The following is a 128,933-nucleotide window of genomic DNA, read 5'->3' on the forward strand; positions in this document are numbered from 1 at the left end:
TTGCCATACAGTCCTCCCTGCTGTCAGAGATGCCTCACCAACAGATCTGTCAGAGGATATGAGAAAGGCCCACAGCATTATTTTCGTTTATTAAAACGTGCAGGCATTTTTTTTCTACCGCTTTCAATCACACTTGGGAAGTTTGAAAGGTTATATGAATCCTACATGCATGACAGCTCTCCATTAAAGCAATGATTTCTCTCTGATTTTTTTCTCTACGAGGGAAAATGATTGGTTTGAATTACCCTGTGTTACGTGCGCAGCATTTCAAAGCAAAGCCACAGAGAGCCAGATCTGTGATCCTGAGCTTTTCAAAGCATACTTACATAACTGCTACTGTACCTGTGACTGTGATCCGAGAGAATTTCTGAGATTCACACCACAAAAGAGATTTTATGTGTGAACTCTGCAGCAGTTTTCAGCCAAAACATACAAGTGACAGTCTAAAATATCACTGCTGTGTAAAAAATACCTCCTCTTTACAGGACTGTGAATCTTTCTCAACATAATGAACTCCTCGACAGGGAAGTGGCAGAGCTTCGCCACAGTAAAACACGGCTGTTTGCTGTCACCACCACTGAAAACAGCCTCTATTCCAGTGTTTTAGTGATGGTGGAGGAGCCGACATTACATTTCCTGGTGCTCAATCAGTGTAACGGATGAGTCCCTGCTACAGACAGTGTTTCTGACACACACACATGCACACATGTGTGCATGCATACATTTCATGCAGATACACACATACAGAAGCCATGTCCTGTGATGCCCTCTGTGGTCGCCTCGCTATTTCTCTGTCAGATAGAAGATGAATGAGCTAAAACATCAGTCTTCCTCCCTGCGTGCTCAGTGAAGCTCCATCCACCTCACATGAGTGCAGCTCAATTGGACAGAGCAATGGAGCAGCGATGGACTGAGCACCACTTCTCAGTTGAGTTCAATTGTTCATTTGTGCTCCATACTGTTATGTATGACTGAACATCCACACACTGCTCACCTCATTATGACTTGAACATCATTGCGCCGGAGGGATTTAATGCTCCCTTGTTTTCTTCCCTTCAGAGAAACCACAGTGATGACAAAGTGATAGGATCATCTGAAATGGAGAATGACAAATGTGTTTCCAGCCCAGCACAGGCGCAATGTTGATTTATGTCATGGAAGAATGAGAGTGGAGCTGTTTTTTAGTGTTCAAGCATCAATTTCAAGATAGATGGAGTTCAAAGTGTGAGGTTCTGCTTGTGATGAGAACATATTTCTACATACTGATTTTGGATTTTTTTTATATATTACGATTGTTTTGTCATCATCTTTTGTGAAACATTTTACTTGCCACATTACATGGTCTCCAATCAACCTTTTTTCCTCCTTATTTTGTAAATGTATTGTTTTACAGGTATAGTTGCTGCAGGGTCTGTAACCAATCAGTGATGGTAGATTAGTTTATGAACCATCAAGACACCTGTTTTCAACCAAGGCCATTCAGCTGTCTGAGCCAGTGCCTAATCTGGAACCTTTTGTGTTTCAACAGCCAAAGAACTGGCTCCCGGTCAGCAAGAAAGGACCACTAACTTCAGGGGTTGGGGAGGGGTTATCATGACTGAGGACTAATTAAAACTGCTTGTGACCGCAATTGTTAAAAATCAGAGCTAGTGTAGTGTGTTCTGACTTATCCACGGGGTAAAAGGGCAAAAGGAGCAACACTTGAGAAGAATCAATGTAGTCCGCCATAGTTGGAGACATATACAGTGATTGAAAGATGGGACTAAGGTGGCTCTCATGCCTGTGGAAAAGCAAACTATTTCTGAAAGGTTCCCAGGTTGAACCAACTCTGAACCAGCACTAGCACCAGCCCAGAACAAGCACTTGGTTCACTTTGGTTGTAAGGGGTTAGAGTACCAGGGTTTGTCCATCATCTATTGCTGATGGCTTACATTCATCGACTACTTAGTATCATTGAATCATTGCATTTTATAAGGTGACACAACACGCCAGTGAGACTGAACACAGCTAAGTTACAGACATGTGGTGCGGAGACAAAGACACTTTTAATCCCAACATGGAGATGGGGACAATCATGTCATTGTCCATCGCGATGTTTCAGTGTGGACATCGTCATATACCATCACCCAACTCTAGAGAGTACAACGTGAGCAGGAACTTTTTTCATACCTGAAATTATATGTGGACGAACTTGATTTACGTTTCTTTCCTGCGGTTGAAACACTGATTAAGTTCCTGAGTTCCTCAAAGGGCTCCTGGTCTATCCACTTCGTAAAATTAAACTGAAAATTTCAACCAAAAAGTGACATAGTCAGCTAAATAGGGGGAGAAATAAACATGGATGGAGCTGTAGAACTAAAACAAATCACTTTAAAATGCCTGATAGCCATACCAGATATGGGAGAAGTTGCTAGACAAAGTTAAGAATAAAAACTACTGTCAAAGTCAAGACACTGTACAAGCAAAGACAGTGTGCGAACTCAGTCAAAAAACCACAGTAACATATGCAGTAAAAATATAAAATCATTATGCATCAACACATTTTTAGCACAGAGCCTCAAACAAACAGATCTTGGTGATTGTAAGAAGTTGCACTGTCAGTATTTTCGCCGCAGTCTTGTACTGTTGTTGTCTGACGCCAGCAGGCTGAAAATATGTGCCTTCATCTGCTAAACTCTGCCTGGGTATTATAACATTATTCTAAGTGGGATACGAGACCCATATTAAAATCAAGTTGATTCATTCAGTAGGCAGTGGTTTTTGTGTTTGGAGCACAGCAAACTTAGCCACAGATGGCGTGGCTGTCCTTGAAAAGTATCTGCCTTTCAACATAGACTGAAGCAATACATAAAACTAAAACAAAACTCCACTTTTAGCAACAATAATCGAGAGAATTAACATATTTCTTCCACGGTACATTTACAGTACGTTGCTCCACAGATGTTCATTTCATAGTAGATGCATGGAGTGTTTTCAGACCGCACAGAAATAGATGATATTAGACTGTGTGGTGCTCGTTCTTTATTTTAGGCCTTTTCATACGTAAAAAACAGGGTAATCGCAGCATGCAGATGTACATGTTTTCTCTCTCCCTCTCACATACGTATTTAGCCCTGTTTTACATACCAACAAGCAGCCATAGTCAGCAAAAAGGCTATGATAAACCTGCTGGACATTACCTACCCTCCCCTGTTTCTGATTCTTTAAAGTTGGTGGACACCAGAGTTGAGAGGCAGGGTAAATATTTGACTTTAATTTGTCAGGTGGCCAGAAACAGGACTCCAAATGAATGTTAATGTTGCTCTGTGCCTGCTGGATGTGCTACTGTTTGCCACAACAACTTTAGGCAGACTTTAAGACCAAAAGTTTAAAAGTGTCCTCTGGATGAAAAGTTAGCCACCCCATGATTCGGTCACACATTGGCTTTCCTACTCAAACCATAGAGGAAAAGACACAATGTTATCTCTCTTTTAGATATTTACAAGTTTTGTTCATTGACATACACCGATCAGGCATAACATTATGACCACCTGCCTAATATTGTGAAGGTTCCCCTTGTGCAGCCAAAACAGCTCTGACCTGTCAAGACATGGACGTAAGACCTCTGAGGGTGTCCGGTGGTGTCTGGCACCAGGGTGTTTTATAGTGATCCTCTGGGTCCTGTATGTTGGGGGGCGGGGCCTCCATGGATCAGACCTGCCCCAGCACGTCTTACAGATGCTGGATCAGATTGGGATCTGTGGAATTTGGAGGCCCGGTCAACACCTTGGGACCTTTATTGTGTTCCTCGAGCTGTTCCTGAGCAGTGTTTGCAGTGTGTCAGTGCACATTGTCCTGCTGGGGGGCCACTGCCATCGGGTAGTGTTGTTGTGATGACGGGGTGTACTTGGTCCACATCAGTGTTTGGATGGGTGGTGCGTGTCAAGTGGCATTCACATGAATGCCAGCACCCAAGGTGTCCCAGCAGAACATCGCATTGTGATGAGATGATCAATGTTATTCACGTCACCTGTCAGTGGTTTTATTGTTGTGGCTGATCGGTGTAAAATATTACATCATTAAGTGTCCCACAAATTTAATTATACATGTCTTAAGAACAGCAGTTGCTAACAAATGAGACCACAAAAGGTGTCATGGACATTGAACGTCATCATGCCGAGACTCATCTACTCACTAGTCCGTCTTTACAGGCTGACTTCAGCAGTTATTCAAACTCCAACTCCAACTTTACAACTTGTAAATTGATTCATTTACAGAAAACATGTATAGTAATTGTGCAGTAAGACATAGTGGTGGTGACGTTCGAGTCATGTCATACTTGAGTAAAGGTAAAAAACAATACTGTGTTAAAATATTGTTTTGGTAAAAGTGAAAGTCACCCAGATGAATAGGACTTGAGTAAAAGTCTTAAATCTGATATTAAATGTACTTCAGTGTCAAAGTACAAGTAAAAATACATGTTTTTATATATGCTATATACCCTGTGGCTCGACCGACTATTGGATTCGATATTCATCATTTGTGTGTTGTTTTAAAAAAAAACAAAAAACGATTAAATGCATTCATTTAAAAACTTTGGCTCTTATGCAGCATGCAGTCTTGCAAAGTAACTAGTAAAATCATGTAGTGGAGTTAAAAGTACAATATTTGCCTCAGGTGAAGTAAAGTGCATCAAAATTGTACTTAAATCCAATATATTCCATCTCTATGAAAATACTGTACTCAATACTGTACCTGAGTAAATTTCAGCCTCTGCTCTTGCTGCTGTAGTCTGATCATCACTGCAGAACACCAGCAACGTTGGATTTTGTATCCCATCATCTGGCCCCCTTCCCCCTGCTGATGCTGAGGACTGCTGCTGAGCAGGTCTGGGTGGTACCACGGCTCACACGCTCACACACACATGCACACACACACTCCCTGCAGAGAGGGTTCATACAGTCATAATTACAGTCCTGCCACAACTATAGGAAGTGGGGCGGCTGCGGGTGGGAAGAGTAGAGAGCCTCACAGTGGGAGCAGTACACTGGAGGGAGCTCGAAATCAACCAACCAAGGGCCACCACAGGGCCTAATTACCGACTGAACATGACTAATGATGAAGCTGTGCTCTGGTGGGACTGTGTCCGAAATGTTCAGCCCTCATTGCTTTATCAGTCCAAGTCTCCCTCCCAGGTGTAGAAGTGTTGCTATATACAGTGTGTTAACGCTGTGTGTAGACCTCCCACAATACTGCTGCTCAGAAATGACACTTGGAGAGTGATGCATTGCCTGTAGCTTGGACTACGTATGGTTTCTGTGGCTGCATGATTTGTGTGTGAACTGTGGAACATGTGTGGGCGTTTCATGTTGTTGCATATGTATTTCCATATGTCATAGATTTGAAGCAGTTTTTTATGCCTTTGGCGATGAGACCTTATAATGCCGTCCATTATTATAAGAGGGAAGGTGAAGTCGTGAGTATTAGCAGCCTAGATGCTGCCGGTGGTGATAGGATGACGATGATTGGCTGACAACAGATCTGCGTGGATTTTACTTACATATGGTTGTTTTTTTCCCCTTTTGCAAAGTCTTATCATTCTTCAAATTGTTTAACATAATTCTGTTAATAAGGGAATAAAACTCAGGGTTGTTTACACAATGTACATTAGCACCAAAACGTAAAATTTTACAGTATGCTCAGAGCAAAATGCCCCAAAAGTCGAGGCTGTGACTGGAGCTGATGAACTTGGAATGAACGAGGTGGAGGAGAGTCACAAGGATTTTGCACTGAAGGAGAATTAAAGTTTGACGGCAACAACATGACTGGTTGATTTATTTGTGGCAAATCCTGGCTGGTTGAACTGAAGGAGTAAATGCCAGTCGGCTGAGGGAGAAGTGGTCTGCCTGATTGAACTGAGCTTCATTTTTTTAGTAGTCAAGGTGACGGATAACAGATATTTGGAGCTGATATTGACTGTAAAAAGGAAAATCAAAAAAAGATTTACTCAGTGCGTAAGTACAATTTTGAGGCGCTTTTACTTTACTTGAGTATTTCCACTACATTTTGCAGACAAATGTGGTACTTTTCACTGCACTACATTTATTTGATACTTTATCTACAACTACAGATAAAGGTTATCAATTTGTTTTAGTGGCAAGTGGCCAAATACATCCCCACCAATCCCAATAATTGGGAACATTTTGAATATTGGAGTCAGTAATCAGCCAGTCTACCCTCGTTTCCACTGATAACTGTGTGAAAATGGTTTCAGGAGACAGGGGGACTGATGGAGAGTGATGGCTTAAAATGCGTTTTGCCGGAGAGCAGCCATCACTCTGCCCAGTCATCCTCTTCGTGGAGTTTCCCGCTAGTTGGTGGGTGTGACTGATGGTAGTCGCCCCCTGCGCACAAACAGGATCTCCACGGCGGTTTACCTATGAATTATTTGTTTGACAGGTTGGTTTTCTCCACATTTCACCGGGTTGTCCAATCAGGGAAGCGATGAAACAGAAATGAGGCTCCCCTGGGAGACAGTCTCAGAGATGAGTATCAGCAGGTGTAAGGGAGAGGCAGGCGTCGCTTTTTATTGGCAGGATAAACGAGGCTGCGACTGAAGCTGCAGAAGTTTGAGGAGCTGTCCAGATGCTGAAAGAGCACCAGGCAGCCTTTCAATTAGTAATAAGCTGGTGGCTGTGGAGGAACTAATGTGGTTTTAAAACGAGGTGAAAGCTGTTCATCCGTGGCGTGCGACGTGAAAGGTTCAGCTTGTGTTGGCAGTAATTTCACATCTGCGCAGAAATCCGCCCTTTTTTTTTTTTTTTAAAACAAGAGATTTCACTTTAGATAGACGGCTCAAATCTGTCCGGGAATATTTCAGCTTCATTCATCTGCTCGAGGGAGAAAACACAGTTCAATGCAACATCCACGCCCCCTCGGTGCTTATTTATTTTCTGTTAGAGGCTTTTAGAACCAATTTGGAGCAAAAATAACGATCCGTCCAGCCACAGATCAATAGCTCGGGTCTGCAACGAGTGTCAGTCGCAGCCCCGCATGTAGGAGAATGCAGACAGGAGGGGTGGAGTTCACAGCTTTTACTTTTCAAACGCTGCTCTGACAGAGGAGCTCATTCTTTGCCTGGAAAACAGCGGAGTTGGCACTGATGCGTCCTGGCATGTGATCCCACTCTCAGTCAAGTCAATCGCCTCAACGCTGCAGCCTCCCATTTAACTTTCCATGCTGTTGCCCGTCCAATGGACAGCACTTAGGAGGTTTGTCTGGACCGTACTCGCTCCTGCTCGCTCGCCCGCTGCGCTCCGGCTCTCCACCGTCGGCTCTCCAGGTTCAGAGGGACTCGCGCGGCTCGGGGAGCTGGCCTGGGTCTCCTGCACGCATGGAGGGAGACGTCATGGACAAGGTTGAGGCCACGGCGACGGTCCTTGACTTCGACCCTATCAGTGGGAGCATCCCGGCCACCAAAGTGGAGATCACCGTGTCCTGCAGGTGAGTCCGCTCCGGTGCTGATGCTGCTGTGTCTGCGTCAGCGCCGCGCGCTTTTGGTGCGTAAAATTGAACGTTTTGGTGCTAAAAAAACGGCCCCGTGTTTTGTTCCTTTATGAAAATAATTACGTTAAACATTTTGAAGAATGATAAAACTTTGCAAAAGGTGAAATTGTAACGCATTGGTAATAAAAGAGATCCTTTCTCTTCTTTGAAGACGCACAGACATGCGAGACGTATTTGAATATTTAAGCCTTTTGGAGACTTTTAATTAGAATTTTTAATTAAAAAGCCATACAGCTCTTTATTAGCATTGCATTAATGTCCAAAATCTCACCCAGTCACAGTTATTGAAGTAGACAACGTCTCGAAATCTGACAACCCCTCAACTTTTCGGCTACGCCCTTGTTTGAGTAAATATTTACGCTTTGGTGTATATTTAGATGGATCTCTATAGTGTCTCCTGGCTCTGCATCGCCGTGTGTTTGTGTTTTACGCGCGCCAAGTCGCGTGCCACATGAGATATCGACCGTGGTGGAGTTTGTTGGCGTGCCAGAGAGCTTTCCCCTGAGGCAGCAGGTCGTGTGAAGCTGTGTAGCCGCCTGACAGCCTCCAACAACGTCACCAGTGTGTAACAGAAACGTGGAAAAAGCAATTAGCGCTTAATATTTACACCCCTCATAGTCCATTAGCCTTTAAATGAATCCCTGGTCCCCTCCCCCCCCAAACACCGCGGAGATGGCAAGTGCCTCGGCTGGGAAGGGTGGGGCAGCGCCGGCTGCAGGTAGAGTCACTGTATACTGTACGCTGCTGCACGATACAGGGCAGTGGCTTTATACGGGTCGACAGTACGGTTACGTTTCTCACGGAAATTAGCGCTAATTTGTGTTTGCAGGGCCTCCTGGGCTGTGCGTCATACTGCCATAACCCACAGTGTATATCTCTTTGCAGCTCCTGGCTACATCAGCCTTATATGCATGTAAATGATGTGTTGCCTTGTGCACTGCTGTTGAAACTGATCCCATAGAGATTTCATACATTAATGCATGTAAAGCCACAGGCCAGAGATTTATTAACCAAACATCCTGCTGCCATTGCTTCCTTCGCTCCTCTCTCATCTGCTCTCCACTCAAAAATATGCATCCAGTTACCCAGAGGGGCAGCTGATCGATTCTGCTGTTTGTCATCCATTTTGATATTCTTAAGTTCTTCAACACACCCCATATTGTTTTTTGCTGTGTAGGCGACCTTATAAGGCATTTAGGATATTAATTAATTAGTCACATTTCAAAACAAATCTGTTAACCTTTATAGAGTTGACAGATTGAGACGATGGTGCAGCTTTGGGCGATGGGGGGATGTTTAAAGTTTAACAGCCCTACATGGCTCCACTGTAGGACCCTGTGTTTATGTAACCAAAATTATTTAAATATGTGTAACTGAGGCAGGAGTAGAAGTGTGTGTGTGTGTGTGTGTGTGTGGTTGGTACATGGAGCTTAGATTGTGGTTGTGCCCTAGCATATTGTGTGTATTGTATCCATTGTAAGGCATGTGTTGCGAGTAGCAGCTGGACTCGAGTCGTTCCTCTCTTGAGACACAAATTGCTCTTTTTTCCCTGAGACCTTCATACTTTAAGCCAGGATCTGTGTTGACGCCCCCGGGCTCTGTCGATCCGCAGCTCCCTTGTCTGTCATTAATGTCTCTCCAAACAAAGACTTGCTCCAGGACACAGTTTGATAGAGAAGAAAAAACCATTGCTGCTTTCACCGGGCCTTGAAACATTGTCTGCTTTAGATGCAAAGACTTCAGGTCCCGCCTCTGCTTCTTTGTGACTTGTGGAGATTGCTACAGTAGCTCATGTCTGACCTCTGAGGACTGCTTCAAATATCATACACTGGACAGCTTCAAAGTTGGAGACGTGTGAAATGCACTGCCATGTATGCAGCCCATTCCTCCCACTTATCAGCAAGTGTGTATTTGGTCCATCCAGTGGAAGCAAACAGAAACAATGGGTGTTATGTGGGTGAGAGGCGCAGGCTCCACAACGCTGTGTAATTGATTTAGTAAGCCTGAAAGCTCTGAGGTTGCAGTGCACATGGAATTGAACTGTGGCTTGCGGCCCTACCGGCATTCTCATAACACTCTGCCAATATTGCAGCAGGTCCCCTGACAAACTGGAGGGACCGGAGCAGACAACCCCTTATCAAAACAAGTGCATATCGCTGTGATAGCACATTGTTCCCCACCCATGGCTCTGATTGGTTTTTGCTCACAGGTCAGCCAGTGAGCCGAGCCCAGAGCATCTGCTTCTTAGCTGCGAGGGCTACACTCCAACTCTGCGATAAGATGACTCTTCAAACTCAAGTGGCCTCTATCTGCTTTAGCAAACGCATGCAAGGGAAAACAGTTCAGTGGGTTAGGCCCAGTGGTCCCCTGGTGCCCCTCCAGGCTCGATCCCACCTCTTGCGTGGCAGTTGTGAGTGTCTTCATTAGTTAATATTTAAGCAACCTGGATGAATATTTCATAAGTTGTCGATGCGGTTTGCTACATCATGCTTTAATTATGGGTAAAGTAGTAGCTGTGAATGCTGCTGGATTGTCAGAATGTGCCCTTTCTATATCTCAGCTTACCAGACTGTCTCAGAGTTCCCATGTACAATGACTTCAGGGAAATTGGGGCTTCAGCTCTGCGGTTCCACTGTGAAGAACACTTTTGGTAATGAATGTCGGAAAAAAATGTGCATACTGACAAAAATCACCAAGCCCCCAAAGGCACATGGATCTCCGTTTAATGAACAGATTTTTCTCCGGGTTTCTCTTTAGTTCGCCACAGCACAGATCCATGTTCAGGATATAAGTAATGATTTTTTAAATGCGCTGTTTACTGTATGTGACCAGAACGAGGCAGCAGAGTTGATAAGCTTGACAGCGCTGACAAAGGTTTACAGCCCTTATCAGTACGGAGCCAGGGAGAAAGAACTTCTTTCTCCTTAAAGATTAGTTTTTGGCATTTCACTTGTTAGAAAGTTCCCTTCCAGAGGAGAGAGAGGGGAAAGAAGATAACAATGATTTGATGAAAAGATTTGGACGCTGTATCATTGTTAGTATGTGACAAACACAACAAACCAAGCGCGAAGGCGTAGGTTGAATTTTCTATAACACTCCCATTTTTAAAACAAATCAACAGAGGGCATATTATAGAAATTTATGGGTGCTTTGCAGTGTGTCAAAACACACCACAGGTATGCTGGTGAAACTTGGAATTGGCTGACGAAGCCACCCTCCTTTCCACTGTGCTCAGCCTCCCACTTGACAGCTTGAACATCGAACTTTATCAGCCCCCATTGCCAAATTCATCAGGACGAAGGTGCAGCATCTTGTCCGTCCCCTCCTGTTCTCTGCTGTTGCTTTAGAGCTGGTTGTAACCATTCATTTGCTGTGATAGATTGGTTAGAGAAGCACTGCATCCAATCAATGCATTCCATAGCTGGAGGGATCTAACTCAACCAGGCCACTGCGCTCCCGACGGATTCATTACCTGGTAAAACACACCAAGGGGTCACATGACTGCCAGCATCCTGTGACAAATGCTCGCGGGAGACGATCCCTGGCGCACAAGGCCACTGATTGCTGTTCCCCGGGGTCAATCTGAAAACTTGCCGCACGCCTCTTGATCTGAACTCTTCCTGAGGCAATCATTGCAGCAGAGGGGGGAGCCCTAATGAAATCATCAGGACGATTAGGATGTGTGGCATCGCTGCTCGATCTGTCAAAAACAATTGCTCGAGCGGAGCAATTTGGATTCAAGCTGTGTAACAACCTATTGTTTATTCGAATGCATTGTTGTGGCCTGTAATTCTGCTGTTGTTGTAGTCGTAATAGCAGCTGTAGCTGTGGATCTCTTTCAGTCTCGGTTACACATTTAATCAAACCCCGTGACCTGGTTTTTCTGGTTGAAGCATCCTTTTGTTTTGCCCCGGCAGAAAGCAAGTTTGAATTGAACTAGTTTGCATTGTGTAAGAGCATGAAATATTAATAAAGGATGTCTCTGAGTAAAAGAGAAATTTCAATTTGCAGTGTTTTTACCCCGCTGTTCTTTTCACATCGTGTTCTGGGTTAAGACTGACCTGAGGCGAGCTCATAGCTTCTATCTTACAGGATGTCTTGTGTGTGTTAGTGATGTGTCGCATCTGTTTTGGGGATCGAGGCTGAGAGACACGAGTGTGCCAAGAGGAGGCAGTTTTTTTTTCTTCCAATTTTGGGGATGTTAAGATTGCAGCAGGCGAGTCTCACAGGTCGATGAAGCGGATAATTATGCATGAACCCCTGACACAGTGAAAATGAGTTTTGATCCCAGACACTTGGCTTGTGGTTGTGTCAGTGTTATTAATATATTCTCATTTGGGATATACAACAGCCAAGGGGATCCCTTGGAAACACAGTCGTGGTGCCATGCCAGTGGTTTATAACACTCTGCATGATGCCTGTGTCATCTCAAAGTGTTGATTGGAACGACAGGGAAAGTCAAGAGTGTGGCATAGCAATAAGAAATCAAAGCATTCCCTCTCGGCTCAGAAGTATCAAGCTGCTTTTGTCACTATTTTCGGTGGACCTTAAGGGTCAGCAGAGTGTGTTAGTGGATTTCTGTGCTGGGGGATATTTGACCTAACATCACAGCTTGTCTGGGAAATGTGGGAGCTGGTGGCAGATTTGTACAAAATGTGACATGTTGCTTAGTGGAGATTTCACCAGATTATGTTGCATATGTTGAAGGTCTCTCATGTGTGGACAGTCTTAGCTGCAGGCTGGATCAAGCTTCTCATTGTCAGGTTATTGTCATCTCTGTAGACATAGTAATTTCAACGTTAGATGTATTTAAGTGGATATGTTATACGAATAGCCAAAAGGGACATTTTTTACTGTGTGGGTGCTTTTGCTATAAAGCTGTGTGTAGAGCTGAAACATCAGGTTTGATAAGTACAAATACAATTAATTTTCACTGAAGGGAAATGGATTATCAGTCAGAATGTGTGAATCATTCAAGATAAACTTAACCGCAAGCTACAGCACTGTGAAATTATTATAGGCTTGTGTAGAAGCTGCCAGTTAGTCTCATTTCAAATATGTTTAAAATGTGTTTCTTATTTGTGTTTGATGCCTGCAAGTTGAACACGAAAGCTAATAATTTTGACAAGGGCACAATATGCTCGGTCACGGTGCTTGTTGAGTAGAACAAAATGTCTGTTTTCAAAAATTGGAGCAAAAAAGTTCTGCAACAAAGCAATTAAAAAATCAGAATTATCAGAAAATGAACAAAGTCATGACTACCACATCAGTGGGTTTTTCAAGTGAACACAGACTGAAAGAGAGGAGATAATGTCGGTGCATGATTGCTTTATACACACATTCACATACTCTCTCTCTCTCTCTCTCTCTCTCTCTCACACACACACACACACACACACACACACACACACACTCAATGAATGAAGGTGCTCTATGTGGTCAAGGGCCTCCACAATGCAAACAAGAAGAAAAATCCAAGACACTCTGAGTCCTGAATATAATAAAAGACCTTAATATTACAGGGCTGACACGCTTTCATCAGGGTGTTGAGCTAAAGTACAAAAACAGACACTCTAGTAGCAAAAGGCATGACAGATATGAATTACAGCCTTGTTCCATACCTCTGAGTTGCCACCTACATCTCCAATTTGTACAGATTCAAAAATATCTTGTGCTGTGCTCAGTGACTGGTGTTTCTCCCTGTTCAACTGGAATGATGTTCCTCCAAGCTGAGTTTAAGCAGTCGTGTACAGATGGTGGGTTTAGTGTATATGTCCACTAGGAAGCAGTCTTATTGCAAACCACGATGTACAGAAGACGTAGAAGATATCAGGAAACAGAAATAAATTTCCCCCCATTGACAGTGTGAACAAACCGTTACAGGCTGTGAAACAAATATGAATGAATTTGGCTGTATCAGCTTGAATGGACAGTCCGATGATGAGATAGAAAACAATAGAAATGAGTGCTTTGAAGAAGAATTTAGTGTCCTTTGCTCAGCTAGAAGATCACTCAGCAGTGGCTCCTCTGTGAGCCTCTGCAACTTAGGCTTACCCATAACACCCGTTTGTGGGTAGGTCTGCAAAGACATTTGCGTGTAACTCTGTGATAGTGGTTTTCCATCTTTAGAGAAGCAGATGACCATATTGTACCAGGATTAAGAATGTGTCAGAAAAACGGCAACGATTGTTGATGAGATTGCCGTAGCTGAACAAGTTGTTCCAAGTCGACTTACAGAAATAACAACTCTTAAAGCCCAGTGGCAAGGATTGACCCATCCTCCATCCAAGTTTTGTGGAAATCTGTTCAGACCAACCAACCAACCAACTAACAAACCAACCAACCAACCAACCAACCAACCAACCAATTAACAAACCAATCTTTAAGTGAACCTTTCACAGGAGACGGTCCTCCTCCATATAGTCCGCCATGTTGCACCGCCATGTTTCTAGTAGCCCAAAACGGACAAACTAAACCCTGGCTTGAGAGAGGGTCTTTCATATTTTAAGTGCTTTTAGGGCCACTGTAGGGAAAATGAGACGAGCGGTGTTCAGTTGTTTGCAATCTGCAACCTCACTGCTACTAAATTCTGCACACTGGATCTTTAAATCTTAAAGTGAAACTCTCGCCAAAAAGCAACCGAGGCTTTATTTATGATTGGGTATGAGTCAAACCTTCACGTACAAGCACACTCATGACCAAAGAGGCACTTTTAAGATTTACCGTAGTTTCGTTTTGGGGCAAGCTCATTTTGAACGGGAGTACATAGGGCATACCACGACGGCATCAAAATGTCTATTTTTAGACCACTAAGAAGGCTCCACACATCATGAAACTTTACTGGTAGCATCACCAGGGTCTCTACTCATGACACGAGCAGTAAGAACATTGTTTGTGTACACAAAGTGTGTGAAAAAGACGGTTTTGAACTACTTACGCTTAGCTACTGGGACTCCGGCGCGCCGCCGCCATTCCAGGCAAAAAGTGTCGATCTCCGAGTGCGGCCATCATGACGGAGAGTAACGGTGGGACGCTCCTCGGGCTTATTTCCAGATGACACTGACGTCCATGTTGTTGCTTTTGACTAACGACAGAACAACGAATTATCCGCGAATTCATCTGGACCCTGGTGATGCTACCAGTAAAGTTTCATGATGTGTGGAGCCTTCTTAGTGGTCTAAAAATAGACATTTTGATGCTGTCGTGGTATGCCCTATGTACTCCCGTTCAAAATGAGCTTGCCCCAAAACGAAACTACGGTAAATCTTAAAAGTGCCTCTTTGGTCATGAGTGTGCTTGTACGTGAAGGTTTGACTCATACCCAATCATAAATAAAGCCTCGGTTGCTTTTTGGCGAGAGTTTCACTTTAAGTATTCATTAAGTTCTCCTAGGAACCGTTACAGCAACTTCCATCTTGTGAAGTCGAATAAAATGGCAATTATCCTTCTATCTGTTGTGAAACTGAAGATTTATTTCCAACCCAGTGTATACATTTCAGGTTAATTATCGCAAGAGTTTGAGTGAATAGGTATGTGTGTGTCGCAAGGTTATACCTCTAAGTACTTACAGTGCCAGTCAGTAATCATAAGCTCATGCTCATTACGGTTTACCACCACCTACCTGCTGTGTGCAGCTTTCACCTATCAAGGCAACATGAGTCGACCACCAATTAGACAGCTCCGTTTCTCTGTTTCCACCCTATATGGTGGGCTCACAGCTATCTCAACCTTTACTAACATCAATAAGTTTTATCCTCTGAGAGAGCTGTTCTTTATGCTTTATTATCATGATCACTATTGAGATTGATCCTGCGCTTCCTGCTCCACACTTGACTGAATGCACGCAGAGTTTCCTTTTCCTCTGTCTCGATTTAATGATGAGTTACTGTCATGTCAAAGCCCAAATATGTATGAGCTTAGGAATGCTTTACTGTGCCTGATTCGTTGCCTAGTGTACAATATAACACGCTTTACGTAGCCAGTACTGTGAAGATCATGGACAGTGCGTTTGGGCGAAGATTTGCAGCTTGGGTTTTTTCAGTTGGAACGTAGAGATGGAAGGAAATTGGCGTGAATTCACAATAGGCTAGGTGCAAAGTGCTGTGCAAGGGTTATAACAGACATATAGCATCAGTGTGTGCATCTCCCTCAGCTCCTTGCAAAAATCATTCTTTGCACAAAACCTGGGCTGTTACAGTGTGCAATTAACAGTGATATTACTCCCTAGTCGGACATTAGTCACACACCAAAAGCCAGTCTGAAACAGGGAGTCACAGCGTATGTGCACTCTCATTTATTATACTAGCAAAAGAGTGGTTTTATGACTGAGATTCTGTCACTGCCAGCCATACGGCCGCCCAGGGAGTACTCTGCTGCAGGTATTGTCGACCTGGAGAGATCCCAGGTTGAACAGAAACTGAATAATTAAACAGATGGAGGAGAAGAAGACACCTGGTGCCATCGCAGCGAAGGTCGGCAGATGGGTCTGTCGCTAATAAAGGTGCCAGATTGTGCGTTGAATGTAATGGACGGGAGTTTTCGGCATCCATACAAAAGTTAACATTACTCTTTATCATCATCTGTCACCATCTGGGGAATTGAATTATGCAATGCAAGCAGAGATCGTTTCCAGTAATGAAATGCAGGAGTGCATGAGATCTGATCATTTGTTGTTTTAATTAGTTTGGTTTAATTTCAGGGGTGGTGCTTTCTGATGACCTTTCATGCATAACGTACGATACATATTTCTTTGACAAATTACTAAAATACCCTAGAGGAAAACCAATAAATTCAGTCTAAATAATGGGATTCCTACAGTTTTTTAAGGGTCAGGAGACCTCTGCAGCGGCATATATCTCCTCTGTTTGGTTCTCTGACCATTTGAACCCTGAGAAGCTGCTTAAGGGTATATTAGACAAAGAAGTAGACCTCCTGACCCCATGGTGTGTGAGTGGAAAGAAAATGTCTCTCCTCAGTCAAAAAAAGAGGGCCATAGGGCAGTAGAGAAAGTGTAGTGATACCATCCTTCACCTTTTCCTCTCAGCCTTCTCCCATTGTCTCTAATGTAATAGAGATTAGATTGTCCTTCCCCCAGCCCAGTCAGAGACTTGACTTTCAAGCTTGCATTTGTCGTGTCCTTTTAAGAACCAATGAGGCAGCAGCTCAAACTGGAACTGGCCAGTCTAATTCAAGTCTATTTAAAAGCCCTTTCCACTGAATTAGATGCTACTTCTCCGAGGTGCCAATTATGATTTCGACAACTCTAAGAAAGTGGAGGAGAATTAAGGGACTACTGACAATAAGGCACTACGGGTGCAGGAATTAATTCCCACATTTCTTAGTTTAATAATCAGCCACATGGACCAAGGAGCTGCTAAAATATCTCAAGGGATCTGACCAAGAGGGAGCAAGTGCTCCCAGTATTTTCTTTAAATTAGACTTCGGGAGCAAGCCATGTTTTAGAGGTCAAACCTCCTTTACACTTTTCACCGTCGTGGGAACATTTAGCAATATTTTAGCCAAACTATATTATATTACTACATTTTTATGACACATTTATACAGCTGAAGAGAGTTGGCCATTTGATTTCAGAGCACATGCATTGGTTAAGCGATGCTAATGCAGCGTCTTATGATTTTCCAGGTACTGCCTTGTTAATTAAAGTGTGCATAACCACAACTACAAGCTTAATTCACTGTTAAATAAAACAAACACTACCTTGTCAGGGCTGGTTAGACAGAAATTAAACTATTCAAGTGATATTTGTCTTAATTTCTCCAGTGAAATTGAATTAAACGTCTTGTAGTTTTGTTTGTCCTCCTTCTAATAACGCACTGCACACTCTTGCTTCACATGTGATGAAATATTAAACGCTCTGGTGACAAGAGAAGATTATTGCACTCAGAGATTTTAATGAAGGTGGTGAGATCAATAGGAATAGGAAAAGTTCGTCTTTTTCATTCACGTATTTCAAGTCGGATGGTTGTAGTGATCTTAGAAGCGCTTCACTATGAGACGAGGCTGATACATGAAATGTGGTGTGGATGAAAAGTAGCTGGATCTAATTACTTTTGTCCTACTTTCAATGAAATTCATCTTCATCAACAAACTTTCTCCACATCCGCTTTTGGGATAATGATGTTCTCTTATCCCACTGAGATTTGAACAGAGAGGGAGTTAACTTTTGAAATAGGCAGCGTTACTTCAGTGAAGGCAGACGGATTATCTGAGATGTTAATATCCATCCTGCAGACTTGCATACAGTAATATGGCGGATTAATTTATATTGGTGTATACATTTCTATACTAATCATTTCTGATTGGGAGAGTGAGGTTAAGCAACTCAAATGAGGGATTGTTTTCTACTGTAACATTTTATAAAGTGAAACAGAAATGTTTTCCTGCTCACTTTATCGCTTGTAACTCTTTCTCTCCTGTGCTGAGAGATGGGATAAGGTGATGGAACAGCTAATTGTCGGTGGTTAATGGATGCCAGACAGGACCAGGTGGATACAAAGAGGCAGTTAGTCGTGGATGGCTTTGTTATCTCCAATGATAATTACACTCACAATATTCCAACTGTAGTCAGGTCAGCCGAAGGCTAATACCCAACAAAGCTGCATCTATTATCCCCCTACATATCCCTGTGACAGAAGAATTTGTGTCCAGGGATGCAGAATTACGTGTACATGAATGATGTGCAGATGCTTGGATTCAGTCCTGAAATCTCATCTATATTCATTGAAATCCTGCTGTCCTCTAATGCCTGGTGCACACTAGAGGATTTTCAATTCCTGAAGGATTTAAAAAACGTGGGAGGCCACAGACGTGATGACAGATTTAACCGATTTTAATATCTTAATTGTAAGAAGGCACACACCAGATAATTCAGTCAAGGTGCACGCACTTGGCATTTATACTAAACAATTTCAGATTTTAGGGATCTGGCATCCCCCAGAAACTTGCATAATCAAACACAACTTCAGAAAAAAACATTCACGGAGGTGGACTGTCAACATCAGATGGTTGCTCTTGTGTGTGCTATAGAGAGTTGAAGACGTGCCCCTTCTGGTGGACCGCCATGAGACCTTATTCCAGAAAAAATATGTAGGCGTGGTAGTGATGGGGAGGGCATATTTTTTGATCGGAATTGTGGCGTATATTACACATATGACATTTTTCAATTTAAAAGAAAGTCGCAGTTTGTCATAAAACAAATCAAAGTATAAGACTGTGAAAGGGGAGACTTCGATCAAGTAGGTAACATTAAGGTTTTGTCTGTAAATTACCATCACACCACTGGAACATAATCTGCTCAAATCTACCTGGGACCAGCATAAGAGGATGAGGTTTGTTCTTTATTGACACTGCTCACAATGTGGATCCAGAAACAAGCCATATTTATTTGCTTTTAAATGATATTGATGTGCTAATTAAACCATCTGGAAAATGTCTCTCATCTTAAATGTTTAATGAACTAAGTAATTGATAGTAGCTCTGTCTTATGTTGTAAAGGTAGTATCTGCTGTATTAGATCTTGTACGGCGACAGAGAAAATGTTGAAGGGAATAACTCGAATTGTCGCCATTACTCTCAGAATTTCCCTCCGGCTCCCGAAAAACACACGAAATCCAGTCTGGAATAAGCTTAAAAGAAAGACTGAATGAATAATATTAATGCTGATTGCGGCACTTATTTTGTCAATGAGCCAATCAGAGTATGCGGCTGCTTTAAAATGTGTTGGATGATGATCAGCACCAGGGAACTGGATAGCTCCCCCACAGCGAGCAAGACTGTGCTTTATTTTAGGGCTTGGTGGATTTATGTGGTAGGAAATGCAATTGTCTCAGTGAATGATTGTAGTTACTCTGCTGTACTGTACAAGGACTGTATCAGACTGTTACCCATAACCTTATGAACACATTAAACACTCTTTTGCATTGACTCCAGGGTGCTCCCATGGATGCCACATGAGCTTTGAATTTAACCGCAAGCAAACCGATGGACCTGCCAAATATATTGATAGTTCCACGTTGCTGTGAATGGTGAAATGAATCTGCACAGGTACTCTGTGTTGAGGATTGTTTCTTTGTGCCCTGAGGCCAGAGTCACTGCGGCAAAGACAGCGAGACTCCTCACCTTCACCCTGTAGTACAACGCTGCAACAGAGCTGATTATGTGCTAAACGTCACAGTTTCCTCTGCGTTGTCCTGGACATATGAGGAGAACTGGATACCCACCATTCATTCCAGTAAAAGCTGCTCACATGGTGGTACGCCACCAAGAGTTTCCCATTTTTGGACCCATATCACATATACGTGAGAATTAGGGCTGCTACCAGCAGATATTTTCATTATTGATTATTCTGCCAATTTATATTTATTTTGTTGAATTGTCTTGTCAGTACACTGAGGCGAACGGTAAATCTTATTTATCTTGTCTATTGCCAGTTAAAATGATTAATTTAGTTTGTACAAATATTTTCCAATTAATCATTCTCTTCATCAGTTTATTGACTAATTGTTTCAGATCGACTTAGAGTCCTATTTTTGGCTGAGTACTCTCATTTCCAACACACAAATGGCACAAATGTAATGTACCGGTTCAAGAGTTATTTCTGTATTAATCGATTTTAGTGGAAAACAAGAAGACCAAGTGAAGACATGAAATACACATGCAATTTTTGGAAATCTTTCAGGAAATGTTCATTTTAAGATTTTGAAAATATTATTGATTTCAGTGTTTTGTACACTTCACTGCACTTTCCTGAATTTAAAAAATCCGGCAGGCACATACGGCGAGTGTCTTTTATGTGAAAAAATTCAACATTTTCTCTTATTAGAATAAATGTGGTAGACTATGCAGACTTGGCGAAGGTATGCGCTCTCTGAATGCTTTGTTTTCTTAAGCATGCCCATGTTTTCACTGGCATCTCTGCCTCTGTGTCCTCTGTGTCCTTTCACTGAGCTTCAATGTGCTTATTGTACTGCTCACTTGGAAATGGAAAACTCAAGGGCAGTACCGTTTATGTGAAATTAGGTGCAGGTGTGAATTACAATGCAATTGTCTTGTAGCTCTTTGCGTGTGGGAATTTTTGATTAAAGTGTGCAAGAGAGGAATAATTTACATGTGTGTGCAACAAAAGATGGAACTTCCCAACTGTTTCACAGCAGTCTGACAAACTCAGTGAAGTCAATTAGACTAATACAAACACATGGTGGACTCAAAGGTAATTTTTATGTTTCCTTCTCTTACAGGAATCTGTTGGACCGAGACACTTTCTCCAAATCGGACCCATGTAAGTTCTCAGCTTTTTTTACGATGCTAATTGCAGCTTAGCTTTCACTTTCTCAGAATATGGTTCATTGACACCTCTTCTTCTTAAGCAAAGCTTTACTTTTTGCTTTTGCTGAGCTTAACTTTGATTCAGTTTACTCTGCTATTTCAAAGTGTTCCTTCAATAACTGCATATCATTTGCACAGTAATGTGACAACCTTTCTTCACTGAGAGCTACAGAAAGTACCTTAATGCATGCAGGGCATAAACGCCAGCCTTTGAATACAAATGGGTACCTTTTGGTGAGACACATGGTGAACCGCCATGAAGGCATTTTCTTTGATACTCCCTGAAGGATGGAGGATAGTGGAGACATTTAACATAATAGGGAGGAGGTTCAAGCCCTTTGTGTAAATAAGCTTCTGGGGAAATATCACACTCGTCCTGTTTTGTATTCGCCTGAAGATGAACCTTTGCAATGTATGACAGGTCACGTCGTGTTTGCCAGCCTCAGCTTTATTTTAAATAGCAAAATCAAATAGGAATCAGGAGACTCCCAGCGTTCAGAAATTGGAATTTGATTGCACAGTAAAAAATGCTCCAGGAGCCTCCAACCCTGCGTAAGAGCTTTTGTTCTTCGCATGTGGACGCCATACCCAGAATTTGATGCAGCACGGCATCATCAAGCTTGGCACTTCATTATGCTGTCAAGGCGTGTCAGGATAATTAATGATGAATGTCAGCAAAGAAGGAACAAAACAAACAACCATTTGAAGAAGCAGGACGCCTGATTGAGATTGTTAAGTGACGATGTTTTCCTCCTCTCTCCTTTCTCTCTCCTCAGTGGTCGTGTTGTACACGCAGGGCGTGGAGTCCAAACAGTGGAGAGAGGTAAGAGATCACAGCTGTCCCTCTGTCAACACAAGTCAATCAGCCTGTCTCCTCACCATATGACAGCCCGCTCTCTGTTTACAACACCCGCCCTACCCTTCTCTCTCTCAAAGTAAATGCTGTGAGTGCCAATCATTTGCAATTGATTGATCCTGCGAATATCCGTGCGCTGTTCAGCACTGTGTTAACTGTGACTGATTGGCTGATTAAGGTGACAGCGACTCGTATCGATAAAGATTTGCCTCTGCCTCAGAGTCCTCCATAGCTGTTGGCCACCAGGCCTTAATTAGACCAGAGAGGCAGATAAAGTAGGCAGAGCTTAAGAAAGACAGAGGGTCCTTTTGGGATTATTACTCGTACCTGTAATCTCAGTGGATGGACATAGAGAGAAATGGAGACTTTAGGAGCACCTGAAAGGAGATATTTATTTATTTCATGATGTTCTTACACTGATATTCCTTTTGTCCAGGGAAGCTTTGTGAACATGAAAAACTTTTTCAAAAGCTAAAAGCCAGCCAAGTCAGATATCCACCGTAATCAATACTGTACATGCTGTCAACAGGAAGACAGATACTTTTCACACTCAAATCCTTTCTGATTGAATAGGATAGCTGTGTTTATCGACTCCACAGAGACCCTAGTGTCAAACTGCTGCACAGTGCTGTGACACAACAGATGTAAGAGTTGGAAACACTCGCCTCAGTTTCAGTTTTAATCTGTTTCGTGGTTGCTATGGGCTCTCTAAAAGGGAGGATGGTTGAAGACAGGTTTTAGCATTACAGCTCAGGATGATGATATGAGTTTCAACATAGATCAGAGACTAAATCTCACATTTACATGGCAAAGCTGCACACACTAATGTTTGAACTTGTATTTGTGAGGACCATCATTGACACAAAGAATTGCCTAATATAACCAGAGCCATAGCCTTAACTTCAGACTTTATTCCAACCCTAACCCTAAAACCAAGACTTAAAGGAATGATTTTGGCATTTTGGGAAAATACGCCTCTTGCCAACAGTTAGATAAGAATATCGATACCACTCTCATGTCTGTACCTTAAAGATGAAGCTACAGCCAGGAGATGATGTGCTTGGCTGACCATGAAGACGAAAAGCAGGGGTGAAACAGCTAGCCGGACTCTGCTCAGCATCACCTCTAAAGCTCACTAAACACATTACTAAAACTGAATTGTAAAAACGACAAGTCACGGTTTCATGGGACTGTTTCTTGGCCGGCAGAGTAACTTCTTGGAGCGTCTGCAGGTTGTCTGCCAACTGCTCAGTGACGACAAGACTCCAGTGTGTTATCGATCTTCTTGTCTAACTCTCAACAGAAAAGAGAATAAGCGTATTTCCCAAAGTGTCCAACTGTTGCTTTAACCTCGAATAACCCTTTGAAGACATGAGGACAGGGTGAGATGTCCTCTCATTCAAAAGATGTTCTCATTCTCAAGGTTTAAATCTCAAAGAACTGGTCCTTTTAAACTTTGTAACTCATCTTGAGAACTGTGGTCCACTACTGAAATGTCTTAATTCTTTTGTGTGTTCTTTGTATTTTAATGTATTTGGGGACATCTGTATGTCTGCATGGTGATCACTTGTTATGTGTGATTGTTATTTCTATCAATCATACATTTCCCTGTGGGGACAATTAACACGAATGATTGACTGAATGATCGACTGGTTGGGTGTTTGATCAATTGTTTAACTGATTTGATGCTTAAAGGGGAACTTTGGATTTTTTTCAACCTGGATCCTAACCCTAACTCTAACCCATTATTTCCCAAGTGTTTTCAGTATATGTTTGTTTGGTTTTTGGCACTGACAGCCTCAGATTGTTATTCTCTGTCTTTACAATGTTTTTACAGAGAAATAAAACATTTTTCTTTAGCTTGATTCATTCTCCTCTTTGGCTTGTTTTTATCAAGTGAAGGTAGCAGTCTAGCAGGAAGTGTTTTTTTTGGCACAGTTTGGAAATGCACAAACATGAATCGTAGTTTCTTTTTTAAATCTTTAAGATAACACTAAGCTGTAGTCCAACACGACACACTCTTATACTCTCTCATACTCTCTCATTCATGTTTCCACCGATGTCTTCCTGCAACACCACAACTGTCACAAGACTTCAGATTGAGACTTTTCCGTGAGCGAGACCTGTTTAGACGCATTAACAAATACAACGGATCAAGCCGAACTCAAAAAAGAAAAGAAAAAGGTTTTATGTCTTTGTAGAGATCCTTTCTATAATGCTCTCAGACACCTTAATAATCTGAGCCTGTCAGAGGCAAAAACAAGCACTATAGTGGACTTACATTGAAGGTGTGCGATCGGCCCATTTCGTGGCTGCCAGCTGTAGTGCTCTCGATCAATAGCGGCCAATTACAAAAATTGTTGTCGCCATTAGTTACTGACAAAAAAACATGGTAAAATAGTGTTGAAAAATGCTTAACCTTTAACTCTGTGAGCTAAGTATTTAGGAAAAATGCAACTGGTTGAGAAATTAATTCACTGCTATGCTTGAAAATCTTTTTGCAATGGTAATCACTCAGAGCAAGGAGTGATTTACCACCAAGCAAAGCTCGGTGACTGCTTGTCATTCATTTTTTAACAAGACAAGTCACCTGGCCTTCACTCACAGCAAATCTTGGTGTTGGTAGCAACACAGTAATATTTAGTCGAGTCAGACAGTACATTTACTGATTTATATGCAAATGTAGACAAACACTAACTTCAGTATTCAGGCTGGAAGAGCCTCCTACACCTGTCACCTCTGCTTACACCTCCCTACCTCGAGCTTACAAAATGTGGGTGCAGCCTGAGTGTCTCTCCCTGAAAGAGATATGGGACTCTGCTTTCAGTGGAGACGACAGCTGGCTTTGTAAGCAGCAGACTCAAGCTGTCCCGCATTGATAAAGCTAAGCGCCTCTTTTTCCCCTCGGTCATGTAATGTGTTTTTGTTCTCCGGAGACTAGATATGGTTGGCTGGAGCACCTTTAACCATGCCACCAACGGTCTGTAATCCAATTATTCTTCTGCGGGACAAACTCCCCACTTTGGCTCCTTCTCCATCAAGAGAGGAGTATAAAAACAAATACTTATGGATAAATTGGATGCCTTCAACAGCTTCACTTGACACCTGTGCCCCCTTGACTAATTTTTGTTAGCATCTGCAGTTGAATATATAAAAGCTGTAGCTGCAGCCCAACAGTCTGTTACCACATGGCTTTAAAGTCTTCATCTTCAACTCCCTCATCTATAATTACTTCTAGTGCATGACAGGTTCTCCTCTTTCTACGGCTTTCACTTAATTGAGCACCTGACACAATATAACCTCCCCAAATTCAGGCAAAGCCTGGTTTTTCCACTTCCTAGACATTAATCTTTTTGCCGAGATGAATTGTCTGACATTACGGCTCATAATTAATCCTAGTAGGACTTATTGAAGAGGAAGTGCACAACGCAGGAGCCTAGATATCTCCGGGTTCGTTTCGGCGGTGGGGGTGGGGGATAGTTAATTCTATTGATTTGCATCTCTGGCTTAACCGACTATGTGTACTTGCCAAGGTAGGAATAATGTGCGGATTGGGAGATCTGTTATTTCCTCGGGTGGCTGTTCTTTGCTCTGGTGCTGATTTGTCCTTTGCTAAGTTTTGCCTGAGACCAAATTGAATATGATAGCAGCCCCCTGCTGCCACATTCAGCTCCTGTCATTGGAACAGGCTCCTGAGCTTTCACCTCCTTTTGCATATGCTGGAAGGGAGCTCTCCACATTTTCTGACAGGGTCTGAAGAGGAAGAGCGAGAGGAGAGGTGGTGCCACACAGCAGTTAAACTTTCATAGGCTTAGGCTCACTTTTATGTTTGATGGCAGGTTCCACTTCAGCAGAGCCAGATCTCAGACTGTCATGTGTTACACACTTTCATTTGCATTAGCAGCAGCATCTTTCTGTTAAAAGGACTCCGCTGCTGTAACGTTACTCACTGGTTATTCACACCTGGTATTAATAAACGTCTCCACATGCGTCTCAAGAGACCACATGTGATCGGATCTCACTTCCCTGCTCGATATGCAAATATACACCTACATGACATGGACCCAATATTTTTTACACAAAGAAAGAAATATTTTCATATATAACAATTGCTGACTTTAAATGAAGGCCCAAATAATTAAGAATTTTTCATAGACAGCGTTTTATAAAGCCTCACAACCCCCACAAAATTACTTGTTTAACTATCAGAAGTTTTTACAATAACAACAATTCCTTGTTGAAGTTAGCCAGGTACTTAAAGTGGTAGTTAGGCGGAAGTATACTGTGCACGTGCTCTTTGGGCCCCACAATTTGGAAGATAATAGTAATTTTAATGTCATTTTATACCCAGGAAAATTTTAGGAAATGAGGCAGTCTACCCTCTGACATCCAGTTCTCATTATACATCTATGGGTAAGACGCACTTTAGACAAAGAGTAGCAGATTGGCTCTTACAGTGGTACTGCGCCAAAAACTAAGACGTTTTGCAAGTAAAGAAACATCTTAATGTTTTGCGTTTAATGCTGAATTTACAAAAAGGTGAGCAAAAAAAATTTAAATTTTGCAGATTTGTCGTTTTGCAAAGTTTATTAAGTTTCTCCTTACTCAACAACTCTCATTTGTTTTACGGGAGTCTGGAGATATTACGGTTACTAGTTCAGTGGTGACATCAGTCGAAACAGGTGGTGTGTTCGCAAACATCTGCTGCGAACATCAGAAGGTAAAAGAGCCCAAACACACATTACAGTGAACCAAATGTAAATCAGACACCAGTTGAGCAGGCAGTCCTTGAATGAATATTGCCCATGACACCCTCTTGTACACTCTGATTAAAAAATGTGGTCTGGCCAGACCACCTCCGAATGTGGTCCAAGTTATTGGATCTCAGTGGGTCCTCAATGCATCTCAGTTGCATTCACACCTGTGCTCAGAGCTACCTACTTATGACTGGATCACTCAGGATGGATGTTAATGCCAGGTGTAAACAGGTTCTCTGTATAGCTCCCCTGTTAAGTCTCACTTTGAGTTTTACCCACTGAATGTAATCACAAAGGTGTGAGCCTGTAATCCTGCTGTTTCATCTCCTCATTAAGCCCTAACACTGCTGTTATTAATTCACTGTGTCAGTTTATGGTAACACTTTCTACTGGGGATCTTATATTTATGCGGCTCAACATCAGTTCTCTGACTTCTGAATTATTCATTTTGGATATAATTAATGTGTGTGTGTGTGTGTGTGTGTGTGTGTGTGTGTGTGTGTGTGTGTGTGTGCGGTGGGTGCAGCACTTTCTGTGTCTGTTGATTTGTTTATCAGCACATCAGCTCATCCGAAGGTCTTGCTCTGTAACACTGACAAATCCTGTTTTCTGTGCTGGCGGGTTCCCATTTTCTTCTTAACGCCAGGGAACAGCAGATAGTTTGCCATCTTCCCATCATCTGTGACAGTTCCCCTGTGTGAAGACAAATATGTGAAAGTCACTGTTCCTCTCTTGTCACCCCCCCGTTCTCAGCCGCTTATTTTGAAGTGGCTCTGAGAACAACAGTGGCATTAATGTGGTATTAATTAAAACGTGTAATTGGACTCAATAAAGCACTTTCCCCAGGCTTGCTCATCCCAGCACAAATAAGAAGAGGTGAAGAAGAGCTGACACTGACTTCTGTTAAGTTGGGTTGGGGTGAGATAATAGAGCGTCAGAAGCAGTTTATGTGCTGCATCAAAGGTCTGTGCTCACAACTTCCTCTGTCTGTCTGTTTTTTTATCTACCATCTCTCCTGGTTCTGATCTAGTTTGGGAGAACGGAGGTGATTGACAACACGCTAAACCCAGACTTTGTCAGAAAGTACATCCTGGACTACTTCTTTGAGGAGAAGCAGAACCTGCGCTTCGACGTGTGAGTTATTCTGTTTGAGCCGGTCCTCTGTGGACATGCTCAAGGTGCCGCCCTCTTCCAACCCAGTACTCCAATTTTTCCTTTTGTTTTCACCACAACCTTCTCCCTCATTCACTTCCCCAAACTGTCTTGTCTCACTGAGTCACTTCCCTTATTCAAAGGAAATATATTTTCCATATATGTAATTCTAATTTAATATTCTACACGTAAACATGTAAATATGCAGAAGTAAAATATACTCTGCCTTCTGTTATATGGGAACTTCATATACAAAGAAGAGGTGGCGGTGATAATGTACTTGCAGTGTATCTATATATTTTAAGTGATAGTTCTCTTACATATCACTATCACTAATGTATGTCTTAAAATGTACATGTCTTTAATTTTATAATATATACGTAAATTAACTTCTTCCACATGCCGAAATGTAGGTAGCTCCTCTCTTCCCTCCCTTGTCACCAGCTCAGCCCTCTCCTGAGGAATTATTCATCGGTGCAGTGTCTCAGTAGTCATTCGTTGAGAGGAGATTGGTATAAGGCTGATAAATATTTCATATAAAGTTTTATCCTTAATCTCCATACTGCTAAGCAAATCAAATGTCTGAAACCAAGTCCCATAAAACTCACAAAGACCCCCGTCCTCCCCTCATTCACTTCCTCCTCTTGAAAAGGCCAAACTACTGAAAGGGTTAGGAAGGTGCAATTTCATTTGAGGGAGTCTGGTTCATTTTCCTCCTTGTGGACAACAGATATTCTAAAAATCAGTCCTTTTTTTCCCCCTACCTCCAAGCGTGACGTCCCCGGTGAACTATCAGGGGCGGGGCTTCTGGTCTCTGAGGATTTTTAGACACTTAATGAATTCATTTGCTGTGTTATCATGATACGACTCTGGAACAGGAAAGGAGGGAGTGCATCCCCTCACAATTAGTGTTACTCATTTACATCTCTCTTTATCGCAGAGGTGGGAGCCCGGGCATACTGCAGGTTTAATTACTTTTACATTAAGTTTGACTGGCAGATGCTCAAAAACTTTCTCTGCATTGGTGGATTGTTTCGAAACGATCCCTCAGGCATAGTGCGGAAATTACATTCATAAACTATAGGAAGACTTCCTTAATTAACTGTCACATTATTGCTTACACTCTTTTTTTCATTGACCATTCCCTTCTGCTCCCTCGCTGACCCAGGTGTGTGATTGAAAGGCAGAAAATGTCCAAGCTGCAGCCAGGACTCTTTTATGGGAGTCTGTATTAATATGTTAGGTATTAAGTTTTGTTTCCTCTGTGATTTGTGGCCTCTTTCTGATTTCAGATATGATATTGATTCTAAAAGTCCAGATCTGGCAAAGCATGTAAGTGAAAAACCTTTCTTTCTTTTTTTTTTTCTCTGGATCAGTAGTTCGACCTTGCGTTTGATCCTAAAATTAGTTTGACTGCATGTTTCCACGATGTAGGTTTTATGCAAACCAAATTTTATGGCACCTAAATGCTCAAATATATTTGGATATAATGAGTGAATTGTTGCTTAATCTTCCAAAAATGTTTATTTTTCCTTCCTCTCCACCTGCTTCGGTTTGTGAAATGATGTATTTTATTCCTGCGGAGCCTCAATAATCAAAGTGTCACTTGCATCTGGCACACCCTCATTACCTTGTTATTTAAGATGAGAAATGAGGCATTGCACATCATTATCAAAGCTTTTCAACACATTTCCCCGTGTGCTCTGTAGTGTTGTTTGCAATTAAGATTTGCATTTCCAAGGCAGCGTACAGTTCTTCAAAACAACATGCTTATACTTATTTAAATGGCAGTATTGTCTGAAAGTGACAGCTTTTTACTGTAGAACATACATTCAGGTGTGCTCATTGAGGCGAATGTATGTTTACGCTGAAAGCTTTGATAAATAAACTCCTACTCATACGACACGGATGCATAAAGAATATATTTGCAGCAGTTGGTTTGCATACTACCAGAATATTCATCATTAGTTACGCTTTTGTCACTGTCACGCTTTTATTGTTGTGTTTTGGCATTGCGCTACAAACCAACTGTTCCATGTGTGACACCCTTTGTGCCTCTGCTCCTTCTCTCGTGCTCTTTTACTTTCCCTTTTTCTTCCTCTGAGACTCTGTGACTCTTCACCCTCCTCTGTTGCCATTCTGCCTATCTGCTCTTTCGCACATCTTCTCTTCTTTCTTGCACTTTGTTGATGACAGTCTGGTATTTGAGTTGTGTGCCTTCTGTTCCATGATATGCTCTGTTGTGTGTCACTGCTGCTGCCCGGTCTCTCTCTCTTCCTCCTCCTCCTCCTCCTTCTCCACCCTGGAAGCCCACCGACTTTAACGTACGTGTCTGCCTCAGACGTCCTTATTCATAACCGTACAATGTTTATAACGATGCTTAACTCCTCACCGACTTTCCTTGTTACCCCCCCGTGGTCCACCTGAATGCCCCCATCTTTTGCCCCAAACCTACGTCTCTCTCCATCCCACTCTCCCCATGGCAGGACTTCCTGGGACAGATCTACTGTACACTGGGAGAGATTGTGGGCTCACCTGCCAGTCGCCTGGAGAAGCCTCTAGGGTGAGTGTTTATTTTACTGTTCTTTGTACAGGACAAGGAATAAGAGCCTCTCAGAGCTGGGAAGAGGTTTTTCCTTTACTTATTCTCTCAAGGAGACAAATAGAACAAATTTAACTTTGCAAACACGAGTTCCCAGATATTATCAGATAATGAAAACTTAGTGCCACCTCTAAGCCTACTCAGACGTGACATGTGTCTCCTGCTGGATTTCACGCATTCCAGCAAAGATGAGAGGATGATGAATATGTCTGCCTTTCAGAGCCATCTGTATCGTACATTACACCGCAAGATTAGACCCGTGTGCTTGGATGGGAATGGGTAATTGAACACGACCGGGGGCTTCCTCAATACAATTACTGTCATTAGGGAGGCGATCTAGCACGGAGAGTGGATTGAAGTCGGCGTCAGACACATGGCGCTATCAACTGCTTCAACGCAAATTGGGAAATATGAAGCCCTGAAGCCATTGGCACCCACGGATGTGTGTGTGGTTATGTAGTGTCTTTTTTGGTTGGGAGAGAAGGACGGTCAGACCAACTACAGAGCTTGTGTTTGTGTGATGCTGTGAAGTGCTGTGTGTGTGCCTCTATGTGAAGTATGAGGTGGTGCTGGCCCCGGCAGTGGGGGGTTTGTGTGAACAACAGAGCTTTGGTGTCGACTGCGAACTCTGCCAGGGACTGGTGGTGGTGGATTACAGAGCTCGGTGCCCTTCAGCGCTGAATAAGAGGATGAGCAGGATCAAGAGACAGTTTTCACCAGTATGCTGTAAACTAGGCTTCACTCTCCACATCAGAGACAGGCAAGAGGCTCAGGAGCCCCTCAGACATGATGGACAAAGGTATTGATTCTGCAGCTTCAGCGGGGCACCTTGATCTCCGCTGAGACTCCGCACTGATGCAACACCCAATTTAGCTGCAGCAGAGGGCGATGATGATGATACGGTTGCCGTTACAGACCACAGTTTAGTGAACAACTAAAGAAATGAGCCCTTATGTGTTGCTATTAACTCTCCAAACAGCTTTTATGTTAGGGAGTAGCAATTCAGAAACACAGGGAAAGTATAGGTTTCTGTTGAGTCTTTGTTCCCGGTGTCATTCAGTTAAAGGGACATTTTTATTCAGCCCTGTCCTTTTTAAATAGCTAAACAGTGTCCATGGGTAATAGAGTTTTCCCCTCCTCGTGTGATAGACGATAGATCAGAAGTTGTTTAATGGCTATGTGCTCCATTTCCTTGTCATGCACCCAGACAGTGACAGTGCCTCTCTGGTCCGGAGCTTTGAGGAAACGTCTCCCGCAGGGACTGAGGAAATCTGTTAGCCATGCTTAAACGAGCCTTCCCAAGGCACACTGCGTCAATGACCTGCTTAAGAAGCACATCAGCACCCCTTTCCCTATTTTCCACACTTCATCTCTCATTTATCCCCCCTCCTTCCATCCACCAGATTCTTTTTTTTCTAGCTTGACCCCCTTTCTCTTCATTGTGTTGTCCCTTTCTTTTTGTTCCCCCAAACCTCCTCCCTCTCTCTTGTTCCGCCTCCGTTTCACTCCCTCCTCCATCCAGCAGACACTCACAGATGTGCACTGACTGTGAGGACATATTACTGGCTTATCCTTGTCATATGGAAAACATAAATGCAACTCACCTCACAAACCCTAACCCAAAAATGAAGCTTCACCTCAAAGCCAAGTCTTAACTAGGAAATGTTTGTCACCAGATAGACGGTGAGTCCACACATATCAGAGTTTGTACTGTACTGCAAATTTGCTTTTCCAAGCACATTTTGGAGGAAGTGTGATTTGTGCATGGATCGCATTCATTGATTGATTGGCTGCAAAGACAGTCGAGAAACGAAGAGAGGGGGATGATGCAACAAAGATCCCTGGCTGGTATCAAACAAATCGAGGCGTTGGGGTTAAGTAACAAGTAATGTATTACACATTACTTGTTACTGTTAAAAATAGTCATGCATTACTTTATTTATTTACACCCTATAGAAAATAATTTGTTACTTGTTACGCTATTTTTTCATCACTTCACACATTGACTGGATTGCCTATAACATTAAAACCTCACATCCCTGTGTATCAGCACAAATCCCTACCTTAAGGATCCACAACTTCCTTTTATGCACTTTAATGCCACAAAGCCGACATCAAAAGTTGGTGAAAACCAGCCCAAAAAGCACTTCAAATAAAAACGTTGCAAGAACAAGGCTCATTTGCACGCCTAGGAGAATCAAGGCGACACTGGCAGTAGGCTATAACTGCCTAATACAAATCTATATTGATATAAAAGAGGTTGACCTTCCTAACATCGCCTAGTGCAAAGATTGTTTCCTCAAAATAATCAGGATGTTTGGTAGTCGGTAGTGTCCTGAGGGCCCCTGTCCTCTCCTCTCAGCCACTGCACTTTAAACTTCTGCGATGTGAACAACTTCTGTAACACAAGTAATTATGTTTGCATAATTAACATAATTATTTTCGTTAGTAACTGTAATGTGATTCCTGAATTTAGGAACAATAATGTGTTACTGCGTTACAGACAGAAATCATTAGGTGGTTGTGCTTACAAAACACAGGACATTGACACTGGAGACCAGGATTCAAGTCTACCACTACACTTGGTTAAAGTCAATGAAAGATGGTGGTTTCAATTCAATTCAATTCAATTCAAAAAACTTTATTTGTCCCCGGGGGGCCATTCAAGGTAAGGCACGTGGAGCATTTGTACACAACACAACATTTAACAGATATACAGCACAACACAGAACAATAAGCTAGTTAAAATAAAAAAAATTAAAAAATATATATAAAAAATAAAAAATGTAAAGGTATAAAATATAAAGGGTTATAAATAGAATAAGGAATCTAAGCAGTATCTACATAAGGTGCAAGTTGAGGTAGATTGAATGTCTGTATAAATACTATAAATATCTAAAGATAAAGTGGGGATGTGTGTAGATTATTGTCCGTTAGCAGGATGGGGAAGGGGGGATGGGGGGGTCCAGGGTCCAGAGCAGGGAGGCAGCGGGGCAGGGATGGTTGGGAGTTGAGGAGTTGAACAGCTTATTAGATTGTTGAAAGTTAAGATGTCACCTCTCGTGCCTTCACTGAAGCAGCTCTAATCAGGACCATGACCTTTTGCTAACTTTAACTTTGTACTTTGCAAAAGAAAAAAAATAAAGCAGATATTGTAGGAAGTTAAAGGAAACACAAATCTGACAAATAATGTTTTCCATTCGATACGTTTGGTGTTTTTGCAGCGGCGGTGAACAGTTACAGATATGTTTAAAGTTCCATGTAGACCGAATCACAATGTCTTTTTTCACGTTATTTCAAAGCATACAGTACACATCTTACTCATCTAAAATGCACATTATCTCATTAATAACAAAACATTCACTAATGTTAGTTTGGAGACCTAATTTACCTGTTGGGTCACATACTAAAGAAATGACAGCTTGACTATACCCAAAAATAGGAGTTAGTCCAGAAGGCGCTGTATCTCCACAATGCAAATCAACTACCAGTTTTCTTCGCGGAGGTAGCATGATGTCTTGGTGATTCAGTCTATTGATTGTTAAACACTTAATCCTTGCAGCATTACATTACTTTCCAAATGTAAAGAATATGCCAATATAAATTATCTGCATATGAATTTAGTTTTAAGAAGATAGGTTGACTTACATTCATTCCCGAGTCTTTCATCAACATTAACCATATTCACTGCATGGTTAATCCCAGACTTTCCCTTTACTCAACCTTCATTTTAACAAATCTTAAAACAAATGTTTTGACCCCCAAATAAATGATTTGCTTTGTGAGGACTGAATTTTGGTGCGATTATTCATCATGTTGTGGGATTTCTGTCCTCACATTGTGATGAATACATCTTGCACATACACACACAGACACGCAGAAACGTAACCTGCTACTCAATGCTTGGTTCAATAACTTACCTCAATCATTTCTGAATTTGTACATGCCGTGCACATGGGGACAAGCGTAATGTTCTGTTATTCGCCCCTGAGAAAATTTCCACAAACTTATTTATCTTGGGGAAAATAACAAGTCAGATGAGATGTATGGCTTTTCCTACATGCCTTCATTAAGACAGAAATGTATGCCAGCTGAGGAATGTGAGCTATGGAGCACTGAAGTGACACAATCCCTCTCTGTTTATAATCTGCTTTTAATGAGAGGCATGCATCAAAGTAATTGGTTGCAGAGGAAATGTAAAGCCAAATGATTGACTGATGCAGAACGGCATCTTTTCCTGAAAAACATACAGCTCTTGTGGCTGTAATTATCTGTATAGCTTGTGGATAGGAATCATGTGTGTATAGGTAACATGATACTAGAGTTCATTATATAAATGGCGGTAACCTTTTCTGTTGGTATGGTAAATTATACCACACACTGGAGCATATGAATGCAGCGCAACATTAGCATGTTAAACCCATTAGCCCACTTCCAGGCAGGAAATGAACCATAAAAAAACTACAATGACTGTCGTGGGTGTTGTGGTTGTACCCATGGGAGCCAAGGGAGGAATGGGGTTTGTACAAATATAGAATAGTGTATATAAAAAGTGTGCATGTTAAATGAATTAAGAGCCATAGCTCCCATCAAAGGTTCATCTGAACTGTGTCCTCCTGGGTGGACCAAAGCCATCATCAAAAGGCATAATATTGACACTCAGTTATCTCCATATGAAGTGAAGAAAGAAGTAAAGGAAAATATTTAACACAGTAAAAAAACTATAGTAAGCACTGTTAAAGTTAACGTAAAATACATGCCCTGCTAGAATGTAGCCTGTATGTGGAGGTGCAACAGAAGTTATTGATTTTATGCCATTGGCACTGTCATCAGTGTGACAGTATGTTACTGTATTTTCTTTAAGCCTTGACCATAAGCAGTTGAGATGTGTCTTTATGGCTCAACAGATCCCTCAGCCACAGTGGTGCTTTGAATGCAAAACTTCAAAGTCAAAGGCCAAACAGGAATTAGATTGAAGCGAGCCCAAGGGCTTCACTCAAAAATGAAACAATAAATATGGAGGAGATGAAAGTGAAGTGAAACTGATTTTCTCTTTATTTCTTACTTGTTCTGATAAAGACACAATTCGATTAAGATATTGCAGATTAGATAAAGCAGAGCCGATATTTGATGAAAATCGCAAGAAGCATGATTTGATAACATCTTCACTTAATCATTTATTTTCTTTGGTGCGGGAATTTATGGCTTAAATATGTGCAGTGGCCAATGCGTCACAGGTCATGTTTACATCCAACAGGCTCTCTGAAGATTATAATTTCACCTGTTTTAAATAATCGCTATCGAGAAACCACCAACATCAATAAAACAGCCGAAAGTCTTGAGAGAAAAATAAACACAAAGTCCATCTCACACTGTTGGTGCAGGCTGGAGCTCCAAACTAGGTCTGCCACATTCAGCTACCTGACAAGGCCTCAGGGTACAGGAAGTCAGAACAATCAACACGGACTGTTCAAGATGAAGTTTTGATTGACACACTGGCTGGTGTACATTAAATGTTGAATGATAACTGCTCCCTTCAGTGCAGATGTCAAATGAAAGGGAGTGATGAATGATAATGAGGTTTTTAAAATGAACTTGGTTCTGCGTCCATCAAATGTGTTAATCTACTGATTCATCTCTCTACCAGAACAAATCAAAATTCAAGATGTCTTAAAAAACTACTTTGAGTTCTGAAACACAAGATTGTATCAAATTAAATCAGTTTAGTATTAACTTGAATTATTTTATTAAACACTCTCTCATTCTTGTTTCCACTGAGGATTAAACATCATTGCAGCATTGTATCTGCTGTAATATATCTCTCTCTGCTCTCTATGATTGAGTTTAGACTACATATTAAATACAGAAACACCAGTGCAGTATAATGCAATCAAACCAAACAATTCAATAAATACAACATCTGTGGTACCTCTAATGTTTGATATGTGTAAGGCTTGGTCAGATGTGTAGATGTAACTGTGTTTATCCTATGAGCAACAGTTTCTGGTGTTTTGCTTAAATTTGATAGTTTTGGGAAGCACTGGCATTAAAGCACATACATAATTGAGCTGTACTCTACTGTTCTGATCCACTTTGGGCAACCTTGGACTAGTGTTTCCACACTATGTGAACAAACCAATACAGTCATGTAGCCAACTGAATGACTCCAAGTGGCTCATCTAAACAATGCAACGTGAGCATGGTGGATGTGGGGTTTGGGCCGTAAAAAAAAATATCTTTAATGTAATGTTGTGTTAAATGTTGCAAATGGAGAAATTCGTAGACTATTTCAAGTCTGGCTATAGTGTATAGTAACAGGACACTTCAAACTTGAGGAAAAAAGATCGCAATTTAGATTGTGGATCATGATTGTGATTGAACAGATTGTGATAATACTTTTTTGGTCAGACTGCCCACCCTTAATCTCAGGGAACAATGGCTGAAGTTGCTAGTGTGAATTTTCCCAAATCCCAGAAAACACCAACATACTTGTGTTGCTTGTGAATTGTCCCTTTTTTCTAACATAACAACCCCACAAACTAATGTAAGTTTATGAAATGCTAACCCTTTAGCCTTGGAAGTAATGCTTGGTTATTAGTACATGCTCATATATGCAGCTTGCGTTGGAAACACACTGTTTGTCCATTGTTTAAACTTTTGCTCTTGTGTTTATGATTCTGAAAAAGCTAAACAAGACACAACCCAAACTCTCTTGACTCATCAATCATAACGGATTTAAAAAGTCAAGTAAATCTTGACATCTAAGATGTCATTCATACAAGATGTCAACCTACTGTGTGAGGTAGCAGAGCCGTATGACTGAACTGAAGTTTACTTAGAGAAAACGGAGGTTGAGGGCATCACTTGTCTCATCTCAACTTCTGAGACTCAGACTTCCTTTAAAGTTGTTGGTGAAAGTACTTGGCTGACTGACTCAGGGCTACACAGTGGCAGCTCCTCCAAAATGAAAAAAAAAAAACAACCTTGTGCTGCAGGTCTAAATAATGAGTGGGAGTGAGAGTTCATTTTTTGGTGAAACTGGGAGTCCTTAATTTAAGTCGTGATACAGTACATGCAGAGAGGGAAGTTTTGCCCCGTGTTTGTCGGTGTTACTTAACTGGGAGGTGAAGTGTTTAAGACGGCTTACAGTAATCAGCATCCTCTGCCTCGGGACATCACACACAATTAGAGCATTCTGCTGCCTCGCTAAATGCCAATTTGGGCTCCAAGGCTGAGCACTAACAAGAGGTCCCTCTCTAATAATGTGTATTCCTGCTTAGGTGTGAGAAATCCTACTGTGCTGATTGTACAAGAACCATTTTTGTCCAGTGAAATGGGGATTTATTAGCTACCATTTTGGTTGCATAAGAGGCCACAAGCCTCCCTCCTCAGCAGCACTGCGCTGTTTTTTCACCTGGCCTTCCCACATTCAGTTGAATAATGACTTTTGGTGTCAAACATAAAATGAAAATCTCCCCTTTTTTCTGCCATGAAAAGGAACATTTTATTTAATATAAAGTGTGGTTGTTAAAGGGTTTTAAGCTCTGTTGATAATAAGGTAATACATTTTAGTCTCCACACCAATAATGAAGACCTCTGGTGCAACAGCAGGCGAGGACAATGGAGGATTTTACTCTGTGGATAAGCTGAGCTGATTTGTTTTGCTCTCGGAGCAGACAGTGTTCATTTCTGTCATCTGCTGAAAAGGTGAGAAAGCACCCCGAAAGCCTCCGAACAAGAGCTGCTGCCCCAATTTAACACGCCCAGTTTGTTAATCTATTCAGCAGCTGAACACAATCTGTCGCCACGCAGATTGCAATCTATAGTCAGCAGTAACCACCACAGTGGAGGTCAGGGCGACTCAGTGTAACATCATATGAATTCCATTATTTGCCTCCCAGCACAAGGTGAAGGGGTGAAAGGTGCAGTGGCCTCGTGACACAGCGGGGGAAAGAGAGAGGAGAATCAGCTGTGATTTGATGTCAAGCACAGAGAACGGGAAAGTGGGATAAAATGCGACTTAACATCATGAGGGGAATAGCAAAGAGGACTGGGCAAATCTTTTGGACTCTGATAGAGAGGGATGTTCTGTTCCTGCAGTGGGGAAATTGAAATGGGCTTGTTATGTCCTCTTGAGAAAGGTTTTTTCTGGTTGGCAGCAGGGAAGGAAGTGAACGCCGTCATGACTTTGAGTTATTTTTGCCTGTAGACCGAGTGAGAAAGTTTCTTTCCGATTGACAGCTTCTTCTAATCTTCTCTTTCTCTGTCAAAACAAGCAATTTCTAGCTTGCAGGTGGTTGATGAGTCCCTCATTTACTTAGAATCACAATAAATCAAACATTGTTACAGTGATTAAAGCCTGCGCAGCAATTCATGTAATCAAAATGTCAACAGCGGTTTCATTACATCAATACACGCTCATAAACTGTAACACATTATAATTTAAAGGTTACAGGGTACAAGGTAATGTATTTGTTATGGTAGAATTTTGTGGTGTAGTTATTTTCTGTTTTATTTTGAAGTTCTGTCCTCTTATGTCATGTTTTGCTTTTTATTTCCTCCCTTTGTCCTTTTCCCGCCATTTTTCTTCTTCACCTGTGTTTCATTTGTTAATTACTCCAGTCTATTAAAGCACTTTGTCAAGTCATCTGTTCTGTTTTGTCATGTATATACACTTATTTATAAACAAATATACATCAACTCATAGTCCAGCTTTTGAATCTGCATATGGATGTAAACAGAAGCAACAAGATGGTGATGATGATGTGGACGGCATCTTCACATCAGATGTTTGACATCTGGGAAACCCTGTCCATCTTCTTTTACTGCGTGTGAGCACCAACCATCGATGTTACAAGCACACCTCTGTTTGTCCAGCTCAATCCGTTGCCCTGAAAGACGGCCCGCCCCTCGAGTGCAACCGCTTGATCCAAGATGTTGTGGTGGAGACAGGTCTTTGTGGGCACAACAGTCTCTAATATCACGTTGTTTGAGTCCCATTTGTCCATTTCCTTTTCCTGCAACTGGATATTAGCCAGGTGCAGCCTTAAAACCAAAATGGATTAGCATGGCTCTTATTCCGACTCTCTTCCTCCCTGGGGCAGTCCGGCTGGTGAGGTTGGATGGTTGAAAGATGCTGCGGGCAATGAACATTTCTACAATTTCCCAGAATAGACAAACCAAGCAGTGGCTCAAGAGACGGCCTTTTGCTTTTTTAGCAGCCACAGCATGAGGTTTGAGGCGAGGGGTATTTTGTTGGTTGCTATGCCACTAAATACTACACACTGGCCCTTCATTGGTATCAGGGTTAGGGTTAACTTTGGGAACACAGTCCAAAGTATACTGGAGCAAACAGATTGAGACACAGAACTTCCATTCAATGACTTACGTTTTGACGTCATGTCGATTCTCATCAGAGTCAAACAATAAGAGCAGCGTAAGAAGTTGAACTCCTTCCTTCGTCCTGGACCTTCAGTGATATTTCATGTTCATAATTATCAACTGAGAGCGGACAGAATTCCCTTAGCTAACAGATGTTATTAGCATTCATTGAAATGCATCACTGGGAGACCTGAGGTATCCAGTGAATAGCACCCAAAAGGTTACACAACATGTCTGCTACAAAAGAAGGAGAAGAAAGGACTGCATGTTGATGACAATGCGGTTTCATGCCTTGCACCTGGTTTCCACTGGTAACAAAACTAAACACATTCTTTGCTCTTGGTTGTTTTGTATATCCATCTGACATTTTCTGCAGCACACTTTTTTGCCCTATTTACTTGCTTTGTGCTCATTCTAACAAAGCTTCAAAGAGCTTAGCACAGGTTGCCTGTAGCTGCCTGCTTTTAACACAAACACCAGCTCCCCTCGCTGAAGCAGAAGGAAGCGGCTTTCTTTTTCCTCTCGGAGAACCACACTCAGGTATTCTGGTGTCCTTTTGAATTAGCTTGTGCACTTTTCATCCGCATTTTTAATCCTAGTGAGGTGAGGGATTATGGATGCTTATCGTTGTATGAAGATCAAGGGGATTAGGGGTATAATCCCATTTGAACCCACATAGAGTTTTGTCAGCCTTGTCTAATTCTGTTCAACTATGATCTGCCCACTGACCCAAACATTTACAGTGGCACAAAGCCAGATTATCTGTCTATCCTCCATCACTATTGGTCTGTAACTCAATTTAAAACTTTGGGATTTGTTTATTTACCCATATTCCCAGGCCAGTGCATTCACTAACCTGTGCAGGCTCACTGAAATCACTGTCATGCGCAGTGAAAATGATCCTATTTTTTGTCCTATTGCACTCCACCTTCCCAGATAATATGTTTTAATTTGCTTATCCGTAGGTGTGAAATTGCAAAGTAACAATCTCCTTAGCATTTATAACACTGCAATCAGATTTGTCTCGTAGGATTATAGGCAGACCCACCCAGCAACAGCTGCAGTGAAAAAAAAAAATCATTTTCTTCTTCTTCTTGGGCTCTCACTCACATTGTTGAGCAGATAGCCCTCCCCACTCTCATATGCGTGACACGTTGCAGCGTTGTTAAATATCAAGACCATTTCTCATCCTAATGACCTAATGTGAACGGCATCAACAATTGCTTCCTTCTCCTTCTTCGGACTTTAATCTCACCAACCACCACCCGCCCCACCTCCGCGCTGATAGGTAGTGGAGGATACAGGCACTGTGAATCACCATTTCCTGACAGCAACTGCCTCTAGATGGGAAATTATAGAGGCCATACATTGGGCCTGAATATCTGTAATATAATATATCATGCCCCAAATGATCTTTGATGCTTGTTTTTAAAGAATAAATAGCTCGAATGTGTTCTCCCTTGGAGAAGAGATAAACCCGGTATCCTCATCGGTATTCTGCAGAACTGCAGTATCAGTAACTTTGGCCAAGTAATTGTAGTGATGCTGAAATATGCTGCTTGATCTCTTTCCATTCAGTTGATCAAACAGGGGATCTGTCAAGGCAGCTTCAGCTAACTCCCTGTTTCAGTGTGAGCATGTAAGAGCATGACAGCATTTCTTCCTTCCATTTCTTTGAGGGTAAAGGAAGCCATTCCGCTACAAGGCCCTGTTTCATTTCTGTCTCTACTTGTTTGTTTTCTGTATGAAGTTTTCTTTGATCCTCTGGGTTTCTGTAAAAGAGGAGGTATCCTCACTGACATGATGCTAATATAACTGTAAATATAAGGCCCGCTGAGGTTTTCCGACAACACCAATACACATCATGGCCTGGCGTTGGATTGGCCGGGACCATATGGTACGGTGTCTGTTGAGTGCCAAGGGACGCCTGTAAGTGACTGTACGAATTACGGAGACTTGTGAATGGTGTCAAGTTTCATATAGCATGTGGTTAGTGTAGTCACCTGCACTGCTTAGATGCTGGAAGCGTCGATATCTTTATCATATCACGTTCATCATTCACTGGAAGCGCAGAGGCCATGGACGATAACAGTGTCATTAGTCTTCTCTGAACAATACCACCTCATCAAATCTATTCATCAGTCTGCACTTCACCCGCTGAATTTAGATACCATTGTTGCTTCTACAAATGATCTGTTCTTTACCATTTTCCTGTAGTTAAATTAAGTAATAGAATTTTATCAGTGCTTTAATTTCTACTCTTCAAATAAACTTGAAGTGGTTAATGCACTCAATTGAAAGAACAATCCATCCATGTGAAGATGAAAGGATCATACAGCCTTACAGCCCCAAACTAAAGTAATAAAATATTTATTTGTGACCTTTCTAAGCCATCATGTAGGTCTGTGTTTTCTGGAATTAAAATTTTATTTTATTTGATTTGTAAATGAAAGACGATATTCACACATCCAACTAACTCAGATGCAGGTCCGTTGGAAAGTGGCACTTCAATCGTAAGAAAAGGAGATCCTGCACAGTGCTCCTGCTCAGCATTATAATTTATTCATGCTAATGACCCTGGACCCTCCCGATGGTACTTATCAACAGGATCTGTCATTAGAAAGCTTCCCATTCATTTCTTTTGCGAGCAGCCGTGCAATGCATTCTTGCAGCAGAGCGTTGCATTTCGAGAGACAGGGCATGGCGTTGCCTGCCCCTCATTTGCCTCAAGTTGAATCCCGGCTACAGATGAAGAACTTAAATCAGGGGCGCCTGGCATGACAGGTCGCCTCTGGAAACTCCTGAAGAATATGAAAACTAAACACTGTCAAGTTAAAATGAAGACAGATTTTACTTCTGCAAGGCTCATTTCTCACATAAAATGTATTCAGAGCTGTTTTTGTCATTTAAGAGACAGTTTCCATTTTCCATCAGAGTATTTCCAATCATTCAACAGTGATCTTAAATAGAAAATGCTCAATGGGTCAATTCTTCTCCTTCGTGATTGTCTTTCACATTATAACCAACACCAAAGAAAAATGTCACTCAACAGAGAAGTACACGTAAGCAAGTGAGATACACTAACTAATAATCAAGTCTATTCACAAGAATATGTAGAGAAATTACATTACAGTAGTCTGGCTAAATTATAAGATTGTTGAAAGTGTTGGCCAAAGGTTGTGATAGAAGAGTTCAAGTGATCCTCCTCTCATGCAACATGCCTTTTAGACTTTGATACTACTTGTGGGAGTAGAGGAGCGGGATCACCAAAAACATAAGCGACACATTTTGATAAGGGTTTAACAAGCCTGTGTTCACTTCCTCTTGGCTTTTCCAATACTGTGAAAACTCAGACTTTGTGACAGCAAATGATGTAGACTTAAGCCATGCTTACTACCCAGAATGCATTATGTGGTGTGAGTACCTAATATCAGTTGACATTAACACACTTTTTTTTTACATTCTGTGAGGTTCTGTTCAGAAAATTTGCTATAAATGTGGTCTCCTCATTGACATGAATTAGTACGTACGTGAGCTAAAACAACTACAATGCACAGAGAGTTAACAAACAACTCTTTTGTGATTAATCATCAAATATGATTTGTGTTTGCATTAGACAAGCTACTCAATTAAAATCTCCCACTCTCTTCTTACCCTGCTCCTTGTTAAGTGCTGCTGAACTAATAACACTTGACAAACTCATACTTCTCAGTATACATCTTAGTTATCAATTTGTTATGTTAAGATATGACAACTTGATAATGGCACACATTGCTGGATAGTTTGAATGCTATCTGCTTGTTTTAATATGTAACACTTCTGCATTAAAGTGTCTTAAAATGACCTTTGTTGTAGTTATAGTTAAGTTTGAGTTATGTGCTGACAGTATTACAAATATTTGAAACAATGTTCAAACCCAGAGAAATCCAAGTTTTACTCAAGGTAATGATGGCATTTTGTGACAAAATTGAAATGGTAAACGGACTTTACCTTTATAACACGTGCCACTTTGACACAATCACACACACATCCATATACTGATGGCAGAGATTTGTGGACGACCCACTCTACGTACCTGAGCCACAGCTGCTCAGAAAAGAGGAAGAAACATTTCACATTATGCTCGTTGATGTAACCTGAAGCACTGATGCTGTCATGTCGTTTTGTTGACATGAGTTGGGTAGCCGAGGATTATGCGACTGTTAAACATCACAAAATACCCTAATGGTGTATGACTGTAGTAATTTGAATATTCAAATGTTTGAGTAGCAGCAGAATCAGTGGAGACAAATATGACACACATTTACATGACCAACTGATTAAAGCCCGTCAGCTCCTCACAGCAGTCAGACTGCACGCCTTGTTCATTGCAGATACTACAGCAAAGAGGACCACAGCAGTGCATTGCACATAATTTCATCATCAAAGCCTTTTCCCCACTGAGGAACCCGAAGTGAATGAGTGTTGAGCGAATGAGGCCTCTCGATGCCGGACGCTTCACACCACTAGCAGTTACATTTCAGCGCAGAAGCCAAGAACTGGGCGAAAGACTGTCAGTATGGGCAATAAAAATGAACTCATGTACCTCAGATAAATGACAGTATTTATCCATTCAGTGCTTGCTTGCTCTTCAAGTTAACTAGTCATTGTCAGAGGAAATGCCACACTCAATAATGCATGCCTAATTTAAAAGAGCGTTGCCCTTTTGGTACTTGCTCCCGACTCAGCAGCAGAGATTAGAGCAGGGTGGTGCATCTTAACGTGTCTGCAGCTGATATTTTAGCAATCACTGGACCTCATTTCCCAGTTTGAAAGGAGTGCTGGTCATTATTCTGACCGGAGAGAGATAACTTGACCTGCAGAGTGTGCAGGGTTTACTGGCGTCGTTGGTGAGGGGTTTATTGGCATTTTGTGGTGTCGTCAAACTGCACGGTGGCGACTCGGAGTGAAACATAAATAATTCAAGGACAGTTAATTCACCTTGAGATTGGTCTCCATGGAGCTTTGAAGATAGAGAATGAAGTGTGCCGGCCCTCTCCAACCGCGACAGCTTTATTTTACATTTTGTCTCTGATAGTTCTCCTGCACTCACTGGTGGATGTGCAGCATTTGCAGTCGGATACTTTTGGTCAGTGGATTTATATTGCGGTATTGATCAAAGCTGACACATCAGGGGCTACAGCTGCTTTTATGGAGCATTGCTTTGCTTGTATTGTGGGTCTTGGAAACCTGAGAGAGGCCAGTAAAGGTTAATGGAAGCATCCTGCACCATATCTCCTTAAATCACCTCAAACACTTCCTGCACAGGCTGATAAGAAAGAAGAAACCACGCTCTATCTCTTAATAGGTGCCCTGGCATTAGCGGTACTGTACGTTCAGCTATTGCAGGTTCATGCTTTAGATTATCTTTGTAAATAATGCAAGCTTCTGCTACCGTGGTCAAAGGCTGCTGATCAGCAGTATGCAGCATTATTACTGCCATTCAGAACTGTCACAGCTTGATGAGGACCCGCAGCAAGTCTGACCTTCTAATGATTGTCCTCCAGCTAAGGCCACAGCAGGACTCTCATGTTATCTCCTTCTTTATCCAGACAGATGACAGGAGTGTCCGCAGTTGGAGTGCTGCCGTATGATTGAAAAGCAGATATTGCTCTGAGTTGAGTGGAATTGCGTTGGCGAGATTAGATATAAAAAAAAGCTCATTTTGTACCCTTTCAGATAATATTTAGGAGAAACTCTGGAGCAGTGTTGTCTCTATTTTTGTTTGCGCCTTTGGATTGGCAAGCTACCGAAGCGGAGATGCGTGGAAACACAGACACGCAGGAAAACCTCTCGTTCACTATGCCATGTCTTGATCATCTGCTGGAGTGGGAATCAGCAGTAAACAACTGCAGACCTGCAGAGCTTTAAAGTCTCAGTGCACTGCTGGCAAACAGGGATCAGAGGAGTTTTGTGTCTCAGCAGTTCTATTCCACATTGTACTAAAACACTCAAGAGTCAGTATTTATAACTTGCTTTTGATTCAGTTACAGTGGTGAAACAAAATTATGTGCTCATTAAAGCTGTCAAACCGTCACTCTAATGTCCCTTTGTCATTCTTTTAATGCATAATTCGATTAAAGCTTTAATTTTACGTAAAATATGCTTGTTTTATCAGCCTGGGTTTAAAAGTATGACTGCAGCTGTTTGAATGTTAATTAATGTTAATGTTAATTAACAGTTTTTATTTCTCGGCGGCGAGAAATAAAACTGTTGAGTAAAAGTTGAAGGCTTCAGGTGTCCCCCCTGGACTCACCAACCAAGTTAAAGCTGCTGATAAATAACTCCTCTACAGTTTTCACCCCCATCAACCTTTAAGAAATTTACATCAGAGTTGTGTCCAGTTTATTGGCTCTATTGCAGTCAGAGTGAATGATACCTATTTGTTTTCACAGTGGCATACCTGGGAAGAAATGTGGGACCATCGTATTGTCGGCGGAGGAGCTGGGAAACTGCAGAGTAAGTCTGAACCGTTCCAACCAGAATATGTTTTTAATTTGCTCACAAAGTAGGTTTCATAATAAATGTTTTGCAATGTTCACCCATCTAGTTTGAAATGGGCCCTTTAACAACGGTACATTAGACTTTAATTGAACATTATTATTTACTGTAGCTGATGGCATGTCACTGTGAAATTGTATGTGACACTCGGTAGGGAAATGGTGCATGTTGTTAAAGTCACGTAATGTTTAGCAGTGTTCACAAGCCCGCTGAAGTGAAGTGGGATGTTTAATAGCCCTGACTTCAGTGAGATATATTACATCATAACTGTTTGCCATTAAACCAGTATGATACACCATGTCACTATGCAATTATGTTTGTCATTTGGAAATTGTGTACATAGTAACTGTGCTGTAATCTGAATGGCGATTTAATAGCCCGCCTCCATTCCAATCGCTAAAACAGGCATTTCTACCACGAGTCCGCATTAATAACTTGTGTCCACTAATGCCCATTGGCTTTCTCTCCGCACTGCCAAATGAAGATAGTAAATAATCACATTATACTGCTGCCAGTGGAGCAGGAGAAAGTAGAAAGACTTATTGGCCTGAACAACTGGCCTCCCTCAGAGGCTATAAAGCAAGCCATTGAGCTGTAACTATTCCATCCATGTTTTTTATGATATCCTAATGAATGTAAGCATCTAATGATTCAAAGCCTTGTGTCTTGGAGTCATACATGTTGAGTAAAAAGCTCCTAGTTTAACAGCCTGCTTTCTTTTTTGTAAACTCACTAATGGCATCATGCATTTCGTGACAAATAAACAGCCTCAGGTGAGAGTGAGACAGATGAGTCATACTGACAATAAAACTGCCATGATAACCATTACTGATTTGGTCCTGGCTGCATTGAAGTGCCAGTGCTCACAGTCACTAAAGGGCTGCTGTGAGTCATCAGGTGCATTGGATCTGCGGTGATAGGAGTTAGCATAATCACTGCAAAGCACCACTTCACGAAGCGATTTTGTAATATAAATGCAAATGATGATCACTGGTACAAATGACCATTTCCTTTCTCCCAGACTCAATTAGAGAGACACAGCCTTGACATGTCACTCTGGACCTGCTCTGTTTACGCAGAGTCTGACCCTGAATGGAAATACCTCAGGTTTGAGTAAAGAGCAGAGAAAGAGAAAAGGCATATTATAGCTGAATAGTCTGACAATCCTGCTGTCAGTAGTCCCACAACTGTGAATTATAGCAGTTTGGAATTGCTACCATCCATCTGGTTGGTGTTTATTCTGTAATCCACCTGCAACCAATAAATGGAGGCAGCAAGGTTGCTGTTTCGCCTGAGGTAAACTCCTGTTTGGGGAAACTGAAACCAGCAGAGTGGGCATTGACTGGGGAAGTACTGCAGGGACTTTTAACCAAGAAGCAGGGTTGCTCTCACCTTGGTGGAGGATTTCCCAGCTATCATTAAACAGAGCAACAGCCTCTGCTTGGATCAAAGGCTTCCTCTTGGCTGTCGTTATCTCGGGCACATATGACATGCTGAGCAGCGGCTGGCTGACCCTCAGATCCTCCTCACAGTCCAGTCACAGCTCTGGCTGATTTATATCGAAGTAAACCGCACTACATATGGCTACATATTTACATATGACAGCAGCAAACCACAAACAGAGTCAGCCATCCATTCATATTCTCAACAACAAGCCCAATTACCATTGACTTTTTTGATTGTTGGATCTATATACCTCCCCCTGTAAAATGGAACTGAGCTTTGTTACCATTTTATTATTTTCTCTGTGTCTGTTTGTTTGTTGGTTGGTTGGTCAGCAGCGTTACACAAAAACTACTGAACAAATTTCCACGAAACCTGAATGGTGGATGGGTCTCGGCCCAGAATGAACCACATTAACCTTTGGTGCAGATTCAAACAAAGGGACGGATCCAGGAATTTTTTACATTACAAGATTCGTGATTCAGTTTTCAGTCCAGAATACATTGTAAGCTGATGCAATGTTCAAAGTACTGTCTGCATTGCTTTATATTCCTTCGAAAGACCGGTCCCGCTTTCTGAAAGTGACAGTGTGCGTTGCTCCGCCACTTACCCCATGCAGCGATATCTTGGGAGAGCAGAGAAATGGAAAGAAGGATGCAGCCTGCACTCAGTATTCCCCTGCTGCTTTTAAAGCTCAGCGGCTGAAATGAATGTTCTGCCTTTTTCCCCACTTAATGAGAGAACACTGCTAGGCACCAAAGTGGGTATGTGTTATCTGTGCCTAATGAAGGCTTAAGTCACCGTGTTGCCATGATAGTGTAATTGTAGAGGCCGTGTCAGGGCTAAGCAGGACAGTTATAGGGTGCCTCCACTTTTAAGGGCTTGGATAACTGACCTAAGCAAACTCCTCTAACATAATGTGTTGGTTTAAAAGAAAAAATTAGCTGCAATGGGAACTTGGGAAATTAGATTCTCTTGTGAAAGCCATCAAGGGGGAGCTTGACACACTTCAGGTACAGACTACACAGTAGATGGCTCTATAATTGGCTGAACCGTGTCCAACTACACAAATTGGAAAAAGACAATCACCCATAAACATGCTCTCTACCTGTATTGTGGAAGTGGTAGAAAACACAGATAATAACTGAAAATGACAGGAGGGAATAAAAAGGGAGCAGCTATACGACAGCCCTGCTTCATTTAGCCACTGCTGACTGATTTAATCAGCTCTTTACCTTGCTTCTGTTGCATCATTTCCACAACGCTGATTGGAAACACAAACTATGATTGGAAACTGCAGCGATAATCACATTAGCTAGATTTTCAGCAGAATACTGTAGAAGTTATTTTACTACAGTATATATTTACTTAATGGCGTCCCTCTTTTTCTCAGCGGTTGCCTCAGAGACGGAAGCTGGTCTGTGTCTTGTCCGTGTCCAAAGGGTAAAGTGATGCGACGAGGGTTAGTGAGAGGCAGGTCAGAGGCAGAGCGCATCACACTGATGTGGGTCAAAGCAATCGATCAAGGCCCTGCCTAGCACCATGCTGATTCAGATCTAATAGCTGCACTTCAAAACCTAAAAACCCGGGACAGCAGCGGGGTAAAGACAGCTCATCTTTTTGAAAGCTGAAGTCTTTCAGGTATCACATCTCTCAAAGACATGATGATTAGACACTTGACTCGCTTATGCAGTATGAAGCAGGGCCAGGGGGTTTAAAAAAAGAACTCATTGAAGGGTTAGGGACAGTCAGAAGAGTTTCTTCTGATGTGGACATTTACCTGCCTGTGTCCACTGTGCAGCCCCATTATTATACAAAGCAGACTAATATGTTGACCGAAGGGAGAATATCTGGAACCAAGAGCATCATGGGGCATATTCATTGTTCCTGTAATGGCAGCGCACATTGAAATGCTGCCTAAATGAGTATAATTATGGTAATACCAACCTTTCTAATGTATCATTAGCTGCACTCACACCCTCCACATCCTTTTTGTACACAGCCCTCCCTCCTCCATGTGCAGGGTTTTAGAATCCATTTCTGTGCCTCTGCATGCTCTCTCATACTGTTACTATGATTATATTCAGCACAACAAGGCATTTTCAATTTGATATCCCTTATCCCATCCACTGTTGTTATGCAGGAGTTGCATAATAAGAAATGGTAATGAATGCATTTGCGGGTTTTGAAAACTGGAGCCCACTGGCTGGTTTCACTCTGCTCCTATTAGGATTCAGTCAGCACTTTGCTTTTATTCGGTGCTTCAGTGCTTTTATATCTTGGCACACAGCATGTATAAACAAACAACAGGAGGCAAACAGAGGCTGGAGCATGGATTTACAACGTCCTTTACTTTTTTGTCTTTTCATTTCTCTTACTCTCTGGTTTTGGCCTCTGTCCGTAGGATTACGCCACCATGCAATTCTGTGCCAACAAACTGGATAAAAAGGACTTCTTTGGAAAGTCAGACCCCTTCATGGTCTTCTACAGAAGCAACGAGGATGGAACGTGAGTCTTGCTTCTGCCTCTCGGTGGGTTTTTATTTTAGCTTATCAAAGACAGGTAGGAGGGTGTGGACATCAAAGAGTAAGGGAACCAAGGTCGAGAGAATTAGGTTTAGATCCCTTGAACTCGGCGGTATAAAGATAAATTCATGCAGACATGGTCTCAAAGAAAAGCATGGTGGGAAGATCTTTTTTTTCTTAGAGGTGTGTCTTTAAGGATTTTAAATCCCTGAACCCGACCTGTGTCTCCAGGTTCACCATCTGCCACAAGACTGAAGTGGTGAAGAACACGCTGAACCCGGTGTGGCAGGCCTTCTCCATCCCTGTCAGGGCGCTCTGCAACGGAGACTATGACAGGTAGGAAGAATGATGATGTACAATAAAGTGTTCCGCACACTCATAACTCAAGGAGGGATTTTTCAGTGGAAATCAAAGCCACACAGCGTTTCAATATGCCGTGTACTTACATCGAAATGGGTTGGGTGTGCGTCAAATCTAGACACCATTGATTTTCTACCATTGTTTTATCTGCTGCTGAAATAGAGAATTATTTCTGTGCTTTCCCTGACTGCATGCTACTTTGAAGGGCTGTTCATTGATTTGCCCACAACCGGCGAGAGCATTTTCAGGGCATTTTAAGTTTCTGATTGGCTGCTCCACTGGCATCTCCTGTCTTATCTGAATATCCTTAGAGCAAACGGTCTCGTGGGACACCTGAGGAGCAGGAAGAGTTTTGGCAGGAGAATAAAAAATAGGAGAAGAGGGAAAGAAAGTGAGAGGGGGAGGAGGAGTGGCTGTACTCGTTCTATGGATGTTGACAGGTGGCTGGATCACAGAGGAGCCCTGCTGTGTGTGTGTGTGTGTGTGTGTGTGTGTGTGTGTGTGTGTGTGTGTGTGTGAGCATTAAAGTGTGTAGACCCAGACAGCCATGAGAGTGTGCAGAAGTCGTCAAAGAACATGTCAAACCTCGCCCTCTCCAGCACACTGGGTGTCAACGGAGGTTCTTCACTTCGATCCCGTCTCTGCTCACCTGCCGGGAGAAGCTAATTGGGTCAGACAGATGGAGTGGAAGCATGAAAGACGCCTGATTCCCTTTGAGGATTTTGATGGCGAGAGAAATCTACGGCAATTTAGGGTCTCCCCAGAGTTTTGTGTAAAATATCTACAGTTTGCTGTGCTGGGCTTTTCGCAGATCTACACAGAAGGGCCAATGCAATTTTCTGTCTTTTAATTCACCATTTCTCAGCAAGTCAAATTTTAAATGATGTTTCAAACATAATGGCTTTGTAATAATCACTGTTGGCCTGGTTTTGATGTACACTATTTGAATTTCTTTGACTCAGGCATTTGTCAGAACTCTTTTTACTTTATAGATAAAGCAGCTTTCACAGACTGATCCACTGTGCTTTCTCGTGTTGTGTTAAACGTTTTCAAGTCGAGGCAGTAAAATGTATGTAGCTCAAATATTTGTCCTAAAGGGGTTAACTATCTGTACAGCATTCAACATGCCTTATTTTATAGACATTCAATTTGGATAAGGAGAAAAAAGGGATCTGTCCTCCAGGCTGGACAGACAGGCAATAGATGTAATGTTCACAGAGTAGAAAGAAAAACCAATATTGTGAAGACAGATTGCAAAACATATATTAAGAATATAAGACGTCTGCCGCGAGAGTCAAAACCGAGTCTTCAATCGTGTTTACTTCCTCTCCTCAGTCATGTCTTTCGGCCCCATGTGAATCAGTCAAATCTCTTGTAAGCACCTGGCTTTAATAGCGATCAGAAAGGGAAATCTCTCCCATTTCCACTCAAACATGATGTGGGTGCAGGAGCCAAAAGACCATTGATCCAGACTAATTCTCTCTATCTTCACATAGATTTGATCCATATGATGACCCTGATCATTAGTTGTGAGAAAATGACATTAGGGGAAATTGATGTTGACTGACACATCCCTGGGGAATCATCTGCCACGCTGGCCCAGAGTGTCAAAACACATTAGTGTTTTTTTTTTCTTTTACTCAGGATTATCAGAATGTTTTGATAGGTCGCTCACTCTGAGTTTAAAGTCTGACTATCTGACTGTGTGACATATAGCTTCAGTATTTAAACAAGCGGTTTTAGCCCTGATTCAAAGAACAGTTCTTGCATCATCTTTCTCAGCACTATATGGATCACACATTTGTCGGGAGGGGAAATATATTACACGCAGACAGAATGAGTTCGGGTCAGGAAAACAGGGCAGGTCTCCATCACCTTGCCTCCTCCTGGACCCACTGACACTTGACTGACAGCAGCTGATGGGAGATGCGAGCCACTGATCGTTCCCATCAGATGAAGAAGAAGAGAAGAAGCACTTTGCTCATTCTCAGTGAATTCTCTCAGGCTTATTTATTTGGTTTCTCGCCTTCCAACTTATTTCGGGAACTTGCAAAATACGCTCCCTCCTGAGATGTTAGGCTTCTATCTTTGGCCTGTGCAGGGAAATGCTCTATCCAAACTTTTGGAAACTCTATTAGCCTGCTCTCTCTTTTGTGAGAAACACAAATTCACTCATTAAAATCCTTTACCCAACTCCTGTTTTCTTTTTTTTTTTTTGGACTGACAGAAACAGTATTGATCTCAGTCTTGGTTAAACGATTTGTCATTAGCTAATGTGCTTTAAAAACAGAGTCACACTCGGTGCGCGCCGCAGTCTAGCTTCAAAGAGGTAACTAATTTCTGTCACTCTTATTACATCCTCAGAAGGTTTGTGTCTTTTGCATGCAAAACACTAAGGAGGCTCTCTTTGATTGATTTAATTCAGGCTTCACTAACAATTAATGAGCTTTAAGAGCTTGTTTTATGCTACTTCGCCATTTCAGGAATGCTCTCTGTGAAGTTCCCCCTTAAGGACATGTAGGTAGTGGCTCTCGTGTTTCCTTGATGTGCTCACACAAACAAACAAGCACTTCTTTCCCTCTTTTATGTGTTTTACAGGACAATAAAAGTGGAGGTGTATGACTGGGACAGAGATGGAAGGTTAGTAGATGCATACAGACACACACACACACACACACACACACACACACACACACACACGGACAGTGGTTACGGTACATTCATAATCTACCAATCAATGAATTCCTCTAATGTCTTTCTAAACTCCTCCGTAAATTACATTTCTATTACAATCACAATCTGTCCTTTAATTGCTACTACATTTTTCATTCACAGTTGATTATTGATGCAATTACTGTGCAATTTTATCCTCTACCTCTCAGGGCTGTACCTATCTGAATGAACGGCATGTGATGCAGTTTTTGTCTCTTTTCTCCAGCCACGATTTCATTGGTGAATTCACCACCAGCTACAAAGAGCTCTGTCGAGGTCAGAGCCAGTTAAACGTCTACGAGGTGAGTGCAGATAAAAACAGTTTTCGGCCTCTCTGTCTTTCAGTATGCTATTTTGTCCACCACCAGGCACGAAAATAAAGGCTGTCTGGCGATGCAGTGCTTGGTCCTCTGTTGTTGGTAGTTTGCCACTCTGAGGAAAACTAAGAAATCCAGTGTCTTTGTGACACCTGAGCCAACAATAATACGATTTGGAAACACTTGGCGGGAAAAAAGTTGTCTGTTTCTACTTTAATGCAACAAAATGTAACTTTCTGGAGCAACATAGTTTGAGTCTCATCCCCACATCATCAAACACTGACTTGGGTCAGACACCAACCCACAGGGACAATATTTGACAACTTGAAGTGCGACAGGAAAAAGGGATAAGAGAGAGGATGACATGCACTAAAGGGCCACAGTTTAGATCTTAACACTTGGCTGCTGCAGCGAGGACATCGCCTCTATACATGGGGCACTCGCGCTCCCAACTGAGCTACTGGGGCGCTCCATGGCTCCATTCTATTAAGTGTCTCACTAAGCCATGTCAGTGAGTGAGCATGCACAATACAAGAACCCTGGAACCAGCTCACCTAAATGGAATGAAACCATCATGAACGATAGAAAGTCCACCTTTGTTTTTTCTGCTTTTACAAGTCAGCAAGTCTACAATGAAAAGGGTTTATTTGGCTATTTAATTTGCTTAGTCATTTAGCTTCTCCTGTCAGCCTGCCCAAGTCATTAATACCCACTATTAATTGATGAAACGCTTGATAACTATTTCCCTGGAGTCACAGTCTCTTCCAGTTGATTTTGAATAATAGTTGAGCTCTGTTGAAAACCTTTTTAAGATCATGGCACTTTGTTGAGAAAATCATTCTAAGCTGGTTGTTATTTTTTCCTACTGTGGATCTCTTATAAGTAGTTCGGGTCACGATATAAACCAGACCTCCTCTGTATCCAATTCTAAAGGTCTGATTTCTGCACCCATACCCGTTACTTAATGTGTTACTTCATGTAAAGCACATAGAAAATGCTGGAGCCAGACAGAGTTGTGAGCAACTTAATAATGAATGAAGTGTAAATGCGATTTTGGCACAGAGGTAATCCTTCTTGGGCACAAAGACAGACCTAAGCCAGGGTACCAGCGTAAGGAAATGACATTGATTTAAGAGCAAATCAGTTTGCCCTTTGGCTCAGCAAGGTCCTGCCATCCAAAGTTTAATGACTTTAGCAGGCTGTAGTTGTTTGAGCCAGAGTTGTGGCTATTTGAGATTAACAGCTCGCCTCCTCTGTCTCTCCTCACCTTACGCGACATAAAGCATCCGAGAGGTTAAGTGTTGCAGCAGAGAATACAAATGGAAACGCAACAGAACTATGGTGCTGATTAGAGTTTTTTTGGATGGTCCTTGGAGGGTCAGAATGGGTATTACTGTTAGGCTGCTATCGGTCCCTGCTCATTAAAACACTTGCCATGTTACATTAGCCTCTGAATTAGTCATGGGGGTGGCTCAAGGAATAGACAGGACCAGTGAGGAGAGTGAGAGGGAGAGGATGGTGGCTAGATGGGGATAGGTGTGGAGAGACAGAGTGGAAGAGAGACAGAATCAGTGAGTGGCAGGCAGAGCTGCCCTTTCACACTGCTGACATGGCAGAAGAAGGCGCATCCATTACCCTTCACCAAACCTTTCTGTGTTTTAATTAGAATGTGAGCCACGGCGTTTTCTTCACGCTCTCATTGCCAGGTCACTGCCCTTGAATCAGTGTCAAGTTGTCTTCAGAAAACTTCATGAGCCACCCTTTCACTGTTGAAAACTAACGAATCTGAATAGGTCACTGGCCTGCAGGTGTTTGACTCTGTGGCTCAACCTGACGAGAATGCAGCCTGCAAACTTTTGCTCCGTGAGTTGAGGTGACAGCAAGCTAACGCTAGCATAGGCTGGTGTATTTGAGGTTGATGTCTGCGTGACGTAACGCACAACTGGCAGTTGAGGGAGTGATGGCCTCTGCGCTATGAGGCATAATTTGCATCAGAGGAGTTTAAGGAGTCAGAAAGCACGATGCAGAACGGAGGAATGGATCCTGCAGAGATTAGAAGAAAGGAAGAGAGTGGAATACCTTTTACTTTTTCATACAGCTCAGTTTCCTCCAGGCTTGTACTTTATGTTTTACTGCAGACCAGAAGGATAAGCAGTAGATATATTTGACCTTGATGGCTCACTGCTGCACACATACTTTTGGCTGCAAGCTATAAATGTAACAGGATTTTAAGCAGGGAGCCCTGTTATTGCTCATTTTTGTGTACCTTCCTACATTACGCTCAATACTTCATTGGTAAATCTGCACACTTTGTAATAATATGTAGTTGGGACAGAGACATTTGTTCCACCATCCCGGAGCTTGGTAATATGCATGTAAAATATACAGCACGGTGTAGGGTGCTCATAAAAAAATATCTTGCTGCGAGGCATGATCAATGCTATCTCATTCTCACCCACTGCAGTTATTGGATTCAGTCCCTATGCTCCATTACCCTTACGGACATGGAGTAGGAGGACAAAGATGCTTTTATTACTTGCCCAAGGGTGGATAAAAAGAATAGTGCTACAACTTTACATTATCATTATCCTTTTCTTTTCTACCCTGCCTTCATACCAGGTGGTGAATGCCAAGAAGAAAATAAAGAAAAAGAGATACATCAACTCTGGGACGGTGAGTCTGAGTTCTCCGATAAGAGCAATTCCTGATGCATTCCCACCCCTGCCCCCTTTTGCGTCTGAATTAATCAGGAAGTTCTTCTAAGTGGATCGCATGAAGCAGTTTGGCTCTGTTAAATGTTTTCTTCCAGAGCTTATGACCCGGGTGGTGACTTTAAGTAGATGGGAAAATATTTGTCTGACCTCAAACGGTTTGAAGTCAATGGTAACGCATAAAGGGACCCTTGTCTTTGCCCTATTAGTGAAGAGCACTGATGGATGTTTGTAAATGAGCCATAGCTTTTGTTACTGCCTGAGTACTTTGGCTGCTCTTACTTTGGCTTGGCTCTGTAATTAAAATCTGTGTCTACTTATCCATCCTGCTGATCATCCACCGGTGTTCTCTTAATGATTGTAATGCTAATACGCTGCCCAGCCGTCAAAATCATTCTGCGTGGATGAGTCATTTTGTGGGTGGTTAGCTCAGAGGTCGGTGCTGATGCGTAGATTGGTAGATTGGTTTTCTTCCCTTAATTACCAAGCATGAGATGATATGTTTGGACCTTTTTCCCCCCCCTCAGGTGTCCTTGCTGTCATTCAATGTGGAGTCAGAGCACACCTTCCTGGATTACATCAAAGGAGGGTGAGTTCAGTGTTTATCTGACACTTGTTATCTTGTCGCTGTTTATTTGAATACAGAAGAATATGCAAGTATACCTTTGTGCCAGGCCCCCTATGGCAGTAACAGAGAAAGTCTGACAACATATAATTTGAGTCCTCCTCCTCTCAAAAATGTGTTTTGTTGCTTCACTTGGATGTTTGAGCTTCACTGCGCAGAATGATGACTTTGAAGGCTGTTTTCACATTCACCTGCTGAAGGTGGAAAGTTTCTCTCTGCTCAACTTAAATCTCAGTCTAAGGCGTGTATTTACTGGTAGGATTTGTGACATCATATAGAGTTTGGAAGTCAATCAGAGTTCAGTATTGAGCTTACATAAGCGTGATGTGGGAAACTTGAAGCCTTCAGTGCAAATACAATGAGAGTAGGCATTTCAGTTAAGTAGGAGGCATCTTGTTTTCAGCGGTTCAACTACTGAGTGAAAAACATTTGCACATAAAATACACTTAAAACGTATCTGAAGGGCATCTTTAATTACTTTAACATTAACCAGTCAGCTTTATGAACACATCGCTTTGAAAGTCTGAATGGTGTGAAAAGCAATTAAAATTGTCAGTCACAAATAGCACACTCTCTGGCTCACTGAAAAAAATGTAGTTGTTTTCAGCGCCATTGTAATTGAATGAATAGATGAAGGAGAATCTATCTTCAGAGTGATCATTTCTGCCACATTCATTTCATTGAATTCTGATTCGTAAATAGCTTTAATATTAACATGCAAGTTGTAACTTATACAGGCAAACTGAGGTAGTCCACTCAGCACTTGATAAAGCAGAAATGCCTGAAAACCCCCCAAATATGGAAGCACCCCATGATACTGAACCCAAATGTAATGGTTTTGCCCTTGTTTTCATGCACAGTATTTAAATGCTCATAATAATAATAATAATAACAGTAATAACCACCCTTGTTGTCACATACACCAGAGCTTCGTCTGCAACAGAATTCAGTAAAAACAGTCACAAAGACAATAAATTCTTGCCAGTTGTTTTAGCTCCTATCTGCTGGAGTTTATTGTCAGATAAAGATTGTGGTGCTGCTGCAGTCAAACTAGCAACATCCTGAGCCTCTACCTTAATTTAGTGTCTTTTATTGACAGTGGGTGTTTGGTTAATGTATGCATGTTTTGACTCTGTCGTGTCATAAAATCCCATATTAAAATGCCTTTTTTCTTCCAAACAAATGGTTTTGGTGTCTACAGCCAAATACCCAATTGTGCAAGGGTCGAACTAATTATGTAATTAACTTTTTTTAATTACATTAAAGCTTAAAATTATGCATAGTTAGGGGTGTGGCCACTTTGAGTGACAGCTACAGTAGATGAAAGCTGTCCTGCTATATGTCCACAACCAGGCTTCATTTGGCCGGCCACGCTCCACGTCTCTGTGTGGCCCATGGGTGACGTCACTGACACTACCTTCATTGTATACAGTCTATGGTTTGAATTCGGTTGGAGATCTTTGTTGCAAGTGGTCACCATTTCCTATTTACCTCTTAATTGTCCACTACTGTATCCAAAATAAATGAAAAAATAAACATAAGAAGGTTATGTTTTACATTATGTATTCCCCTGGTATATTTAAGAAATCCAGTGTGGTTGACCAAAAATTACAACACTGAAAAAGTTCACAGCTGGAGGCAATGACACCCACATTACTCACATTTCACCATGCATATAAAGAATATGAGACTATAAGTCAATAGTGGGAGTTAAGTGGTTTGCTACAACTTCCTACAGCTATACAGACAACATTAGTGAGGGATGTGGGAATTGTAAACACGTCATTGCGGTGACTAATACATGGAAATAAGGTAGAAAATCAATGCAGTGAGATTTAATACAGTAGATTTAAATGCATTACTTCTGCTCCCCTGCTGCAGTACAAGCACCCATCCACATTATCTTCACTGTTATCGACTGCGGTTACTGACTGGCCTGGAATTTTTCACATGTGGGCAAAGTGCGGCTCTCGAAGGAGACGATCTTGTCCACATCCACAACTACAGAGTGAATGAATATGAATGACTATGATAAAATATGGAGAAGATCTGAGAGCTTAATTAAGGGCGGCCAACCTGTCACATATGGAAATGTTTCTCAGTGGATCAGTGGCTGCCCTGGTTTTAGGTTTTTTGCCGCTGTGCTACTGATGGCTGAGTGTCCCAGATCTGTCCGGTTGCTCTCTCCAGCGCCCACAAATGGACACACACACTGCATCAACACACACACACACACACACACACACACACAGAGTCACAGTGTTTTCATCCTTCTCTTTATTACCTGCTCGCCTCTGATTTCACTTGTCCTTGAGACCCTGCAGGAAAATGGAGTGAGAAGGACAATGGACAAACAATAAATTCTAATACACTGTAGCTTCAAATGAGAACGTATTACATCGAGATACATATTTCATTTAATGGGGCTTCTTGCTCTGTTGTTGGTGCATTGTTTATTCACAAAAGACCAGTAAAAACTTAGCCAAGCTCTGAGTAACCTAAATATCAGCTCTGGGATTTGTTGATTCTGGGGCATGTACTCATGCTGTTCTTGCTTTAACTGTGTGCAGACATATTCCTGACATTTGTAAGGGAGGAAGCTCAAAGAAAGAGATAAAACACTACTCATAAATGTGTGGGGTATTTGAGATTTAGAGTCTGTAATCAGTTTGAGACCTTAAAATAATTAATTAAATAATTGTCTGCAAATGTTTTAAAAACTCATTGTAGCATTTTAAGGGTCTGAAATATGAAGCCAATGCGAACATGCCTAAAACCTGCATACTTTCTAATAGCCAGCAGGATTTGACTCCACTGGTTTCAAAAAGAAAGCCAGATTGTATGTAAGCTAATGAGAAAATCGTCTCAATCACTAGTTTCAAGTCTTCTTCAACAACATATGATGTTAATTGGATAAATTATGCTCCCATTTAGAGCAAAATGGCCGATAAAACAGGGCATGCTTTAGGGCGTGGTTATCTTGTGATTGACAAGTTGCTGCCATGGCGTTTCCTCTAGGTCTCAGTCAGATCCAATCAATATATCCTCCCCAGCTCCTCTCTTACGTCAAATGACAAATATGGTCACTTCTGGCTACAAAAAAACCAAGACAGCAGCAGCTGTAACACCAAACTCAAGGCTTTAAAGTTAGTCTTATAGTACTCGGGATTGGTCTTGGTCTCAAGGCCTGAGTGTTGCATAAAATTGATATCAGCTCTCACGTGTTTGTTTGTATTTGTGACTTGTACTCGTAGAAAACTAAGTAAAATTCCCACACATAAAATTCAAGTCTACAACGCTTTTTGACCCATTTATCAAGACATTACTTACAGTACATTTATGTATACACACATATACTGTATACAGTATATGGCAAATAATAGGTGAATGAATAGGAATTTTCATTTGTCTTCTGCAGGTGTTTAGAAATCAGGATCCAGGAGTGCCTATGGTTTGCATGTTCCACATTTTATTGTAAGTGGGTCATACAGTGTGGGAGTAGCACTGGTCTGGTCTTGGTCTTGACTTGATCTTCTCCTGCTTTGATCTTGGTCTTGACGTCAAAGTTTTGGTTGTGTCTCGGTTTAGGTGGTCTTGACCACAAAACTGTTCAAAACGGTAGTCCACAAACCAATGGTTGACGTCACAGTGGGTTTAAACTTGATCAGAACCAATTAATATCTGCAGAAACTCAAAGCTCATGAAGAAACATTCCAAAGAAATATCAGACAGAATGTTTTTCCTCAGATGTGAAAATCATGTTTCCCAAATACAGGGAAAAAGACACCACCACTGAGCTGTTGATCAAAGATGTCACCATAAAAAAAATCTGCTCAAATTTCAAACGAGTGCCTTTGCACAGAGCATGCAGACGGTTATCTACTATGTGTTTCCAGAATATCAGAATACACTACTGCTGGTGTTATTGAACAGAAGGTGGGCCTTCTGTTCAATAGTGAACCAGTAAACATCACATTCATAGTAGTTCCCCTGAGAAAGACTCGTCTCAGGGGAACTACAGTACTTGGACTTTATCCAAGTGGGTGGACATGAGAGAAAAAAATGGAAAGTAATTAAAAAAAGTACCTTTTTAATGGTTATAAAATGTCAATTTGGATTTTTGTTTGAATAAAAGTGAATGCATCTTCTGTCAAAGGCTGTCCACATGTTATTTTCTACTAAATCTGTTCAAGTAATTTTCATCTCAGCAAAATCAGGTTGGAACTGAACTGTTAATAACGCCGTCAGATTGAAGCTTGAAACATCTTTTTTCCGTCATCTTGTTCAATGAAAAGTGCTAATCTTCACATAAAACTGTTTCAGACACAAATGAGAGACAGATTACCCCATTAATTAATGTGACCCAGCATGGGGAGTGAAGCATTATGTAGAGTGGTACTTAGAGATGTTAAAAGCTCATCAGCTCTTTTCTATGGTTTCAGTGTCGTGGTTCGGAGAGGGGCTGTTCGCGGATAGAGACTATTACTTTTAAAAAAAAAACAATCACCATTATCGTGGCAATTTCTTTTCTTTTTTTTTACAAAACCCTGATATAACTTTGCTCCAGCATCTGTGTTGTGATATTTTCTCTTGAGGCCTTTTAAATCATCATGAAAGACTTGCTGCAGCTTCAGTGTCTTCTGTTGTCACTGTCTCCCTAATGTTTTTCTTTGAGAAGTGCTCCCTACAATGGAAGTGCTTTTGCAATAAAATTCTCATAAGGAGATAAGAATTGTCTCGAACATAGCATCGAAAACATGACATCTATGGGGGATGAACAATGGGTCAATAAAACTGAGTCTTATCTTCAAGGCTCTGCACTGTAAGTCAAGGCTGTCTCCACCTTTGGGTTTTTATGTTTTCTTTGATGCTCTTATCTTTTACTAAAATGTTAAACTCCGGTTTTTGTGCCAGAAAATAAACCAAATTGCACACATTTTATGTGAGCACTTGATTGTGCTGTCAAAATTAATTTGAGAATGATTTATTGATATAATAATTCAACATGTATGTGATTCAAGGCAGCATTAACTTTTAATCATTAAGTCCAATGAATCAACCTACAACCACAGCACCCCAGCTTCTTAACATTAACATTCATTAATGATTCAATTATTCATATAATTATTGTTTTAATTCATAAATTGTTTACCCTTCTGAGCTGCTCATCCGTCTTTATCTGTTATGCTTCTTTCTTTGACTTTGTTCCAGTTATCCCTGGTATTCTAGCCTGGTTGTGAAAAATACTCCAACGATATTTGTTGACATTGGAGGAAATCTAATAACATTGCGGCACATATCATCTGACTGCTGTATAAACAGAATGTGACAGCTGATTCAAAGCAGTGAACATTAAACATCAATGTATGTCCATCTTCTAGGAACCAGCATACTGAATACAAAATAGAAAAACAGAATTAAAACCATTAAGCTGAAAAACACATGGCTGGTTAGTCAGACATACAAAACCACATCATTTAATATCGAGTCATTTTGATGTAGTTCTTTGTCTTTGTGGGTTCAAACCCAAACTAGTTCCTTTCAGTCTGTTCACTCTCTGTGTTAACTAACTTAAAGACTGCTTGGTTTTTGCTGCCTGGTTGGTTTTAAATGTTTGCATTGCAGTTAGATTTACACTCAGTTGCCAGTTTATTAGGTGTAGTCTGATGCAACAGCCATGAAGCAAATCATACCTTCATGAAGGTTATAATGTTTTAGGGAGTGGGTCCAAACTAAAATCTGCATAATAACCTTGATGAATGTAGGATTTATCACAGAATTTGTAGTATTGTACTGCAAGTGCAGGTTTTTGTTATTTAGGCGACAACGCTTTGAATGCAACACAGATTGCGTCTAATTGTTACTTTCCAGGAGACAAACAAATCATGTAGTTTTAGCTAGCTGAGGATGGAGGAGGTAGAGCAAAACATGCACCAGGAAAACTATTGCGTAAACAGGCAAGCTGTACCCATGGTAACAACTGGGTGACAGGGTAACACAAACTCAGTGAGTCAGCCTACATTAATTCGAGTCGGGTTCAAACATAATCAGACTCCGGACAAAAACAGCAGCCTGATGAAGAGACTCAATGGGAAATGTTGCTTGAAAAGTCACTACCTTGGTGCATTAAATAAGCGGATATTAGAGCCCTGCAATGTGCAAACCTTTTATTTACTGTATATGCACCCAAATGCAAAGAACACAATATTGTACCTAAGCTCAAGTATGAGTAACACAAATGTATATTTACTGTAAATTCTTCTTTAGTTGTGTTGCTAAGTTTGAATTTCAGCATCCAGCTGTTTTTGTTGTTGTTGTTTCTGTTTTGTTTCTGGTGCATCCTATAATGTGGACATGATAACTGAGACATTTCTTGGCTCTGGATGACCTCTCTATGGATGTTTTCTATGTTCATGTTGATTACCATTTTAGCTCTCTGGTATGAATCACCTCTCCTAAAATCTATATATGTCTATATGAGTCCAGGCTTCTTTTCCCCAAAAGTAGGCTTATCTGAGCTGAAACATTCAGTCATATAATTGAAAATACAAAGATTGTATCTGATTTATGAGTGTGTGGCTTTCCCCTCCTTCCTTTGATGTCTATTCATGAGCCCACAGCTCGCTAGAACACCATCTCTGTGCCATCATATGTATATTTTAGATACAAGCCTATTATTATTTTTGGATATTATTTTTGCACTGCTGTTATCTAACAGATCTCCATGATCTATTGGAGCTGCGATCGCTAAGAGTTGTGACTGAAAGATATCATTTCACTACTTCAAATCTCCACATTCATAAATAACCTGATTTATCAAGTAAGAAAAGAAAAAAAGAAAAAATAATTCAAATGTAACAGAGACTCTGCTTGGAGCAGATTGCATGACAGACTGATGAAGAAAATAAACAAGATTACTAGTACTGGCAGAGGAGGGATGAAATAATGAGCATGCTGCTGATCCATGATAGATAAGATTAACTGTATCCATGGAAAATGAAACAGCGGACTTACAGTGTTTAACTGGAGAGGGTTCAGCAAAAGTAGCTGCTGTTTTGGTCAATTAAACCATGAAACCTTTAGGCAACTTTGAAGTCTTATCAGCCTTTATAATTAGAGCCTATTCTCCACTGAATATTCATCAAGTTAGGTCCCTTAATCACTCTTACTGTCTCAGGGCTTCACAACACCCTTATTATGAAAATAAACCACACCTCCGTAACCTTAACCCTTGAACTGAGGACGAGAAAAACTCACAGAGCCTCATCAGAAACTAAAACAATTGCCCCACTGGGACAGTCAAACATGCAGTGGGTACTTAGAACGGGCCAGTGAAGATTAAATGTATGTTTCGTCTAATTATAAGATGTTTTAATTGGCTGGGTATCATTCAGGGAAACACTTATCTCCAAGATGAGGAAATCAGATGCTATCTTTCTGAGAAGATAACAAATATTGCACATTTCCATCAAATCATAAGACAGATTTTTCGATTAATGAATCCTGTCGTGTCCTTATCTTTCACTCACATCTTCAAAAAACTATGTTACTTAAACTGGAAATTGGAAGGTGTAACATTCACATATGCCTCTGATTTTAGATTCACATCTGCATGGACAAAATTTGCAATTTATGAGTTGTGGCACGGAGCACAGTCAGTGTTCGTCCAATGGATTGCTTAGTTTTGATTTGGCATCTGAACTGCTGTATCTGTGCAAAAGAGATTAGTTTCTTCAACTTCATACAAATGTATAAAAGCCAAACAGCTGAACCCGAATGCCTGCCAGTTCTGCTATTCAGTGAGATGATGAAAAATATATCACCCAAATTTGACATTTTAGATTTCTGCTATCGATTTCTTTCATACATGCTCGCTATACTGCTCGCTTCCTAACAGATGAGAACTACCGTGATGCATTTTAGATGATTTTTCTCAAGTGGAGGGTAAAAAAGCAATTTCTTCGGCAGACGCCACCATCACATCCTGCCTGGTTTCACAGTGGAATGGTTTTTCATAATTTTTCATTAACGTTCAATTTGAGCAGAGATATAGTCAACTGGAGGTAATTAAAGTCCAAAAGCCACATATGGCGCTGATCCTGAGAGGCTAATGAAAGATTTATATTCTTTTCATCGCATGTTGAAAATGTTTCTTTTTAAATTAAATCTCCAGTGAGATCGGCCGTGTAATGGTTCGTGTGAAACCTTTATTGTGAGAAGATCTTATTAAGGTTTAATAGTTTCATCTCAAAATATCCTGTTGTCCTGGAAAGGGAGAAATGGATATTTTTTCATTTCATCTAGGGCTGGTGAGAGCTTTGACTGAAGATTTTCTTTTAAAGGAGTTCACTTTTTTTCGTTTCCCCTTTTCACTTACTCTTGAAAATAGGGAGATATTTCTCTTTCTTCTGCCAGGTTATATTTCACTGCCTGCATAGTGTTTTGTTATCTGTTCACCTCGCAAAAGTACAGAAATGGGGGGTATTGACATGAAAAGATTTCAGTTACTGCTGGGATTGGTGCTTCTTTGGTGTGTCACTCTGACATTGAGCCACCGCTGGTCCTGTTCATGTTTGGGTTTACAGGGATTCAGAGGCAGAATGTATGACACAACAGTGTTGGGTTTTTGTCCGGGGAAGTCCTGCGCTTAGAAACTGTCATGACACTTTTCTGCATTTGGAGTCTTGCCTCTCTTGACCTATCCAAGAGTGTGACTCCACTGGGGGTGGGTGGACATTTACCCCTCAGTCTTCAAGGTCCCACTTTCATTCCTCTCACTTTTATATTGAGTTTCATTCTAAAACCTCTCTGAAGTTATCCTCTCACTGACTTGTCACCAGAGTCCAGATGAGAGAAGATCCGAGTTGCTAAAAATGTCGATATATTTCATCTTAGTTGCCTTCAGTTATTACCATGAGCTCACAGCAGCTATGCCAAACAAGCAGCGGAGAGTGCCTGCGGGATATTTTTTTGCCCTCTGTTTCACCTCCCACCGCCTGTTTCTCATTTTAGTGTTTCTTAAACCGAAACCTTCCCGTTCCCACTGCGTCAGGATTTGTAGTCACATTCACTGTTTCATTCAGGTCTCTGGTGGACACAGAAACTGTTGTACCTTTCATAACCATGTTTTCATGTTAGCATCCCTCAAAAGCAGTATTTTTCTGAGGGAGGGTAAACATCTCTGTTTCACTCTGATGTCAATAAGCTGTTTGGTTTCTGCATTAGTCCCTGTTAATATGAAACACTTTACAATCAAATGAACACGTCTTCAGTTTTCTAGACTATAGAGAAGGGTATACAGTATATGATCTGAAATAACTTTTAAGTTTTCATGTTAGGTTGAGCAATTTACGTTTGTATGGGAAGTGGCATGGAACTTACATTTATGCTGAGCGTCTGCCACGATGAACACAACACAGAGTTGCACGTTGTCAGTAAGTCAGCATCAATGTACAGTCGCTGTTAGAGGGCTTCAGAACTCACTTCCACTCCACACTAATTGGCTTAATGTGACGGACCCTCTGGATGTGCAAACGGAGTGGATGTAAGCAGAGAGATAGGGTGGGGATGCAGCCTTTAAAGGAATACCTACAGACTTAAAGATCTACTTTCAGGATCTCTACACACTTTTTTAGTTTAGCAGGTTAAATAAAAACTAAATTCAATTAAAAATATAAAGTCATTATCTATGTTGTCCGCGAAAAACATTTCTGGAGCTTTACAGCAAAACAGCATTGCAAACTTCTCATAACAATTTAGATAGATTTGGATTTGTTTTAAAATGTGAAAAAAAACAAAAACAAAAATAAATAAAAAACATGAAATGGCTCCATACAGCTCGTCTGGTATATTCCAAGTCTCTGGAGCCCCAAGATGCCAAATTGATTTGAAAAGACCTTATTTACACAAATTTTGATTTTTGGCTGAATTTATCCTTTAATCAGTATTTAGAGTTAGGCTCACAGTTGACGTTCTCCTAAAGAGATGCTAAAATCAAGATGAGGCAGTAAAACACTTATCAGAAAGTATCACCCCTCTAATAAGGTAACTAAAAATGTTTTAATGGGTAAAACCGTTAGGTAGGTCAGTTAATTAATGGAGTGTTTTACACAGCACTACTATTTTTCAGACGCACATATAGTGAAAAATAGTCATTTTCATAATGAACACCCACAGCTTTGTGCACATCTTTTTGCATTTCATTATGCAAGAAAAGCACTGTGCCAGTCTGCTCATTGATCTAGTCTGGGTTGGGCAATTTCCAGCACATACTAATGAGACTGTAGGTGTACTGTAGCTGCAGTCTTTGTTCTACATTACATACAATAACCCATCCTATCCAGATTGCCAACACTGTAGAGATTTCACATTACAGTGTCTCCTGCCATATGGTGTTTGTCTAACTGGAAGGGGAAAGTCAATACGACACTGATATGTTTGTACCTATTTTAAACTATTGCAGAGACTCAAGGTGATACACCGCCTGATTGTGGAGCTGTCACTTCAGCTGAGAACAAATCTGAGAGAAGAGGAGATGCTGAGAGAGTTAGTGATGATATGAAAGGGCAGAGTGAAGTCCACAGGGAATTACTGGACTGCCTGTTCAAGAGCGTTTGTACTGAAAAGAGGCCATTTTTAAAGGCCGGTGTCAAATTTATGAACTCCTGATCAAATGTAGGAAATAGTGATGGCACATTCATTTGTCCGTAGAGCAATTTATCACTCAAGGAAGAGACTAAAAAATGAAAGAAGACTCAAAGATTACTTGCTCTCAAGGACTAATAGATGTGAGGATTGCAGGGATAAAAATAGCAATCCCAGAGCAGCAACCAGCCATGGGTTCTGCAAGAAGACCTACAAAACAGACAATACTGCAGCATCAGTCAACATCAATTCATATTGATTTTAAGTCTCAGAATAATTTGTGAACACAGCTCTCAAACAAATCCCCACTGTGCATCACAAGTGAAATAAAGAAAAAAAAAGCAAGTACTTCAAGCCAGTCAATTGAATACAGTGATACAGTATTTGTGATGGACTGCAACTCTTCCTGGTACTAACAGGCAGCAGCAGATTCTTGTCCCAGAGGACCGTGTGTGTGTCCATGGTCTGCTGGCCTGTTTGCTACACAGTACTTTTCTCTAATAGAAAGGGACACAAGTGATTTCTGAACCCAGTCATCCATTGAATCCTCATGGAAAGCTACTGTACAGAGTTGGATAATGAGCACCACCTTAACTCGAAATGCTGTCCAGATTGAAAGAAGGGATATCTACCCTGGGCACAGTGCCATTGTTAGACCAAACTTTAGAGAGGTTTGAAATCTTTTTCTAGGAAGACACATATTGTAGATGCCTAAAGATAATGTATATTAAGATATAATGTATATTAAGATATAGTCTATACCTCATTACTGACATGTGCCCCAAAACAATCACTCATGAGACAAGTACACAATTAAATTAAATTAAATACTTTATAAACCATTTATTTAGCAATTGTGTATTGTTAAGTTGCAATTGACGTATCTCATACTTTGTAAATGGTTAATACATAATTCATTTACCATTTATAACTGAGGGTTCTTTTAAAGTGTTACCCAAGGTTTTAACCATGAATTTATGAATGTGATTTTAAAATGACTTCTGTGCTAGTCTGAACCACCACATCGCTCTGTGGTGAGAGCGAGGTAATAAAAAGGCAAGGTCAGTAGTGGAGAACAAAGACTGGTCTCCTGTAGTCAGACACACTGTGCTGTACTACACCCTCTCATCCACCGCTGCAACCTCAACACTCTTGCTTGACGCCTCGCTACATAAATGGTACACTGCTTCCTGCATTGGCCATGGCACTGAATGTTGGTGTTGTATATATATATCTGGGCAGTGTTAGTGGTGTACTCTCTTGAATGCTGGCCAGAAAACTTTTTATAACCTCACCAGAAATAACTATCCATCAATTAAATTTTCCAATACTAAATGTATCTATAAAGCTCTGATCAGAGAGCTGGTGAAATCTTTCATGGTGTCTGGTGATATAACTCTGTAAATCCTCCTTTGGAAAGACTTCTTTCTCTGTTGTCTGTTCAACTTAACCTTGATTATACTAAATTTGTATTTCTGGAAACAGGATTATTTCTCTGATCATTTTAAGCAGGGGTGAACAGGCATGTTATGGCTGATTAATAAAAACCTTTCATTAGGATTATGATTTTTTCCTCAAGCTTTAACTAATGATTAATTTTACTGTCAATTAATCTCTTGATTTTTTATTTATATTTATGTATTTATAGGGCACAAAGTTCAGATTGTCAAAAACCCAAATATATTCAAGGTTCGATGTAAAACAGAGAAAAGCATTAAATTCTCACATTTGAGAAGCTGGAGACAGAAAAGTTAGCGTGATAAATGATGTACAGTCAGTTTAGTGTTTGTGTTGTGTGTATTTGTTATACTATGTATTTATTTCTATAAAAGGATGTAGGTTGTCAATGGCTTTAGGCTTTTAATGCTATAAGAGCGCCTTGCTATTGCTGCATCCCCATAAACGTTCAGATCAAAGAATTTATTGATACCTCCACCTACTGCAGAATTTAGCAGCTCCTCTCTTAGGATGAGCTTAATTGGCAGTTTGAATGATAGCTACCGTGTGACCATTTAATACTGACCTGTGCTCTGCCTTAACTCTAACTCACCACCTCGCTTTTCAAGCCAAACATTCAAAACTAACCATAGAAATCAGCAGAGACTTTCAAATTGAGGCAGCACGGCATTGTAACAATCCCCCTTTGTCAGCTGAGCAGTCCAGCTCAATGCTGATTAATGAGCATGGGTCAGAGTCTCCCCAGGAGGAAGTCGCCATTATCTCCGTTGCTGTGCTTGTGAGAATTTCTGAATGGAGGTGAAGTCAAGAAAGGCAATCAGTGTTAATCACAATGAAAGAGCATACACTTTGATCTGAGCTCTCCTTCCCTTTGCTCTTCGTTTGTCTCTCTGGGGAAACGTGCAAACCCAGCAGGGACTAGTTAGGCTATGTTTAGTTCCTTCTCAGGGTTTGGGCTTTCATTACAGGCTCATGAATAAAATAAATATGCAGCATTTTTTGAGCTTTTTTGTTAAGCTCCTTTTTCAGATTGATACACTGAATGCAAGATCTTAAAATGTCCATTGATCATACAGAAGTGACAAACAATAATGGTGATTATGATAATGATGGTGGCATTAATGGATGACGGTGCGCACAGTACACAGGATTGTGTAAATGTTTATATATCTGGAAGAAAACAAGATAAATAGTCAAAACAGCTGAGGAATTAGAATTATTTTCTTTGTACAGCTTTGTGTGCAGCTTTTTGCCTTGTTAATAATATTTTTTTCCTCAGTGTGACATTAAATCACTAAGCCATCCACCAACTCATTATGACCATGTGAGAAATTACCAGATTAGTTTTTGTGGAATGTGTTTGTGGTTTTGACTTTACAGCCGTGCCTGTTAAATGTTTTAATATGGTGTTTTATTCAAAGATAAAAAAAAACAAAACAGTGCTTTAGGATGCTGTTTGACCAGAAGCAAATGTCTGCTCACTCTGATACATAATTGAATAATAAAACCTGATATCATCCTATGTTGTACAGACAATAAAGGTGTTTTATCGCCACTGTTACATTGTATCACACCTCCTCTCAGATGAGAGGTAGAGCAGAGCACAGTGAAACCTGAGCCTCATTAAAGTGCAGCGCTGACTTTTCCTGCCTCTCTTTTGTTAACAGCATCCTTTCCCCCATTCATCTGTTTCAGGACTCAGATTCACTTCACAGTGGCCATTGATTTCACTGCATCAAATGGTGAGTGTTTTGACTACATCACCCTGTTCTGCTTCCATTTCTGTCCTCTGATGTATGACTGTGGCATTTTCCATGAATCAAAGATGGGGCTGGAGTTTTCTCCCTGCTTGTCATGTCTTTTCGCTTTTTTTTTTATTGAAGTTTTACATGAACACTAAGCACTTGCCTAAACTAAGTCAAGTACACTTAGTTCTTTTTTTTAGAAAGTGGAACGAAATAGAGCGAGAAAGAGAAACAACATTTAGAAAAGGTGAAATGAAATTCTGTGCCTAGTACGAAATATTAATAATACATAATGTCCTTTAAAGAGATGACATTGTATATTCTTGTACATATGTAGAGATGGGGAGAAAATCTAACATCGCCATAGACAGTATCTCCACCTAATGACTTGTCCTGGCTTTAAAACAAAACAGAAAACATCCAACCTCAAGATCATACGCTGTCTTTTAATCCAACACATCCTCATACCTAAACGACATATCTCTGTTCACAAAACAACACAAATGCTGCACCATAACAGCGTCGCACGTATTGGACTTTCGTCGTACAGTCGCACTTTGGTTAGGTTTAGGCACTAAAACTACTTGGTCGGGTTTAGGAAACCATCGTGGTTTGGGTTAAAATCAGTATTTTACTTCTATAACTTCCATTTCAAATTAGGCTATGTTACCTGAGTAACTTATGTTACGTTATGTACGTGATGTAACTTCACTAGCTTAGTAAGTTAAAAAAACTCACCGTTGACTTTAGTGCTCACATTGAACACGAACAGCAGTCTCCTAAATGAAAGTCCTGTGCTCGTCTAATCTGATCATCCATCACCACCTCCTCCGTACACGGACTTCTCCTCACTTCCTCCTTTGCTGCTGTATTAATTACTACAGTCGCTAGAGGCCGCCACTTAGCAACAAATGTAAAACAAGGGTCTCAATAACCTGCTTTCATATTTTAACTATATAGTCATTTTCTGATGAGGACAGGCTCCTTTAAAAACCCTCTTTGAAAGTGGTATACATCTATTAAGAGGTTTGTCCAAATAGTGGCTGGTGGAATGTGACAAAGCAGATTCAATCAAGTAACATACCTCAGTACAATATTAAGGCAATTTACTTGAGTATTTCCATGTTATGCTACTTCCAGCTGCAACATTAACATGATGCTGACATGTTAATGCATTAAACACTATAATATACTATACTAATGAACAATATTTGGTACTTTAAGTATATTTTGATGCTAATACTTCTTTTATTTTACTTTAAACTGTTGAGGTCAGAAAATGTTCTTGTAACAGAGTACTTCTACACAGTGGTATTGCTACTTTTACTTAAGTCAGTGATATGAATAGTCAGTCAGTAGCTTCAACCTGATCATTCTGAGGGTATTTTTTCTGCATGTGACATTTTGTCTGACTGGTGCCCGTATAAAAAAAATATATGCAATGTCTCTTTAAATTGAAACAAAGAATTCCAGTATTGCTAACAACCCAGGCAGTCATGTCAAGCTTCACCTCTGTTTCGAACATCCAATTTATTCTTTGCTCACTCTTATGTTTCCTAGCTGTCAGATCGGTCTCTGCCTCATGGTTTGCATTACTGACTCTGACTTCTCTTGTCTTGGAAGGAAATCCATCCCAGTCCACTTCACTGCACTACATGAACCCGTACCAGATGAATGCCTATGCCATGGCGCTGAAGGCTGTGGGAGAGATCATCCAGGACTATGACAGTGATAAGATGTTTCCTGCCCTGGGATTTGGTGCTAAACTGCCCCCTGATGGGAGGGTCTCCCATGAGTTCCCTTTGGTGTGTAAACTACTGGATTATTTCAGACAACTTAGTTTGTAATTCATCCAAATTTTTTATAAAGTTAATCTCCATGTGCCCTCCCCCTGGAGTTTATCTTTGAGTGTGAGAACTAGTTTCATGCAACATGTATGGATAAGCGTGTTTTCATGTGCAATATGGATGTGTGCATCTTGAGATGAATGCTGCTGCTACACCTCTGACATGCATAATTCAGAGTGAATTTCATTTACCTTTTATAGTGCAAATTAGGTTCTGTAAGGCTGAAGGATTCTTAAATCAATTTGGCTTCTCTCAGCCAGCTAATGTGCTCTGGCTGCTGCATAGTACAGTCTAATGAGGAGTCTGTCTACAGGGTAACGTCTGCATCACTCCATGTTTCCATTAAAATTTGCAAATTAAGATTCATCTCACCATATAATTGAAACCCCATTCTTTCATACTCTTGTCTTGTATTTGATTTCAAAAGTAAAGTTACAGTCCTGGCTGGAATATTTGTTACATTGTGTGGTTAGAAATATGGCTCGTAGCTAAGGAAGCTAACCTTTTAAAGCAAAGTTTGACAAGCATATCTCTGGAAGCAAAGTATGTTTTCAAAATGTCATCCCGCTCTCAAAGAGTAACTCCTCACCATCTTTTATGACGGAGCAGCTCTAAACCTTCATGGCTTCAAGATAAAAAAAAATATGATGACCCTGCACCCCATCATCACAGCTGGGAGTAGATAGGTGTGTTCACCCAAATGCTACATCACTTCTGCACTGGAACGAGCATGTAGTCACTAGTTCAATTAATATCTTTGATATCTTACCCAGTACAGAAAGCCGGAAGTGTGTTTAGCTGAGCTTACTGTAGCTTTAGTTGAAAGCAGTCCAAGATGCTTCTTTACCATTCATGTTTTGTTTTTGTTTTTCTCAGAATGGCAACATTGAGAACCCGTACTGTAATGGCATGGAGGGGATTCTTGAAGCGTACCATCAAAGCCTTAAGACGGTTCAGCTGTATGGACCCACCAACTTCGCTCCTGTCGTTAATCATGTGGCAAGGTACAAGCATAACTAACCCACTGAACATCACAAGGCACAGCCGTCCTGTCTGTGAAAGCCAATCTGTAAATAATCTTCAGCAGGGAGACACGCTGTCAGTGAGTGATGGTTTCTCTTTGGATTGAGCAGAACTAATGAAGGGAGAATAAACAATCAACTTCCAGGCGGAGATGAATCGAAATGGTAATCAGGCATGTGTAGTACAGGTGCTATTGCTTTTTAGATGTCTGTGTGAGAGTTTCAAGGTAAGGTGGTGGGATTGGCAGGGGACTTGTAAATGGATTCACGACATGTAGCTTTTTAGCCTTTTGCTGATGAGTCACATTGTTTAGTAAATTAACGTAACTGTGAATGTGGCACCATATGCTTTAATACAACATTACGAAAACTTATTGTAATTGCAAATGGAATAAGTGCAGAAGGTGAATTTGTCTACAAATGGGGCTCCATCACATTAAAAACACAGCAGGCACAATTAGTTCAAAAATGGTCTTCTCAAGATTGAAACAGTAGTGAAATTATAATTTGGCACAGGTGTACTGTCAAGCTGGCACCGAGTTTCCGGTAATGATGACTCATGACTTGGTTTTGGCTTGAATATTAAGGACTCAGGTTTGTGCACTGTTGACCTGAACTTGAATTTTAAGATGAGATTTTCAGCATTTACTTGTATTTCTGGTTTGCTAACAGTTGCTCAATATACCATTTATAAGCAAAAAGTAGCAAGTTCAAGATCGTAAGCAGGAGTAAGCGGTTATGCTGCCCCCTGTAGTTTCGAGCTGCCTTTGAAATCTGGTCGTTTCCTACAAATGATACCTTTAATGTCACAATTCTAACTTATAAAACAGGTTCTAGAAAAATATCCTTCCACAAAATAACAGGATCCACACAGACACCCTGTGCAGAATAGAATAATAAAAAAGTCCCCTGCAGACCTCTTTGCATGATTTCAAGGAATAAAAATGATTCATAAATAAAAATCTTATAGGGACTTTATGCCCAATAAAAAATGACACATTATGGTTTTGAATTGTCTGGGTTGAAAGCAAATGGGGACTTCATGCATTTATAAAACTACACTTTCTGCAGTCTCTTCTTGCCTACAGGGCGCAGTTTAACTAAGAGTGCAGTAAAACTCAAATACTGAATTTTATTCACTAAGATGTTGCAGACCATTAGTGTCTCAGCTACTCAGAGCAAGTGAAATAGGTCATGCAGTTAAGCAATGATAAAAAGATTAAAATGACTCTTTACATGACCAGAAACAGACTTTAACATGAGATGTTGAGCAGAACATGTGAGTCTTTTTTTAACTGTGGGTTCTGCGTGCAGCACAAGCATAAGTGAAAGCAGATAACTCTCTAAAATGGATATAAGATGTAGCTGCAGAATACAAACTAGAAGTTCTATATTCTCATTTAAGGAGGAATCTAAAAATCTATAAAACAATATTGTGTTTTGTGCTTCAGACTCCTATCTGCAAATTATTTTTTAGGAATCCAATTAGCTTCCACAAAGTGGTCGCTAATCTTCCTTGGGTCCTTGTAAACACAACAACAAAACATACAAATTATAATTGCTACTGAGGTCAAATATCTCCAGTGAGTGTTGCACATACTGTTGTGCTGTAGATGAGGAAGACAAATGTCTCTTTAATCCCCTGAACACCCGTCATCGCTCTTGCCTTGTCACTAACAGGGCACGCTCTTTGATTAAAATGTCAGCGCCTCACAATCAAATTTACCGAACTGAGAGCGAGAGTAAAGGCCGACCTCTGACCTGTCCTTGGCTCTCGGTGTAATCGGCCACGTTTTCTCCCCTCTTGCTCATCAAGTCTGGTCAATTGAGTGCTTGGCAATCAATAATGTTCTGAAAGAATAAGACTGCAGCACTTGCATAAACAGTTTAATAAATTATTCATAGCCAGAAGCCAGCAATGGGCGATTGAAACTAGGCCACACTCACTGTGGTGTCTCTGATGGGTTTCATAATAGTGTCTGGATAGACCTCTGAGACGTGAAGAGCTATGCAGCATATTTTACTTCTTTACGTGTCTATATTCAGCCTTTGTGTCACATGCTTGGTGGAGGGGAGTTGTTTCTGAAGATCATGTTTTTTTAATGTTTTTTTTTAATAATCTCTGGCTTAGTGGTGGTTGCTCTGCTTCTCTTAGATTTTCTCTGTGGTTGAAGGTTTCTGTGACTCCATGAACATATAGTCTGCAGCTGTTTCTTTAAACTTGATCTGTGTGTCTTAAACCACTATGTGCTGATGATTTCTCTGTCTCAGGTATGCAGCGGCAGTACAGGACGGATCTCAGTACTTTGTCTTGCTCATCATCACTGATGGCGTCATATCAGACATGGCTCAGACCAAGGAGGCCATAGTGAATGTAAGTGCTGCTAGAACACTACCTGGAGGACGTTCACCTCTCTGTCTCTCTCCCTTCCCCTTGCCTCTGCAGGGCACCGACATCGCAGGTGCTTTTAGCTTACTGTGGCACTTCTCTCAGGCTTTCTGTTTCTTTGAGCGGTGTATAAGCCAGTGGCACTAGATTTGAGGATTTATGGGATGTTTTCTGCTCCACTTGTCTCACCTCCTGTGCTCGGCCGCTCTGTTTGTCCAATATTTTTCCTTTTTATTGAGACCCTCGGGAGGCTGAGGGGCTCAGCTGAGATTCACTCTCAGGTCAACAGGTTCACTTTATTAGAGGCGAGGGTATTATCTAGCGCACCATCTAAGGCACCTGTTTGCTCAGACATTACAGTGTCATCGTGTTTATCTTATGTGTTTGCTGCATGCTGCATATTTTGTGTCATTTCGAGTTGGAATATGGCTGCACACTCAGTGAGTCATCACAGCGACACGGTGCTCTGACCCCCAGCAGACTGGGTTTAAAGGGAATTTGCGACTGTTAATCAAACCATTCGAACAGCCACACCTTCCTTTTAAGATCTTGTCTGCTGCTCTGCACTGCTGACTGCTGCCGTGTCCACCTCACGCCTCCCAGCTTGGACCTCGTCTTCCCACAGAGCAACGACTGAATGACCTGCCTCACTTGGCATTTAGCCTTCGTCCTGAGATGAATCATAAGGAAAGAGTTACGTGCAACGCTCATCTCTGCAGCTTTGGTTTCTTATGTGCGCTCTCTGATGCTGTTGTGTATTTTTAGAGACTGAACATTGGAGATATCTGTTGCTGATGTTACAAGTAGTGCTACTCACCAAACTGTACTGTAACGTTAACTCTGGTTTAGTTCAGCTGTCAGTGACTCATATGTCCTCACATCTAACAGGACAGCCTCTAGGGACATCTTCCCTATGATGCTTTTTTTTTTGAGCCTCAAATTTAATTTCAGGATTTTAAATTATAAAAGAGGGTCCCTATCTCTGACCCGATATGCCAGAACATAAATTGATTTGTGCCCAGGTATTAAATTATGTCTCCGGCTGTCAGTTTGTTGTCTGGATGGGACGCTGGCTCGACCGGTAACTTCATAAAGTCCATCAATATTTTAAAATTTAGACACACTGAAATAACTGCAAAGCAAACGTTTCACCTGTCTGGCCAACTTTGGACTCTTATTGACTAAAAGATAACTGAATGTCCTTATTTTGTCACCTTAATTATTATATTACCAAAGTCATAATCAAGCCAGCAGATTTAGATGCATGTCACTAAATTAACTCTGACTATAAACACTGTATATAGTCTTGAAGACTCTACAAGCTGATGTAACCCTCTCTTCTTCACTGTTCTTACCATTAATCTCTTCATCCCCACCATCATTACAAACTCTTGCTGTTCAGCCAAGCTTTTGTTAAACCTAGTGAACCCAGAGTTTCCGAAGTTATCAGATATGTCAGGCTTGATTCTGAGGAAATTTGTATTAAATGATGCATGAGACAGCTTGGCACAATAAAAAGGCAAACATATGCTCTTCTGCTTTACTGTGACTTTAAGGGGAAATTAATTGAGAAAAATGGTATTAAATACATGCAATAAAGAACCTGGATGCTAAAGTGTGAGCATTTCTCAGCCCTGTCGCCAGGATAAAATGTTGGCAGTTAATGTTTCTGCAAACCACTGATACCTGCGCATTTGTATGCATCATAGGCTACATACCATATTGACATTTCATTAAAACGTGTTGATCACATTCACATTAAATGCTTATGACCTGACTGTCATCTCTGGATTGAAGGGGATGGTGGTGGAGTTACAGGTGAAAAGGCTTTCAAACCAGTGACCGCTGTTCGCTACTATGTTTCAACATTTGTAAGTGTGAAACAAGTGAATGTTTTTGACGAGGGATTACGGTATTTCATCGTTCTTAAGTGTGACACCACTGGATATTTAACCCTAACTACCCCTAGTTAAGAGGTTTGGGTGCCTAAACCTAACAGAGCACAAGCACAGTGTTGTCACATCAAATGTAAAATTGAACCTAAAGAAATGTAAAGTTGCAACATAAAGAAATGTAAAGTTTTAGCATATCCGTAGTTTGCAGAAATGAACATTGCCAACATTTAATCTGGCAATTGGGTTTAATTTGCACTGTAAACATCGATCTACGATGGACACAAACAATATTATTTTAGTACCAATTCATTCGCCTTTTGGCTAATGTGACCAACCGGAAAAATTATTTTATACTGTCTTTTAAAAAAATTGATTAAATGCTTATTTTGAGAACATGTAACTGTGAAGGACTGTATGTTTATCTCGGTTCTGTGAAGTGAGAGGTATGACAGAGAATGTGCTCAGACAATTTGATGGCGTGAGATCCCCTGAGTGACTTTACTGTACACGTAAAGTAACAAATGGTGTAGACTAAATAATTCAGCTCTGGATACAGAATCTGATTTGGCATTTAAAGGCACTGTATGTGCTTGCGGGGTCTTGTGTTGCTGGGAACAGAATGTATGCATTTCATGTGGGAGCAAGAGGTCACGGGGAATGAGACTGGCAGAGAGGGGAAGATAAAATGGGAAAAGAGATGGAGGGATGAATAATGATAGAGAACATGGAGAGGGTGGTTCTCCTCAGTCTATTTACTCTATCTGTGACAGGCCGCTCCCCTCGGGAGGTTTTTCCAGGAAAGCTGACCTACTTTTGCCCCTGTAAATGCATTTCTACCACAAGCATGTATCATTCATTCATGCCGCAGCTTTCACATTTTTCACATCTGGGCTGTGGTTAAGGTCCATGTAGAGGAGAAACCTGTACGCCTGAAACAGGCAGGACATGCAGCTTTTCTGTAACAGTACTCGAAAGATTTCTATATGAAAACATCATGAAAAAGTTATGCTAGACTTAGTGATGCAAGTGTGTAGGATGAGGTAATCATGTTTTATGAATAAAGAGTTTGACCTCGTTCGTGTTTGTACATTTTTCTGATTTCCTTATTTTGCTCTGAGTCCAGGACGTTGAACCTTATCTGCTTTAACACTTTTCACTTCATTTGGTAGGAGCAGCCTGTAAAATGTTTACACTGTGTACTAGTTAGTTAATTATATTATGATGTTGTAACAACCTCAGGGCCGCTGAGTTGTATAATGTACTTTATAATTTCCTTCAGTCCCTGGACAAAACAAACTATGCAACATAATATGGTGCGAAACAAAGTCAAAAAAGAATATGAAGCTATCCAGCATTTGCGTTAATCTCATTTTATCTTGTTCAGTATTGTTTCTGTCTCTGGAGGTCTGTGCCTGCAGATTTATGCTGACTTTGCCGAATGAGAAGTGTGTATTGTGTATTGTGAGGAGAATACAAATAACCAGAAATGTATCCCCTTCACACACTGATAAAATGTCTGATGATGTCAAGCTGTTTTCAGAGAACACAGTACAGTGTGTGCTCTTTCAGGCACCTGAGTGACAACTGACTGTTTGTTCTTCTTGTTCATGACAGGCAGCTAAACTCCCCATGTCTATCATCATTGTTGGAGTTGGCCAAGCTGAGTTCGATGGTGAGAAAAATAGCTAGAGCTCTGCAGGGAGCAGATGTGTGTGGAAGACAGGTTGTGGTGTGTGGTCTGCACCAGGATGATTTGCACAGCAACCATTGTACATGTTTATCAGTTCACTGTTCAGTTCATGTTTTTTTGATAGATTATTTTTCATCAAACATCTTCTCTCCGTAGCCATGGTTGAGCTGGATGGTGACGACATCAGGATTTCCTCACGGGGGAAGTTGGCAGAGAGAGACATTGTACAGGTGAGATGTTTCTAATGTTTTGTCTAATCTCTGTTTGTCATTGGACCATTTTTGTTACCATTTTAGGCCGTGACTATAAATGGCCTTTATGTGATCACAAAGTAAGATATCCCAACAACTACAGGCTGGATTGTTTTGATAGTTTAGGTCCTGACAAAATCATCCTTTAGTTTACTGAAGTTTACTGAACACATACAACCTCATGAGTTTTCTTATCCACACTCAACTCACACACAATTCAGACAGTTGGATTTTGATTAAATGCTACTGTACCATAAAGTACCATCAAATATGTATGATCAAATATTTTACTTAAGTAATCAAGAAAGGGAGTTAAATCAGGTACTATTCTTTATTTATTTTTTACAGAAATACTTCATCTGTGTCTTATGTGTTGATCAGAATTGTGATTAAAATTTTGGGTGGGCCCCAGAAGATTTTCGGATTTGAAATTGGGCCGTGTCACTCTTAGGTTTGAGAATGGCTGCTCTAAAGTATTAAGGGGCCAGGAGTCTATGCATGTATCTTTATAGTATGTGCCTCCTCTGAAGCTACAAATGGTATATATAGCAGCTCCAGACATGCCACAAGAAGACCCCAGTTCCTTATACAGACGACATTAAGGGAGTTGCAGAGAGCTTCAGATATCTGCTGTATTTCAGGAACAAACATCCAGCTAAGCCATCTCTGCTCCACTGTGATTCCAACTCTCTAAAACAGTGAATGAAGTACAGCAATTTCATTGCAGCATTGTGTAATAGGACAAGGCGAAACAGAAGGTACCTGGTTGTAAATCCTATTTTGAATGCTGTGCTGTACCACAAACACAGCTACTGTGGAGTATGTGAACAAAGTAGAATATGTATGATACATTAATTTGGTGCTGCAGTAAAGCTATCAACAGGTGAACTATAAATCAGTTTCATGTTTTAGTTTATTTCATTTATATAGCAGTTTAGAAAGCAAACAGGTTTTGCACCAAAGTGCCTCAAAGAAGCATAAAGGCAGACGTGTGTATTACAGATGCGGAAGTAAAGCAAAAAAAATAAGTATCACATTAGAAATGGTGACAGGAAAGGCAAAATTTAAAAAGCTTCCTCAATTTCGCTGAAAGTTTTTATGCTCGCTTGAGGAAGTTCAAAAAATGTAATGCTACTGTCAAGAGAAGATGATGAAGAAGGTGTTTTCCGCTGTCAGCATCTTCCCAGATAATCCCATAACATGCAAAAACATGGCCAATACTAGCTGACATTAAAGAATGATTACAACTTCACCTCTCAATTTTCCTCCCCTCAATAGCAAAGGTGAAGGGTTTTTTTTCTTCTTTTTTATTGGCGGTTGGCAAACTGCTCTTGTTTCCAGTTCCTGATGTCATTGTGCTTATCAAAGCCATGTGTAATGTAGTGAGAGCCTTTGACTTTTTGTTCCTTTTATGTGACATTTAAAACATTTTGCTTTAAAGTTGCTTGACAATTACATGTAAACATGATTATTGTCAGGTATAATGGGCCTAATAGAAGGACTTTACCTTTACTTTACTTTACTTTTGAACGTTCTTTTCAGTCATAGATTTCTTTCCCATGTCACAACAGTTTGTCCCGTTCAGAGACTACATGGACCGCACAGGCAACCACGTGCTGAGCATGGCTCGGCTGGCGAAAGACGTACTGGCCGAGATCCCCGACCAGCTGATCTCCTACATGAAGAGCAGAGCTATTAAACCGAACCCCGTCCCACCGGCTTACTCGACCGCCGACCAACCCCAGACCAACCCCGTCTGAACCCCACACAAGGCTCCACGTTGGCATGGGGCAGGGTCGGGATTGATGGGAACCCGCCTTCACACCTGTCCTTTGGGAGAATGGAGACGCTTTGGAGGCCCTTTTCGTAAACATTAAATAGAGATGATGAGACTCCATTTTTGTTAGGGAGCAATATAAGACTGCTTTGGGGCAAGCTGCTGATGATCAGGGAGTTTTTTTCTCTCAGAGTGTTTGGGGGTTTGAGAGCGCTGGAGAGGAGTCCGATGATGAAGGGAGGTTTTAGTCGTTCGCTGTCAAAGCTGTCAAAGTGGTGATGTTATGGATAGCAAGTAAACCAGTAGAGAGAGCCTGTTTGAAGGCGTAAATATATTAGAATGTGCCAGTGTGTATCATGTTTGTGATACCTTTTGGAATCGATGTGTTAAACTAGGAAATCACGTGTATACTAATTTATTTATTTATTTATTGCAGAAATAATTTATTCCTTCGAGGGGGTTTTAAGGGTGGGGATGAAAGTCATATTTCCCCTGTAGTTTTCCATCTTATATTTTGTGACCAGGTTAATAAAAATCTCCCCATTTCTACTTTGATAAGGACTGTAATATAAAAGCATGTGATAAAACCTATTAAGCAGTTTATGAATCATTTTCACTGATGGATAATTTTTGATTGCAAGCTGTTATATATAGAGGACCTGCTGTGAGCTGTCGCCATACCGATTATCCAGCACCACGTCTTATATGTATTTCTAATATTTATATTAACAGAATGCACTAATTACTGTCCAAATAAAAAGCACAAAGGTTAAACTGTTGATAAGCTTAAAAATATATATATTATTTTGAAGGAACCAACAGCTGCCACAATGAAAATAATGGAAAGGACCCCATAATTGTGTTTTCAGCACATCGTCTTCCACCATCATTTTAAACAAGACGACAACAGGAAAAATGACTTTTCTGATTTATTTAAATTAGCTCGTATTTATCATAAAAACAGGATGTTTACAGAACAATAGATGAATAATTCAGAGCACATTTTCGCTTTCCCTGTTAGTACACAGAGAGGTAAATCTGCTTAAGTCCCGCTGCCATATCTCATTCGTCATCTCGCTGCTCGTGTTACTTCCCATTATATTTGTTGTGGTTACAGTTTATTGTCTGGGATTTTGCTCGGTGCTGTTCAAGGACCCTACAAATAAGACTGATGTCAACTAATACCCACTTTAAATAGATTTGCTTCCCCAGAAAGAATAATCATTAATCAGCAACAAGAGTATGAGATATTTGGGGCGATGAATGTTTTTAAAAATAAGTCAAAGAAAACAACTGATTGCACAAAAGAAAAGCCGATACAAGTCCATCATTTCTGATTCATCCAGTGTCTCGTGTATGCATTTTGTTTTCTGTGTTTCACGCTTTAATTAATTGATTGTTCCCAGAAAACATTGTTTTAAACCGATTAACAACAGCCCATTTTATAACAAAACATTGGGATACCATTTTAATACCTGAGACGCAATCTCACAATTCTGTTTAAAGGTTTAATTCCAGCCAATTGTTGATAGTTTCCCAATTGTTCACTGCATTTCTTTTTAGTGACTGCGTACAAATTTTGTGAGGACAAGTTACTGACATTGTGGAACAGTTGTGTACATCCTAATTTATAGTGATCATCTTTTTCATTAGTCTCTCTCAGTCACTCAATATCTCGATCCAAATGTGCCTACTATATGGAAACATATCCAAATTCAGTTACCCAGGTGTTACTCTGCCAGCAGCAGCAGCAGGTCTCATGTTAAAGATGTACACACAGAAAATGTTAGTGATGATAAACCTGTAAAAGATTAGGACTATTACAGCTGCAGAGGCCGACCAGTGTTCTGTACTTTTTTATACTTAACAGCTCTTCAGTAATGATCTTTGAAATAATGAAAGTTAACAGTGTCGCTGAGCCTTGTTGTACAATATTCAAAGTCAAGACTTGTTTACAATTCAACTGTGGCTACTTGCATTGCCTCAAGGAAAAAAGTAAACATTCATGGGTTTCATTAAGAAAGTGAGTTCATCTTTGATCTGATGTGTTTGTGCATTATTCAGTCTTATTTTGTACTTAGAGCGTTTCATCGACGGACACCGGAGAGCGAACAAAGATTTGTCATGTTGTTCTCCGGGCTGAGTTCTCACTGTTTAGTTTAGTGTCTAAGCGCGTCATGTTGCTTTATGATCTTAGTTAGGCTTAGTTCAATGTTCTCTGACTCCCATTGCTTTAGTGCTCTCAGAGAGAAGAAGATATAGAGTCTGATGATTCTGCAGAAACTCAGTCCAGAGGCAGTGAACTCCTTCTGTCACAGGCCCAGATCCATATTTGGCTTTTTCTTTTTTTTTCTTTTCCTTTTTTAAATTTTTCATTAGTGATGACATTCTCTCCCTCAGAAGACAAAGCAGTGTTTAATCTGCTGCCAAACTCACTTGTTCATCACGAGTGAAACGAGGCCATTTAGTTTTAGTTGCATAACACATAAATACCAGAATACCTCTACAGAAAGCCATTCAAGCCAAAAATAAATAATTAATACACAGTGAAGACCTTTCTTATGAATATATTTAAAGTATTATATATTAACAAGTTAAATATTTGATATATTTACTTTACTTTAACCTCTTCAAATTCTACTATTCTGTTTTTTATGCTTTTCACATTTTCCCTCAATCACAGGGTAATCATTACTGACAGATAATTAATTAGGTAAAGGAAGTCGTTTGGCAGCCGTGTTAAGTCACCATCATCATGCAGCTCATGAACTGTGAGTGCAGTTAGGGCTGTATGTTGTGTGCAACTTTTCAGAGATGTTTTGTGATTAATTCTAATTTAAATTAGTTCAAATGGCTTTTTTGGCTGTGCTACTGAGATGATAACAAGCTACAATCTTTTTGTTCTCTCTCCTGAGGACTATTTCCTCCACAGGGAAATCAAAAATCTACTCATCAATAAATATGAAAAATGAGCACAGTAATGACACTTATGCAATTGTTTAAAACATCACATTATTATTAAATATATTTTCCAGTCTAAAAGATGTCTCTCCAACACTACAATTATGTCTTTTCTCTCGGTGGAATTGGCTTTGATTATTCCTTCATTTTGATTTTCTTTGAGGCTGATCTCTGATAATGTACATAAGCCCCGTATACAGAACACTCAGTGCCAAAATGTGTTCAGTTGTTGAACTTGGCCTCTTTAGACAATGTGCATGTTTGTGCCAAAACGGCAGGAAGTTTGGTAGTCTGCCTTCATTTCACCTGATTATTGCATCTGCCATGTGCTTCATTTGTTACTTTGGATGTTTTTTAAGAGATAACAGCCATCTCGAGCATGTTGCATCTCTGGTTTCTGTCCATTCTGTTCCTATGAGACACATACTGTATGGGTTCTTGCCACTACTCCTGTTTTATCCCAGGTTGTTTACATACCTCTCTTGGTCTCTGACTTGCATGCTGAATAATTTCCAAACCAGGTGTTGGACATGATATTGTCGTCATACTGTGGTTTGTGAAATGCTTTGTAATGGATTGCCTTAACTGAAGATTAATAAAATATTGACAACTTTGGCAGAATGCAAGATGGGGTTTTTTTGTGTTTGGTCACTTTGAGATACAGCAAATATGTCAGAACTTTGAACACTTTTAACTTTAAAGGAGACATATTCTGCTCATTTTCAGGTTCATAATTTTATTTTTGGGTTACCAGTAGAATAGGTTTACATGCTTTATGGCCAAAAAATCTGGTCAGTTTTCTCATACTGTACTCTCTGGTCTTTCAGCACTGTATTCCCCCTCTGTCTTAAACTCCTCCTCTGATTGGTCAGCTCACACATGCCTGAGATGGCACTGCTAACAGCAACAGAGCAGCTGCGCTAAATCAATTCTTACGTGACAAACCAAACACTTGGCATAACATATGCAAATGTGTAACATGGTGACGTAGGTGATGTCACAAAGTCAGCAGGTGAACGCAGAACCTTTCTCACGTAACACAAAATAAGTTCTCACTCTAAGTGAACAATTATAGAAAGCTCAAAAGAAGCAGCTGTTTTAATGCTCAGAAATGTTTTTAATCTTTTCAATGCTGATGTTAAATCAGCATTAAAACACAATAAAAAAGTCACAATAAAAAAGACTGTTAGGTGGACTCTTCCTCCATTAACTCCACTTCTAAAAGTGGCCTAGCGTCACGAGACAAAGTGTACTCAGTCATGTTGGGGAGTCCGTGCACTACGCAGCAGCTGAGGGCGCTGCGGAAAATCTCCATGTCACAGGCCTCAGACCACTCATCCGTCATCACGTTGTAGTACTCAACGTTAGAGCAGGTGGTGAAGCCGTTGAAGCCACCCACAACAAATAGCAGATCGTTGATCACTTCGATGCCCAAGTTGCTGCGGGTGGTCAACATGGAGGACACTTCGTGCCAGGTGTTGGTGTGGAGATCGTAGGCCTCAGCGCTACGCAGACAGTTGCTGCCATCGAAGCCACCGACCTGTGAGAGGAAATGTTGAATAAATGGTGTTTAAATGAAGATGGAAACAGTTTCTCAGCACATGGACCTCAATGTACAATCTACAAGACAGGTTGGCACGAAATTGGTACAGACATTTGGTCTCAAGACATTTATGTACTCACTGCAAAGATGCGGTCTGCATATGCCGCGATGCCAGCTCCACTGCGCTGGCTGTTCATGGGGGCGATCATAGTCCACTTGTTGGTTTCCGGGCTGTAACATTCACAGGTATCCAGGCACTCATTTCCACTGAAACCTCCACAAATGTAGATCTAGGAAGCACAGGAGGGACTTTAAGTTATTAAGCACTTCTCAACTTCAAATGTTGACTTTGTTCCTTGTATTAACACAAATACCAGCGTCTAAATCTAATAGTTCAACTGAAAAATATATTGCAGCTGATCCGATGATATTGCAGCTGTCGGCTGATAAATAATATAAATTGCAGAACAGAAAGGCAAAAGATATTGAGGTGATTTAGAAACGTGCCACCATTGCATTGTCCGTAGGGGATCACTTAGAAGTTTATTTTTCCAATTGTAAAAATGCTCAGTAGGCCAACACAATCTTGCTCAGTGTAGCCAAACTGTTTTGCAAACATGTTTCAGCTCTCTTAACATGCCAATGTTAGCAGCAGATGTTTGTGAATGCTGTCTGTCTCAACTAACCATTGAACTACTGACCCCAATATCCCCAGACTCCCATAACAAATCCAATGATTTTAAGAGTTTATTGAGTGAGGATAAACTTACAAACTTTGCAAACAAACTGCGACAAATTCTAATTCATTCATGAATTCTTGTGAATTCAGTATTATATGCAATACATTAAGTCGTTTCTTCACTTGTATAAAGAGTCTTCTGCTTATGCTTCTGTTTGTAAGTTGCTGAGTTGGGAGAAACTTAACTCTGTAAATGTTGTCTGCAACAAAACTGTTTAGGCTGTCTTGGTAATTTGTCAAATGTTATACATGAAGATATTTCTTTATTTGTATAAAAAACTCGTTGTTCAACTGATGCTACATGTCAAGAATGAGGAAGTCAGATCACAATTGGTCACTGGAGGTGTGAACTGAAGGGTTTTGAGTTGTCCACCTGTGATTGGATCACTCAGGATGGATGTTAATACCAAGTCTGAATTCCCTGTAAATCTTGTTCCAAGCAGGTAGAAAATCAAATTAGCAATGTTCCAGTCAGCACCATACATCTCTCTATTACTAGTCCCAGCTGCTCTTTTTACTTCACCAACCTTGTTGTTGAGTGTTGTGCAGCTGGTGTCGCTCCTGATCTCATGCATGGATGGAATGATAGTCCACTGGTTGGTGTTGGGCCTGTAGCACTCTGCAGTCCTGAGGCGTACATGCCCATCATGACCTCCAATGGCATAGATGCATCCGTTCAGCACAGTGATGCACACAAAGCAGCGGCGGTAGTGCATGGGTGCCACCTCCTGCCAGGTGTGTGTGCTCAGATCAAGCCTCTGAACAGTGTTGAAATGCTCCACTCCGTCAAAGCCACCGACACAGTAGACGTACTTGTCAAGGAAGGCAGTGCCGTGATAGGCACGAGGGCACTCCTGATTGTTTGTCAGGTTGATCCAGAGGTCAGCGCGGATGTCATACGCCTCAATGCTGTTAGTTGGATCATCTCCGCTCCAGCCTCCGATGGCCAACAGGATGGCGTTAGGCAGGCGAGGACGAGCGACAGAGTCACGCATGACAAGTGCAGGTGAGGTGAGGCGGTCTTTGTTTTCCATTATCTCTTTCACCATTTGGAAGCACTCAGCGTTGCTCTTCACCAGCTCATTGGACATCACAGTCCCCAGGTCATCCTGACTCATCAAGGCCAGCCGGACCTACACAGAGAATACAAGAGAAAATCTTTAAATTGAACTGCAGTTGCTTCACTTTTCCTACCCGGAAACTCTGCCCTCTTTGTATACAGTCTGTGTTCTAACATGACTTCAAGCTTACAGCTCTTAGTTTGTTTGTAGTGGAGCTACAGGTTTCAAAGCACCCAGGTGATCTTACAGTATTGATGTGTTTGCTGTCACCTAAATCCAAGCTAAAGCTAGTGGCAGAACTTACCTTAGACAAGAGCACAAGCAGGTTTCCTTGTCTTTCTTCAGATCTTTGGGCGATCCAGTGAAGGATGGCCTCGTACACAGTACTCTCCTTGCTCGCATTGAGGTCATCTCTTTCAAGGACGTCAGTGAGTTCCCGCACAGTAAGATCCTGAAACTCTTCACTGGAAACAACCTCCTCAAAGTGATCAAGGATGAACTGGTAGGCCTTGCACTGCAGCTCAAAGCCGGAGAAGATGTTTGTGAAGCGCCAGATGCCGATGCAGTTCTCCGGGCTGAGCTGCTCTCCCAGGAAGTCGCAGCAGGCTCGTACAATGTCCATTACGTTGAACTGATTGGCTGCTATCAGCAGCTCCTGTACATTGTCCTCTGTCACAGAGAGCGAGCCGGTGTATGCAAACTCAATGATAATCTGCATCATGTCAGGAGACAGGTCTGGGATGTTGACAACCTTTTTGTCTGGGGCTGACCAGCGTATGAAGAGAGCTCTGTGGGTCAGGATGAAAACACAGGAGAGGATTGAAAATAAACAGTATTCAACATCTTTCTCTCATCCTCACAATGAGTTATTATTATTTAATTGCAAGTGAGATTTACAGTTTCAGTGCCCTGATGTCATTTTGGGCAAATTGTTTGCTGTTAAACCGTACAACATCCTACCAAAACGTGGGGAGGTCATTTCTAAGTTACATTAGGTCCCCTGGTAAAACTTCTGGATCAACTTGTTTCATCACAACTGCTCATGAATCAAACCAACTAATTGCTTATTGTGATTAATCATGAACCCATCGTTTTGTTTTTCTGCTTATTTAGACGGATATTAATTTATAATCTTCCCCCTGATATCAGATTACTGACTCACCGGAAGTACGAGCTGCATCCACAGAGGATGATCTTGTGGATGGGAAACTCCACATCCTCGACGTTAATGACTGCATCACAAAAGTGGCCCTCCAGACGGAGATCATTAAACACGGAGCCTGGCTGGTCTGAAGATGTGCCTCGGTCACTCATCTTGAGTTTTAGTTTGAAGTTTAGTTTAGTTTAGTTTCCCTCAGTTTCTAGGTTGGTTTGTCTTGAGAGTTTGATCAACAGGTTTGATGAGCGAGGAGAGAAATCTCAAAACACATCATGATGGAATCATAACATCGTCATGACTACAGTCAATTCAAACTGTGTAATGTTATGGTTACAACCATACAGCCACTCGAACATTATTTAATTTGAACATGTAGTTTTTATTTATAACAGTCCAGTTGACCAGTAGCTGGATACTGTTTTATCAAAGTGGCCTCTTTAGTGGGTTGAAGGAAGTTCACAAAACACATAAACACGGCTATGTTTTGTATATATACTAACCCACACTGTAAAAAGTTGCACAATTTTGCTCATAAACACACGAATAGGTGTAAAAACCCTAACTATGTATGATTTTTGTGATAAATATTTTAAGTGAAGTAAAAATGTTGATATTATAATGATATTTTGTGTACTGTAATCACATTACATTTGTATCTAACACAGTGACGTCATGAGTTACTGTTCCTAATTTAAGCAATTTAAAGACTCCTCCTCATGAGGTATACGCATATACATGTGTGAAGCTGTGGAGTAACACAAAAGTAATGTAAATTACTTTCTACAGGGAGTAAATAAGTAAATATAATAAAACAAATTACTTTTTGTAAAACGTAGTATGGAATTCATTATTTATTTATTTATAAACCCTCATTCAATAATAGTCAATTGTGGTGCTCCTACAGTGTCGTCTGTCCGGTAAGTCTGAACCTTAGTTTTGCCTTTCTGTTTGACAATTTAATCTTTTAAATTATTTTTTAAAACACTGGTGAAAATGTCATTTAGTTTGACATAAATTAGTCATAAGTAGCAGAATACTGTGTATTTGATGTAGATCTTTGTCCCTTTATCAATTATCCTGTTAGTTCTGCTGTGCCTCAGTCTGCATGGGCTTGTTTTGCGACTCTTCTGTTCTTTTAATTTATTCTGAGTCAGGTTTGCCAGTAAACAGAAGGATGGGTTTCTACAGCAACACATTAAATTGCATTTAGTTTGTTGTTTGAAGTTAACTGAATAATTCATTGTCATCATTGAGAGGCAGAACGAGAGTAAAAAGCAGTAAAGTAAAAAACATGTATATTTCTGTGTGTGTGGCTCTCTCCTGCAGTGAGATTAGTTTGAAGTAGGATATTCGACAGACACTTTCCGGATCCAGCAGCATATTCTTACTCAGTTTCACCCTGAGTTGGCCGCAGGAGGACGGTTAGCTCACCACCAAGTCCTCAGGCTTAACTGCTGGGTGTTTCACTTAGGAACCATCAATAAATAAAATACCAGTGTTTTTTTTTAAATTTCAAACCCTTCAAGATGATTTGCCCATATTATTGATATTTGTAATTTAGAAAATATACTAAATTGGTTTCTTTGATTTGTCAATTATTTTACATCAATATTTTGACAGAAAATAATGGCAGTATTTTCACTTGCTTCCATGTAATGAGACTCCAAATCAATAACAAAAATTAAAACTGCATTGGGAAAAATAGGACACACGTCTTCATATTGGAAAAGTATTGATTTTTGAAATGTGACTCTTAATCAATACCAAAAGGTATCAAGAAACCGGACACATTGCCTCTACTGCTGTTCTACTACACTGGTGAAGTTAAAATGAGGATCATAATTTTCAATAATGGGGAAAAGTCAGCATTAAGGTAAATTAATATTGTGTCACTCAAACTGTAATTTATTGATGGTCCCTAGGTGAAACCCCCAGCAGTTGTGAGGGCTGGGAGGTGAGCTGAGAGCCCTTCTGCTGCCAAGACAGGCTAAAACTAAGTCAGAGGAAGGAGCTGGTCTGTTGAATATCCAGCCAAAGACTGACTTCACTGTGGTTGTTTCTCTGTGTTTGCGAGAGAAACAAAAACAGAGAAATCTGGGTAAAGTTTTCACTAAACATTTATGGAGCTTCACAGCAAAACAGTGTTTTTGCATTCTCCTAATCAAATTAAGTAGATTGGGATTTGTTTTCAAATGTAGAAAATAAAATGGCTCCATACAGCTTGTTCAGACCGTGTGCGTGCCAACGCTTTAAGCTTAGCAGCTACGGTGACAATATCAGCTTTTAAAAGGCTGTAAATAGAGCCAGCGTCTTGTTATCGGAAGGTCGCTGGTTTGATTCCCCTGGTCTGCATGTTGAAGTGAACCTCAAACTGCTCCTGATGTGCTGGTCGGCACCTTGCATGGCAGCCACTGCCATCAGTGTATGAATGCATGTATGAATTACTGTAAGTCGCTTTGGACAAGCATCTGCTAAACGCCTTAAATGTAAATAACCAAATGTCTAATCGATTTAGATCTCTGGGTTTCTGGAGACTTGGATTATGCTGTACTAGCGCAAGCAGCCATTTTAAAACAAGTCCCCATCTACTTCAGCTGTTTAGGAGAATGCTGCAACACTGTTTTGTTGTGGGCTACTAAACTACTTTCTCAAAATGCATGGGGGTGAATAAACAATGACAATATTTTTTTTATTTTAAGGTGAACTTATCCTTTAATGTGGTGGAACTGTTCTGCTAATCGTAATGTTAAGAAAAAGACACTGATACTACAGATTTTACCATCAAATTATTGATGGTGTGGAAGATACCTTATTGTTTCTGGTTTTATAGACTGAATTGAGAAGATTTACAGGCAAGAACTGAATCTGTAAACAGACTTTGACATGTACAACAGATGAGAGAGAGTTCCCCTTTAAGCTCGGCTGTCTTCTTTTCTGATAAATCCGGCTGTCAGTGTCGGGTCATACACTCGAAAAGCTGCTGTCACGAGATGGTGCATGTGTACCTACACATCTATCCCCCTGAGAGAGACTAGTGTCCAATCAGCGATGAGCGCTGTCCTCTCACACAGCGGCTTCCCCTTAGAGATGTGTTTTCTCCCCCTAATGAGATGCACTGCTGACGAATCAACATGTCCACCTGGGGAGAGGGAGACAGCAGCTGGAGCCATAAATTACCAGCCTAAGATAGAGCCAACACCTCCCATGCCCACCCACTTACTGCTTGAACAATAACCACCGACAGAGAGCCAGGAACAAAATCAACAGCTAATGACATAGAATTACACCCTTTATATATATAAGATTTCACACGGATAATATGCAAAAATCATTCACAAGAGAGTTCTGCTCAGAACTAATTACACCAATTACTCTGGAGTTCTGGCTGGCAAACATATTATGAGCCAGAATACATGCTGAAAAACCAGTCTTACGGCAAAGGGATTTAAAGGACAAGTACGGCATTTTGGAAAATTATACTTATTCACTTCCCTGCTAAGAGTTAGATGAGAAGACTGATACCTCTCTCCTATCAGTGCACTAATTATTAGGCTACAGCCAGCAGCAGATTATCTTAGATTAGCATAAGAACTGGAAACAGTTTCATGTAAACCTATCAGCACCTTTAGAGCACGATAATAAACATGTGATATCTCCCTTGTTTAATCTGCACAAATATGCAGTTGTGGTTTTATGGCAGCTTTGTCCATGTTACGTTTCTTTATTGCAGAAACGCGCTGATAGTGCATTTGGGAGTGCTGGGTTGAAGCACTTGTGCTGTGAGAGAGAAAAACACTGCACGTTTGATTGACATTAGTTAACGCTATGCGAACAGAGGGCTGATTTCACAGTTAATGACAAAAACTTATAACGCGTTGTGCAATGAAAGCACAAAACCCATCAGAAACATTTAGTGTCGGCTGATCTGCTCCCACAAATGGGCTTTTCTGTCTTGACTATGATTTAGTTTCTGTCTAATAGCGCTTGTGATCAACAGACACAGCCAGAACAAGCTTCTCCTCCATTTTCTTGGTTACCAGAATTACAGGTGACAGGTCTTACCCCTTCCGATATATGATTGGTTGCTTAAAAAAGAGCGACATTGACGTTATGGGGACACGGGCCCTTATGTGTCGGTCGAGTGCAATGACTTCCTGTTGTAGACTCCTTTTTATCTGTTTCCAGTTTTTGTGCTAAGCTAAGCTTGCACACTCTCATATTTGTACTTCATACAAAAGGGTGGGATCAATCTTCTCATCTAACTCTCAATAAAAAAAAAAAAATAAGCGCGTTTCCCAAAAAATGTTCAACTATTACTATATGTGATTTTCAAATTGGTCAAATGTACCACTGACTCGTGGGCTTGTCAATGGGTTATGTGAACCCATCACGAGCATCTCAAATATGAGACAATAGAGTGCAGCAGGGATGAAGTATTTTTGGTGGCAAAACCAGAAGAGAGCACCGCCCTGGACAAAATCAACACAAGTTTATGATACATACATAAGTTGCATGTTTTTGTTCAGTGAGGTAATATTCAGAAAACTTTTATGATTTTTTAAAGCATAGGTGCAATCTCCAGAAGTAAAAAGTTATATACGGCTATGAAGTAATTACATCACAGTCGCCACCGCTAAGCTTCATACTACACTATAGTATACACACTGATGATAAATTGATCAATCTGCAAGTTGTAAAGATAGAGTTAGCCACAAGCAACCGCTTTTTTGAAGACATGTAAATGCTTTGTAACTCGTGGGGTATTAACTGACTTATTTTGTGTTGCAGAAGAAAACATGAGAATATCTTGAGCCTGTGTTAACCACTGACCTGATTTCAGGCATCTAACCAAAGCCCATTCAAAAAAACCTTCAGACTTTGAGACGAGGGAATCGAAAGTGCAAAAATGTTTCTGATTTCCGTTTTTTAGGACTCATTCCTGCGGCACTCTATATGTCAGTTGGTATTGCAGCAAATTATGAAATGTTTACCTTTTTAATGCTTTGCTAAATACTAAATATTAAATGATCTTAAAGTAGTCATTTTAATTATTTGCTGCAGTTGGCAGCATTTACTTTACTGTGGGTACAGCAACAACAATGGTGCACTCATGAATAAATAAGGTCTGCAGTCAGTGTGGTCAACAGCCCCTCTGGATCCAGAGTGTCTTTTTTCTAAATCTGATCAACAGAGCGAGGAGGGAGGTGTGCTGAAGCTATTCCCACTCTAATCAGAGATCAGGTGGACTGCAGGTTTAGTATTGACTTGGAAACCCAGCAGAACAAGACCTCTTCCTGGTCTGTCACAGCACTGCCAGCGCTGCCCAATTAAAACAATCTCCAGCTTCTCCAGCAGCATGGTGGGCCATTTCACGCCTGATGGTGGGTGGAACAGCTCCCACCAATTTCTAGACCTCAAGAGCCGAGTTCAATTGAAAGTATAAAGCTATTTATTTTCAGATTTGGATCTGGACTTAGTGGGAAGTATCATTAGAGCTTCTACTCCTCACAGCTCCTGGTGACTGTACTTTATACCCGTCCACTGTGACCTTTCTGCTCTGCTGTTCAAATGAACTCCAGTCACCTCGGGGCCACAACGCAGGTCTCGCTCAGCAGCACAAAATGCAGTTGCCACCACGATTCACTACCCTCTTTTGTATTGGCTATAAATCATCATTAGGCAGCCGATAAAAAAATGATATGAGAAGAATAACTGAGTTTACGCTGCACTGTAGGTGTTTTCCCATTACTGCCTATATGAGATAATGTGTTGGAGGTTTGTCAGCTGGGATCGCCGGTCAAATAGAAAATAATTGTGATGAATCATATTAATTAACATGTCAGATTCACTGAAAAGAAACACAAACATGTCATATTTATTTTGACTGTTAATGTTACGTTTCAACTGAAAGGACACAGTGGAGATATTTGGCTGGATGAGAATTGACAATAAAGAGTACAGCACTAGGAACCTGACCATGCACATTATTAACATCAGCAGCTACACAATGGAGACGAGCTGAGTAGCTCCAGTATGAGAGTGCTGACTTCTCAGGGGGGAGTCTGATTTGCTGAATATCATTATGTGGCAGAGTGGGCCTTATTTACTGTTTGCTGCATGCTGGAACAGCCTGTACCCCCATAAAAATGCAGTCCCATTATGGGCAAAAACAACGGTGGAATTGAAAATGTCAGAGATATTTTAGAGATTTTATTTAAATCTATTACATGCCCACACACAACAGGAGGATACTGAGAAGATAAATAATCCAGTCTGAACCTAATAAAATGCAAGCCTAAACAGTTTTTAATTTACCATGCACTAAACAGACCACTGTATAATGAATATTATACTATTATATTATACAGAATATAATAAATAAGTTGATTGACAGAAAATGAGCCTGCATTTTTTTAAAAATCAACCAGCTGATTAATTGCAAATGAGACTAAAGGAGAGGGAGAGAACAAAAGGGATGAAATGAAGAGGTAAAGAAAAGTGAATCTACAGCTGTTATAGCTGTAGGCTTTTATTTTTTTCCTTATTATTATCTTTTACTCTCTTTTAAATGTAGATTTTTGGTTAATAATAATGCTAAAGTAGAATAGCATATTTAATGCAAATGAATGCAATACAGCGTACTTAACTTTGATTCGTCTTTCTCGATGTAAGGAGCAATTTTGTATATACATATATTTGTTTGGGTTGTTGTTGTTTTACAATTTTGAACAAGTCCCCATCTTCTTCATTTGTTTAATGTTAAGTGCTACAACACTGTTTTGCTGTGAAGCTTCAGAAATGTTTTATGGACTACAAACTTTACCTGATTTTTACATCAGCATGGGGATGAGTAGATAATGACGGAATTTTCCTTTTTGGGTGAATTTCAACTTTAACCTTAACAAATCTTAACCAAAATATTACCAGATCCTAAAACAGATGTTTTCTTTCTAGCAGTGATTTGTAAGTTTAGGAGGGCACAGACATCTGCTGTCATCCTGCCAACAGAGGTGTCAGATCGTTCCAGAGGGCAGGAAAAACAACATATTTTCTGTCAATAATTTAGAGGACTTGTTGCCAAATTACCCATTTACTGAAGATATAGCTGATCATATTTTTAACTTTCTAAACTGTGAACAGCCAAAAGCAATGGGGTGAATTAGAGTATCAGTAGTCCTATGGGGAAAGAAGGCTCTCCTAAAAAAGTCAGACTAACCTCCCTTCAGCAAAAATTTAAATTACAATGCCCCCCGCCCCCTCCCTCATAAATTTCCTGCAGTCTCTCAGAACTGTGAGACATCTCCACTGACTTAATCTCACGCAAATCAAATGGCTGTTACATCTCCGAGTGCGGATGCTGCCAGGAGCCATAAACCATTTCAGCAGCGAGAACCATGCCCTGGTTGATGTGTGTCATTTAGCAGCAAACTGAAAAGTGCACACAATGCCCAGCTTCACCAGCTCTGTCATGCAGAAAAAGGCGTTGGAGATTCTCAAATAAGAGAAAGTAGGTGGTAGTTTCACACAGTGCTCGGATAATACTTCCTACACTGCCAGCTGCTCTATCTGCTGCTCTCTCTGGATGTATTTACTATACACTTCAGATTACCTCCTCAGCGACTTGGATCCAGGACTGTAATCTGTGTGAATGGAGGGGAAGGAGAAGAGGAGGCTGGTAAAAAAGGAAAACCTGTGAGAGAGGAGGAAAGTGGGTGGTGAATTTAAAGCAGCTACGAGCAACTTTCAATCTGTGTTGATTTTGGCGACCCCTGTGGACAAAAGTGGTTTTATTCTGAGAAAAGTGTTTTCTCAGAATAAAAACTACATTTTACATGAGTATCACCGCAGTGCGAGAATGCCTTTTAGCATTTGTAAGAGTAAACCAGCAGTGGATATTTCTGACAAGGCACCGTAGTGTTTTAACATTTGTAAGTGTGACACCACTGGATATTTTAAGGAGACGTCTGGACAATTTCCAATTATGTTTGTGGCGACAAAGCCAGGTATTTAAACCAAAAATGTATATTTAAGTCTAACCAAGTGTGTTTGTGCCATTGCAATGTTTGTTTATTTATGTTGGTTTATTTGGTCAGTGTATAATTTACCAAAAAATTGTATAAGACGCATAATACACTTTTAGACACTATACCTATACACATTCAATAAAAACACGTTTGCTTTGATGGTGTCATTAGGTTAAATCATTAACAACAAGCTTCCTCCACATCTGCTGATGTGAAAACCGAATCAGGGCTGAAAAAGTTCAAAATGTGTTTTTTTGGCGACTTTATAAAACAGACTGCTGACGAAGAAAGTCAACAGAGCAGTAGACACACACTGGGAGAGAAATAACAGAGGGGTGAGGTAAGCCAGTGTGTGTTCATGAAGGTGGACTGTTACAGCTACATGGCCATTCTGTGGGAAACACTGTAACCCTACCGCTAACAGATTCGGTTCCTCTGTAATAGTTATTTTGCTGAGAAAGTTATCAACATTCCCCAGTATATACTGTATTTAGAGCTTGGTAGGAAGGCCAGTTTTATGACAGTGTACCTCCATGGACTGCACATGCTCTATATTTAGTAAATGAAAGACAATATCACTCCAGTACATCTCTGGGAGGAACAGGGCCGATTCAGCATCAGACCTCTACATCTGTTGAATGACCGCTGAAGGGTGAGTCATGTTTACACCTGTGCTCTATGATTTTGTTTTTCAGTCAACTCTTTTCTTTTTCTCTTTGCAAGAATAATATTGTTTCTCCTCATGCCTCCTCTTCACTAGCTAATGTACCACTTACTGTAAAACTTTGCCTAAGAAAATGTAAACATGCCCAATCTGTGTGCCGTAAATTCATCTGATTACCTAGGGAATCAAACTGGGAACATGCAACAGAATAGCTTATCTTATCTCATTTGTTTATGTAGGTCATATAGAATAGTGTCTTTTTCATAACCAGTTAAAAACTCCTTGTAGCTGCTTTAAAGATAAGAGAGAGGCAGAGGGGCATCGGTCGGGGAGAGAAAAAGCTGGCAGGTGGAGAGAGGACAGAGGGAGCGGGTGGGAGGCTGGAACGAGGAGTAAAGGAGATTAGAGAGAGCGCAGAGGGGGGAGGAAGAGTGTAGCGAGGAGGAGAGACAGTGGGAGAGAGAATGAGGAGTACAGTAGGAGAGAGGAGGGGAAGATGGAGCCCCCCACAGGGAAGCACTGCCTTGTGAGTCATCCACACAAGCAGCTGGATTTGGGCCTGTGTGAGCCAGAGACACCCTCCTATGGTCTTATGGGATATTAACAAAGGGAGAATGATGAATGACTGCTCCTTGGATGAAGAGAAAATAGAGAAAAAAGTATCTCATGGTGAATTCAAGGCTGCCTGGTTGAGTCTCGTTTGATGTGAAAGAACGTGATCAATGAGTTGTACTGTATGCTACAGCGCCATCGATTCTTGTGACGCTCAAAAGCAAGCAAGTCCTTTCTGTTAATATTTTTCAAATGTGAGGCTGAGCAATGTGGAAAACGATTTTTAATGATGGTTTGTGGGAAGGAGACAATTCTCCAAAAAATTGCATTTTTTTGGCAGCTTTTACCTCTTGTGCCCAAATCCTTCTTTTCTGAGATGTTTTGTGACTCCTGCGCTCAGTCTCATCCCTCTTACGCCTGCTTACCCCCTCACAAGACACACAAACATTGCCAAACGTGTGTGTGTACCCCCGCTGCACACAAAAACACTGGCAGAGGCAACAGAAATAGCTGTAGACTGTGAGCAAAAAGATAACAGCCACTGCTGCTGTGTGGGTGTGACACAGCTCAGCTTCATCGTTCCAACTCTCTGCGACAGTTTGGGAAAGAGGGGCTGAGAGAGAAACCTCTACAAACTGCAGAAACCAGTGGATTTCTTATTGTCTACACCTAGACTTGTGCGTCTCTTCTGATATAACCTACACGGAGCTTTGAGCTGGCGCTCGTCTCCCACACAGCTCCGGCAGAAAGTCTTTGAAGAACTGTTAAAAACTGACAGTCTCAGCATTATAAGAAGTGAAAATGAAATAAAATATAAGGTTTTCTCTGAGTTGAAAGGTCACATCGGGGAAATCCTTGTTTCAGCTGCTTCAAGTCAAACGGTCTGCCAACTCGATGCATTTGGTTTAGTCATCCTCTGCTTCACACCAGTGCAGTCGAGATGTGCTGCTTCGCTGGGGTAAGGACTCGCTCTCTGCACCGTGGATGAGTGCTTCTCCAAAACCAAACCAAGAGGGAAATGTATTCATTTGCATGTTGGCAATATTTTCAAACCCACCTTACCTGACAAAACGCAAGATGAGAAAATGGCCCTCGTCAGGATGATTTATGGGTGATTATCTATTCAGGGAAAATTCGTGACACTGGAGCTCACTGCGTGTTACCCATGAATCTAAAAAGCCAATTACGTGGTCAGGTTTTCTATGAAAGACACCTAACCTGTTTGTACTCGCCCACTTTCTTGACTGCACCTGTGACAATTAGTGCTACTCTGATTGCCTGGCAGCTGACACCAGCCTTGATATACAGTATCTGTGAGCTGCTACTTGTATTTACATGCCCACTTGAAGACTGTGACTTGAACTGCGTAGGTGCTAAGTACATTTATTGAAGGCTTTTTACATTTTTGCAAAGCAGCTTGCCTTGACAAAGTATAAGTCTAACCTCTCTCTCTTTTGTCTCATGACATGTTCTTGGATCTCTTTATGATACCTCCATTGGTGATGCAGCACTCCTCAACCAATCCACTGGCATTGGATCACCCAACCAGGAGTATTTGTAGTTCTGGAAGAAGTACGAATATCATTCAAGTGAAAGTAAGAATAACTCATACATTAAAATAATACATTAAAATAACTTCGCTCACACAAGGGTGAGGGGTTTCTTCATCAAAACGACACAAAAGATGTTTGCCAAGTGTTGTGTGGGGAGGGACGGGTGGAGCTTCAGACCTTCTGGAGGAATAAACACTCGTCAGGTCACATATAGACTGTGCTCCGATCAGAAGCTGTTTACTGACTGGAGGAGAGCTCAGAGGTTACTTTTAATCTTTTGGGTTTAAAAAGTGGATTTATCTTCACTCCCATTCATCAGCCTGACTGCAGCATCTGCAGAGCTGACCTCCATTGTCGGGTGTAAATGTTCTGTAATGTTAACAGCAGCTTGAATAATCTGGTAACTCCGTAGATAATGATTGGTTTATTAGTGTGCATGGAAACGTGCTCATTGATGAGCTGATATCAAAAGTCCAATATCCACAATGCAAACAACAAAAGGCAGGCAAAGGAAAGTTTATGGAAAAAAATTAAGAGAAATACAAAACCAGAAGCAATGGAGAACAATGCGGAAACACAGAGGACACACGAGGACCGGGGAACAGGCACAGGAACACAGGAGATGCAGATGAACCAACAAAGAGTGAGGGGAAACTCAAGCTTAAAAACACAGGAATAATTGACTAATGGAACACAGGTGTAACAGAAAAAAGGTGGAAAAAGACAAAGACAGGAAGTGGAAAGTAAAACATGACACACAAAGATATAATCTACAAAATAAAACAGGAAACAATACCCAAAAACCCAAACCATGACAATGGATCAATAGTTTTATGTCCAGCCTGTGCTTCTCCAAATGGTTCAAATCAGATGACTGCAACCTTGATCAAACAAACTGTAAAAAAAGAAAAACACAACAAAAGAAATGTCAACATTAACAATCCTTTTTTACATATCCAGTCTCAGATTTCCTCTATGAAACACGACTGAACAGTTTTATGAAGGTCACTCCAAACAATGTATCAGTGAAGGGCACTTGAAACCCATCTCAAAGGGCTGTGGGGGTACGCCAGACAAAAACATTTATACACCACTGTTTCTTCAGAGGCTAAAGTGCAACTGGAGTTATGCAAGTATTTGTCACTAAACATGAACTCGAGTTTTATGAGAAATAATTATGTCAAAGAGGGCATGACAAGAACCATTCATCCATTATGACTGAGATCACACTGACATTTAGGCTGACAGTCAACACTTCAACAATACAGTCTGGGTAACATCCAGAACACAAAGTTATGAACACGACCAGCTCTCAGAGTCAGGGAGCTCACTGTATTATACCACCGGAGCAGTGAATCCAGGACTCCCTGTGATTAAATGCTTCAACACTCAGAACTGAAGTTTGGTGAGCTTGCCTGTCATGTGCATTAACTTCTTTTATTTGTGGGTCTTCAGGGGAGCCAATTTTTAGTCCCCAGTAACAGTTGAAGAATGTATTGAGAACTCTTGCTGGAACAGACCTATAAATTACACAGCTGGATCCTTCGCTTCCTCTTCACAAAGCAAAAGAAAAAGACCCTAAAACACCCAGCAAGCATACTGTGATCCAGGGTGAATGTTGTTGGCGCACCTTGCTCGGCAGTGTGTTCTGCAGGTGAAGCTGCAATCCATCTAGTCTGTGTTAATTAGATCATCATCATTAGCGGAAATATTGAGTGAATCACAATAGTCAACTCATTCTATGAGCAGTTTTACTCCTGGTAAAAGGGCTTGGCCTCGCAGGTAGCAGCGTCCTCATGTTTTCCACTTTGAAGTAATGGCGTGTGTGAGGAATCCATTACTTTAGCCCTAATACCCTGCTGTGATGCTGGCGGGGGCATGTGACACTCCATTTCCTTTCATTTCCTGGCCTCACTGTCAGGGCTTTATTTCCATCATAGTGTAAAAAAAGAAAATGCTTTTCGCCTCCCCAAGTCCTCTTCATTTTACGAGGGGGTGGGGGGTCAAAAACATGCTTTCTGTTTTTGCAATACAAGCGCACCGCCTTAAAATAGCTTTTGGGGCTGCAGGCAGAAAAAGCAAGCTTGTGTAAAATATGCAGGAATCTGAATGCAAATCCAATCTCCGGCGTTGTCTCGTCCTGATTATGATTCCGCCTTTCTCAGGAGGACAACAGTCCATCCCCGCTTGCTGTCAAGAGATTTCAACCGACTATAATCTTAACCACAACATCAATACACTGAAACAAACCATTCGTGTGCTCCTTTAGTCCTGGACTTTGATTACCTGGAGTCGTACTAGAACAGGTGAAGCCTGGTGTTGTGTAGGAAGGTGGGGCGTCTTCATTTTACATCTCTGGGGAATGTAGCGACTGTATATTGTACTGTAATTAAACACACTTTGTAGGTATTGTACTATGCTTATGAGTGCTTTATTTTCAATCCACTTTATACATCTACTCCACTCCAATTCAAATATATCATCCTTTTTAACACTACATTTATTTGACAGCTTTAGTCATTTAAAAATTACAAATTTTGCACAAAAACATATGAAGAGCTTAGGAAAAAGTGTAATATAATTATATTTTCAATTCATTTTTGATTCATTAAAAAATATCTTTGGTTTCAAATTCACTCATTATTCAAGGTTTTTGTGAGGATGTGGCTGCTTTGAGGTTCGGACTGTTGGTTGGAGAATGTGAAAGTGTCACTTCGGGCAGAATGTAACTGTGACAACATTTCTAACTCTTAATTTATACGAGCCAAATTATTTCTCCAGAAGATAATCAGGTAATTAATCAGTTAAGGAAAATTATAATTAGTTGCAGCCCTACATAAATGAGTACAAAGTAGTGCCACCTTGAGTAGGTGAAAGAGTGAAATGCTGCTTACACATTAATACATCAGTAAATAATATATATATATAATATTAGAAGAGTCACAGGGGACATTTTTCTGCATTTTTACTTTTACTTTGAATACTTTATGTACATTTTTCTGATTTCACATAAGATACTTTCACTACATTTTGAATGAAGGACTTTTACCTGTAACATAGTATTTAGTGGTGGTACTTTTACTAAAGTAAGGGAACACTTGCCCCTCCACAGGTCATCATCAGTATTCACCTGCACACAGTCGCCTCTGTGAGCCCGCGGCTGATTGTTAATCCCACATCTCCCTCCTCCCTCATGCAGGGAACCCCCGTGCAGGAGCTGATCTTTCATCCTTTATGAGCACAAGAGGAGGCTCCTGTTGGCGGTTCATGTCAATCTGACAACCCACTGATGGCGACTTTATGATGTCTCAGCAGGAAACCTCTGAGCTTTCTGAACTTCACACAGAGACAACTTTTTATAAGCCAAGTGGGACGTGCTAGGATCAGGGCCAACTATAAATGTTAATACAGCTGGATCGATCGCCCTGTTTGTTTAGAGCCATTACACTGCTCAGTGAAGGCTGTTCTGGGGAGGTGATGAGATGTACTGTATTACAGCAAATGAATCAGTCCTAGTTTGCCCTTAACAAGGCTATTAAAGCTCTGGGAACACTGATGTTACTTCGATTGTATTCTTGTCCTTGTTCGTACCTTCACAAGTGTAGACTCTGGCCCCTGTGAGATAATGGACATGTTTCATTAGGGTGTGGTGGATGAGGTTCTCTGTGGCCGTTACTGCAGGCACCAGAAGGCATACAGACCTCCAAACTAGCCTTCTATGGTGGCTGAAATGAGTGACAGCTGGTACTTCTCTGTAGTCTGGCAGTGCAGCATTCAATCCTCAACACTGTACTCGCATATAAACTCGCAGTTATTGTACAAATGTAGAAAGACTTAAATGAGTCTGAGCATGATTCCACATTACGAGCATAGCAGGTTTCTGGTCAGATTGGTTCTGTATGTGGTAATTTCTGCCATATAACATTTTTATTATCTTAATTTGCAATATAATTCCAATATAAAAACAGTGGAGGGGCGATGGATTTTGTTGAGAGCTGAGTCATTACTGCTCAGCACGCTGTTTCCAAATATACGTGATCTTTTTCTCCCTTTTCTCCACAGAAATCAGACATGCTGCAGAAACCTAAAGCCCTAATTAAATGAGGAACAAGACATGAAGTAGAAGCATCTGCAGACATTTAACAAACTACTGCCATCTTAGGGGAGAATAGCAGCACTGCAACAGAAACCAGCTGAATCCTTAGCTTACACAGCAGATGCTGACAAAAATCTGTGCTATAGAATAAAGAGTTATCAGGCTTAAAAATGTTTTGTAATACAATGTAATTGTAATGTAAAAGCACATTCATTTAAATATAACGACAATTTATTGGGGAAACCGTTAACAAAAAAGGCCTTTGTATTCAACATAAATATTAGTTACATACATTATGGTTTGGATTGGCTATTAAAGATACTTTTTCCACCATCAATAATTCCATTCTACATAAATGGTTACAAAAAAAGAGTCGGGGACAAGGTCTTTTGGAAGTAGCTGAGCACTGTTTCACACTAATTTATCTTCACTAGTGGACTAACAAAGAGAAAAAAACACTTTCACAGCTGCTACAGAATATATAAGTAGTACAAAATCTTCACGAACTGTTACAAGGAACTTCACATTTAGTGAGATTATCTTTTAATTATAAAGTACCAGTGAAGCTACTTCCTCTTGAAACAAAACTGCAACCAAAATACAGAACACATCCAAACCACTATTAATCTTTAATACTGCTATTCTCAGTTTAGAGCCAAACAACTGAAACCACGATTTCAAAAGGGACCCTTTAAAAATTTAAGGCCATAACTCACACACATGGAAATGTAGAAATGAAGTAGAAAAAGGCAGATCTGGTGAATGTCACAAACATGTTTCAAATGTAGTTTCACTTCATTTCTAGTTTAGGATTTTTTTTTTATTATTTGGCTTATGCCTCACTTTGCAAGAAAAACTTCCATCCATTGATATTTCAGTGAACTCCACAATGCTTACTCCCTTTTTCAACTGTACAAGGATAAAGAACACAAAAGCCACTCAAGGCAAAAACATATATATATATTGGCTTACTTGTGAAGATGTGACTTTACAAACATAATGGTGTGTAATTATCGGTCAGTAAGAGTCATCGATGTGTTGTTCGCGTTACAACGGGGGATCTTTTTTTCTTTTACAGAAATTATCATTTTTTACTGCAAAAGGCTACAGTAATGAGAGGTGCAGACATGCACCTGTGTGCAGGTTTTCAATACTTTACAGGTCCGGTCTAAGAACAAACTCGTAACCTTTTGATCACAAGCCTGCTCTTCTACCACACACACACACACACACACACACACACACAACTTGAACGTCAGATCACACTGTCTTTCTGACGTGTCTGTTTTGCATGTCTTACTGGACGGAGTGGAAAGTGTTTCACAAAGCTCTGCGTCAGAAGGCCCTTTGACTTTATGTCATCCCTTGAGAAGGGGAGATCATCTAAAATACTGTTTTCAAGCTTCTCTATATACTCCTTCCGCAGCACAGCTGAGGAGTTAGATGGAGTGCGGGAATACTTATTGAGGCTCCTCTGCAGTAATGTCACGTTGTCATTCTGATCAGCTTCTTGTCCATAGTGCTGACTTGACATGATGTCGTCGTCCTGATCAATTCCATACTCACTTTGCTGACTCATGCTATCACCATCTGACAATGTGTCGTCTTGATCTCCATGTCCGCTATGCTGTCGCGTGTCATCACTGGGTGCTGACATGTTGATGGTTTTGACGTTAGTTTTAGAAGGCCTTCTCGTGTTCGTCATGCTCTCCACTGGAGCAAAGCTGCTGTGGGTGAGTTGACTGAGGGGCACCATATCTTCAGACACTGTTCTGACACTGTTGGTGCTCCATCTGTCTCCAGCCCCTCGTCTGTGTTTGTTTGGGGAGAGGTCTTTGGTAAGGTCAATGAGGATAGAGTCTTTTTCACTACTTTCTGTGTCCATCTCTTCTTCAAAGGCATCCTGCTCCAGGCACTCTGCCTCCGAGGCTTCTTCGCAGGACATCCTGGATCCTCTTACAGGAGACTCAAATACCACCCCTTTGGGAGCAAGAGGTCGGAGATGTCTGCGCCGAAGGCTGCCGTACTCTGATGAGCTGAGCTGGCTCTCAGGCCGTCTCAACATGTAGTGTCGGACTGACTCAGGCACCAGGATTTCATGCCGCTTTCTGCTTGGCACTAAGGCAGACAGGCTTCCAGGTAAATAGTTTCCTACAATGGGCACAATGGAGGTAGGTTTAAGAGCCGAGACAAAATCCTCCAGCTCTTGGTAAGAGGAGTGGTCAGAGTATGGCACTACATGAACATCGGGGTGAAAGGAGACCAAGGGCCTGCTGGTGGGTAAGATGGCCAAAGTGGGTTGCTCTCTGTTCCACTGGTGTACAGCAGTGGAGCAGATCGCCGACTGCGCCACAACTCGGATACGACCGGCTCCCGGGTCAGTGGTGAAGACATCAGGCAGCTCAAGAGCTCTGAGGGTCTGCATCCTCTCAAAACTCACCTCGATCCAGGTTTTAAACTCCATGGCCAGCTCCAACAGCAGGGACTCTTTACCCAGTGCATACAGGCCTAGAAGGCAGCACAAGAGAGTATGACAATCTGCGTCTCAGCTGTCAATGTGTGACACCTGGCACATGTAGTGCAGGTGTGTGACAACGTGAGTCAAACAGAGTTTTCCATGTGCACCAGCTGTCAGCCAGAGATTAAAACAATTCCAGCCGACTGCTTTCTTACTGTTTTAAGTCACATCACAATCCCTTTTTAGATGTTGGTCATGTTTAAAGAATTTTAGTCATTGGTTATCAGAAACAAACTGAGCTAATGTTAACCGCAGCTCAGTTTTAATTACTGGAAGGAGGAGACCTTCGTGAATAATTTGGCTCCTGGTAAAAAGCTTGTCAACAATGGACACTAAAACTGAGCTAACATTAGCAGCAGCTTGGTTTGCGGCCTCTCCTGACCTGTTTTAACCATCAGGGCCGTTTGAGAGGAGTAAATGAGGTAAACCTCCTGAACAATCAACACTCAAGAATCCTAATATAAAGCTAAAAACGGCAATGGTGGCTGTTTAACACCGAAGAAAACAACTCCCACGATCTCATGCGACTCCAGTATTATTTTCACCAAGATTGGCACTGTATGCACTAGTGGAAAACACTGGTCAAAGACAGAGAACATAGCCACGATGAAACAAAAAATAACATCACATGCTTTACATAGGTATGCAGATGTAAAGAGGGCTGGTATTTATCATTTCTGACAATAGTGAGAACATATTAACACCCTGCGTAGATAAGGAGAAAGTACATAAAGCACATTTAGAGCGGTCTATGTAATATTACCTATGACAACATTGTGGTCGGGGTGGCTGCGGATGATCTCTTTGATCTGTTGAGTGGCTTTCTGTCTGGAGGGGAGGGTGCGGTTGGGATCACAGTTGGTGTTGTCCAGGTACAGGACATCTATAGTGGTGTTGGTCCTCAGGCGCGGCTCACGCAACATAGAGGGACTGTATCTGAAGTCACCTGAAATTAAGAATGTGTGACTGTAACTTGATTTTGAAATCTACATACTACCACCTGTGCATATTTGATACCAAGTATTATGCTTGAAAGCAAAAAAATAAAAAGGGGCAAAAAACAGAAGCCATAGCTCAAAAAGTATTCTCTACATCCTACAAGCAAAATGTGAGGTGTTTTGCGTGTGCATTCAGACACTGACCAGTGTAGAGAATAGAGCCAAAGTAGGCTTCAAAGAGAAACATGACAGCCCCTGGACAGTGGTTTGCGTCTATCAGTGTGACCGTCAGCCCCTCTTTGCCGATGTCATCCAGTGGCAGCAGGTACGGATCACCCAGCTCTAATGGATGAATCCACTGTTCTTTCACCTGAGTAGAAACAAAATGAGCAGCAGAAAATTATCTACCGAATGTACAGAAAAGGTTAATGCAGCTAGACATCTACTGCTGCTCTTATTCACTTCAACTATGATGATCCCAAGTTTCCTCTAAAATAAATAAATTTGCAGTTAACCCCAAAATTCAGTTTTGCATGGTCTGGCAACATCAACAAAAATATATAGCTTAAATCTGTTTATTGCAATCCTTGGTCAAGTAACAAATGTATTTATTTCCTACTTTGATATGTAGGAAAGTATCGATATTCGATACCACAGGGAACAATTGACACAACATTGGGGGCATAACATTTAAGATTTTGATGAAAAAATAAATACATCAAGGCTTGTGGTCTGTGCATTAAGCAAAATAGCATCCAAGTTAATTCATTATATGGACACTGCAGCAATACATGTGTCAACTTGCTGTCTGAGAGGAGAGCAAAAAAAACCCCACAGCTAGTACTGGAGTATTGACAACGTGAAAAATGAGTACTGAAAGTCTTTCAAATATTCAGTATCGATAGTCGATACTTGACTGAACTTGCTTGGTGGTTCGTGTTACCTCTCTTAGATACCAGACTCAACAAAAATATTAACTTAACACTTTTGCTCCCAAGTGAAAGATCCAAGACTGGAGACAGCTCACTGTGAAATAAAAATTAAATTAACGTGCACCTATCATTCCTACAGTAAGCATGCCAACTGCGCATTTTATAGTGGCCTTTTATTGTGACTAATCCAACGCACACCTCTGCAATAATCTTGATGGGCCACACCTGTCAGGTGGATGATTGTCTTCAGAAAGGAAAAGTGCTCAGTGACATGGATTTTAACAAGTTTGTGCTCAAAATGTGAGAGAAATCAGCCTTTTGTGAGCACAAAACACTTTTATGTCTTGACTAGAGTCTAAAGTAGATTTTTGATTATGTAATGATTAACGACATGAGTTTGAGAATTTATAGTAAAAGGGGACTGCCGCCCATTTTTAAGGTTTGAAAGTGATTTTGTGAAAATGCCAATTTAGGCAATATTGGCAATAATAACTTAAAAAAACAAAAAACAAAACATAAGTTATTGTGACTAATTGATCTAATTATCTCAACACAGCTCCCATCCACATCCCTCAGAGCCGGGACATCTTAACTGGGTGGTATTTTTAATCGAGTCCTATGTTGACACTCGGTCCATTCATGGGTGTTTGCTATGACTCCTCACCTGCAGCTTGAGTCTGAGCAGGTTTGCAGTGGTCGGTGAGCAGTAGATGGGCCGGTTGCTCCAGGTGGAGGTCAAGCCCACCGTGTGGTCGGAGTGCATGTGAGACAGGAAAAACAACCGTGTGCCTGGACACTTCCGTACGTGCCAGAAGTCCACGGCCAGCGGAGTGTGCGGGATGACTTTCCCTGACATGGTGTGTGGTTGCCAGACTGAAAATGTGACGTCTTTACTTCACTGCTACCAATTAGTTATTGTGCAACTCATACGCAGACCCACTAAAGTAACCGCTGTGGAGAAGAGTAGTGAAGTTGTTGTTGTTTCAGTGCAAATGGCACTGACAAAAATACTGTCGCAATTTAAGCAGCGGTGGCAATAACAAACGGAGAAGACACCCCAGCGGTAGCTAGCTAACGTTACAAGGATCTCCAGACGCTAAACACTATGTAGCTAGCTGTAGTTAGCTTTTTACGGCTACATACTTGGTCTGTGTTGTTTCGCTACGACATTATTTTGCGTTCTGAAAGATCTCCTGTTCAACCGTCGGTATTTCAGCCAGCTGGCCATCATTTTGCTTTCACACCATTGACAGCTGATGGACCCCGCCACTTCTGTTTTCAATTTAGCACTCAGCGCCTCTTCTTCTTCTTCTCCTCCTCCTTCTTCTCCTCCTTCTTCTTCTCTGGAATTGTACTGTAGCTTGAATCCGTGTTGTTGTCACACTGCCGCCTAGAGGCGGATGAACAACATTGTTTACCAATAAGGATATGAATGAGAGCACGTTTTCTGCCAGGAAAATACAAATAAGACAAAGACTGACCAAATGAAATAAAATAGAGTAAAACGACCCAGAGAAAGAAATTTAAAAAATTTAAATTATTAAAAAATGTTTGCTTGTTAACCAAATTTTTACATAAAATCAGTATACTTTTTTTTTTTAATCATTCTTAACTGTTCAGCCTTTTAACCTGGAAAAAATACATTAATTTAAAACCTCGCTTAGCTTTAGTTTAGTTTTTGAATGCCTTTTGGGGCTTTAAAGACAGCAAACCCACCAATGTCTTGGCAAGATAGATCATAAAACAGTGGACATAAAAATCACCAACACTTAAGGACCCTAAATTGAGGAACTCTACCATAAACTTTTCAAGAAAAAGGAGATATGACATACACTAATTTAATTAGATAAACATTCACAGATTAGATCTTTAATTTATCTAGTCCCTATTTCAGGAAGAATTTTAGTTTGTGTGGGCATCTTGGATTACAAACTATAGTATCGACTAGAAATCAACTGAATTGTCTTCTCTTCTCCAGAAGATGGCGCCAAGAGAGAGGAAACAGTTGAGACGATCAGATTTTACAGGACATTTACTGGAATGCTGCACATGTTATGAGGTATTCTGAAAAGAGAGAGATAATTATTTGTCCAACAAATTCAGGAAAATCTAAATATTTCATGTTCAATTGAATTCACAGTGAGTAATTTCAAAAAGCAGGAATATACTTATATTATAATATTTTTTTTTCACATTTTTGGAAGCTTATTTTCTTCGCTTACAGAAATAAACAAGAAGCAGAACAATGACATAGTGATTATCTGATTGTGATATTGGATGAAGGATTGCTCCCTCTCTTGATGCTTTTATGTAATCCTGTATGTAATTGTCCTAAACATCATCACATCAAACTAAATGAAATATTTGTAAATTATATATTTTTTAATATACTAAAGGAGGGGGGGCACTACTAAATGGGGGCGTTGCTATGGTGATAGAGACCCAATGTATCCCCCCCCTCCCCCTACGATTGCACACTGCTCACTCTTCAGGATTACCTGGCATTGCTGCACATTCCTGCGTTATCACGCAGCGTGCGTCCTCTCCTCGTACCCAGAAGCACATTAATCATACCCTGCTTTACAGTTAATTATCTCTCTTCCCACCACACACACCCACACCCCTGTGGAAACCTTATGCTGTAGATGAAGTACATTGTGCTGGTGATTAACTGAACAGGAGTGGGTCGAGCTTACTCAGGGAAATTAGTGGAGCCCCTGTTACTATTCACATCTCATGCATTGTGATTAGTAGCACAGCTGGATGCCCTTTAGATTACTGTACACAGTACAAGAGACAGGTTGGCATGTAATTAATTGCAAATTTACTCATGCGTATGATACCAGAGTTGATTGTAAATTATTTCCCTTAGTGATGCTTCATTTTTTAATTATTGAATCCTACTTTTACCTTCACATATGTTACTTTTTGGTTTATAAATAGTGAAAACTTAAAGTATTGTCCAGTATGGAAAAACATTCCTAATAGTTATATCCTCGAGATCAGACTTGGTTATGTGAAAGATTTAAAGATGATTCCATTAAACAGAAATTCATCCAGGAGAAAACATGTTTACCACATATGTAACACATATTTTGTATCCATTATCAATAAGCAACACTTCAACACTTCCTCAAATGGTTGTACCACCTGATTAATCAGCATGTTACCAGTACATTAAGTTGCACTACATTATCCTCCAGAATGACAGCAATATAAGGACAGTGATAAGAATAAAAACAGCAGCACTGTTTACATGTGTCAAGCCAAAGGTTTCCGAGGTCAAGAGGATGAGTTGCCTCCTCTGTCATGTTGTTCTGCAGAGAAAAACAAAAGTGCTGTCACAGAGCAGCAGTGATGCTACAAAGGCAGATGGCTGCACCGTCTGTGATCTGCCACTGCTGTTATTTAAAGCAATGCTTTAAATCCTCCACATACACTTTTACTGACCTTGGTGTGCCAATGTAACCTATTAATATCTTTCTTCTGTGCGACAAAAGAAAACTTTTGAGATTAGTTTGGGTATATTTTATGGATGTTCGAAGCACTGCTATATTGTCTGATCTGGGGCTTTCTCTGGCTTCTCTTATTATCACTACTTATTGATCCACATGAGTAATGAGCGATGTGAGCTATCTGCATAGCCTCCATTCATCTGAGTCAACAAATTTGTACAGTCAGAGGCAGTGGCAGCTTTATTTCTTACATCCCCTCGGGGATGATGCAGTGCTGCTGTACATACACTCCTGCAGAGATATTTATGGACATGTGTGAGAAGTCAAAGATGCCCCTCAGGGGCTAAGAGCAAGTCGACAGCTTAAACGGACTGGTGAGAACGCATATTTTCTTTTTGGCATACACTCTCACTTATTCCACATGTCTTTCTCTGTTTATCCCTCTGTCACACTCTTGTTTCCTCCGCTCTCTCTCTTTTCGGATGCGTCTATGTTTCATTTTCTTGGCTTGATCCCCTCACACTCTGTCATCCTCAATAAGGATTTCCTGATGTCTCCTTTTGTGCTCTTACTGTTTGTTATTTTGACACGCTGGCACAAGCACTCACACTCACAACACAGCAGCCTGTCTCTTTACAGCCAGTCTTGGTGACCACCCTCTTGCCATTTTAGGCCAGGCTTTAAGCCATGACGCACCACAATATACTGTGGGTTACCAGAACCACTTGATTCCCTCACTCATCTGATTTGAGTAGCTCAGTTCATTAGTCTTTCAGGAGTGGGCTGTGTGGTGTGGCACGCAGTCAGCCTGCTGAAGATCTCCCACGCCCAGCGAAGGGTGCAGTTTTAGGGGCTGCATTATGCAAAGGAATATGCTCGTAGCTTGCAGTCACGGCACCGCAGCATACCAAGAGAATAAAGATGACTCTAATTGTCTTCCTGTAGGGCTCCAAGTCTTTTTGAATTTGTCTTGGTAGGACGCAGGCATGGAGGACTGAAAGCTCTTATAGACGGTACCGTCCTAATGAGCATCGTAAAAGCTGAATAGGGCTGGAGAGAGTCATTAATTCTCTTGATCTATGGAAGGGAAGCTGAGCCCTGGTCAATTTATCAACTGTAGTTGATCTATGATCAGTCTTTAATCAAAACAGATGTAACTTGTGCTCCTAAAGGGGCAAATAGACGTATTGTTCCTCAGTCTTTCAAGAGAGAATAATAATATGAACTATGTGAAAACTGTCCAAGAAACACAAAGCATGTAATACGTTTTTCGCTTTATTGATTGGTGGTGTCGGATTAAATCTTAACAAAAACAAAAATAATTGAATTGTGCGCTGCCCCACACACACTGGACTAAATGCTCAGTGTTTGAAGGTTAGGGTGTATGCTGCAAAAAAGTAAAGCCAAAATACAAGAAAAAACACTGAATTTGAGTGCATTCACAAACAGAAGGGGGGCTGCACACACAGCCCTGTGGGGCTCCAGTGTTGAGCGCTAACATAGAGGAGGTGTGACTGCCAATCTGTACTCTCTGGAGTCTGCTTGTGATGAAGTCTGATATCCACTTGCAAAGTGTGTTACTCAAGCCAAGAGTGTTTAGTTTTCCAATCATAGATAAGATTGTATTGAATGCTGAGCTGAAATCAACGAAAGGCATCCTGATGTAGCTGTTGTTATTTTCAAGGTGTGTGAAGACTGAGTGGAGGGCAGAGGATATGGCATCCTCTGTGGATCTGTTGGTTCTGAAAGCGTACTGGTGAGGGTCCAGGCTGGCAAGGATGTTGTTTTTGATGGGCTGGAGAACCAGTTCACTTAGTTTTAGGTGATTATACAGTAATGAAAATTTATGAAATGATAAATTCTGAGTATTATTTTCCCTTTCTGCCAATAGCTTTGGCAGCTCCTATACACTGGACCTTTAAGGCCAAGGAACAAGTAAAAAGAAAATGTATTTTTAATTGTTTGTGAAAGAGAATGACATGTTACTTAACTCTATCTACTGAACATAACATAATATTACATAACATAATAAGATTTCCTGTCTTATTGAGGCACAGACATGTCAGGGATAGAAATGATCAAATAACTTTGAAAACAAAACAAGACAATTAATCTCATAACTCAAAATCAAAAATTTCAAGATCAGGCAAGCACAGACCATTTTGCAGTGTATAAAGCAAGCACTGTTTACTACACTGACACTGCAAATATGTTTCTTGTGCTGTATTGAATTAGTGTAATGTTGCGTGCAATGCTGTACTCCATTTTTACTCTGGCACAGTCATAACTAATATCCCTGCCCTTAGAAACAGGTAAACGCTGTGAAAAACAGATTTTTTGTTTTGTTGAGCCCTGAGATGTTTTGCAGTTTTGCTGAAGCCGACAGACTCATTTGTTACATAGAGCTGCTGTTGTTGATCCTCACGTGACAGCAAGTTGACAGCTCCTCACAAATGTGCTGTCAACAGCAGCAGGAACGTACAGCTGTGTATCACTTTTTCTTCCACATGAGCAAAGAGTAATGTGATCATCCAGCGATCAGATTTATATACATTCACTGCCGTGATGACAGACTTTCAATTGCTTTCATGTCAGCTCTGTTGACTCCCTTCTCATGTGGATCAAGATTTCACAGAAGCGGTTTTGCATTTAAATCAAATTGCCCCGTAGATATTACATTGAAAGAGGACTTTAGCACTAAGAGCCTTTCTAAAAACTCTGTTCTCTTTACAACAAAGAACTAATATTGCAGGTGCATTACAGAAATGGACCAGAGATTGGATGATGTTCAGAAATATGTGTGTCTGCAGTAAAAGCATCATTCTGTTGGAAGAGTAACACTCCCATTCAGTCGTAAAAAAAAATGGCTCTCAAGTAGTTTCAAGTCTGCCGGCTACGTGCTCGAGTGGAAGTACAAAATGGGTGAACATGGTCAAGAAAAAAGGCGATGTTAGAGAAGAAGCATGAACCCACTGCGCTTATGGCTAGTCTTTATATAAGGTGGTTATGTCAGAGAAAATCAATGTCTGAAAGTTCAAAGACCACTGTTCAGAGTTTATGTAATTCCAATCTGAGAAACATGACCACTGTCATCTTGCTTTTACTCTGAAGAGATGTCACAGATCTAAAGAAGTGGTTGTTCGTGCCGATGGTACCCTGCACTAAACCATAATAAAAGACATGATGAATAATTGATCATAAAGGCCCCAAAGAAACTATACTCACAGGCTGCAATATGCTTTTGTGTATCAATGTGCATGACAAATGATGCGTTTACTCATGATTTAGCAAAGTGCTCCACATGTGCATAATGGAACAGCATCGCAGAGATGTGCATTTACTGCAGAGGAACTGTTTCCAGACACTGGTGGTGAGATTGCGGGAAAACTTAACCAAGGCTGCCTCTCTCCTCATTTCACACATTCCCTGTAATGTTGCCCGATGGGAACAGATAGAAGAAATATTCAGTTGTTATTGTGGGAGACTGCGGAGGTGTGTTTTTGTTGGTGAGTTGCCGACAGCAACCTTGGAGGGGTTTTGGCGCCGAGCAGCTGCAGAAAAATGGGGGTAACCTTGTTTAGGCCTATTACAGTTCGGCAGGGAAAGCTGACGAACGTCAGAATAACAATTTGCCCCGCTGCTAATGAGGCAGCAGACACACACACACACACACACACACACACACACACACACACACACACACACACACACACGCACACAAACACACACGCACAGCAGGCCTAAAGCCCTGAGTGTAATAAGTTGATGATGCAAGTATCCCCTGTGACTGACTCTACAGTTTATTAACAGCAGGTTGGTGAAAATGCAGGTATCAGTCAGTCTGTGCAAGGCTGTGTGAAACTCCTCATTAGTTGTCTCATTATCAACAATATGTGGCAATTCTAGATGTACAGTACCTGCAGCCACAGATTGATTTGTTTTAAATGAAACGGTAGCTGTATTCACACGGGAGAGCAAGACGATCAATACACCGTCTCCACAGTATTCATTTACATAAATAATACCCATATAATACATTCATATATAATCAATAAAAGAACATCTTACCGCTGCAATGAGCAGTGAAGTCACAGGATGTTTAATTCTCCAGAGATTCACAGCCTTTAAGTCGAAATGTCCAGCCACTGCCACGGCGATCAGCGTGACCTTTGTCTGCCGGGTTTGCAATCACTTAAAAGCAAAGTTAAGTCTGCAGATATCAAATATGAGATCAGTACCACTCACTTTGATAGCTCTTATCCCGCCGTAGGATTAGGCAGCTGAGTATATTTGCTCAGAAAGACAGAGAACAAGTGAGCAAGTCGGTTATGATTTAAGTGAGGGTAAGTTTACTCTGTCTCGTCTGGACAATGGATTTAAAAATAGAAGTTAAACAGTCTCTTAAGTCAAAGTATGAATGCTGGCGGTTGTCACCACATTAATGCTGCAGAATAAGTAGACATTTTTTCTTCTGGTGTAATAAGATGGCTGAGGGCAAACTAAAATAACGAGATGATTTCCTCTCAGTTGACTTTCTGGCTAACCCACTTTTCTGTTGTGCTTTAGTTATCATTTACAAAATTGTGGATTCACACAGTGCCACAGAACAAGGTTGAAATTATTCATGGAGCTCCAGTTGGGCTGACATGAAAGACGCTTTTATGGCATCTCTCCCCGCCTTTTTTCCCAGGATGCTGCTATTCTTGCTTTCGTCTTCTTCAGATGCCTGTGTTGTCTTTTCCAACCCGCAACCCTTTTTCATCTGGTTTCATGCGTCTCTTGGTTCTTAGACCACAAATTTCTTCCTAATATTCCCCCGTCCTGATGAATTTTAATCTCATCATGATAGTTGTGGCACTAATTGATAAGAAAAACACAAGCAAGGCATCAGACTGTATCTCATCCCACAGGCGTGTGTGTTTCGAATATGCACAAACAGAACTTGACACAGTGGGATTATACTGAAGAGAAGCTCACAACACATACAGTATAAATGTTATTTTCTGCATGAATATTTATTATTTGCAGTTCAGCATGCTATATGTACCTTCATATTCAATTATCTATGAAGTTTATTTCATCATTTCTCTCTTAAATCTGCTGCAAACGACATTGGCAGAAGCCATAATAGACACAATTTGCATGATTTACAAAGAGCCTGAGCCACGTTTTAAAAAAGGGAAAAATGCACAGGTAAACATCCCAGAGTGCCTTCACCACTGAGAGAGGAGTGAATGTAAAATGCTCTTTTATCTCATCTCTCTCCCACTTCCTGTTCCCCAGCCAGATGCTGATATTTAATGCTCATGGATTCCCCTTCTCAGCGTCAATTACAGCCAGCGTAAACTGAGGTGAATCGGTGCGCATGTTGCAGTGCTCCACGGAGGACTGACACAGCTGATATAACAGTTTTAAAGGTCAGGCAGGTCTTCATCTGACAGACAAGGGCAGGGTATGTATAATAGAGAGGACTGCAGCTCAAGTACTTAATGCAGTTGTAGTGTAATATGGTTTATTGGGTACATCTGTATAAATGTAATGTAATACAACAGCGCTGCAATATATTCTATATTTATAATGTTCTGTCTTTGTTGACAGTGCGTGGGCATGATTCAGCTCTATGGTCATTTTTAAAGTCTAGTTAGTGGTGGGGTTGTTCTGGACTGCACTGTATTGAAAGGCGTTTCCAATTAATTTAAGGTTTATTGGCATTGACCGATGCCACATACCACAGCATTTATAGTTTAAGCTAGTTTGCAACGCCCGTCTCCCCCTCATCCACTCACTTAAAAACATCTTTAAATATAATGCTGTTCAATACAACACCACAACTCCAAATGTCTGCAGCAGTGAATCCGCTGCTTTCTGTTGTCAACACAAACTGATTACAAACCTAATAGTTTTTTTTATTGCAGAGTTATTGCATTAGATTGCATTAGACTGTGGTTCTAATGAGCTGGTAAATCAGTCTATGTCATTCAGGCAAACTGAAACAGCCGATTTGACTCCGCCAGGAAGCAAATTGCCTTACCTTCAGTGAGTAAGTAGACTGCAGACGTTTCCCTCTGAAGTCTCCGAGCTACACATTTATACAGAAGACTGATTTCCGATAATGAGGCTAAACAGAAAGCCTTCATTTGTCTTCATTACTCGTTGTCTCGTTTAACAGACTTCAAAGACTGAACTACAGCTGAAATATCCACTGAGGCAGTGCAGTATTCAGCCGTGTGATAGCCTGACAGCAGGCCACTCAAGGTAAATAAAAGAGGAAGCCTCACTCACTGGTACAGTACTGTAGCTCCAGTGCAATTATTTATTAAGATAGTAACTATACATTTTGACAAGGCTTTCTCTGTCAGGGTTTAAAACTGTCACATCAAAGGTTGTGTAGAAAGAATAGTGTGTAGGGGGTGCAATTAATCATTAAAGACAGTGTTTTTAAGATAGAAATATTGCACTTCTAGAATGACATCATAGATATAAAATGTAGAAACCAGCGCTGCAAATATCATTTATATTCACGATTGACCCTCCATGAAAGTCCTGCCCATTTTCACTCTGCACTCCATAAAACATTAAGCAAGCTTTGTATCCCAATGAACCTCAGACGACTTGCGATGTGCTCGGTGCTGCTGTATGTAGCTGTACCTTGATACCCTGACTGTTTGGTAGACCTCAGCATCAGCTGGTCCTCAGCACCATCACCAAAGACACCTGTATTTCTTCAAAGGCTACATTACCATTTAAAGTCACAGTATATAGATGCCACAGTCTTCATGGACACATCACATTGTGTATAGCCTAATCTTAGGTTAGCTAATGTTAGCATAATGCTACCTTACTTGCAAGCTAATGTATAACACTTAGCTAACGTTACATCAAGAGGAGTTAGCTTAACATCTGATTCTCCTCCTCCTAATTTCTGTGGTAACATTCAAAAGATTTAGAAAAGGACACAAAGGTTGGTTGCTGACTTATTTTTAAAATGAAATGAATTTTCGTTTGCCAGAAAAGATCAAGGCTTCTCTTGTTTTCGTTGAGGTTAGATGACTTGACCTCAATTCGAGTCGTTTTGCCGTGTTCGCAAAACTATATGTAAGGGATAATGTATAGTTCGGAGGTTGTTATGGAGAAATAAACCCCGACAGGTTGTATGGAACAACCTGTCGGGGTTTATTTCTCCATAACAACCACCGAACTATACATTATCCCTTACGTAATACCATGTGCTGTAGTCCTTGCTGTCAGCCTCTGGATACTACATTGACTGACTAATCCAGAAAACACTGAGGCTAAATGGGACCAGCATGTGCCATGTTTCTTACTGTCAAGCTTGTCCGACCGAGCAACATTAACTAAGGGGGGTGGCTTCGGATTGGTCAAATAATCAATGAGCAATGCTCAGTACAATCTCCAAGAGGTCAAAGTGTAATCATTTATTTGTTAGTTTATTCCAAACAACAGCCTGAAACCAAAGACTCTTCATTTACTATCACAAAAAAAAATTCAAGAAGCTGGATTTAACAAATATTTGACATTTGTGCTTGAAAAATCAAAATAGTTGGCAAGTAATTTTCTTTCAATCAACTGTACAACAGGATGATAGCCTACGTAGACGAAGTGTTCACAGATAAAATCGTAAACAGTCTAAGAGCAATCAAGGAAATGAAGCCTACTCAAAGCCTCATGTATGGAAAAAAGTGAGGGAACAAACAATTCATTGATGAACCGATCATCAGATCAGCTACTTAAACCTGCAGTAACAGATGTTGTTGAGGCTGTAAACACAACGCTGATAAGCAGGTACTGTTAAAATTATAATTATCCATTAGGCAAAGATGGAGCACATTATCATTTGGAGTCATGTTGCTGCCCACTGGATGAATCTAAGTCCAATTTCCACTGTCCTATTAGCTCTGTGTCTAGCCTCCACCAGCTCCTGAGGGAAATATCAGGCCCTTCAGCTGCTAAGCTGTCTTCACCAGCTCGTCACTAACTGTGTCAGTCTGCTGTTTGGTGCTGCAGGTAGTGCGCAGTGTGTGTGTGTGTGTGTGTGTGTGTGTGTGTGTGTGTGTATGTGTGTGTGTTTCTGAAAACAGCAGCTCCGTTGAGCTTAAGGGAACTGCAGAGTCAGGTGATAACTCTCTGTGGGTTTGCGATCCTTTTACACACAAGTACTCTTCCGATCCATTGTAAAAATATCGATCACAGCCCTTTTATTATTTATTCAGCAGCCTATACAGGTCATTTCTGTTCAGATATTAATTAAGTAGGTTTATGAAACACTGCTATTGCTTTACATTAACATTGCTCAGGCACAGTAGATTGCGGTTTACACAGCAGGATGCATTTCATTCTTTGTACGTTGCTGCACAAGTAAGGAGGGAGATTTCCATACTCTCCTCCACTGAGATGGAAAAGATTTGGATCCACATTCATCTCCCTCCATCTGTTGTGTCAGCTGACCCTTTAGGTAAACACTCTCTGTCACTTTGATGGTCTTTTAAGTTTATCTTATGTACAGCGGGTGAAATATTAATACCCTCAGAAGCCCCCTGGAGAGTTGAGGTCTTACACAAGGCTCAAAGTGTTAACAAAAGATGTTTGCTATTCACTGGGGACTGCAGCAGAGTGCAGCTAGATTGCAGAAATAGCAGCAAGGGCGCTTTGGAGCTCACTTCATTGGAGCTAAGGGAGAACTTGTTCTCGAGTTTTGAAAGCCCTCATCCCAAATAGACAGGTTATGATAAATTAATTTACTGCTTTGATTCCGCTGCTGTCAAATATGAAACGTTTTCAGAGCGATGACAGGAGAAGTCGGGCACACAGCTCCATCGTTTAGAGAGCATGGCGTTCAGCGTCAGCAGAAGAAACCGCTTGGTTCTGACAGATTTTTTTTTTCTATGTAGACATTGAGGCAGACAAAGTCAAAATATCATAAATACATTTTCCCCAAGCTGATTGTCTTTTTCTGTATGCAGCATTTTTCAAACAGTGAAATAAGCAGCCAATCTGGATCTGCTGGCAGTGCTAGCTGCGTCTATCTCATTGTCAGCAGACAGCAGCGCTCTCATTACCATTTTATGAAGCCCAGTTGGCAGAGAGTGTTCGGCAGAGTGCTGTACGCCTCGAACTCTGTTGGAGTGAATTAACTTAAAACAGGATTCAGACATTTGCCCTAGATATTTTTAGTATCTTCTCAGGCTGGGACTGCAGGGACTGAATGTCCAGAGCTCAGACAGTAAATGCGAAATCTGTGCTGGGACCTTTCCTGCAGAGCTGATAACAGCTCAGGATCAAGAAGTTGGAGTGTGTAGATTATTTGACATTAATGCACTCTTCCTCTCAGGTGCATAAATTTTGGTTTCGTCTCCAAACCTCCCAATTACTACAACTAAATCCACCGCATCTGTTATCCCTGTCAGGATATCATTAAGGCAAAATGCACCTCTAAAGTTTCTACTGATTGCAGCAGGACTAATCAATACAAGTGTGAAACTAGAGCTTGTTTTAAATGCAGCAGCGCAGTATTTCTGCCGTGTTAAAATTAAATCACGAGAAGGAACAATATCTCAACAACATCCCTGGCGTGCTGCTGCGACGCTGCAGCCCATTATCATCCTCTTCAGTATCGGGCTGTAGCCGAGAGTCTTCATTATCGTGTTGATTACTTGGATGAATTACTTAACACCAGTGAGAAAACTCGTGCCGGTGATATTCTTTACAAATCATAAGCAGCTTTCGGTGGTTCATATACTGAGAGAAGTGCTTGTTCATCTTGCAGGAAAAGATAAGCTCAGTGAAGAGTGAGGGAGAGGCAAGAGGGGGAAAATAATTGCTGGAAAAATTCAGCACCTCAGCAGTTTTAAAGGGTTGTTAACCTTATCTCTGGAAGGTGGCTTGTTTGAAATTCACAAGCCTGTTATGACGCAGACAGACAGAGGTTGAGAGTTGTGTGTAAACCTGAGTCTTTTATGAAGGAGTTTTTTCAGCCCTGCTGAGGCGACATTTTTAAATATGACTTGATTGTCAAGTAAGGAGCAGCGATCCTTCAGATCCTCTGCTTCCAGACAAATGATTTCTCAGGTTCTCTAAGTTGGTTCATCAAGTTGCGTCTGGAAAGACTGAGCAGCAATCTGTAAGAAGATATCGTACAAAACTCATTTTTGCCCTCACACCATTTGACTCAATGAGGAGCGCTTTCACAATTAATATCCAGACAGGCGAACCCACAAGGGGGGACTAAAATCGTACTCAATCAGAAATCTGCCTTCGCTTTAATGTTTTTCCTTGAGGCCAGATTTTCTCATTGTGAGTTAGAGCAGAGAGATCGAGACGGCAGAAACACTTTGCTCTGCAAAAAAAAAAAAACCTGACTGCTGTGGGGGTTTTTTTCATTCCTTTTTGTTTTCCTTTCTTCACCATTCCTGTTTCCTCCCGCCAACATGAAGTCGTCCGTTTGTGGTCATTTTGACACGTTCACACAGAGTTGGAAGGCGCAAGTGTCTCTACAACCTTGAATATCCTTTTCATCTGGTGCGTCAGATATTAAGACTGAAGAGACGTTGATGTGCCGGATATTGATTGCAGCGATGAGATGCAATACAATATTCTGTATCCTCCTAGTGTCATGTCAGGCTGCCATGTTGACAGTAGACTATTTCGAGAGCAGCATGAGTGGGCATTCATTATTGATGTGATCAAGAGCACTCCGTGGAAGTATGCCGTTTATGTACAGTATATAGATTTTTTATGTTTGTAGCTGTGCACCGGTCAAGTCTTCACACTCAGTGATGGTATTTGTAGTTTGTATTTGCACTTGAGTGGTTCCATTTTCTGCTACTTCATACCTCCACTGCACTTTGGAGGCAAATATTGTACTTTTTACTCCACTACATTTATTTGATAACTTGAGTTACTAGTTACTTTGCAGATGGCATGCTGCATCAGAGTGGAACAGAACATTGTTTCCAATGGGATGATTTAACTTTTGATTTGAATTATTGCAAAAAATGTATACTTAAGTACATATAATGTCAGATATTTTGAAGGTGCAGCTCACCCAAAAATAAAAATTCAGCCATTAGTTATCTCTCACCTTCATGTCTATTGAAAGTTTGTTGTCAACAAAACATTTCTGGAGCTTCACACCAAAAAGAGTGTTGCAGGATTCTCTTAAACAATGTGTACTTTAAAATGTAAATAAAACAACAAAAATTTTTTTCTAAAAACTGCTTCATACAGCTCGTCCGGCGTAATCCAAGGATCCCTAAAACCTGAGATCTCAAATTGATTTAAAAAGGCATAATCCCGTCATCACCCTTTTTAAAGCAGAAATCTTCACTGTAGCAGGCTAAAGTGTTCCGCGTGCAGATTTGGGATTACTGTGGTTGAGCTGTATGGGCTTCTGTTTTTTGATGAACTGTTCCTTCAAGTACTATTCGTATGTGTGACTTTTACTTTTTCGAAAGTCATATTTTTAGTCATATTTTAAGTCTGACTGTTTACAATACTATCCACGGGCCATGCATTCATACATTTTATTTCCTCCGTTTTCCCGTGATAATGAGTTAATTTAATTTTGTTTACTCGAGATCTCGAGTTATTATCTCAAAATAACAACTGCTCTTTTCCCGAGATAACGGGATCATTTTCTCGAGATAAAGAAACTTTGTTTTCCCGAGATAACGAGTTAATTAATTCGAGATCTCGAGATAATGACTGTGATATGATAGGCCGGTGATTATGGAGACGTCCGGGACCTCGTAACTTGTCAGCTATGTAGTTAACGACGACATCAGGCTCACTTAGATTGCGCCGCCGATATAGCTTCAGCCTTTTTAGCTTACCTACACTAATGTGTATATTATCTGTAATAGCAAGGCATAATGCTATTTCAGCCTGTGTCAGGCCTTGATTGAAAAGATATGTGACGTGGTGATCGATACGCTCCTGCTCCTCTGACATTGCTACACTGAAAGATGTTTCCTGCAATGATTTAATATACAACACTATCGTTTTGTTTTCTCAAGATCTCAAATTAATCATATCGTTATCTTGGCAAAACGGCAGTTGTTATTTCGAGATAATAACTCGAGATCTCAAGAAAACAAATGAAATTAACTTGTTATCATGGTAAAACGGAGGAAATAAAATGTATGAATGCATGGCCCTTTAGGGCTTCCGTAACTATTCACACTTCAACTCATTTTACTGTCTTTTTAATTTGCTGACTGTGTGTGCAACCCCTTTAATACACAAGAGTAACTCTTCAGTATAGACAACTTTTCAAACCTTCTATGTGACTGCTGAATAACCTGCTCAAGTGAAAAGAGCTGCAGAATAAGCCGATGACAAGCCTTCATGTCTTCTTCCCTCTCAAGAGAGAGCGACGGTTTTGTAGCACAAGGTTCATCCCTGTAAGTGAGACTCCTCAGAGCAAGGCAGGTAACTCTAAGAGCTGTTAGTGATGGAGCAGAGACAGGAAACGCTCTCTGAGGAATATTGCTGCTAGTTACGGCTGCCATCATGTCAGGTTGACAATGTTGGCGTGTGCCAATTAGCAAGGGACATGGCATGATGGGCAAATGTAAGCATGGCGGAAACACACACATTTGTATTCACATGCAGCATTATAGGAAACAAAATAATGTGGTAATATGATCTGGAAAAACCCCAAAAGATGTGGGAAGCAAAATCCACCATCGCCATTAAATTGGCATTTCTATGATGACATGTCAGGGATTAGCTGTCAGACTCATGGTTCAGCTAAGTGTCATCACTGATTGTATTCTGATTAAAATGGCGCTTAGCCTCCTGCTGAGAGAACCCTAGAGTTTTACATTACAGTCCTCCTCTAATTGACAACGCCCTCGTGTCAGCGTGAGAGTAATGCTTACCGTAGCAGCAGATGGTGAAATATAAAACACAGGCTCAGAGTTACAAGAAAGCTAAAAAATGTGTCTCTGTGGGTGGCTGGTGTGGGAGGCGAGATACTGTATGTCGTACTAGAGCAGAAATGAAAAGATAGAGAGCGAAAGTAAAGAAGGCTCACTGAAGTGGAGATCTGAAGCAGAAACATCATACAACTGGACAGGTGAAGCAAAATAACGACATTACATGGTACGTGAGTGAGAGACAGCGGGGAGAAAAAGAACCATGGTTAAAAAATGAAGAGCGTGGGGGAATGCAGTGGTATGATAAAAAGAGACTGTAAGACTGGATGGCAAGAGAAATCTCCACCGTGCTAAATCTTAAATTCAACTGGCTGGCTGTCAGCACAGGGCTGCCACGACTTGAAGGCAGGCGTGACCCATGATTGGTCTCGGTGGGAGCAAGGGGCTGAGATTGAGGTTGTGGCCAAGGCCGCGAAACGCCTCAACAGAAGGCACACACTCTGTTCGAGCAGAACTTGTCTTGTTAGAAACGGAGTGATAAAGAAAGATCAAGTGAGCGGAGACAGTGAGACAGAGGGATAAAATATTAATTCAAAACCAATGGCGGACCCTTGGATGGGCCCGTGCCACCCGAAGAGGCTGGCTACAATGTTTTGTTTTAAACTCAGGCTATTATGGGTTAATTAAAATTATTGTTAACTTCAAGATAAATACTGATTCATTTTGGTCAATAAACAGCAGGCTGCCTACATATCAAACTTTTAGGAGCCTACATGCACAAGACACTATTGACCTGTGACCCCAGCAACCATCACTGGAGACTAGCAGTGTAAATAGTAAACATGACCCTTTTCAGACAAAGATTACGCAATAGTGCCACAATTACTACACCGCCTTCTGTTTGTTTGAACCAAGCAGCGCCAGCGTAGTGTCGTCCCAGTGTGTCATTTCATACAGCATGCCGGTGTTGCAGAACCAAAAGAGGCGTGACGGTGCACATCATAACATTGAGATCTGTAATTTTTTTCTTTGTTGCGTTTTTCCACCCGGTTTCCACCCATAAATCTAAAAATGTATCAGCAAAGTGCTTATTATAACATGGATGCTGTTGTGTTGTGATTGTGTGCATGGAGAAATTAAAACTCCCCTGGCAGCAAACATGAATGCTTTTAGTCCTGTTTAGAAGATGAGGTAGTGATGAGCTTAACCATTTTGGGGTCAAAATGAGCCTGAATAAAAAAAATGATTTTCTCCTGCCAAAACTGGAACTAGAAAATGGATCACCAGGAACAAAAATGCATCACTTGCCCCTCAGGGATTCCCTAAAGCTGGGGTGCAAGTGCTGCTAAACTTTTTTCCCCTATGCAGTGTATTCACATTACCAGTCTGACTGCTTGAATCTCGTGCTTTCGACAACTTCAAAAGTGTCTCTGACTGTGACCTCTTTTCTGATGTTTCACTGCACCATTTCGTGACTGGAGCATACACATCCAAACAGAGCTTTACCCCGACAGACTCTGTTTTGAGCTTGTGCGTTCCACAAATATTAGATAGTTTTCAAAAGGGAGTTTGCAGAACGCTCTGGCCAAACCAAAATGGACACTTAGACTCTCTTGCAACAAATACAGACTAAGAGATTCATCTTTCTCTTTGTGGCATTTTCTGAGGTGTTCAGTGCCAGTGATTTTGCGACAAAAGGCCCACAGTTCTCATCTGTTGTTTCGTTGACTGATTGCATCCACGTGATTGATTGCCTCAAAGACACTTTTTTTTACTTTCAAGGAATAACTCGGACAGGGAATTTGAGAGAGTCATCGGGCTTCCTGAGAACGTCATGAAGAAAAATGATGCTGGGAGACTGTATGCGCTTGTAACAGGAAATTACCTTCCACGTTTCCAGATTTGCATTCATTGTGGATTTTGACAACTGTTTTCAGTGTGACTCCCATGGAATAATGAAGGCTGCTGCCTTCCTGCTGCCTGCGTCAGACTTGTTTGGCGAGATGGAAATACTACAGGCTTCTCTATATGAGAATGATGATTTTATTTTTTGTTCACATCAGTTTAGCCTACTAAACATCAGATGTGGCCCACCAAGCACACCCACTGTCTTTTTCTTGGCAACTCATCTTCCAAACCCTCCTCTCTCTATTGAGATGCAGAGCTTCATTTTTTAAAGAGATCTCTCTCTCTCTCTCTGTTTCTCTTCCACTCTCCCCATCTCTCAGCGTTGCTTAAAAAGTTTTCCATTAAGGGAACTTGCACTTTGAGTTGACCAGGTCATTTATAATTTAGCAGGTTTGTCCCTTGCAGTTGCTTACTTTGGAGTGTTAGTGTGCTCTCTCCGGTCTCTTTGTCTGCGGTGCAACCAGGACTAGGCCTGCCGAGTGCTGTTGATTTGATTTTAGATCAGGTGTTCCCTCAAATGCTTTGTGGTGGAGTGTTTAATTAACTCAATTTGACCTTTGGGTATCCAAGTCAAACCTCTGTGTTAGACAGAAGACTAGATTCTTAGATAAGATTTTTCCTGGAAGGATGAATGAGGTGGAACTGGAAAACGATCATTCTGTCCCTAATTAGGAATGTATCTGTGAAACGGTGAAAGAGGCAGGTTAATCCTTTATTTCCACCACAATGAAGCAACAATCTAAAAAAAAAAAATCCATGTTACACTCGGTGTAAATGGCTCAATGCAGATTACCAGACCTGGATTCACAGCTGTGCTCACAACCACGGTTTAACAGAGGTTAAATGTTGAATACTGCTGCTTACTGGTAGCCACTGAAATGCTGAACACGGCCTATTTTATGTACAATGTTTTTTTTCATGTGTTTTTTCCAATCTGGTACTTCCATGGTTGAGGTTTGGTTAGTAAGTTTGCATGTTAAGTTTATTAAGTTACAAGGAAGCATTATAACCATGTTACATTAGCACTTAACACCAACTACAGCAAAAGACAGGGAAACACCAAAATTATTTAAATTCAGCCTGAGAGGGACATGAATGTGTGTGTCAAGTGTGTGTCAGCATGGCTAGATACAGCTACAGTTAAAAGAGAAAATGCCGGTGGCCTTGCCTAGTCATTCTTTACAACCTTGTCATTGATTCTGAAATATGCAGCATTATTAAGTCGTAAGATGGAGGCAACAGACTGGTATTCACCAGTGAAAAAAATGGCTGGTATTAAGGGTCAAACATGAGGTTAAACCTGTGTTCACTGTCTCATGTCACAGTGTTTGTTTGTGAGAGGTTATTTACTGTATGTCATCAGTATGCAGAAACATGAACCCAATGTCCTGTCCTTGGATAAGGACCGAGACACTTCAGGAGATCCTTTAAAGCAAATTGATAAAAGACCTTGACCTTGGCATTTATTATTCATGTGCATCTACAATGAGATAATGAAGTTCTCTTCTAAAACTCTATACAATCACAACTTTGTGATTGACAGACATTGCGTATTCTTTATTTGTTATGTTTAAACAATGTTAACAGAGATCAATGCTTTCTTCTTTTACCATTTCTTGTTTAAAAACTCAGAGGAGGACGCCGACGCTTGTGTAGACGTCACCACATCAAAGAATCCCAGCAGACACCTTAACAACACCGGGATTATCCGGATCCCAGCATCTGTGTGTGAGTGTGTGTGTGCATGTGTGTGTTAAAATATGTGCTCTCATTTGTCCGTAAACCATATAACATGAATTCAGCCGAGACAAGTTCATTCCTCCTGACAGAGCACTGCTCAGTGTGCCATGCCAACGAAGCTTTTATGATTGATAATAACAAAATATATATGAAGGCTGTATATAACACAGTGTGTGTTGGTTGCTTGGATGCTTTCCATGAGATGAATGGGCATCTTTAAACTAAAGATCATCTTAATTTTTCTCTGTCTGGCAGAAATATGGCTCCAAAAATACTTATGAATACCTGTATATCCTCCACCTACCCACTCCCCAAAAAACTGATGTAGACAAACAATTGCAAAAGACAACCGGTGGCTTCTAGAGGCAGCAATATTTATTACACCACACTATAAAATAGGTTTTATACATACTGAATGAATGAAATGAAGTGTGGGATCAAATGTAATTGTTGATAATAACAAAATGTATTCATAAATCACCCTTTTAAAACATTGTCATGAGATGAAAGCAAAATTAATACAATTCAGCACTACAATTAATAAAATCTGGAGTAAAATATTGCCTAAAACCATCGCAATATTATTTTATGGTCATATCTCCCAGA

The 128,933-nt window shown here is 40.9% G+C and overlaps 3 protein-coding genes across 4 annotated transcripts; 1 reads left to right on the forward strand and 2 right to left on the reverse strand.

Moving 5' to 3' along the window:
* Positions 1–7,178: 7,178 nt before the first annotated feature.
* Positions 7,179–85,164, forward strand: cpne5a (copine Va). Of its 2 annotated transcripts, XM_084366636.1 has the most exons (21): positions 7,179–7,482; positions 20,802–20,842; positions 21,666–21,712; positions 27,533–27,636; positions 28,947–28,986; positions 29,964–29,978; positions 30,141–30,217; positions 46,072–46,135; positions 50,025–50,128; positions 50,377–50,481; positions 53,104–53,145; positions 53,444–53,519; positions 56,154–56,207; positions 56,773–56,834; positions 70,668–70,714; positions 72,341–72,522; positions 73,441–73,568; positions 75,858–75,960; positions 79,485–79,542; positions 79,717–79,790; positions 81,383–85,164. In XM_084366636.1, the coding sequence occupies exons 1-21, from the start codon at positions 7,373–7,375 to the stop codon at positions 81,569–81,571; spliced, it is 1,722 nt and encodes a 573-aa protein (XP_084222762.1). In that variant the 5' UTR covers positions 7,179–7,372; the 3' UTR covers positions 81,572–85,164. The 2 variants fall into 2 exon arrangements, with proteins under 2 accessions (XP_084222762.1, XP_084222761.1); XM_084366635.1 differs by lacking the exon at positions 29,964–29,978 and having other exon boundaries at positions 7,289–7,482.
* A 481-nt stretch (positions 85,165–85,645) lies between these two features.
* LOC311265148 (kelch-like protein 10) lies at positions 85,646–89,321 on the reverse strand. Its single transcript, XM_084366500.1, has 5 exons — positions 89,055–89,321; positions 88,197–88,680; positions 87,359–87,964; positions 86,233–86,382; positions 85,646–86,089 (listed from the first exon to the last, which is right to left on the reverse strand). The coding sequence occupies exons 1-5, from the start codon at positions 89,204–89,206 to the stop codon at positions 85,736–85,738; spliced, it is 1,746 nt and encodes a 581-aa protein (XP_084222626.1). The 5' UTR covers positions 89,207–89,321; the 3' UTR covers positions 85,646–85,735.
* Positions 89,322–104,153: 14,832 nt separating this feature from the next.
* Positions 104,154–109,652, reverse strand: dclre1b (DNA cross-link repair 1B). The gene is made up of 4 exons (XM_084365749.1): positions 108,993–109,652; positions 107,601–107,766; positions 107,222–107,404; positions 104,154–106,448 (listed from the first exon to the last, which is right to left on the reverse strand). The coding sequence occupies exons 1-4, from the start codon at positions 109,182–109,184 to the stop codon at positions 105,196–105,198; spliced, it is 1,794 nt and encodes a 597-aa protein (XP_084221875.1). The 5' UTR covers positions 109,185–109,652; the 3' UTR covers positions 104,154–105,195.
* Between the last annotated feature and the right edge of the window lie 19,281 nt (positions 109,653–128,933).

This window comes from Pagrus pagrus, assembly GCF_965226575.1.
Source record: "Pagrus pagrus genome assembly, chromosome: 11".
In the NCBI taxonomy this organism is placed as follows: domain Eukaryota; kingdom Metazoa; phylum Chordata; class Actinopteri; order Spariformes; family Sparidae; genus Pagrus; species Pagrus pagrus.

What these genes read in the sequence shown, in the direction of transcription:
- cpne5a (XM_084366636.1), top strand. Translation starts at nt 7,373, where the DNA reads ATGGAGGGAGACGTCATGGACAAGGTTGAGGCCACGGCGACGGTCCTT. An exon ending in CGCCTGGAGAAGCCTCTAGG is followed by an intron (nt 30,218 to 46,071) that starts GTGAGTGTTTAT and finishes TTGTTTTCACAG; the next exon opens with TGGCATACCTGGGAAGAAAT. An exon ending in GACTGGGACAGAGATGGAAG is followed by an intron (nt 53,146 to 53,443) that starts GTTAGTAGATGC and finishes TCTTTTCTCCAG; the next exon opens with CCACGATTTCATTGGTGAAT.
- LOC311265148 (XM_084366500.1), bottom strand. Translation starts at nt 89,206, where the DNA reads ATGAGTGACCGAGGCACATCTTCAGACCAGCCAGGCTCCGTGTTTAAT. An exon ending in GGATGCAGCTCGTACTTCCG is followed by an intron (nt 88,681 to 89,054) that starts GTGAGTCAGTAA and finishes CCTGACCCACAG; the next exon opens with AGCTCTCTTCATACGCTGGT. An exon ending in ATGCAGACCGCATCTTTGCA is followed by an intron (nt 86,090 to 86,232) that starts GTGAGTACATAA and finishes TTCCTCTCACAG; the next exon opens with GTCGGTGGCTTCGATGGCAG.
- dclre1b (XM_084365749.1), bottom strand. Translation starts at nt 109,184, where the DNA reads ATGTCAGGGAAAGTCATCCCGCACACTCCGCTGGCCGTGGACTTCTGG. An exon ending in TGCTCAGACTCAAGCTGCAG is followed by an intron (nt 107,767 to 108,992) that starts GTGAGGAGTCAT and finishes GTTTCTACTCAG; the next exon opens with GTGAAAGAACAGTGGATTCA. An exon ending in CGACCACAATGTTGTCATAG is followed by an intron (nt 106,449 to 107,221) that starts GTAATATTACAT and finishes GCTGCCTTCTAG; the next exon opens with GCCTGTATGCACTGGGTAAA.